Genomic DNA, 144179 nt, shown 5'->3' on the forward strand with positions numbered 1-144179 from the left:
GAACAATGCATATTTTAAGATAGGTATTACATTAAAATGTGATGTGTGATAAATATGTACTTTAATTTCATAATCCTCGCTCAGTGAATGTATTAATTCTATTAAATCTGCAAATTGATTCCAATACGAAAAATAATGTACTGCAATATAAAAAATATACTGCATTATATGTGACTCAATTAAGTCACATATAATATCGCCTTGGAACAGAGCTCTTACAAATCTGTTATAACTGGAGAAACAAATTTTACCTATAGGAGTGTATGTTTGTGTTTGTTATCATATAAATCACATGATTTATATGATAACAAGCCCTTTGTTGGACATTAACCCGTGGCTTGGATTTAACCAGCTTTTGCATAAACACTTACACTACACTGTAAAAAATGTTCGTAAAATTTACAGTAAAAAATAACCAGTAAAAGTAAATAAAATACCAACAGTAAAAGACTATAAAATTGAAAACAGTATATCAGTGTAGTAGATACATGGAATTACCCTAAATTAGCAAACAGTGTTGAACTTTAATTTTTACTGTAACAATATGTAAAAACACATCATTTTACTGTGGAAAATATAATACCTTGGTAAAATTAACGGGGAAATACTGTAATGTCAAAAATATTTAATCACACTAAAATTAACGGTATTATGCTGTTTAAATTACAGATTTTGCTGATGTATACTTTAAAATTTACGGTATAAAACTTTTTGAAAAAAAATGTATGGTCAGTATTGACAGTAAAACACCAGAAACCGAAAATGGTATACCACCCTAAGTCAAGAAACAATACATAACTTTAATTTTTGCTGTCATAATATGTGTAAAACACACATTTTTACTGTGAAAATATACATTTTGGTCAAATTAATGGTAATTTGACCAAAATGTATATTTTCACCGTAATAATGTCAAATACCGTAATGTCAGATTTTGCAGATGTGTACTTTTGAGTACTTTTTGAGTTCAGCATTATAATTCCCAAAACGGGCTGCTGTGACTGCAGAGTGTGTGGAGAATATTGTGTGCACTCTGCTCTCAGTTGACTGGTGGGGGGAGAGGGAGGAGGGGGCAGTACCTGCTGAACCTGTGAGGCCCGCCAACCAGTGATGGAGGCAGAGACGCGCGTGCACACACACAGGAGAAAGAGACATGTGCAACGTAATGGTCACGCAATTCAAACGACGGGGCGGTTCTGCACAGCGATGCAGTTTGGGTTTTTTCTTCTGTGAGGATTAATTTGTGATGGCACAACGCGACTAAAGAGCACGCAAGTAAAATTATCTTCTTAAGTTATGTCTGCATGTCTAAAGAATTTGTTCCAGTGTGATAGCAAACAAAGCTTTGTAATAATCTTATGTTAAGTTTATATAGGTCTGCTACATATGTCAGGTTAAATTTAACGCAGTCTTTTCTGCAGTTTTGTGTTGCCCTCGCTTAAAAGGTGAATGTTAGTTTTCCTTAACTTTACAAAATGTGTTAATTTAGCTAAATGTTAGTTGAGTTGAATTGTCTTTTGTCACATTGTGTATGTTGTGTCGAACATTAGCTTAGCTTACGTTAACGTAAGTCGCTGTAGGCAAAATGTTGAATTGTAATTTCTGTGGTAAGTCTGTTAGGACTTTGAGAGGTTCTGTGCTTCACTGCAAACTCCACAGAAATGAACCGCGCTGTTTATTTAAGTGCTTTGGAGATGGATGCAGGCAGACATTTTGCAGGTATGGAGCTTTTAAGGCTCATTTTTACCAGAGGCATAATGTTGTATCTGCTAACGAAACTGTCGGGACGGCTGTTACCACTTTTAAATGTGTAGTGGCCAGTGTCAAGACACCCAAGAACTGATTGCTCACTTGAAGGAGCATATTGTAGAAGGACGTGCTGTAAGTTGTCCAGTTAGAATATGTAATACGGATTTCCGCGTCAAGTCTTCATTTACCGCGCATATGTCACGGAAGCACAGAGGTTTTACAGACCGCAGTGTAAGTGATGTGTACAGAGAATCTGCTTCTCATCCGTCAACACCTACTCCACCTGAGTCAGGGGGCTTTGTCCCTCACTGTGATGCAGGTCCAGCCACAGGCACAGACGAAGTCGATTTGGACATATCTGAAAATTTCAATGATCTTTATCTTAGAAACGTGAGTATGTTCTATTTGAGATTGCAGGGGCAGTTCCTTCTGCCTGCTTCAACTATACAGAACATTGTTGAGGAAATGCAAAACATAAATGAGTTGGGTCAAACATATACTTTGAGTAAACTTAGTTCACTGCTAAAAAATGACACATCATTATCAGATGAGGACATAACCAAGGTTTGTGAGTCTGGCAAGGGATTTAATCTGTTCACTGCATTTCATACAGGGCCAATGCGAACAGCTTATTCAAGAGCCAAGTCTTTCAAAGAAAAAATCAACTATGTGGAGCCCAAGAAAATGTTTTTAGGAAGAGATGAGAACAGGATAGATAGGTTTGCCTATTATGTGCCTGTGAGAGAGACTTTGAAATGTTTGTTAGAATCTGATCTGTGGCAGAACTGTGTGTCAGGAGAGCACTCACCCGAATCTCCTTCAGATGTTCTAAGTGACATTAGTGATGGTCACATATTCAAAAACAATGATTCTTTTGCTCAAAATCCATCATGTGTCAAGTTAGTTCTATACCAGGATGCCTTCGAAGTAGTTAACCCTTTAGGCTCTGCCAAGACAAGACATAAAGTTTTAGCTGTCTATGCATCTGTTGCCAACTTGCCACTTCATGTACGGTCTGACACAGACCACATGTCACTTGTGTTATTGTGTTGAGAGAAAGATTTCAAAGTGTTTGGGCATGCTAAGGTGTTCTCTGAACTAATAACAGACTTGAAGGAATTGGAGGAGAATGGGATTGTTGTATCAAATGGGAACCTTGTATTGCATTGCTGGAGATAATTTGGGCTCCCATTGCATCGGTGGATTCTTTAAAAAATTGTATCTTCTCAAAATATTTCTGTAGGTTCTGCCTAATAAACAGATCTGACTTTCAGGGTGATCCAAATCTGTGTGGACCAGAGAGGACCATTGAAAACTACAATTCTGCTGTTGATCGCCTCCAGACTGAAGATACATCACCAGATGTAGAAGGAGTAAAGTTTTAGTCGGTATTTGATTCTTTGAAATACTTTAATGTCTGTCTGCCAGTTGCACTGTATCTTAAGTATTTCATAAAGAAAAAGGCTTGGCTCACTTATTCCATTCTGAATCGATGCATTAAACAGTTCAAATACTGCGCTTCTGTTGCTTCTAAAAAACATGTGAGGTCAGCCCCCATGGAGCTAAACTCTCAGGTCAAGCTGTACAGAATTGGAATTTTCTAAGGCTGTTGCCTCTCATAATTGGTGACAGAGTGAAAGATACAGCAGATAATGTGTGGCAGTTGACTCTGCAGCTGAAAGACATTGTGGACATGATATGTGCTCAGAAAATCTCTGTCCCTCAGGTTGCATACCTTGATGTTCTTATTCAAGAATATTTAGAGTCAAGAAAAGCTCTATTCCCAGAAAGTGGCCTGAAACCAAAGCATCATTATTTACGTTACTACCCAGGAATGATTCTGAAATTTGGGCCCCTGATCAGACTATGGACAATGCGCTTTGAAACTAAGCACAGTTATTTCAAGAGATGTGCTAGGAATTTGAAAAAAATTCAAAGACCTCTGCCTTACTCTGTCTGAAAGACATCAGCTGTTACAGGCGTATCTTTCAGCAGGATTAATGGGCAAGGCTGTCTTCCAAGTTCAAGATGGTTCTCCATTTTACTCAAGACTATACAGTAAAGCCATTCAAGATGCAGTCAGACAATTTGACTTCACTGAGACCAACACAAAGGTCACAGTAGAAATTCTGTATAAGGGAAGGTCATATAAAAAAGGGCAATTCCTTGTCACAGCGAACATTGACTCCATGCAGTTTGGTGAACTAGCGCTCATTTTGATTAAAAATGACACTGTTCATTTTCTGATGTCAGTGTACACAGCAGAATTCCTTTCTGAGTACCACTTTTACTCAGTGAGGAAAGACAATGAAAAGATGCAGTGTCTGAACATCAGTGACTGATTGATTTCTATCCATTGCCATCTTACATGAAAGATGGATACCAAATAGTTCCTTTGAAACACAGTGTGTTATGTCATTCTGGGGTTAATTCAGAAATCAGAATCAGAATCAGAAATCCTTTATTTGTCCCGCAAATGGGGAAATTCCTTAGTCACAGCAGCCAAAGGACAGTATCACACTCGTATATACATAGTATTTACAATATGAACTTGGTATTTACAATATGACATAGTATTTATAATATGAACAGTGTAAGTATAAGCAGTTTGGTATTTTTATTTACAAACATTAAATAATAAATATAGGTATTAAAAAATTGTCCAATTAGTGCAAACCAGAAAGTGTGTGGATATGTGTAGAGTTTAGTATTGCACAGTGCACATGTGAGGTCTACTGGGAGCAGTGCTGGTTGTACAGTCTGACAGCAGCAGGAAGGAAGGACCTGCGATACCTCTCCGTCACACACTTGGGATGTATCAACCTGTCGCTGAAGGAGCTGACCAGTGCAGTGATAGTGACCTGCAGGGGGTGGGACTCCTTCACCAGCAGTGATGACAGCTTGTCCATCATCCTGCTCTCTCCCACCACCTGCACTGGGTCAAGAGGGCATCCCAGGATGGAGCTGGCCTTCTTGATAAGTTTATCAAGTCTCTTCCTATCTGCTGCCGAGATGCTGCTGCTCCAGCAGACTACTCCATAGAAAATGGCTGATGCCACCACAGAGTCATAGAAAGTTGTCAGGAGTGCCCCCTGCACCCCAAAGGACCTGAGCTTCCTCAGCAGATGGAGTCTGCTCTGACCTTTCTTGTATGTTGCTGCAGTGTGATCAGTCCAGTCCAGTTTATTGTTCAGGTGAACTCCCAGGTACTTGTAAGACGTCACCATCTCAATGTCTGTTCCCAGGATGTCCACTTGTGTGCAGGGTTGTTTGCGCCTGCGGAAATCCACCACCAGCTCTTTGGTCTTCCCGGCGTTGAGCTGGAGGTGGTTCCGCTGGCACCAGTCCACAAAGTCCTGAATAAGTTCTCTGTAGGCTCTGTCGTCCCCGTCCCTGATGAGGCCGACGATAGCAGAGTCGTCAGAGAACTTTTGTAGATGGCTGTGGGGTGTTTGGTGGGAGAAATCAGCAGTGTAAAGGGTGAACAGGAAAGGGGCCAGGACTGTTCCCTGTGGGGCCCCCGTACTGAAGACGACTGTGTCCGACACACAGTCCCGAGTCCTCACATACTGTGGCCGGTCGGTGAGGTAATCGAGGATCCAGTTCGTGAGGTGTTGGTCCACCCCCGTGAGCTCCAGTTTGTCCCCCAAAAGCGCAGGCTGTATGGTGTTGAAAGCACTGGAGAAATCAAAGAACATGATCCTCACAGTGCTTCCAGGCTTTTCCAGGTGAGACAGTGATCTGTCCAGGAGGAAGATGATGGCGTCGTCCACTCCGATGCCAGGCTGGTAGGCAAACTGGAGTGGGTCCATAAAAGGACCCACCAGAGGGCGGAGATGGACAAGGACCAGCCGCTCCAGGGTCTTCATCAGGTGTGAAGTGAGAGCAACTGGTCTGTAGCTGTTGAAGTCCTTAGGGTGAGGGATCTTTGGTACTGGTACCACGCAGGAGGTTTTCCACAGCAGTGGCACTTTTCCCAGCTTCAGGCTCATGTTGAAGATGTACTCCACAATCCTGCACAGCTGGTCTGCACAGGACTTGAGGAGCCTGGAGCTGATCCCGTCTGGACCCATGGCCTTCTTCACCTTCATCTTCCTCAGTTCGTTCCTCACCTGGATAGTGGAGAGGGACAGATTGGAGCAGGGGGGCTGAGTGTCGGGTGGGGGAGGTGGGTGAATGTCAGGGGGGGCAGTGCGGGGTGTCTGCAGGCTGAAAGCAGTGGAGAGGGAGGTAGAGGTGAGAATGGGGCAGGAAACAGGGGGGATGGAAGAGGTGGTGGGGGGCAGCAGAGATGACTGGGCCGGGGGAGGGGTGGGTGTCTGGTCAAACCTATTGAAGAATAGGTTCAGGTCGTTCACCCACGTCTGATCCCCGGCAGCCTGAGAGTCTGGTTTCCTCAGCCCTGAGATTGTTTTAAGGCTTTTCCAGACTCCACTGATGTTAGTCTGCTGCAGCTGGTCCTCCATCTTCCTCCTGTAGCTGTTCTTCCCCTCTCTGATCTTCTTCCTCAGCTCCCTCTGCACAGCCTTCAGCTCCTCCTTGTTTCCTGACCTAAAGGCCCTCTTTTTTTCCTTAAGGAGAGCCTTTATTTCAGGATTAATCCAGGGTTTGCTGTTAGAAAAACACCGCACAGTCCTGGTGGGTACAGTGTTTTCAACACAGAAGTTTATGTAGTCCGTTATGCATCCTGTTAAACTGTCGATGTCCTCCCCATGAGAAACACACAGTTCTTCCCACACAGTTGAGTCGAAGCAGTCCCTCAGAGCCTCTTCAGACTCCTCAGTCCATGTCTTAACTGTGCGGGTCTCCACTGGTTGCCTGTTTACGAGGGGCATGTACACAGGCAGGAGATGAACCAGGTTGTGGTCAGATCTTCCCAGGGGAGGGAGGGGGGCTGAGTTGTATGCCTCCTTGCTGTTGGCATAAAATAAGTCCAGTGTTTTATTGTCTCTGGTGTGGCAGGTGACATACTGTGTGAATGTGGGCAGCGTGGAGGACAGAGAGGCATGATTGAAATCCCCAGAGATGAGGAAGAGGGCCTGTGGGTGCTGTGTCTGCAGTGAGCTTGTGACTGAGTGGAGAAGGTCACAAGCTGCATCAGCGTTAGCAGAGGGGGGGATATACACAGCGAGTACGATCACCTGTGTAAACTCCCTCGGGAGGTAGTACGGCCTCATGCTAACCGCTAAAAGTTCGATGTCCTTACTGCAGACCTGTTCTTTAACAGTGATGTGCCCAGAGTTACACCATCTGTCATTAACAAACACAGCCAGCCCTCCTCCTTTCCTCTTACCACTCTCTGCCGTCCTGTCCGCCCGCCGCATTTGAAATCCGTCCAGGTTAGCGTCCGTGTCCGGGGTCTGCGCCGTTAGCCACGTCTCAGTGAACACCATGATGCTGCTCTCACGGTAGTCCCTCTGATGCCGGGTCAGCGCCGTTAGCTCGTCCATCTTGTTGGGGAGAGATCTCACATTCCCCATGATGACAGACGGGAGGACGGGTCTGTAGCGTCTCCTCCTGCTACGGCGAACAGCTCCGGCCCGGCACCCGCGTCTCCTCCTCTTCAGCTGGCGGGGGACATCGGGCCGCTCGAGCGGCGGCACCGCGGCGCTACTGAGGGCCAACAGCTGATCCCTACTGTAAACAATAGGGCCGCGTACAGGCTCCCCGGACACGGCCGAAAACAGCGAAAAAAGCAGAATAAAGACCAGAGCGATAAAAACAACTCTGGTCTCCATACTGCCCGGAGAAAGAGCTCCAAAAAGAAGTAAATTAGAAAAGTTAAAAAGTACTAAAAGTTATATAAAAAGAAGAAAAAGCTCAAAGGTGAGCGAGAGCTGCTGTAACAGGCTGCCACTCACGCGGCGCCATTCACTTGCATGCACTTTAATTGTGCTTTATTCACTTTCATACTCAGAAATGGATGATGCAGAGCAAATCATCATACGCAGTGCCATCACAAAGGTGTTGCCAGACCTCCCAGCCTCAATCTTAGATATTTTAGTGGAGACACTCCAATCATTGGGGGTAGAGACCACTGAGGATTTTCACTTCATTCAGGAAGCTGATCTGCTTTCAACACTGAGACCAATTCAAGCAAGAAGATTGGTAGCTGCCTGGAAACAAACCAGTAAGTAATTTTGACAACCTTTTCGGAAGTAGGTCTGTAACCAAGGATAAAACATAATTTAAATTAAAGCTGCAAGCAGCGATGAACGGGCTGTGGCACCGTCGGAGTGTGCGCAGCCAGACGTGTGCTTGCATGTTGTCTGTGGAAAGGTTCCTACCTAACTGGAATCCGTGTCACTGAAAACACAACAGTGACATATTCAGTGACTTCCTGTGTCCAGTGGGTGGCGCTATAGATATGACACAGTATTGATGCAGAGACGTATTCAGGGCCAGCCTCTCTACATGTGTGAGCAATTTGATGCAGATGGGAAATTGTATGTTGAAGTTATCAGGACTTCCTGCTTTATGGCGAAGGATTGAATTTGAAGGAAAATGGCGGACTTCCTGTTCGACTGAGGGTATGTGTCCAAGAGGGTTTTTTGTGCATCTGGTCATGATACATATGCGTACCGACTTTCGTTAATATGTGTGCATGTAGGAGGCGGGGCTTCAAGTTTGAAATTTTCCAGGGGGGCGCTATGGAGCCATCTTTTCACTGCGAACATCCTAAAGTCCCGAAAAATGCGTCGGACACATGAAAATTGCCGCACGCCATTCAAGATGGCCGACTTCCTGTTGCGGCAAAAATTCCAACAAAATTAATTCCGGGCTAAGTCCTTGAGACCCATAAGTCCTGTAGATTTCATGATGATCCGAGAAAGTTTTTGGTCACATGACCCGGGTGTTAGGTGGCGCTATGGAGTCCCCTGGCCACCCCCACCCCCAATCATTTTGAATTCTAATAGCAGCACACTAATGTGACGTATGTTCTGAGTTTGGTGAGTTTTGGGGTATGTTCAGGCCGCCAAATATGCAGTCGAATGGAAGGAAAAAGAAAAAGAAAAAGAAAAAAAAAAATCCTTACAGATACAATAGGTCCTCGCACGAGATTCGTGCTCGGGCCCTAATAATAAATTAAAGCTGCAAGCAGCGATGAATGGGCCCTCGCCCCACAAACATCGGCCTGTGGTGGCCACGCACCCAGATGTGTGCTCACCCGTTGCCTGTGGAAATTTCCTACCTAAATGGGATACGTGTCACACAAAACACAACAGTGACATCTTCAGTGACTTCTTGTGTCCAGTGGGTGGCGCTATAGATATGACACAGTATTGATGCAGAGATGTATTCAGGGTGAGCCCCTCTACACGAGTGACCAATTTGATGCAGATCGGCAATTGTATGTTGAAGTTATAAGGACTTCCTGCTTGATGGCGAAGGATCGAAATTGATCGCACGGCCACGCCCACCAGGTACAACGCAGGCTGTTGAAGGTATGAGGATGCTGCTGAGTGAATGTGAAGTCTGTGGTGTTAAATCTGTAGGACAAGATAGTTAAACTACAAGCCATAGAACTTGGGTCCGTATAGAATGGGAAAAGCCATAAGGGGGTCATCGAAATTGACCGCACTGCCACACCCACCAGGAATAAGGTAGGCAAAAGCTTTTCACAACTTTTCATCATCAAGGCATGAGGATGATACTTAGTGACTGGGAAGTCTGTGGCGTAAAATCTGTAGGCCAAGTTAAACAATGTACGAGGCTTAGAAATGGGTTCCTACAGAGTGGGAGCAGCCATAAGGGGTCACCGCACTGCCACGCCCACCAGGTATATCGGAGGCGAAAGCTCTTTACAACTTTTCATCATCAAGGTCTGACGATGATATTTAGTGAGCGTGAAGTCTGTGGCGTCAAATCTGTAGGACGAGTTAAATAAAGTACGAGGCATAGACATGAAAAAAAATGAATGGGAAAACCCATAAGGGGGGCGTTAGGGGGTGCTACTGAGCTGTCGTGCCGCGCATGAGGGCAGTTGTGGTATTGAATTAACATACTCATGGGTAAGAAGCTACAGGCCAAATTTGGTGAGCCTGCGAACATCCTAAAGTCCTGAAAACAGCATCGGAAAAATGAAAATTGCCGCACGCCATTCAAGATGGCCAACTTCCTGTTGTGGCAAAAATTCCGACAAAAATAATTCCTGGCTAAATCCTTGAGACCCACGAGTCCTGCGAATCTCATGACAATCTGAGAAAACTGTCGCGGGGAAAAATGACGTTAGGTGGCACTATGGAGTCCCCTGGCCACACCTACCCCCAATCATTTTGAATTCAGATAGCAGCACACCAATGTGACATATGTTCCAAGTTTGGTGAGTTTTGGGGTATATTAAAGCCTCCAAATATGCAGTCGAATGGAAGGAAAAAGAAGAATAATAAATAATCCTTACAGATACAATAGGTCCTCGCACGAGATTCCTGCTCGGGCCCTAATAAATAATCCTTACAGATACAATAGGTCCTCGCACGAGATTCCTGCTCGGGCCCTAATAATAATAATAAATAATCCGAGCAAATTCAATAGGGCCTTGCACGAGATCCATGCTTGGGCCCTAATAATCTGAGCAAATTCAATAGGGCCTCGCATGAGATTCGTGCTCGGGCCCTAATAAATGTTGATTCCATTCTTTACAGCACAAACCAATGAAGGCCATAGCCAGTCAGCGTTGTCTTCTCCATCTTCCTCAACATGCTCTTCAGTCAGTCTCTCCCCGTCGTCCACCCGCTGGATTACTGCTGCAGACTGGGTTGATGACTTCCAGATCCCATGGACGAAGTTTCCTGAAGGCTTGATGCAGTGTTTAGAGAGGGGGAAAAGGCCAAGTCCACGGCTACGTAGAGAAATGGTTTGGATTGTTGTTACAGAAATGATGAAAGCCTCTCCCAGTACAAAAGCCTCCACAGAAGTTGCCAAAAAAATGATTGCAAAGTATCCACAGTCACTGCAAGATGTCATAGCAGGTGATGTGGTTGGACTAGGATATCACTCACTAGTCAAGCAGTTACAAGCCCGAATTGAAAATGTGAAGCGGTATTCAGCACCAAGGATAAAGAAGCGCAAACAGGGGTCAGATGAGTATGACACAGATGAAATTCCAGCTGAACAAAGGGCAGCTATGCAGGACACCTATGGTTGCATAAAGTGGGAAATGAAATATATGCCAGTGAGTGAGACACCAGAAAGCCAACAGGAGAAGAAAGACAAAATCAGTGAACAGACTAACTTCAGCCCAGGCAAGGTAGAAACTCTTATGAAGTGTACCTACTACTCCCAACGTAAAGAGATAAACAAGGGAACAGATCTGCTATCCCTCATGGAGGAGTGGCCTTTTTGTTCCAGTAGATTGGCACGACAGTCCACTTCCAAGAGCTCACTGGGATATCGCTGAAAGAGACTTCCTCACCAATGTAGAAAAAAAGGGAAAACGGCTTCTGGACTTCATGAGAACCATTTGTGCAGACAAGAGCAAAAGAGTTCTTCAGGCTGTCACAAAGCTGGAAATTCTGAGAGGACAGTTGGAGGGCTGCTCAGAAGATGTCAAGGATATGGTGCTCCCTCTTCTCTCCTACTTTGATGAAAAAGAGAACCTCTTCCACTATGTTGAACAAACATGTCTGGCAAAAGAAGTACAAGTGGAAAGCTTGCCTTTGACACCATGCATCATTGTACGTGGTAAGTGTTGATAATCAGTTTCACTAAGCTAATGTTAGGAAGTATTACATGAAAACTGTCATGCACTGTCATGTTTTGAAGTGCTGCTTCAAAGCCTAGCAATTTTGGTAAGACTGCTTTTGGATGGTAATTGCTGGTCTGCTATTCTACCTGTCTGTTCTTTGCAGGAACATCTTGCTATGCCTCAAGACAGTTCATGCTGAGTGTAGATGGCAAGGTTGTGAATGACCACATCCCCAACTTCATCTCTGCCATCTGTTTGATGTTTGGAACCTACTACTGCCTCAATATCCATTATCCCGTGGATCTGGGCTCCGCACTTGAGTTCCTTCAGAGGTAAAGACATTTTTTTAGTTTTTTTTAAATTAATTAATAAAAATAATTTATTTCCTCATTTAGAAAAAATAATCTGTATTTTTAGTGGTTGATTATGAAATTATGTTCAAAGGTGTTTCTTCATGATCAATCCTGAGAGGGGCACAAAAGTTGAAACAAAGAAGAACAAGAAGCAGCTGTCGGTGAACCCAAGAGTCCTCACCCTCATCGCAGACCAGGATTGGAGAGGGACATGTTAAAGATGGACCTATCCAACTGAACTGTTAAGTCTGACCTCTTGCACAGCGCCAGCTGTATGAACCGGTGTGAAACGGTGTACACAAGGGCTGCAACTAATCATAATCTTCATAATCAATTAATCTGTGTGTTATTGTCTTGATTAATTGATTATTGATTGATTGATTGGTTTGGTCCATAAAATGTCAGAAATGGTGAAATTGTGGATCACTGTTTTCAAAGTCCCAGGGGACATCCTCAAATGTCTTATGTCCAAAACACAAAGATATTCATATTTTCCTGTCATAAGAGGACTAAAGAAACTGAAACAGAAACTGACTCGATTCATCGATTATGAAAATAGTTGGCAATTCATTTAATAATCCTTGCAGCTCCAGTATAATTACTGTACTTTAACTGTTAACCATTGACATGCACAACAGTATTCTTTGTTTTCGGTCGACTTAAGGGTTAAAAGAAGCAGTTTTTAGTTATGTTAAATTTATGTGAACTGGCTCACTGTGCATTTTCTGTGGAATTATCAATGCCTATTGATTACATGAACAATAAGCAATAAGCAGCAATTTTGTGTATTTTTTGCCATTTTTGTTAGAGGCTGTACTTTCAGTTAGGTCAAACAATTTGAAGGTATTACTTGAACAATAAGATCAAGCAATTCAGTGTATTTTTTATTTATTTATTTTTTGCCATTTTTGTTGGAAGCTGCTCTTTCAGTTACTTTAAACAATTTCAGGGTAATACTGACTTAGATTACACAATTCTAATTTTCCATTCCATGCAGGGAGTTTTCTAGTTTTGGCTTCTTGTTTTTTGTTTTTAGAAGCAACTTTTCAGAGCATTTGGTCACTTGTTAATTTGAAGTAAAAGTCAAGCTGTCTTCCAAGTTAAAGATGGTTCATCTTTTTACTTAGCACTGTACAGTAAAGCCATTCAAGATGCAGTCAGACAATTTGGCCTCACTGAGACCAACACAAAGGTCACAGTAGAAATGCTGTTGTGTCACAGGGAACACTGACTCCATGCAGTTTATTTAATAGTGTTTATTTTGATTAAAAATGACTCTGAGGAAAGATGATGAAAAGAGGAGTGGTATCTGAACATCAGTGACTTGATTAAAGTTTGAGTTGTGTTTTCCAGTTTTGACTTGGTTTTTGTTCCCAGAAGCAACCTTTCGGAATACTTAGTAATTTGAAGTAATTATGGTACTAGCAGTGAGTTTGCAAAGCTTCTTGGTTATTGATGCATTGGAGTTGATTTGGAGGTTTACATTATATTAGGTTTACAATATATGATAGGTTTTAGAGATTTACCACAAACAAAAAACATTTTCAACTGTGAAATTTACTGGCATACCGTAATGTTTTATATGTTATCACTGTATTTTTTACGGTGAAATTCTGGCAACCACAGCTGCCAGTATTTTACTGTAAATTATACAGATTTGTTTTAGTTTACCGTAAAAAGGTTTATAATATAGCTGTTATTTCTAAAGAAAATTACTGTAAACAGGTTTAAGATAGATCTGTTTTTTACATAGTAATTTACCGTAAACAGAACAGTTTTCTTTTTTTTTTTTGGCCTTTTCATGGCTTTATTGACAGAACAGCTGAAGATAGACAGGAATCAGGATGAGAGAGAGGGGGAGTGACATGCAGCAAAGAGCCCCATGCCGGGTTTGAACCCAGGGCTGCTGCAGTGAGGGCAAAGCCTCTGTACATGGGACGCCTGCTCTACCAACTGAGCTAAACAGCGCCCCGTAAACAGAACAGTTTTCAACCATGAAATTTACAGTTCCTAAGAAAGCATACCGTAATATCTTATACATGGTCACCATATTTATTACGGTAGTTTACTGTAACATAGTTTACATTCTACCTGTTATTTTTACAGCAAATTACTGTAAATAGGTTTATGATATATCATTTTTTTAATAGTAATTTACTGTAAATAACACCATTTTCAACCTTGAAATTTACAGTTCTATAAAACCATACCGTAATGTCTTATACATGGTCACCATATTTTTTACGGTAAAATTCTGGCAACCACAGCTGCCAGTATTTTACCGTAAAATATACAGATTTTTTTTACAGTGTAGGTTTCATGACTGGTCAATTTTCAGACTCCTCAGTTCATCCTCAGCACTCCGCCATTAAAAATACTATTTTAATAACTTAACTTAATAACTTTTATAACTTATCCAACCAGGATAAGTTGGAATCTGACCAGGTGGAAGGCATTAAGAAAACTGTAATAGATATATAGAAATAGCCATTCTCCTGTTGATGGTATGGTTTGTTTGTGTAAGTCATATCAAGGCATCCTTATTAAACTGAGACTTTTTCATAACCCCTTAAACACTCCTTGTAGTGCGTTCAAATTACACTTTCAATAAGGGACTTTGACTTATAATGGAGTATTTTTACAGTAGCTCAGTAGTACTTTTTTCAGGATCTAAAAACTCCCTTTGTGACCGAGCTATTCATTATTAGGTGTTTTGATTTGCTCCTCACTCATTTCTTAGTCAACACTCACACTTTTGTAAGGTGTTGCCAGTTTTTAGTGATAAAGCCTGTTTTATGTTGTCGCTTTTTCCTTTAAAGGTCTTCTGAACAAACACCAAATGCTGGACCACTGAGGAGGTATCAGAACCGACCTTTAAAATCCAGATTAGTCAAAACTTAATTGACTCGTGTACACAAAATTTTGGCCATTGTTGTTGGAAAAGCTGAGTTACAGTATGTGAACACAAACACCACTTCCGTCTGTTTCCTGTGAGAACTGACCTTTGAACCCTACATCTTGCTCCCAGCATCGAGTCGGACACATGATATCCCCTGGGAGCTTACGGCATGTGCTCTACAAGGTCCCTGCTTTCCTTTGCTTGATTCTCTGTGTATTTTGTAACTCTTAAAATCTAAAAATATCGCTGAGTGCGGATGTTGCTGCTGTGTTACATAAGCTTGTGGGACTGAAGTGTCAGGAATAAGAGGTTGTACAGAAAGTTTCTGGATCTTAGTTCTCACAAAGTAAACAATTATGGAAGAAAGGACAGTTTCCTGGAACAGCTTCACAGTGGAAAACCTACACAGAAATAACTGCAAGCTTCAGGTTTTGGTCACTTTTTAATATACTTGAGGAAAAATGTCACAGGTTTCCTGTGCTCCACTGTAAAAACTGGCAGTAATGAAATCGATTACCCAAACTGCATTTAGTCTATACTGCAGATTTTTATTCACCATAGCAGTGTTCCCAGTTAAAAGAATGTCCCTTCATCCCCAGAAATGCATCCTGGATAATGTCACTGTCGACCTCTCTTTCAATCCCTGCAACTGTAGAGTTGAGTATTATGAGCATTTGTATTTCTTGCTATATGATCTAATGAATATAGTCAATAGATTTTCCAGTCAAAAGAAACAGAAGTTAATGTTTTTATTTTAGGTTCACTTTAGCTAAGGAATATCCATCCCGTGCTTTTAATGTCTTATTAAAAGCACTGGATGGATATTCCTTAATTCTTTAATTAATTTAATTATTTTATTCTACTGTCCCTGAGAGTTCATTTGTACAACTGCATTTAATATCCATACCAAAAGTTTATTGGTGCACAAAAGACAAAAATGGCATACTTCAGAAAACAAAGATTTGATGTGATCTCTGATTTCTATAACTGAATATTAATATTCTGTCAGATAACGTGGTTGAGGTGAAAAGAGGCTACATCTAGTCTGACTCACTAGATGTAGCCTGTTGTTTTAAGCCTGTCATTAGGCGCCTAATTCAGGACATCATAATTAATGTTGCTCTTGGACCATCTTTGCAAATCATGTTTGTGTAATAATATAGCTTTGCAACTCGGGGGGGAAAAGACCAGAAAATATGTACACAGGAGAAGTTATCCTTTTTTACTACGTGGTTAGAAAGGATATGTTTTTTTTTTACCAAGGATATTTTCCTAAACCTAACCAAACAGTGGCAGAAAAAAAAGAAAATAATTAGTGAACTTTGGGAAAAAATAAGTGATTAGTGTAACAATATGTTATTATCAGGACAACACCAAGGCAGCGATATAAGATACAACTTTTGGGTGCAGGGGTTGAAGACCGATGAGTGTAGGACCTACTTGTCTCAAGCATACCTGACTTGGCCCTGCCTGTTGATGCAGGCAATATGATGCAGTTGTTGGTACTCACCAACACCATCTATCTATCTGTCTATCTATCTATCTATTTATCTATCTATGTTAAATTGTGTATTATAATAATTATAATTATAATAATGTATTACAAAAAAAGATTGCTGTACCCTTTCTTTTTATTTGGTTATATAATTTATATACCCCTTAACCCTTGACATATACAGTATGTCTATTGTTTTTATTCTGTTTATTGCAAGGGGTGATGAAGATCTTTTTTTTTTTGAATTGCTAAAGGCAATAAAGCATGGTTTCTTATGTTTTTGTACAAGCAAACACCAAGACACGTTATTTGTATGCTTGCATTGGCTAATAAGACAGATTCTGATTGATTGGGCTATGCAATCTTGAACAATGCATATTTTAAGATAGGTATTACATTAAAATGTGATGTGTGATAAATATGCACCTTAATTTCACAATCCTCGCTCAGTGAATGTATTAATTCTATTAAATCTGCAAATTGATTCTGATACAAAATCACATAATATCGCTTTGGAACAGAGCTCTTACAAATCTGTTATAACTGGAGAAACACATTTTACCTATAGGAGTGTATGTTTGTGTTTGTTATCATATAAATCGCATGATTTATATGATAACAAGCCCTTTGTTGGACATTAACCCGTGGCTGGGATTTAAGCAGCTTTTGCATAAACACTTACACTAGGTTTCATGACTGGTATATTCTCAGACTCCTCAGTTCATCCTTAGCACTCCGCCATTAAAAATACTATTTTAATGACTTAACTTAATAACTTTTATAACTTATCCAACCTGGATAAGTTGGAGTCCGACCAGGTGAAAGGCATTAAGAATAACTGTAATAGCTAGCATCATATGGCCTGCATCATATGGCCTGTTGATGCAGGCAATATGATGCAGTTGTTGGTACTCACCAACATGTGAAATGTTGTTGGTGGCCATGGGGTGCTCTTCTTCCAGGTGATCTTGACCTGAACCTGGTTAGGAGTAAAGTCAACTGGGCTGTGCGGAACTTGGCCATTCTTTAGACTTGGCCATGACAATGAAGTCATCAACATTAAAAATATTGCCATCATGCCTTGGCTGCACAGCTCTTGTGGTTGTCCTTTACTGGTAAAAATTACTGTACTGCACGTTGTGTTAGTTCTATTTTGTATCAGTGTTTCCTGAACAGTGTAAATCGAGCAGGAGGAAAACTATAGCACGCCCTCTCCGTTTTCACTGACATCAGAAAAGTGAGTGAGTGGAGCAAGAAACCACTGGCAGAGATAGGGAGGGAGAAGGAGAAGCAGAGTAAGAGAGAGATGTTGGGTGTGCTCTGGGGTGGTTGATCTTGTAGTGATTACAGCTGAGTAGAGACAGAGAGAGAGTGAGGGAGGGCACCTTGTGTTCATCAGAGTTTTATCGTTGTCTAAGTTTAGATTTTGGCTCACAGACGGCTTCTCAAGTAACAAGGCTCCAGGCTCAAACCAGAGACAGAAACAGAGCTTTAAAGGGAAACAAGTAAAGGCACAGAAAAGTGGCAATTCACAATATACCAAGAAGGGGAGGAAAGAGCCAGAAGCTGTCTTATAATGAGACCGTTTGAACAGGAGACACAGAAATAAAGAGAGGAAGAGCACAAATTGGACTATTCTGTTTGGAAACAACTCTTCACCACATTAGTTTATATCTGCTTTTTACCTACTGGGACTGGACAATGACAGAGGAAGCAGAAGAGGGAGTCAACCTCTCTCCAACCTCTGGGTACGAGCAACAGGCTCCTCATTTTTTACAAGATGTCATCTTCCATGGCAAGTTTAAGGTGAGTTTCTCCGGGAGGGACAAACAGAGGAGGCTGAGACTCACAGCAAAATAGTAAAAGGGGAGTTAATAAAGATAAACAGAGCTGCTGAATGAAATTGGTTCAGGAAGCGACGTAGACAGTATGGACTGTTCACAGATACCTGTTGTAAAGAGTATTACAGGGAGTATATTGTGATTTTGGATATTGGTATTGTACAAAAAAATCTAAATTTTTAAGGTTTTTCAAAAATCTTTATGAGACAAGTTTGAATTTTTCAGATTCAGGTTTTATTGATTCACAAAAAGTTGGAAATATGATTCCCTTGACTTTGATGTTGATGACCTTTCACCCTGCACCATCACTGCTACCTCAATCCATGAGGGAGATTGAAACTTTGATTGAAGTTCATTCTTCTTATTGATAGAACTCACACTGCAGCTAATGTATGACTCTTCTCTGGTGGTCTTAGAACAGAAAGCTCATAAATGAAGATTAGAATGGCAAGAAAGTAACGGATGTGGGGCCTCATTCATGAAATGTCCATACAAACAGATCTGATTCTAACTCGTGTGGACAAACTAAGCTAAGTCAGATACATAAATGTTTTCTCATTTTCAAAATATTTGTAAGCTAGAACAAAATTGGATTGGTTAAGACAACAGTACATCATATCACAAGATCTTTTTCAGCTGTTGAGTTGGCCAGTTGTCATGAAATAATACATTTAATAGATTACATTTGTCAGAGTCAGGTTAATAAATGAGAGTGAAGATAAACTTTTTATTACCAAAAGTTAAAAAGTCATCTCTGAGCATGACTGAGCGTACTTGTCAGTAAACTGTTCTGAAATCAAAGCAGAATCTGATGTGACTCCGAGTGTTTATTCCTCCAGAAGTTACAGTTTTTGCCTAATGCTTAAACACTGAAAGTGGTTGCTATGCCCAAAGCATCACAACCTCTAACTTTGGTGACCATGCCCTAAACAAAAACACCAACCCTGCAAACACAATATATGCTTTGCACTGTGTTTGAAATTCTCCAACACACTTCTTGCAAAACACTACACACTGTTTTTTACATAAGACACATTGTTCAAAAAGGAAATCTCATGCAATCATTGGGAAAACACATCTATTTAAAATACAAAACACAACTAAAATTGGAAAAGCACACAGACTCACACATGTGTGAGTCTGTGTGCTTTTCCAATTTTGGTCTACAATTAGATTTTAAATGTTTTCATGTGCACATGAAAACATTTAAAATCTAATTGTAGACCAATCAGTCTAAGCCATAGCACTACAAATACACCTGATGTGAGCTCAGCTCCTTTGTGCCAACTTTGGAAACATGGAGGCAGAAAGAGGAAGAGGGAGAGTAAGAATAGTAGCAGGACGAGGAAGAGAACAAAGAAGGGGAGCAGGCAACAGAAGGAGACAAATATCTGATGACATGAGGGCCACTTTGGTGGACCATGTAATAAATCATGGCCTTACAATGAGGGAGGCTGGTCAGAGAGTCCAGCCAAACCTAAGTCGCTACTCAGTTGCCTCAATTATTAGAACTTTCAGACTGGAAAACAGGTATGTTTTGAAGTTACACTAAACTGTACCAAAGAAATTACAGTATTGCACATTGTTCAAACGTACAGTACAATACATTGCTGTATTACTGTAGGTCTATGGGTCTAAAGTACAAAATGTATGATGTTTCATTTTCTACAGAACTGCCAGACGACCTGCACAGGGTGGAAGGCAGATTATGTTCAGAGATGAACAGGAGGTGGCCATAGCTAACATTGTTTTGGCAAATAACGAAATCCGGCTTCATGAATTGAGAGAGCAGATCATCGCAGATCAAATAACCTTCGCTGACATCAACACTGTCAGCATATCTACACTCTCCCACATCCTTAAAAAGCACATTTCACCGAAGCAGCTGTGTAGAGTTCCATTCGAGAGGAACAGTGAGAGAGTCAAAGATCTCCGTCATGACTATGTGCAAGTAACCACCCCCCCCCCTCCTTTTTTTACTTTTGCAAAAACCTGAAAAACAAAAATAAAATAAAAAAAATAAAATCCATTTTGTTTTCATGTGTCTAGATCAACTGTAGTGGATCAATCTTTCACAAAAAAAATCTGTATGAGTCTTTTAAAGTCAAAAACCATCCAAAGTACTGAATACAGCTGTGTTTTGCATAAAGCACATCTGTGTGTTGTTGCTGCTAGGAAAGAGTAATTCAAAGGTGCATGTGTTTAACGTTTTGATGCTAAAAACAGTTTTGAAATGGGATTGTTAGGTTTTGTTTCAAGAGTTTCATTTTGCCGTATAAGTTAGGAGTTTATCTTCATGTGCTGTGTCTTACTCAGCCTGTTTGTTAAGTTATGACACAGTGAGCCAAAGTCTGCATTCGGCAAAAACTGTAATAGCTGTCATGGAGCTAAATGAAAAAGTGTTCTGACAAATGACCTGAGATTTTTTGGTCAGTTTTTTTGGATTTCAAAAATGGTTAGTTCTTCCGTGATACAGAAATGGTCTGTTGACTTTCTTGACATTGGGTGCCGGTGCATGGCATGGCTGTAACGGCCTGTAACAGAGCAGCTTTCTGAGCTGACTGAAAAAAGTTAGTCATTACATATAGTCATAACATTATTATTTCAGTCTAAAGCCCTTGTCAGGGCCCTTTTTTTTCCTCTCTTCACTTTTCTGGCATGCAGATTCACGTGCAGGCCCTGTCATAGCAAGGAAATTCACTCTAACATTAGCTCTGAGATCATGGAGCTGGCCACCCTCTGGTTGCTTTTTGTTGTAATAAGTTATTCTGAGTATTTTGGTTCAAAATAAAATTTGGTTATTGCTTATATTAGGATGTACATAAATATTGCTGGCCTTCATGGACCCCCTTAGCAGCTGGGCCCTAGAAAGCTTTCCTCGTTCTGCCTTATTGGCAGCCCTGCATAAAATAAGTCACTATTTTTGGAAAACTTGAACACACAGTTATCATTTGAGTTGCTAATTACCTTACTGTTGTGTCTGGTGTCTGCAGTGGAATTTTCTTCGATGCCACAGGTCTCTTGGGAGTGTTTCCATGATAAGTGTTCACCTCTTGTGACCTTAGTAATGTGCTTGCCAGCTGACAGATGTTTATTGGTTGCCAATATTAAATAACAGAGCTATTTTCATGCCCAAACATGTGATATGCAATCATAATGGATTCAGCAGTCCAGTTGCACACCGATCCCTACCTGCTAGGACATGCACACTCTCTATCTATGATTATCCAACCATCTAGCCATCGAAACAGTTTATCTTGGTCAGGGTTGTACAAAAAGCAGACATAGAACATCTAGTCAGATTCATGAAGTTATTCTTTAAAGATATGTAGGAATTCTGCATTAAAACGTCTAAAAACGACTAGACCTTTCCCAGATAGCAAAGTGTTCCAGTCCAACAGCAAAAAAAATAACTGTGGCCCAGTTTTGGGCCAGTTCTGGTTTATTTGGTTTCCTCTTGGCTGACATGTAGCCATCCGATGGCTTGTTTGTTTCTCAGATCTGGTAAACGGGAGTGGTCTGTCCATGTGCCATCATTGCATGTGGGTTGGTTGAACGTGTCTGGTACAGTTTTGCTATCTGAGTTGTTATGTATTCTGTTGAGTTGTGTACTTTTCCCAAATATTTCCAACAATGTGTGTGTGTCTGTGTGTTTAAATTCAGGTCAATTCTGAGATTTCAGCACTCACCAGAGACACTGGTTCTCTCCTCTATTTCCCCTCCTCTCTTTAACGTTACGTTCATGAAGTAAAGTACATTTCCCCTCCAGCTCCAGTCAGCAGTCAACATTACAGAACATACATGTAAACACCCAACAGTAGAGTCTGAGCAGAGGCCCCCAAGGAAACTGAAGTGTCTGAGCTACTGTCAGAATCGTGTGAGGATGAGACCAGCGTAAAAGAGTATAGGGTGTTCACTGAGTCAGGTGACTCACAAAAGACAGATTTTTAAAAAAAAGAATGATCAAATGCAAAGCAGCAGAGTCTGACTTTTAGTCCCTTGTTCAGTTCAGTTCATTATCTACCGCTTTTTCCGTGAGGGTCGCGGAGATGTTGCCGCTTTATCGCCCCTTTCAGGGGATTGCGGGTTGCGGGTTACTGGGGCCAAATCCAGTTCACATAGGGCGGAGGCCAGGGTATATCCCTGGATGAGTCGCCAGCTCATCGCAGGGCCCTCTGACGGCAGAGGCTGCCACACAAGGTGCCAACTGCGCGCCAGGAGCAGTTTTGGGGTTCAGTATCTTGCTCAAGGATACTTCGGCATGTGGCTCAGTTCCGCCCAGGGGAGCCGGGGTTTTGAACCAGCGACCTTCTGGTCACTGGTCACCTGCTCTACCCACTGAGCTACAGCCGCCCTTTTTAGTCCCTTGTATAGGTTAAAATCCAAAAATGTTGGATCCTACATTTCCCATAATGCAACTAGCACCCTTTAATTAGTCCCTCCCAGCCTGGTGAATGTCCACATCTTTAAACTCTAAGTTTGTAAAACAAGCTTTCTGTTAAAATACTGTAACCCTGATGACTTCACAAGGACATTGTCACAATTATTTTCTCAGACTTGACAAAGCTCCTCCAGAGCCATAAGCCATCACCTGTTTTTTTGCAGGCTGAATAGTACTCACCATGACCAGAGCTGCAAGAGAGTATCAAATCTAATTAAATGTAGCTTTCAGCATTTGTAATAAACTAAATTCATAACCATGAAAACCCGAAGATCTGGAGACCTTTCGTCCAAGACAAGAACAGTAGCAAGTGGCAGCCTTGTTTATGTTCACCACCTCAAATTTAAGTGAATCATTTAGATCATTTAGGAGAAGAATGGCAACTCTTAAAGAAATGATCTTGGTGAGCTACTGGTTTTGTTGGACACCACAAACAGCCAAGTTTCTTTCTTTCTCTCACAAATGAAAAGTACAGACGCTGGTTGCAGAGAGCACATTATACAGACAACAGCAAGCTTTCATCTAAGCTGTTATAATTATTATCTACAGCTGATGATGATGTTTGTCATTTGAATCAGCGAAAGCATCCAGATGAAATGAGAAGCTGCTATGTGAATGTTTTCTATATTTCTCTTTGCTCTACGAGATTAGAGTAAAAGATTTGTTAAGGTCAGAGTTTAGGTAGTGCAGGTATTTTACTAACCATGAACTGGATCCAGCATGTACCCAGCTATCAGAGCCCAACCCTAGTAAACTGATCTTCAAGTGTAAAATGGGTGGAGTTCCCCTTTAAACATTGATGCATGCTTTCTGTGTAGTTTGATCTGTAGACACCTCCTCTCAGATCAGCAGCCAGACTTTATGAATAGACTTCATGAGGAGAAATACTGTAATAGGCTCAGGTCATGACACAGCTCATAATTCACACACACTATTTATGAAGCGCCACAGTGAGTATGGCAGCTGCCATCCCTACTATGGCACCCAACTGCTCCCCCAAGTCAATTTGTTTCACCAAAACTAAGACCCTGAAATATAGGGCACTGTGCCAAATATGTGAAATGCACAGCTGCTTTCACACACAGTGAATGAGCCAATAACTGACAGCCTGCTGCATAGCTGCATCTGGAGTTCAGGCCGGACGTCAGAGCCCTATCTGTGTAGACCTTAACTCAAACAAGTCAGTGATGAATGTTATTTATTGTATGCTAAATTGGGTTCCACAATGATACCATGGTCAGTATCCGTATACAAAGCAGTTGGTGCATTCACCAATACATTACAAGATGGGATTTGAAACATTGATATTAAGGATACTAAAAAACAACACCCACCCCAGCCAGTCTATTCACCCTGCTGCCATCTGACAAAAGACACAGAAATATCCCCTGTCATACCACCAGACTACAGAGCAACCCAAATCCATTTTTTCTTATATCCAGATTCTTAAAAATTGGATCAACCCACATGGAGGTGGTTTGAAATGCAGTTCAAATAAGACTGATAAGTCTGCTCTGGATGCTCATATTGGATTTCAATGCATCTTTTGTGTCACTTGCAGTGCGACACACAACTGTGACATATAATCCAGAGAGCGCAATCTTGCCACTGAGCAGAATGTAGGCTGCTACTCGCTGAGTGGTCTGGAGGACAACACAAAGAATAATATCTGTTTTCATCTGTGGAGTCGCACTGAAAGAAACTGTCTGCTCTGCGACATGACAGCGTGATTGTTTGGAGAGCGAGATGATTTCGTGTTGGAAAGCCACACATACAGCGCCGATGCCTATGTCCTTACCAGAGCAACTCTTACAAATATGTTTGCGATGTCTGGACCCAAGAATCCAATCCATCAAGGCGGACTTGTGTACTACGATTGATGCCCGAATCAACGCTGTGTCTCAGGTGTTTCATACTGAAATAGACTCCCTCAGGGATGAGTTTCGCTCTGCAATTACCGCGCTCAAAAACTTGAGTGCAACAAACAGCAAGTAGATCACGGACTTGGAGTCGGTGGCCACTACTGTCTCTGCTGTCTCAGACCTGACTACCACAATGGATCGGGAGGTAAAACGGTTCTCTGAAGAGCTAAAGGCGACACAAGACAGATGTGATAGTCTGGAGGGGTTTTCACGCACAAACAACCTGAGGATTGTCGGCCTTAAAGAGTCGGTGGAAGGACCTCGACCTACAGACTTTATTACGGAGCTGCTTAAAGACACTCTCTCCATGGACGACAAGCCCCTGCTGGACCGTGCACACAGGTCATCGTGCCCAAAACCCCGGAAAGGACAGCGGCCCCGCGACCTCATCATCTGTGTGCATTTCTTCCATGTCAAAACGGAGATTTTACACAAAGCCCGTAATGCTAAACTGGAGTTCAAGGTCAGAGCTTTTCCATCTACCAGGATACCAAGGGGATTAATAAAGCAGGGAAAATGAATCAAATTATGAAAATATAACAAGTTTATTGAGAGATTCTTTTAAAAAACAGTAAATGGTTTCTTTTTGAAACACTTCTTCCAAAATTAACAAAAAGAGTGGACAGAAAGCCAGCTTAAGGGAGGCAGCCTACTTAAGGATGTGTTCCAGGAGTGCAATAACTTACCCACCACGCGTGCTCACTGCAATCGGCAATCACTGCAAACGGTGCATCACTGCAAACTGTGTCCCGGTGAACTTTAACACTACAAACAGTGAGGGGAACCACTCTACCGTGCCTAGCCTCCACTATGAGCCGACTACCGGCACTAAAATAAAGGAAAAAAGGGGCAAAAGAAATATTACTACAAACAATTAAAACACACCAGTTGGTCCAGACTAACCCCGAGATTCCACTGGATACGTGTCCGCTGCGTTACGGCTCCGGTACGATTTTGTTCCGTCGTCCTCATCTGGCAACCCCCACCAGCTGCGCTTTGAGTCCGCCACGGCGCAGCTCCACCGAACAGCTGTAGTTACGAAACCGAGGAATTCCCGCGATAATTACATGATCACGCACGACCGCAGTTATACGTATGTGTTATAAACACAACAACACGAAGTGTTCCCGACCGAAGGATTAGAAGAAGAGCTTGTATTTGTCTCTTTTTTGAGGTTTTTGTGCTTGTATCAACAAGCCGGATGTCTTGTTGTTGTTTCGTGTCTGACTTCCTGTCTGCTCTGTGATAAATTCGGCTGAATTGCTGCGTTGTGCTGCGGCATCCGCCAGAATAGAAGTCCTGCGTATCTGCTCCGCAGGGCTGCGGACTGCCAGAGCTGGGACGCAGCAGACACGCAGCGCGTTAACATGTTAGACTAGACAAGTTAACATGTAGACTAGAGTGAAACCGATCAGCTCCACTGCCGTGGCGGAGCTGTAACGCAGCCATAACGTATCTGGTGGAATCTGCGGGTTAGCATAAGAAATGTACAACAAAATCAAATCAAGGAAGGCAAAACTAGAACAAAGCAAAACAGCAGCTGATGAAAAAGTAATAAATATAAAAAATAAAATAAAAAGGTGTACAGGCTAACCCCGCTTAATCCGCTTATCCCCACAACATTGGAGGTGAACTTCATAGGTAGATGCAGACACCACTATGACCAGGCAAAAGAGCAGCTCAGAGTCAGGAGCCCACACAACAACCAGGAAGAGACAAAGAGACAAACGTGAGGCCACAGGTGCCTTAATTGCCTTCAGATTAATCAGGCCTGATTTGGGTAGAGGAGTTGGGAGGGGTTGGCCTGAACACCAGGGTGTGTTCAAGAACCAACAGCCTAATTAACATGAGGAAACACTGGTTTCCCCATCACACTTACCTATGTGTTTTCTGGCCAGATGTCTTACACCATTTTCCCGTGGTCAAGTCCGTCAATGTCCGGCTTTAGGTCTTGTGCTGTAGCAATCCACAAAACAGTGTGGAGGTTGTCATCGGTGATGCGTGATCTGTGCTTGGTCTTGTTTAGATTCATTATTGAAAACATCTGTTCACACAGGCAGGTGCTCCCAAACATGGACAGAACACGGGCAGCATGAAGTCGAAGCTGTGGCATCAAAGCAGGAGGCAGTTGACGGTAAAAGTCCTCAATTGCAGCATCCTGGAACTTTGCTCTCAGGCCACTATCGCTTTGAAGTTCTATTAACTCCATCTGAAGGAGATGGGGTGCACTGTTGGCAAAGATGGCAAAGCCTGAGTGCTGTGTTCTGAAGTCAGAGAAGCACCGATCAAATTCATTAATTAACTGGCTCACTTTGGTAGCCAACCGAGGGCATGTAAAAGCACTGGGAACTGAGATGCTCTGACAGACAAGGAAAGTGGGCAAGATTGTCCTGTTCCAATTGGGACTTCCACAGGTGCAGTTTACCCTGGAAAGCTGTGATCATGTCGGACATCTGTGTGATGACTTGTTTGCATCCCTGCAGCCTCTGATTCAGTTGAGAGAGACGCTCCATTATGTCACACAACATGGAAAAATCACACATCCAGTTTGGATCTGACAGTTCAGGCAAGGGTTTTCCTTTGCTTTGCAAGAAAACAGCAATTTCTTCCCTAAGCTCCAAAAATAATTTGAGTACCGTGCTCCTACTCAGCCACCTTACTTCTGTATGGTAGGGCACATCTCCATGCTCTGAGCCCACCTCCTTCAAAAACAGCTGGAATTGGCGATGATTCAGGCCACGCGCCCGAATGAAGCTCACTGTTTTCATGACCGTGGTCATTATGTCATCCAGTTCCAGAACTTTTCCAGACAGAGCTTCTTGGTGGATAATGCAATGATAAGTTATCAGAGGTGTGTGGCAGTTACATTTTTGCATTTTCTTCCTTCACTAGTCCAACCAAGCCTGTTTTTTCTCCACACATTACAGGTGCACCATCAGTAGTTAGCCCCACCAACTTTTCCCAGGGTGATTTAGTTTTACTTACGGACCTCTCCACCACATCAAAAATGTTCCTGCCCGTCGTCGTCCCATGCACGGCAGCTACATCCAAGAGCTCCTCGCTGACAGTGAAGTCTGCCTTCACACCTCTTATAAAAATGGACAGATGCGCTGTATTCATGTTGTCTGTGCTTTCATCAACAGCTAATGAAAAAGCCAGGTAACTGCGTGTCTCTTCAGCCAGCTGTGTTGTCAGATTGCCTGCTTATTACTTAACTCATTCTGCGATGGCGTTTCTTGACAAACTGATATTTCTAAAAGTCTGTATCTGGTTGGGGCACACCTGCTCACATACCTTTAGCATGCACCGCTTCAAAAATGTGCCCTCCGAAAACCACTTGGACGCTCAGGCGATTTCTTTAGCCACAATAAAGCTAGCTTTCACTGCTGCATCATTTTTGGCTGTAGCTTTTGTGAACACATTCTACTGCAATTGCAGTCTGATTCGGCATACTTAGCTCCGTGTTTGGTGTCAAAATGCCGACATAAATTGTACTCCTTCATCACTGACACTGCCTCGAAACACAGAAGACATACCGGTTTTTCGCCTTGAAGCACAAACATGTATTCGCTTTTCCATCTTCCATTAAATTGCCTTCACTCTGCATCAATTTTTCTCTTCTTGGACATTTTGGGATTATTTGTATATATCTTGTTCAACTCCATCACTTGTTAGAAAACTGCTTTAGTCAAACACCGATATGGAAACACTGCGATCTAGCGGCAGGATTCCGTCATTTCTCAGGTCACAAAATCGACATGCATTGTGGGTGATTAAGTTTATGGTCACGTTATGCTGTAAAGCAGTGTAGACTTTTATTTTAAGACAATTATATACCTTTTAAGCTCTCGCGGGCCACATAAAATGATCCTGCGGGCCTTGAGTTTGACACGTGTTTTAAAGTCATGACTGTTGTACATCTGTGGTACATCTAGAAATATGTCATGTGTAACTATGTTTAACTTCTGTGTCAATTGCTTGAATGGAACTGCCTAAGGATGCAAAACTAATTTCAGTGTAAAGTGACAATAAAGTTGTGTTGTACCATTTCGTATTTGGTGTACCAGTGTTATTATCTGCTTAACCGGGTGGAAAAATTTGCGTTTTAGCACACATCCTTGTATTATTATCTCAACAGAAAAAAGAAAACTCTTAAGTCAAAAGAGTATGAACAAAACTTAAAGAAACAGAATGGCTGGATCCAGATTTTTTTCTGACTTTCTGCATGTAAAGTCCTCTGGAAACATAGGGTGGAGTGTTATTTTTCCTGCATATCTACGTGTTTCCTGTAAAAACCGGTCAGGTAGAGAGGGACTTATCGCGGATATTAATTGGTATTTACAGTAAATAAAAACATTAGCGTTGAATGTGAATTATGCCCCCCACCGTCATATCTCGACAAGCTAAGCTAAGCATGTTTTCATGTTTTTTCAGTAATTTCCTTTTATTTCCTGTTTTATTGTGGTGTTTAAGGGTGCACTCACACTAGGTAATCTGTACCGTGCCCAAGCACGGTTGACCACCAAAGTCCAGTTTGTTTGACTATTGTAAACGCTCCATACCGTGCTCAAGCACGGTACACTTTCTTGACCCTGGCACAGTTGGAAGACGCGTGCTTCCGCACGGTACGGTTGCTCAGGCACGAGCATAAGCCTGGGTGCGCAACATGGACATGAAGTATAATCATGCGTATTACACTGCCTTGCATAATCAAGAAATCCAGGAATGTGAGAGGGCCGTGTAAGGCAAGGCAAGGCAAGGCAAGTTTATTTGTATAGCACAATTCAGATACAAGGCAACTCAAAGTGCTTTACAGGGGCATAAAAATTACATTAAAAAATTTAAAATTGCATTTAAAATACATTAAAAACAAGTAGGAGGACATCAAGAAACAAAACATTAAAACAAGTTAAGAAATATGAAAGTAGGCTAAAATAGAAAATGTTTAAAAGAGACAAGAATAGAAAATAAATGTCACAGCGCAATTCAAAGTCTTAAAATTTCGTCAGTGAAAGGCAGTGGCAAACAGAAACGTTCAGCCTTGATTTAAAAGAGGTGAGAGTTGGAGCAGACCTGCAGTTTTCTGAGAATTTGTTCCAGATATGTAGTGCATAATAACTGAACGCTGCTTCTCCATGTTTAGTTTTGACTCTAGGGACTGAAAGCAGACCTGTACCTGACGACCTCAGAGGTCTGGATGGTTCATAACATGGCAGCAGATCAGAACGTAGTTTGGCCCGAAACCATTCAGTGCTTTATAAACCAACAGCAGGATTTTGAAATCTATTATTTGACAGACAGGAAGCCAGTGTAAAGATCTAAGAACTTTAGTGATGTGATTACTTTTTTGGGTCTTGTTAGTACTTGAGCGGCAGCATGCTGAATCAGCTGCAGCTGTCTGGTGGATTTTTTAGAGAGTCCTGTAAAGACACCGTTACAGGAGTCGAGTCTGCTGAAGATAAATGCATGGATAAGTTTTTCCAAGTCCTGCCGAGACATAAGTCCTTTTATCCTGGATATATTCTTAAGGTGATAGTAAGCTGACTTTGTAATTGTCTTAGTGTGGCTGCTGAAATTCAGGTCTCAGTCCATGATTACACCGAGGTTTCTGGCTTGGTTTGTAGTTTTCAACATTACAGATTGAAGCTGAGCAGAGACTGTTAGTCGTTCTTCCTTGGCTCCAAAAACAATTATTTCAGTCTTATCTTTGTTTAACTGAAGAAAACTCTGACACATCCAATCATTGATTTGTTCAATGCATCTACTCAGCGTTTGTATGGGATTATAGTCCCCTGGTGATATGGTTATGTAAATTTGTGTGTCATCTGCATAACTATGGTTACATATTTTGTTGTTTTCCATTATCTGAGCTAGAGGAAGCATGTAAATGTTGAATAGTAGAGGCCCCAGAATGGAGCCCTGGGATACTCCGCTTGTCATTTTCATCTGCTCAGATGTTTAATTACCAATAGAGACAAAGTAGTCTCTATCATTTAGATAGGATATAAACCAATTTAGTGCTGTACCAGACAGTCCCGCCCAGTTTTCCAGTTGGTCCAGTAGTATATTGTGGTTGACCGTGTCAAAGACTGAAATTTTGCCATTGTCTGTGTTTAAATGAATGTCATTGAGGACCTTGACTAGAACGGTCTCAGTGCTGTGATGTGGTTGACATCCTGATTGGAAGACGTCAAAACAGCCATTTATTATTAAGTAATTGTTCAGCTGTTGAAAAACAGCTTTTTCAATGATTTTACTTAGAATTGGGAGGTTTGATATGGGCCTATAATTATTCATTACTGATGTGTCTAGATTGGAGTGGTTTAATAACTGCAGTTTTCATGGCTTAGGGGAAGACACCTGAGAGGAGAGACATGTTGACAATCTGTAGCAGATCAGTCATGCAGTCTGAAAATTTTTTGAAGAACCCTGCTGGTAAAATATCAAGGCAGCAAGAGAAAGATTTCAAATGTCGTATTATCTCTTGCGGGCGTCATTGATTGGATCAAATTGTGTCATGGTATTTGAGTTGGTTTTAGGTGGACACATGGACAACACACCTCCTGTACCTGGTACGGTGGCACTGACCGCTTGTCTAATTTTCTGAATTTTGTCAGTGAAGAAGGATGCAAATTAATTACAGGCCCTGGTAGATAGATGTTCAAAGGCTACTGGCACCCTAAATTAAAAATCTAAAGTCTCTCTTTATAAATGTCAAATGAAGCTGGAGATTTGTTTTTCACCACCTGCGCTCTGCTTTTCGACATTCCTTTTTTTCCATTTTGACCAGTGTGGTATTTCTCAAAGGAGATTTTTTCTTACCAGAGACCACCTTCACTTTAGTGGGTGCAATGGAATCAATAACATTTGTAACTTTAGAACGGAAATGATCTACAAGGTCATTGACAGAGAACCTGAAGAGGGGAAGTGTGGAAGAGAAAGCCTCAATGAATATGTCACTGGTGTTTTCAGTGATGTAGCGCTTTGAGACAACCTCAGTTTGAACATTAGTGTACACAGATATATCACTCTCAAAGAGAGTAACATCAGATACCAGAACCTTAGAAATGTTCAGACCCTTGGAGATAACAAAGTCTAGGATGTGGCCCCTGTTGTGTGTGGGCTGCGTCACATGCTGAGTGAGTCCAAAGTTATCAAGGACACAACACAATTCTTTAGTCCATCTGTCCTCAGGTTTGTCGACACGGATGTCAAAGTCACCAACAATTAACACACAATCAAAGTCAGTGCAGATAAGAGACAGTAACTCAACAAGGTCATCAAAAAAATCCGTACAGTATTTACAGAATACTTACACCTCCTCCTTTTTTATGCGTTCTAGTCTCCCTTATGAAAGAGAAGTTTGGAGGGTTTGATTCAATGTGAACAGCTGTACTGTTATCTTGGTCTAACCAAGTTTCAGTTAAAAACATAAAATTAAGATTGTGTTTGATGATAAAATCATGTATTAAAAAAGATTTTCCTGAGACCTGATGTTTAATAGAGTCAAAACCAACTGTGCAATTTTTTGCGACAGTTTGTGGCTGACGAGGAATAGGAGCTAAATTTAATAGATTGGCAGATTTATTTAGGCACTTCCTGTTTCTCAGCAAATTCATAATTTTTCTATTACCCATGAACACAGGAATTGAGGAATTGGGGGGGAAACATTAATGATATCAACTTCGTAGCCTGGACCCGGCACTTATCAGTTAGAGTTAGTTGTATTGTCTACATGGACACGATGTGCTTTGCTGTTATCAGACTGTGGAGACAGAGGATGATTCTGAGGAGGTGGAGGGGCGTGATGACATTTCGGTGATGGTTGTTTCAAGCATGGCGTTGGGATGGGGGCTGGGTTGTGAGAGAGATTTAGGATATGGGATTTGGACGTGGTGTGAGTTTGATTCCAGCATTGACAAGCTTTTTCATCTCGTCCGTGAAATCCAGGAGGGGGGAGGAGGGGGAGAGGCTGACTGGAGAGGGCGGAGAGTTGGGTGGTGTTCGGGGTGGCAGAGAGTGGAAGTTTCCTCTTGTTGAGACCGGAGGGCACTCCTCTTTGGGGGGCGAAGATGGTGGCAGTGAAGACTCCTCCTCCTGGCACAGCTGTCTTCTCTGTTCGAAGCTTATCTCAGGCAGTAGTAGTTCTCCTCCCGAGGGCTGTCTTATCAGTTGTTTTGGTTTGTCTCCCCTGTTGTCCTTGGCAGGAGGAACTGATGTGTGGTGCACAGAGTAAAATATGTTGGAGGTTAACAACCTTACTCCTGACTTGTCATGGCAAAATCCTTAAAGAGGTGTCTGCGTTCCCAGAAAATGTTAAAATTGTCAATAAAATTCACTGATTGAGCGGCACACGTAGCTTTGAGCCATCAGTTCAACATCAACAACCTGCTGAATCTGTCATCACCTCTTCGGACAGTCGGTAGAGGGCCACTGACAAACACCACAGTATCGAGAGATCTGACTTTGCTCAACAGATCAATCAAGTCTTGTTTCAATACCTCATATTGTTGCTTCACAACATCACAGGCCCCTGTGTGTAAAATGAAAGATTTCGCTGTTGGATGTTCAGCAACGATGTCCAGAATTTTTTCTGAGATGTCAGAGGCCATATCGTTGGTAAAACAGAGTACTTTGGTGTTCTTCTTGATGTAAAAGCTGTTTACCTCCTTCACAGCAACATCACCCACAATCAGTGTTTGAGGCCCAGTCATTAGCTCTCTCTGTTACCCTTTACTTCTAGATTTGGTCTCATATATTTCGTGTTTTTTCCTGGTGTTTTTGGGTCGTGGGGCAGAGAGCTTGCGAGGTCTTGTGAAAGTGGAGCAAATCTTTTCTTCAGATGTATTTTTGTTATTTGGGTAGGTTTGCTCTTACTTTTTGTTTTCGCTGCTGTCCACAGCTGTTTCCTGCTTGATACGGGGGATGAGGAGGCACTCCTTTCAGATGACAATGCAGGCCAACCAGTCTCATCACAAATCTCAGGGCGCTGGGCTCTGCCTGTTACTCATTCTCCCATATCCGAGGGAAACGATTTATCTTTAGGCTTTGCGCCAAGAGTGTTCCAGCAAGGAAGAATATTCCTGGGTTTATTATCCAGTCCACAGTACTCCTGTTTCTTCGTAGCATTGTTGGGGTTAATTAGCCGTGTGTTAGCAGGCTCTTGTCTGCTGTTCTGATTCATTGGAAGAGTAGATTTCTTCCCACATAGTCCATTCACTTCCACATTTACTTCTATCTGGTGGACCTTGGTTTCCAGCACAGCAATTTTTTGAATGATTTTCTGAAAGTCGTCCACAGTAAAGGGAGGCATTTTGATGCTAGTTAGCTTTAGCTGCTAATAGGCTTGTGCTACTTTGTAGGCCTCGTTCAGAAAGTACTGAAGAGTTCGGAAAAAATGTTGGCAGCAGCCTACTTTATCTCCAATTAATTATACTCCCAGTGGTTTTGTAAATATCCAGGAGTCGCTGCCTGTAATCTCTCAGTGAAGACAAAGAATAACTGTGGAAAAAAGGCAAGCAGAAGCGAGAGCAAGCAGAAAAGCATCTGCACCCAAGCAGATACAGGAAGTCAATTGACCAAAAAGACACAAAATAAGCGACAAAAAAGTCAGTAAAGTAAGTCACACCCTGTTTTGAATACTCAGCACTTTTGCCTAGCCCTTGTGATTTGTTTGTCTGATCTCTCTGTGAATTTCCTGTGTGCTGACCCATTTTTGGCAAGTAAATTTAACATTTTGTCCAGGTGAAGGAAGCTGTGAACTACTGCTGGTCAGTAAGGAGAAATTGTAGATTCAGTGTTTAGGCATTCTGTGAGTAAAGTTACTTGAAATATTTAATCCTGTATACTTTTTGTGTCAATTCTGGTGAAACTGCTGAAGCTGAGTAGCTATCAGTGAGTTTTGGCCAAGTCAGGTGTTGTATATAGGCTTGATTGCAGGGTGGAGCTAAGCCTGCATGAGGTAAATCTAGCACATATGGGCTAGTCACTACAGCGTCAGCTGCAGCATCAGGACAGCTGAACGAAGACTTAGGGAGTCTCTCTGCGGGAGTCCATCGAGAGAGTCCAAGCAACTCACTGTCCACCACCCATCGCAGCCATGAGTCCCACCCAATCCCAGTCAGGACATCAAACTGGAGAAGATTTCACTGGTGACCCATTGCTCGAGGCTGTAACCCAGCCAATCTCTGTTACCCAACATTCTCCACTGGTACTGAACTTGAAGTACTAGGGGGGCTTTGGAATTGACAGTTGGAAGTCAAGAAGGCGGACACCATTTCAGCCTATGCCTCCCTGCAGACTCTCCACTTCCTGGCCCTTACGGAGACCTGAATCACTCCAGCTGCCCTCTCAACTGCTTACTCATTCTCACACTCCCCGAGACAAACAGGTCGAGGAGGAGGAACTGGACTCCTCATCTCACCCACGTGGTCCTACCAGGTCCTTACACTCAACCACCTACCCAGATCTGCATTTAAATTCCACGCTGTCTCTGTCACCTTTCCTTTCAAGCTCAACATTGTGGTGATCTATCGCCCTCCCAGTCTTCTCTGCGACTACTTTGATGAGATGAACGCCCTCCTAAGCTGCTCCCCTGATGATGGCACGCCACTCGTTGTCCTGGGTGACTTCAACATCCCCCCAGAGAAGCTGCACTCATCTGAATTCATCAACTTCTTCTCCACATTTGACCTCACACTCTCCCCCTCTCCACCCACCCACCGTGTCTTCACAAGGTCCTGTAGTACCTCGGCGCTCTCTGTTACCCCGCTCACTGTGTCCGACCACCACTTTGTCGCTTTCTCTCTCCCCTTGAAGTCCACCACTTTCCTCTCCCCTACACCTCGCATGGTCACCACCCACCGCAACCTGAAATCCCTCTCTCCCGCCACTCTCTCCTCCACTGTTCTTTCCTCACTACCATCCAAAGAACAATTCAGGCCATATTCCATCTCCTTTCAAGACAGCTACAGTAAAGCCACTCCTGAAGAAACCCACCCTAGACTCCAAATCCTCCTCTCCACTCTGGCTGAACTTGGCATCGTTGACTCTGCTCTAACCTGGTCCACATCATACCTGACAAATCGCACCTTTCAGGTCACGTGGAATGGCTCCTTGTCCAAACTCTGCTTTCTGGAAACTGGTGTCCCTCAAGGCTTAGTACTAGGGCCACTTCTGTTTTCACTATACACTAGATCACTAGGCTCTGCAATCACATCACATGGAATCTCGTACCACTGTTATGCTTACGACACCCAACTGTTCCTCTCTTTTCCCCATCCTCCAATACCCACCTTGCAACACGCATCTCGGAATGTCTGGCAGACATCTCCGCTTGGACACCTGCGCATCATCTCAAACTCAACCTTAGTAAAACTGAACTCCTCTTCATCCCAGGGAAAGACTGCCCTCACATGGACCTGTCAGTCACTGTCGAGGACGTCACAGTATCGCCTTCATTGACTGTGAGGAACCTGGGCGTAATCCTTGACAACAGACTATCCTGCACCCCCAACATCACTGCCGTGGCCCAATCCTGCAGATTTGCCCTCTACAACATCCGCAGGATCCAGTCTTTCCTCACAAAGGATGCAACGCAACTCCTGGTCCAAACGCTGGTCATCTCCTACCTGGACTACTGCAACTCGCTCTTGGCTGGATTCCCAGCCTCTGCGACTAAACTGTTGCAACATATCCAGAACGCTGCAGCGTACCTCGTTTTCAATCCACCCAAATTCTCCAATGTGACCCCCCTCCTCTGTGACCTCCACTGGCTTCCTGTTGCAGCCCGCATCCAATTCAAAACGATGGTGCTGGCCTTCCATACCGTCAACGGAACTGCACCCATCTACCTCCAAACACTGGTCAGACCACATGCCCGAGCACGAGCACTTCGCTCTACTACATCAGCTGGCTGGCTGGTACCGCCATCGCTAAGAGCAAACAAAGGTTGCTCAGCGAAGGCTCTTCTCTGCTCTGGCGCCCCAGTGGTGGAATGAACTCTCGACCAATGTCAGGACAGCAGAGTCACTCGCCATATACCGCAAAAGACTCAAGACTCACTTGTTCAGACTTCACCTCGACCCCGCATAGCATGACTCCCTCCTTTTTTTTCTACTTTATCGACGGTTTCTTCTTGTGACAAATGTACTTATTGTAAGTCGCTTTGGACAAAAGCATCTGCTAAATGCCCTAAATGTAAATGTAAACGTAAACTTGATTTTTACATAAAACCTGAACTGTCTCTGAGTCATGCTATTGGGTTCCACCCTGTGTGCTACATTGTGTCACCTGCCATGCAGCTAGCTGGTAGCTGACTGCCCGACTGTGAGGTCCCAATGAACATGGTTGATCAAGTGATAGGACTTGTCAAACACGGCAACATCCAAGACTGCCACTGTGACAACAGGGAATATAGTACCAAGGTGATTGTCTTGCCGGATTTGCCTCCTGACAAACTGGGGCCTAACATAAGTCAGCTAGTAGGACTGCTAACATTAGATGCCTGACAAAGCAAGCGGGTAACTGTCTAACAGCAGCTAGTACTAGATTTCCTGTTTTCAAACTTGCCACAGTTGGCCTGGGGAGTCTGTGTTTGGTCTGGCACCGGTCGTGTTAACTTGGGGTCTGGTCAGTTAGCTGCTGTTAGTAGTCACTTTGACAACAAGTGAAGCCATCTGTTCATGAGAAAATCACTATGGGTTCAGGCAGAGCAGTCGGAGGACGTTAGACGGAAAACCAGAAAATATTGACTACATAAAATATGATCCAGTTTCACCCAAAATTTGAAAAGAAAGTGTTTCTGAGGCTCAACCCCAGAAACACTCCAGCTGCATGTTTCTGACATAAAATCTGAGCTTTTTGCCACTCACTCAGCGCTTAAAGTTGAAGATTGTTTGATGGTGAATGACATGTCGATACTTCTTGAAACTGTATTATGTATTATTGTATTATGTACATGTGACATTTTGTTTTATAAGATGAAGACTGAAGTCTGAATTTTGATATGAAAATACAAAGTAATGGATTTTTGGATACATTTATTTTGTCATATTGTTAAGTAGGTGAACAGTGTGACCACAGATGTGATCTAAAATGGTTAAAAAGGTATTTAATTTCAGTTCTACTTTAACATTGTTTCTCTTTTCATCAAATTATTGTTCTTCCACAACAAAATGGAGATTATGATTCCATCTGCATTGTTTGTTGTCCTGCTGGTTGGCTGTTACAGATCTGGTCATAGGTTATGTGTTATGGTTATGCAGTTATGGGTGGGTTAAAATTTGGAGTGATGCAGGGCTATCAAGTATGAACGTGGATAAGGCTTGAATGAATCAAAGAGCTGTTGGGTCTTGGTGGAGGTATGTACTTTACTGAGTGCCGTTCTTCTTCAGAATGCTTTTGAATAAGAATTTTTAAATACAAGGTTACTGCCTTCTGGGTGTAGTCTGATGAGGTGTATAATCTGCTACTTTCTACACTTTCTGTTTTTATGACATGTATGTGATGAGGAACATGACACACACACACAAAAAAAAACAGAAACTCGTCCACTGGCAATGTGATAGAAGTCAATAGCCTGTTTTAAGAGTTAAAAAAATCCTTCATATATTCACTAATGTTGGTGTAAAGTTGTTGTCAATTGCACGTAAGTGTGCCTAATTAGCATGAGCAGCAGTAGCTGACATAAAAAAGAAGCATTCCGAGTCGCCCCGGCCTTTTAAACAAATTTGCTCACAATCGCTGTTGCCTACATGCAGTTTCCTCTGTCCTTAATTATGACCTGTCTCTGTCTGCCCCCATGCTGTCAGCTGCTGAAAGCTCTGACCCCAGAGGAAAGCACCCATTGCCAGCACGGTCTCTACTTCGAAGACGGTCAGCGGCGTGTCGACTACGTCCTAACCTACCCTTTGAAGAAGCAGGCCGGGGGGCGCTCCTGCCGACAGTCAACGCACCTGCTCACTGAGAATGCTTTTGCCCGCAGCCTACGCCGTGGCCCCCATCACATCTCTGAACATCTCCGACATTACACAGTAAAAAGGGCAAAAGACTCATTGTCCCCACCGTCATCACTGAGGGCCAACGCGGAGCTGGGATGTCCAGGAGAGACCTTTGGTGGCCATGAGGATCATAAGACATTCAGGAGGGAGGAGTTTGAGGGGAAACTGAGAGAAATGGGACTGGAGCTGGAGAAAGATGAGGACGTGAGTTTACATCTTTATTCATTTATTTTTTCCAGAAACACTGTCAACTCTACCTAAAATATATTTTATAATAGTGTCTGTGATGTACTTTATGGACACAAAAGACATTCCATTTACTAATATTACACAGTTAAAACAGTGCACACAAGGACAATGTAATCAAGTAGGAAACACTATTGGTGGGTTTCCATCCTCTTGTTTATAATGCTCTTTTTCAATCAGTGCAAAAAAGGGAAAAAAAAATGGAATTCTTGGAAATATTACAAAAGAAAATTTTAAGTAGAGCTTCACCATGTATCAATGTATCACTATGTACAATCTGGCCACCAGTAATGCCATCCCTGAATATTCAGCCACGACATTAGCAAACACATGCAAGCACCAGGAGTGGATTACAACAGCTGGACATATTCCTGATTGTAGCGCTATAACAGTATGCCTGTGAAAACATTACGGGCAGAAATAGTCAGTAAAATAACAGAATCTTGTTTTATAGCTTATCAGCACTGCCTAGTTCAGTCATGCTCTCTCTCTCTCTCTCTCTCTCCCTCTCTCTCTCTCACTATACTCGTGTCTGTGGATGCGGACATGTCCATCCCTCTCCTCTCACAGTCTGTAAATTCTGTATTATTATGTGATTATTACAAGAGATGGTGTTATGAACAGGCTACTTGTTTAACCCAGATAAAAGATACATACAAATACTGAAGGTACTGAAGGCATTATTCTTTAACTGCATCTCCCCATAGGTCTTGATATCATCCCCTAATCAAAACAAACACAACCCAAATTATTTTACACAACTGTTTTTGATATTCCTATTTAATCTGAACAATAATGTGTAGTACACAAGAAGGCTTACAGATGCAGCCGCCTCAATTTTCCCCTCCCCTTTCCACTGTAAACATGGCCATTAATTCAATTGCAAGGTGTCACCATGAGATGGTGCTTCCTTCACAGAAAACATACACAGGATAAATACCCTTTAAACCTAAACCTTATCCTTCTACTGCTTATATCTCAGAGGCAAATATTACACATTTCTTATTTTAAAGCTTTAGTAAGTTTAGTTAGCGTTAGGCCTACTGGTTACTTTACTAATTTTATTTAGATTTTATATCAATAATCTACTGTAAAGTTGTGGCTAGGTTATATTATTATAGGTTAAGCCACCCAGCAGTATATACAGTTATAGAAAATAAGTTAATCTTTTACCTGCTGCAGCCCAAAGGTTATGAACACATTAATGCATCAATAGTTGTAATTCGTGAGTATATTATACATATATTATTCGGAAATGGACCATTTGTTTATTCAGTTTGTTTAGTCATGAAAACAAAGACCATGGGTTTATTTAGTTTATTTAAGCACATAAAATCAGTCAATGAAGATGTTTCTCTTGTGAGTAAAATTTTCTTCCCGGAAACTACATAGTGCGCTGTAAAACAAGGTGGTGATGAGCAAACATGAACCACGCTCCTATTCATTAGCTATTTCTCTCCTAAAATGTTTTCAGAAGCATAGTTTGGTGGCCTGTTTAGCTGTAATACCATGTTGTTTGACACTAGCTGCAGAAAAACACAGCCCCTTTTCTCTGTTTTCTCTGGTTATGTAGCAGCAGTTTCAAAAATATTTGGGTCTTTCTACTGAATAGACAGCTCACTTTTATGTAATGGCCATCTTAAAGGAACTTGGGGCAGGAATTGTGAAAAAATAAACATGCATTTTAAGTTTTTTAATGCTAATGGGTGATGAAGCGTTAAAAACCAAAAAGAATGAGCCCACCCACGTATCTCTCCATTGCCTTGAACAGGCTGTGTGCTGCATAATGTACTGCAATTCAGTGTCCGAATTTCCCGCACAGTCTTGCGGACGTGACGTCAGATGACGCTGAATGCGCATCCTTGGATACGGGAAGAAGACAAGCGCGGTGGACCCAAACTAGTGTTTGGGTGGTAATGGATTCTGCTACGGCCAGCAAACGACCCACTACCACACAAAGTCCACTAAAAAGTCATACTAAGAAGAAAACAAAGGTTTTATCAGCGGCATGTCATGAGTCGAAACGAAATTACGACCAAAGCCGGGCTGGCTCATGGAGGCAGCTCCAACTTGAATTGGGACTGAAAACAGATGCTGACATGACTCATTTCCTAGTAACCAGGTAAGAAAACATTACAGGTCATGTTTAGAGCTTGATTTGAAAATCATATGAGATCACAAGGACTCGGAGTGACCTAAAGTGCAAAGTAGCGTTAGCTGCAAACATGTAACTTAGTCCACCGCTGTGTAACACTGAATAGTTACAGACTGCGCATTTTCCACGGTCCTTTAGTTTGAAACCAAAGAGTTAGAAATATGTCCCTTTTATATATGGGACCGAAAGCCCAACCTGTTATCTGGGAGGTGACGTTAGCAGCTGGATGTAGCCACAGGCTAACGGTTTGTTTGTGTCTGTGTAGTAACATTAGCCGCTTACACACAGCAATCCCGTATTAAAGACGATATTTCTGTCCCCCAATAAGCCGTCTTTGCTTTCGCCTTTGCCTTTTAGACCGTAACGGTAAATCGCCGCGCCTGTGTGTCGCTACACACAGCAAGCCGGCTTCCCGGCTTCTTCGTGTGTGTAGGGTAGAGGTCTTCGGAAAAACCCGACAGCCCGAAAACCCAAGGTTCCGACCCGACCTGGCTCGGGTTTTGGGTCCATTCACAAGAAGTGACTCCCGGGCCGGGTCGGAACCGGGAGAGTTTGTCTCGGGGCTCGGGGCTCTTATAGTGAAAGGCCAGGTTATATAGTACCCGAGAGGACCCGGCGATTGGCGGTCACAGCTGTGTGGACTGTAGTTTGTTCAGTAAAAAAAAAATACATTTGAACTAGACTGTTGTCCCCTGATGATGGATAATTTGTATGTCATTTTCACAAAACTCTCACCACAAGAGGGCACTAAATAATTGACTCATGACTGTCACATTCTGATAATGACGTCAAAGGTGAAAGTTCAAGCAAAAGTTAGAGCCTAGGTCAGGACTCGGGGCAGTTAAAAATATTGTTTATTAACGTAATGTTTTGGTTAACGGTTCAAAATGGTTAAACAATTGAGTTACCATAGCGTGTTGTTACCGGTATGCTCTGCAAAGCACAATGGAAACTCCAAAATTATAACGTTAATTAAACAAGAGAAAATGTGTTCTACTGACCGGTGGATTAGCTTTAGCAATGGCTAAGAAGAAGGATTACAGTACATGATCATCTAAACAAGAAAATGACGACGTGGATTTATTTTTGTTTACATCACGTTATGGCCAGGGGGGCTGGCAGTGCCCGCAGCAGGAACCAGGTAGAAGAAGACTACGTTTAGGTAAGAAACAGAAAGTAATAAAAACAAGTCTTATTTAACACCAGACAACTTGTATTAAATCATAAAGCAACTCGGGCATTTCGGGTCCACAGGTTTTTTAGGGTTCGGGGCTGGTATGTCACGGTTCTATTCGGAGCTGGTTCCGACATATCTCGGTGCTGCTCGGGTTCGGAACTCAGAATTATAATAATAGCTTGGGGCCAGTCGGCTCCGGGTACAATTTTCACGGGTCCATTTGGGTTCGGAACTCAGAATTATAATAATAGCTCGCGGCCAGTCGGTTCTGGGAACAATTTTCATGGGTCCATTTGGGTTCGGGTCCATCAAATTGGACCCGTGAAGACCGCTAGTGTAGGGGATAAGGCATCAGCTGCACTGCTGTGAAGAGTTCATGCGCGCTCCCGCACTGGCTTGGCTGATGGCTGCAGTTACCATAACGGCTGCAACGGCCGTCGTGTCACTATTGAGTCTCATTTCTTGATCCTGCCCCAAGTTCCTTTAAAAGTACCACAAAAGTAAAAGTTAGCCTGCTCATCAAAAGTTTCATCAGAGTTTATTAACCTCTGTTTTCATAGTACATAAACAAAATGGCAGGGACTTCTGGTACACAAGCTTTCTCTATTTTAGCTAAGTACTACACTAAAATGGTTCTTGGTTTGTATTTTTTCAGCACAGCCAGGTTTTTAATACCATTATATCGGAGTTTAGTGAGCGTGTGCGGCAGCTCTCGTTCTCGAGATCTGTCTGAGCGCTTTGTGTCTGTGGACGCATGCTGACAAAATGCAGGACGAAATTCTCTAGTTGATTCAACAGCCCTGCAGCCGCCAGATGAGCGTGGGGGGCTGGGAGATCTGTTGGGATGGCCATTGAATAAGAACAAAGAGATGCACTGTAATGCTAATAATGTGTTTGGCCTCTGTCACCTCCCAAGTTAAGCAGAGGATGTTTGTGAAAACACTTATTTACTGATTGCATCTCTTTTATAATCCACCACTGCGTGAGGAATTTCTGATAAAAATATCAGAAAAATTATGTATTACTAAAATTATTATACAGCGCAATGACAATCATTTCTGCTGAAAATGTGTCACCTGAGCGTAATAGTTCATGAGTCTTATAACCACCCACACCCAGTGAAATATTCAAACCAAATACTTCAAATACAAAAATGATCACGGGCCGAGCATATTTAAAGATTATCTACCATATCATGAGGTCATCAATGTTATGGTTCAGCTTTTTGTTTTTTCCAAATGGAAATGAAAGTAATTTGGCGGGGGAATTAATGATTTAACAGGAAGAAAAAAACTGCGTGTGCCGCACTCATCTGTGCGGCTGACTTTATCAGCTGTGGTACACAGCAAAAACGCTGGAGTTACATTTAACACCCATGGTGTTAAATTTAATTTTAATAGTAAAGGTTGCTGACCCCTGGCATAGACACTCAATAGCGTCACCCATGGTGTTAAATTTAACACCATAGTGACACAGAGTGACATAGAGTTTATATGCATCTACACTTCACAGTGTTAAAGTAACATTTTTGAAAGTGTTAAAAGTTTAACACCCAGTTTCAGTTAAATTCACACTCTTCCTTGTCAGAATTTAACACTTTTAAGAGTTGTATTCACACTACACTGGTGTTGGTGTTAAAATACAATATTAATATATATATATATATATATATATATATATATATATATATGAACATTATACATATACATTACATATATATATATATGTATATATATATATGTTTGCATATATATATATATATATATATATATGTATATATATATATATATATATATATACATATATATATACATATGTCTTATAATGAAGGTAACGCAGCCTAGAAAGTTTAAATTAACCTATCCCGATTATTAATAGGCCTAACTAACTGAGCATTCATTTATATTTTCACATGATATGGCAACTCTGCAGTGGGCTACTTATGCCTGAAGTATAAGGTAGTTGAACTTTGCATTTCCATGTCAATGATGCCACGTTTTGGGGCATTTATGAAACAAAAGAACTAGCCTACAATAAATAGAAATAGAGTAGTAATACAGAATTATATTTGCAGACTTAAGTCCTCCCTGTGTTTGTGACAATATACAAAATAAAAAAGTAGGCTAATTTGATAATAAATAAAACACATAGCAGCAGCCTAGATTTAAAAACAGTAAAAGTAAAAAAAACAAAATAGAGTACAGTTTAAATTGTATTTTAGTCCATTTCAGTGTGAGTTAATCCTTCTTTTTTATCCTCAGCCACAATCAGCAATCAACCCTTGGGCTTGATCATAAAACACAATGATATTAACTCAGGATCATTCAATTAATCACAACTTGATAGAACAGATACAATTCTGTGTGTAGGTTGCGCATTTTTACTGTCGGAGAATGTACAAATCACTGTAGGCCTAAAACAGTGATGATGATAAAAAAAGAAATTATAAATTTCCATGTAAAATGTCATAGCCACATGGAGCCACTGCAGAGGGGCAAAAGGGCCGCATGCAGCTCCAGAGCCGCAGGTTGCAGACCCCTGGTCTATGCTAACACTACCGAGTGTAGAAAAAATCCTCCATGCCCCACTACCTTAAATAAAAGACAATACACAGAAACTCAATTCAATGTATCAATTTTGTATTAAATCCATTTTACAGTCAATATGTCGGACTTCAATCAATGCACAGCTCATACAAAACAGCAGTAGGGCACAATATATGTTCTCATCATTTTCAGTTGAAAACTGCCTGTCGTGAGGTCAATAATAAATTAGGTCAGACACACAAATGACAGTGAACACATCATCCTCTTCCTCAATTCTATAAGCATTCAGGTGATCATCAAAAACATTGTAATAACCTTAGTGGTCAAAAGAAATGCTTCATCATCCTAAAAGATAAAGATGTTCACAATTTTCCTGAAAGTAGGCTTTTTATTTTCAGTACCCACACAGACAAACATTCCAATCTGGTATTCAGTTCCATAGTTTTTCACCCAGGAAGTAGTGGCGCCACTAGACACTTTAAATTTTTGACAAGACCTCAAGACCTTACTGCATTCCAGATTACTGGTGAATGCTTAACAGTGCCGAACTGAAGTCTTTGGAAATAAAAATTCTCCCAATGAAAAGCCAACTGATTCTGATGTTTCTTTACTAATGTTTTGGTGATGTTATTAAAAAATGTTCACAGACTTCTTAAAAAAGTTGTGCTTGCGTTCGAACCGCAAACACCACATATGTAGGAGAGGCCCTATTTTCCTAATACATCTGGGATAGTGAATCAACAGATGATGCTTTGGAATCAGTCTCTTATCTGTGAACACAGACTTAAAATATTTGTGATGGTCAGAAATTAAATGCTTTAAGTAACGAGTCATACCATCTCTTATGATTGGGGAAAGCACAATGTGGACAATTTGAATCAAAAGAAGAATTACATGCCAGTGACTATTGTCTGTTGTGTTACGCAGGAGGCACCATGACTGAATAGCGTTGAGGCCAAGGTCATTGCTACCATCATCAACTTTGATTGCACTAGGTCTGTTATTTCTCTCAATGTATCCATAGTTAAAACTCTGGATCCTTTCTGAAAGGGTGTTTTTACCTATGGAATCCCTAACCAAGAACTGAAAAAGAAGCTTCAGCTCGTACTGTACGACACCTTCAAGTACTGTAGGTCGTGCATAATGTCAACTGCATAATTGTCCGAGGAATGAAAAAACTGCAGTGCATTAAGAGTACAGGTTCTTTTAACCCCAAATGAGTGAACTAGAGTGGGATTTTGTGCCACAGCATTGCAATGTTCTGTATAGAGCTCTTTTGTTTGAAGGATTAAATCCGGGTCATCCTCACTGAATACAGACTTCAAACTTGTTTCATCAATTAAAAAGAATCTGCAACAATTACACTGAACGATTCAACAATACCAAAAAGGCTATGTAATGCCAAATTATCACCAGTAACCTGAATAAAAGGTGTATCTGAAAAGGGTAACTGGATTCCCTGTGTCCCTGTGAATTTTCAAATCATCCATATGAGGCTGTAGGATTGGACCAAAACCATTCTTCTTCAAGTCCTCTGAATGAAAAAGTGCCACAAGATGAATGTTCATCAAAACTGAATTAAGCTGGGTTGGCAAATTTCTTGAAATAAAATAAACACAGCCAAGTTTGTGTATTCCTTTTTCAGATCCGAGCGGATTGGCCATTTCACAGTCATCATAATAAAGTTGGATCTGGAGTGCATATCTTTGCTGTGAAAACAAAGTATGGATCTAAAGTATGAACCATCGCTAATGTCTTTCAAAATGCCATCTTCATGAGGCTTTACTTGCTGAAAGCAGGCACTGGTTGGTAAACATGGACTCAAGAGTTCCTAAAATTGGCACATACATAAACTTGTCATTGACTGGAACTTGACTATATACACCTGTAGTTCTATCTCTGCGAGCATCATAACGCACACCAAGAACATGCTCCACTGGTTCAACATTTATCCATTTTTTTTCAAAATGTCTTTGCCTCTCTTTGCCTGTTTCTGTATTGAGGTGTGAGAATGGATTTTCAAGGATCTCAAAACACTCTTTGGCTTTATCTAAGGCTTGCTCAGTCACCTCTGATGAAAGACATTTGAGAGGAGGAAGGGCTGTGCTGATCCAACACTGTCAAGGAACGTTGCCATGCTTGTCCCCACCTAAGATTGAAGGATGAACAGTGATTTGACTTTGTTCTCACACAAGTGACGGATAAAAAAACATTATCCAACTTACTTTGCGTCATCTAATAATTTAATGAGCATTTTTTTTTAAACCATTTGGTCACCAGATTTCAATTCAAAAGCGATGTGCTTGACTTTTTTAACAATACATCAAATGATGTATGTAATGAAAATGGCTAATTTTTTTCCAATTCCTTGTTAAGCAGTGTTTCCTCTTATCAGCTCTTTGAGGGAGATCACACAGCTGAAAAACAATCAATCAATGTAATGTTATGAGAAGCAAAACAACATTCATTTAATTATATGTCAAGAACATACCTTCATGAACTTGATCACATGGTCAGCAGCTTCCGAGGCACTGATTTTTCCGTGTCTTTTTCCTTTTGCATTCGGAGGTAAGAGATGAACGAGCGGGAGGATAGTGGATTGATAGTCACACACACACACACACCCCATATGCAGTTAGATCATAGGCATACACATAAAGAACACTGCCCAAAGCAAACATCCATGTTCACTTACCATTATCACTTGATTCTTCCTGAGCAGACAGGTCATCCAGATGAGTACCAGGGCGAAGGCTTTTGCAGACGGTTGGCCATTTTGCAATGAACTTGCATGAGACGTCTTCTCCAAAGAGCATGGTGAATTCCTGGTCAATCTAACACAAAGAAAAGCATATCAAAACACAATACAACATATCTATCAATTGTTATATCAAGTTCATCTCTACTTCTTTCCAAGCCTGGTGTATCCAGGAATCATGGGAAGTGATCTGGGACAAGTGAGGACTGGTCTGGATCATGTAGCATCTTCTGTCTATGCTTGAACGTTGCCTTCATTTTCTTTTTGACAACTGGCTGGTCCACTGAATGTTTCATCATGGACATTGCCTCCATGCATTCATCACCTGATAGCTGTTCAGATGTTGAGGTCTCTCGCACTCCTCGGGCCGCCTTCATAAGCAGACTCTCTCTCATAGCACTCCTCTTGGACTCGTACTGTTGCGCTGAACCGTTTTCAATCCATAGGCCAGGTAACCTTGCCCACTGCGAAGATCATAGTAATGCTCTTATCATACAAGAAAACAGACAGGACACATTGTCAAGATCACATTCCATCAAAATGGACATAAGCATCAGGACAAAAAACTATAAACATTAAATAATCAAGTCTGTTCCCTTTACATAACCAAATAACACAACTTTAGGGGTTCCTTCACCTTAATACTCACATAACCAGTTGGTTAGTCCTTATCTTTAAGATTGGGGAAGAGAGTGACAATTCCATAGATGAAATCCTAACACTATTTAGCAAAAAAAAAACAAAAAAAAACATCTAAATAAAATGTCACCCTAATTCACATTTTTCTTTCCCTTTTTTGCCAACATCACACTAGTCAGACTGAAAAGACTCTGTGCACAGTACGCGTGGTGTTTGAGTGTGTAGTAGTACGCATATTCTCACCCTCTATGGATTGTTATACATTTGGAAACATGAATGGAAAGTGATGTAAGTACATTTTTAGTACGCAGAGTTCATACATTTGGCCCCAGGAGTATTATTTTATAAAGAATTTATGCACTGAATGACTGCTTAGTCAGATAGTTATGTACTGTTCATTGCTTTGTTCTTGATATGTAAATATTGGGAAATGTGAGCTACAATATGTATGGAGCATGATCTGACAGTACATTGACCTCATATTGTACTTTTTTTACTGACTGCTGGAATCTATTAATAGTTGATTCAGAAATATACATAAGATGTAGTATTCTGTTCTGCATGCTGTGCTACGTATACTGGTCCAATTTGCTTCCATCCCAACAAGCTGCTGACTGCTTGCTCCAACACCACTTATAGCACAAGCTTATGAACACTACCACACTAAGAGATCTCCTAGTCTTAAAGGATCTATCCACTTCTTCCTGTCCGTACAGCGCTTCTAAAAAGGCATGTAATTGACTTTGATATGCCTAGATCCGGCCCAGTCTCTGTTCTTAACTCCCCCAAAAGGTCCTTGCACAGGGGGAAAAAATGATAGAAACCTCAGGAAAAGCAACAGAGAAGGAATCCCTCTCCGAGGATGGACAGAATGGAAATAGATGTCATGTGTACAGAATAGATGAGCAAAAAAATCCCAATATATACAAATTATTCTGACAAATTTATAAATACATGTGATGTATGTTGTAAACCATGAATGAAGAGTATGGTTTCAGGAGAATGTCGAACACCTTAAGGTGTGGCCAGATTGTTAGAACCTGAGCCACACGACCTCCTCTCAGTTGTGAAGACCTGGAAAGAGGACCAGTGTGCGAAATACGGGGGGGTCAGGGGGGGGCTCGACCCCCCCCGATTAACCCATGAGACCCCCTGAAAGCCTCAAAAGCAAAATTTGAAGGGGGTCTCAAATTTTGACAAAAAAATAAAATATTATAATAAAATATAATAAAATGTCACTAATGGTCATTAAAATGTTTTTAAGCTCACAATGTCCAGTATTCAGAATTCAAAACATTTATTCACAAATATGTTGTATGTGTTGCCAAGTGGAGCCAGCCAGTCCTGCGCACGTATGCAAATTAGCCATGTGCGCCAAACAGAAGAAAGACATACCTTGAGAAGTCATTCTAAAAATGGCTAGCAAGCGAAAGCTAAACCAGAGTGTATCACTCACACACTTTGGGTTCACATCCAAAAAGGCGGCACTCAGAGATGAAGAGGCACCGAAAGACGATGCCGGTGCAGTTAGCACAGTGGGCCCACTCGCTACCAGAACAGAGGACCCTCTCCCACCCAGTGACTCCCCAGGAGAACAACGTGAAGTTGAGGCCGAGTGCTCCGAAGACGCAGCAGGTGCTGAGGTAACGTTAGCTGCTACTGCTGCTAGCACAAGTGACTTGCCGGCTGGTTGGACAACGAAGCATATGGGCGAATGGAAAGACCGCAATTTATGCAGGGTTGTGGTCTTAGAGAGAGCACCCGCCGTGGGGATGTTTGGCTTGTTGTAGGCTGTCTGTCAGCATCCGCTGTGGTGCTTTTTTCAATTTGAGAGATGGCCTGTTTGCACGGTTAGGCGAATGTGCTTTGTGTATGTGTTCAGTGATGTATCTGTCTGATCGTATTCGCTGTAGATGGATGGTTAAATAATGTCACACGATCGGTCATACTGCAGGCTCTCATTTCCAAGTGCACTGATTGCGTGCCAGTCTCCAACAGGCTATACCTGGCATTTATTCAGTTGATTGCTCTTGTAAGTGCGCCAGATTGGTGCCAGTTATTGTCGTGTCTGCATTGTAGCTAATGCACAACTTTGCCTCTCCTTGTTATAAAACAACGTGCATCCAAACAACTTTATCCAATGCAACCTCCTATGTCAGTGTTGCTTTACGAATACTATAGCATATCGGATTGTCAAAAATTGTTAAGTGTGTGCGTGTATGTTGTCATGTAGGCTATAGACTGATTGTCTTGGCTTGCATCCATGAAATATTGTAATGTTATAGGCCTACTGCATATTGAGAAAATTTAGATCGGTATTGCGCAACAATCGGGAGATGGGGACCCCCCCCCCCCCCCCGAATATTGACGGGTATTTCGCACACTGAAGAGGACAGACCACACAATACAGAAAATGCAGTGGGACAAACAAGCAAATGGAGGGAGAGAGAGACATGATAAAGACATGTAAACTAGAGAGAAAAGGAGAGAAGAGGAGAGGCTGAATTTCCTTTGGGACAATGTCCAGATTGTTCTCATGAACATTATTCAAGTGTCAAACCAACATCCCTGAAGGATGATGGTAACTGGTACAAGGTGTTACGTTGAGAATATAAAAAAAATAGTGATGACCCAAATGCAAAACACCCAGGAGGGAGGCAGGGTCTAAATACAAAGAATTGAAAATGCAAACACAAAAGGTAACAATAACAGATGGAGAAGGCAGGGGCAAATCTGAGAAGAAAACAAGTCCAAACAACACAAAAACTAAAACTAAAGCGCTGGGAACACAGGCAGGAACGCGAGGAGTAGGAGGAACACTGGAGACACAGGCCTGACGTTGGGAAACAGAACAGACAGACTGACAAAGAGAGAGGAAGACAGGGAGTGAAATACACAGGGAGTGATAATCATTTGAACACAAGTAAGCAGGGAAAACAGTAAGAAAAACAGACACAGCGAGGTAAAAAAAGGAGCAAATACATGGGAGACTCCTCAGGGATAGGTGAAACTAATCAGGACAATAACAATAACTTACCCAGAAACCCCAACCATGACACAAGGCTCGAGGCACTAATTAAAAGTTAAAGGAACAGTTCAAAAAGATAAATAAAAGATACATATCTGTCCTCTTGCCTGAACTGTTTTTCATCCATCTCGATTGTGTTGAGAGTTTTGGAGATATCAGCTGTAGAGATGTCTGCATTCCCTTCAATATAATGGAAACTCAACAGTAGTCTCTTTCCAGAAATCAGTTTTATGTAGGAACTATTTTCTGTCTACTAAACTACACCTGCCAACTGCATCATTTGCTCATGGACAAGAGGCTAGCTAACTAAACTAGCTAACATCACTGCTCAGCAGGGCTGCCCCTGGCCAAACTGGGGCCCTAAGCAGAATTTTATTTACAAAATGACTGTATCACGAAATGCCATTTAGGTTTACAACCTTTATTAGTAGGAACAAATCAAATGAACAGCCTCTTTCAACAATGGAACAAGCCTTTCTTAATTTATCTTATCTTATCTAATCTTATATGACTGTTATGAATTAAATTCACCAAGAGATGGCGACATTTTACCTCCATAAAAATAGCCCAAAACTTCTATTGATAGCATAGATTGATAGGCTATAAACCTGAGCCAACATATGACCACCAACTGGTCAATTAACCACTCCTTTTTTAACAGAGGTAAATGTATATGCAGTTAATAAGACATTCAATAAATGATAATCAGGGCTGCTGGAAAATGTAATCTCCAGTCCACATCTAGACAGAATTATCCTCTCTTCTGTCTCATGATTAGAAGGCTAGCAGCTGGGGTGTTTAAGCCACAAAGTTTTTCTTTTTTATTTCTACAACATACCCACCTTCAAGTGAAGCACGAGCCTCCTCTTGTTTTGACTTTTTCTTTCTTTTGCTTGCTCCCGATTCATATTGCCGTTTAGCGGCCATCTCTCCACCTGCATCCAACTGCCTGTTGGCGCATCTGACCGCTAATTGGTCAGATGCTGCGTGCTGTCAATCATTGTGGCAACGCGTGCGGTGTCAGATTACTCGTCTTTTTTTTTCTCTCCTGTCTCGGGCTGACTTGGTGCTCTACGCGTGCCTCACTGCAGCGATGCGAATCCATTGCGCATTTGCAGAGAATGCGTCCCCTTGCGCAAAATGGGGCCCCGCATGGATCGTGGGGCCCTACGCACAGCGCGTGTTCTGCGTGTAGGGAGGGGCGGCGCTGCTGCTCAGCCTTGATATTTACATCCTGCCCTGTCAGGAGCATGAACCGCCCATCCCTGACCACATGCACACTTACTTCTGCGCAGTGATACGTTGAAAGAAAACAGTTTGATCAAGATCTTTGGAAAAAGGACATTGCTGTTGAGTCCCATCATTTTCGGAAACAAGGTGGTTAACGTAATGGCAGGGAGGTTTAATACAACCATTTTAACTGTGGTTGTCTGGACTGAAGTTATTTTATAAAGCAGTTGTCGTCGCATGTGGCATAACCTCAGCTTTGTTTATATTTAACTAAAGTTAGGAGACATCCACTTTTGAATGTCCTCAATTCTGGAGGCAGTGGATTTCTGTAAAACTATTTGCAGGGTTGCAGCTTAGATATATCTGTGTATCAGCTGTGTAAAAGTGTAAACTGATATTGTGCATATGTATAAGATGTCCTAATGCCAGCATATAAATAGAAAATAAGGCTCTCCACAGCAGTAACTTGAAATGGCTGACCTGAGGTTACCAGTACCACATAGAAGGTCTTGATTCCTATATTCCTGAAACTGGGCACAAGGGCAGACACAAAATCCCACTGCAAACACACATGTGATATTTGGTTATCACCAGTGTCACTGTCGTGAAAGAATTGTCCAATCGATACGTTCGCGAAATATGATATTCAATGCAAAATATCAGCCTTTATTCATGTAACGACAAAAACAGGCCTTTAGAGAGACTGTAAGTAAGAGTTTAGGAAAAACGGACAAGCAGATGAAATGACAAGTGAACATAATCAATTGGAATCATGTATGGCAATTTTGCAAATGATTTTAAATGTATTTGTTTTTATCATTTTGTTACATTTATTTTTCCACTCAGAGCTTTTGCCTGCAGCTCTGTATGGAGGACCCCAAGTGTCACGGAATTAGTAATAAAGCATTTAACTAATTGTACAATAAAAATAGGCATTAATAAATTAGTTTACAAATTAATTTATCAATCTATTAATAAATAGAGTAAATTACAAAGTAATTCATAATTTGATATTTTAATGGGCAATAAAAAGAGGAATTATAAATAGAATTTACAAATGAAATATTAATCCATCAATAAATAGTTCAAATTAAAAAGGGATTTACAAAAACAACATAAAACAGTCAAAAAGGACATCATTTCAAAATACATGAATGAATTCATAAATAAATAATGGAATTTAAAAATCTATTTGAAAATGCAGTTAAAAAGACAAATAAATAGATAAATTCACAAATTGAAATAGAATACAGATTTCAATCAGGCATTTAAATGGGCAATTTCCTTTTCTATCTGCATTTGCATTTAACCACTGCTTTTCCTTTTCCTATTAGCTATTCCATTTACTTAGCCATTTAGCTTCTCCTTTTAGCCTCTCAATTTAGCCTTTACGTGACACTTTGGGCCTTGAGCTGGTAAAACAATGCAAATTAGACGATGTAACAAGCTCCCTGATTGGTTATTGTCATCAGCAGATGTATGACATGCCTGGATGTGCATTTGAAGTGAGCGCACTGGAGACTTCCGCTGACCGAGTCGGCTAACTTCCGGTGTAGCGCGTGGCTATCTTGGAGGTGGATAAAATGATTTAATCATGTGGCTCTTCTAGATTTTCCAAATGTAACTGGACCGAATGGCTTCACTTATGACAGTGAAACGAGTCATTCGCAGGGGTTTTGACACTCCAAAGAACGTTTCCACCGTTTTACAGACCCTTCTTTCACAATGTTGGCATATGGTAAAAAAGTCTTTTTGGGCCACAGTCCATCACATGACGATGTAATTACACGGTTTGGTGTAATTCCATCGCCACGTGATGCACTGCAGCCCAAAAAGCTGCTGGGTTTACCTTGATTAAATCACATGCAAATGTCACCAGGCTCATTCAAAATAACAACACAAACCAATGATAGAGTACGGTTGTCTGAGAGGCAGGGACAAAAAAAAAAAATGAAACTACTGAAAATACTACACCTCTGAAAAAACACAAGCAGGGAATTATGAAATACCTATGTAACCAGTTAATTTTCTAGCACAATGTAGAGGACCCTTTATCATGTTTTATCTACCATAGGGACATCCAAGAGGGTACTTTTGCTGCATTTCTTTTCTTTTTTTTTCTTGCCACCAGTGACACAAACCTTGACTCACATCCAACTCGGTTGTAACTCAGCATTCTGCCTGTTATGCAGATTATTGGGGCTTGTTAATACTGTGCTTAATGACCTTTTTCCAATTTCTTTTGCAGTGTTTATTGCCCTTCTTGTTTGCATTTCAGTACAAACACTGCTCAATCACCATATGATGTGACAATTTTACACGTGATGGAGCAGAATTACTCGATCATTCATCAGATTTTTGACATGCAACAGCCTGTTCATTTTAGAAAGTTCCTGTTATGTTTTCCTAATGAAATCAAAACACAGTGTTGCTGTGTTACAATTGAGCCTCACTATGTTTTATATCCCTTAGGCCAGAATTCAAGGGGTGGGCTTTGTGAAGATTCATGCTCCCTGGAACGTTCTCTGTCGAGAGGCTGAGTTAATGAAGCTAAAGATGCCCACCAAGAAGGTAAGACTCACTGGGTACTTTCCAGATTGCATACTTTTCTTTTTAGTTTACGTATGTACTGCAGCTGCCCTTACAAAGTACATACTGTTGTCTGCAGTATGCATAAAACTGGGACATACTACTTCGTCATGACAGTGCGCCTTAAACTTTGACCCTCTTTGTCCTATATGCGTCGCAGCCTTAGCACAACATTTTGGAGTACAAAGAACCTTGTACTGACATTTAAATGTGCTTTCATCTTTCATTGCAATGTTTGCCGTGTTTAGCATTACACACCGTGACATATGTGACATATCTTCCACTGTGCAGAGGATTGTGGGTCAAAACAGCCAGAAAAGCATGCTGGCTTCATACTGCAAAATGCCGAATGTAGTAGTTCATCCTTGTATTTTTGGCATGCTGCATTTCACATACTTCATATCGGACATACTAATATTTTTGCTGGCATACTATATGGTAGTATGGGTATTGGAATGCAGGGCAAGTCTCTTTCTATTCTCTCTGTATCTCTGTCTGGTTGGAAAAATTAAGTAGCCACTTTTCTTTGAACACAGTTCAAGAAACCCAGCTGTAGTTCTACCTGTATGATCGTGAACCACGTTCGTCCAAAACAACTGACAACTGTATGATGATATTATTATTAGTATTATTCAAAGGAGCCTGCACTTTACTTAAGTAGGAGGCCAAAATCTGAATGGCTCACTGAATCCCATGTTATCTGACCTAGTCAGCGCACAGAACTGACTGGAATGTCTTATTTCACAGTTTGTGGGTTGGCAGGCACTCTACATACACAAATGCATATGCTGATACACTGAAAAATGATATATCTTCTTTAACGTAGATGTGGTGCAATAGAAAACACCTTATACTTCAGCCTTACATTAGGTGCATTATTGTGCATTGTTAGACTGTTCACAAACCGCTAGGTTCAACCAAGGTAAGACTGCCCCCCTCACCTCCCCCCTGACAGTCAACCACTGAACATACTGTACATATTCAACAACTTCCTCCTCATCCAAAGACTGATGTGTCTGTCTACACCAACATCTGTGATGAAGCTCTCTTGAGGGGAATTGCTGCTGACAGGACACAGTGTTTTTCCAATATGTCAGGTCTGACTGCAGTGAGGGAGGGACGGATACAGAATGGGCATTTTGATCTTATGACCATGCTCAATGATATGAATGAATAATGAGCAACTTTAGGTAGAAGAAACACTGTATGTTTCCAGCGTATTATTTGTGCTTTCTCCAATAATGTATTTGGAATCAGGTACATCCCTACTGAGTACAGACACAGACTTGTTTTCATTTTAGCATCTTCAAATTACTCAGAATTAACATTAATCAGATAGAACTGACAAATCAGCTGCCAGCGATGATTGTCACTTTATTTGGTGAAAGTGCCACTCATTGTCATTCATAAGACAGAAGGAGGAGCGATACAACATTTAATGACAGATTTGTGGGCAGTTAGAACACCTTAAGGATTACCTGGTGTGATGGTGATGATGTCTGCTGATTGACGGTTTCTTCATTGATGTTTTAATACCTGTAAAGCAGTGTGTATTAATATGTTTTTTCTTGTAGTTGGTTGAATATTGTGACATGTCATATGATTTATTGAGTTTCTTAACTAATGTTTTTGCCCTTGTTGATAGTAGGCTAATGTAATGTTGATATCATGACAGTTAAGTATGCATACGAATGCATGCACCCATATTTGAAACATATGGGGCCAGGGATAAAAAATTCTAAAACTTGTCACACTGTATCAATTGCATTTGAATATTGATTTCTTTTGGCATTAGTGCTTATTTAAGTGATGTCAATGGGCTGAATGTTGTGTTCTTCATAACCTCCATCTATTGTTGATGTCTTGCTTTGAACATTTAATGTTTTCAAGTTGCTGTTCTGTACCTAATCTCCACAAGTAGAAAAAAAAAAGTGTAATGTTATTGAAAAATTAGCATATAGCAAGCATGCAGTTCAATCTAATGTGCTTCAACAAACAGTGAATGGAAATGTTTCATGGTATTTCATGTCCTTAACATTGTGTGTGTGTGTGTGTATGTGTGTGTGCGTGTGCATGTGCGTGTGTGTTTCATGGGGATTTCTAGGTGTATGAAGTGAAGCAGTCAAACGGAGTTGTGGAGAAGATCAGCTCTCTGGTCAGTAAAGTTCTGGAGCCTCTCCACCCTCATGTTGAGGAACGTCAACCCAAGAACATCAAACGCCTGTCACACACTTTCTCCAGGGAAAAACAACACCTGTAAGTATACCATTTACATCCAAATGGGGAAAAAAAGTTTGACCCTTGCAATCTGACATGACTGTAGAGGGTACTTGTAGAAAAGACTTTTTGTTCATTGTCTAACAATGAAGTAGAAAGCAAGTGTTACCAGAGGGGTGTTTCGAGGAAGACTTTGAAACACTGTGGTATCATTCTCTCTCTTGTTTGTCTCCTTACATACACCCTTCTGTAACTGACATTTGTTACTGTTGCCTTATTTCACCTACTGAGCAGTGCTTTAAGTGGGCCAGTACAGACTGGTACACAGTAGTGGCACTTTACAGTTTAACTCTTTGGCGTACCATGACTTTTTCTTGCGTACTGGCACTTCTCACAACCTGCCGCTACTCGTTGTGCCCTTTCCATTTCTGCCGGGGAGAAGAATGGGCCGGGAACCACTGCCCGCTTCCCTCCAATACCCATGTTAACAAGTTGGGCTGTGCAGACAGTGTGCACCGCTGGCAAGAAAACACATTAAACATCTATGAGAAATAGAATTAACTTTGTTTTTGTGTTTTTTCATTTTTAGCAGGCAGACACAGACACACACATATGAGCAGACAGACAGACACAGGCTGCAGATAGTGGAGATGATCTCCACACAAGTCTATGATCCTTTTATCTTCATTATTGCAGACGAAGCAATGTCCTGTTCCCCATCCAGGAACACACGAAAGGCTATAAGTTAAATATCAGCTCTATGTGTGATTAGAAACAAGCAGAGGGGCAGAGAAATGCACTTCCAGCTAACTATTATTTCCAGGTTTATTGCTATACTGTGGTTTACATTACAATAATTGTTCTGAACTTTAACAGACCTTAACAAGTGTGGATGCTTTTGTGTTTGTGTCTTCACAGGTTTGATCTGTCAGACAAAGATTACTTCTTTGACAGCAAAACCAGGAGTTCAATAGTAAGTCCACTAAAGTTTGTCTGTGATGTATCCACCAAAAGCACTCTCTCTCAGAGATCATGCACAGTTCAATGTGTAGTTCAATTTGAATAGAGACAACTGGAAGTTTGTTTCAGGTCATTTTTACTAAATGCAGATTACAACTTTACCATTGTTTCATTATAATATTTATTACTAGAAAAACGTGAACATTTTGTTTCCATGTATATTTTCTTCAGCGACATGGTAAATTAATTTCAGTTCTTCTGTTTTCCATCCCCTTTAAGGTCTATGAAATACTAAAAAGAACAAAATGCAAGGCCAAGTACAGCATGGGTAAGTCTGGATCTCTGTCACTGTTCCCACAGTGCTTCCTTATCATCATCCAGGTCTTTGCAGTTGTATCTGGTTGTATTTTTAGCTAATCTCAAACAGATATGTTCATTTTATTATCCAAACTAAACTGCCCTGAATCAGTCATCATTCAGCTCCTTCCTCTTCATACTCATTCATTGGCTCCCATGACACTACTGTGTAAGGTAGCTAATGAGTGAGCATCAGTTGCAATTGAGCAACTTACAATGTTTTTGTCCTCCTCCAGTGCACCTAACAGCTGGCTTGTTGTTTTTGTTACTTTCCAAGTTGTCATTATGCAATTTATTTTTACATTTTATCACTTAAAAAATAAATAAATAAAAAACTAAATACGAAATGAAATATTTTTTATAAACCACTCAGCAATTCCTATACATAGAATTAGTAGGCCTACAGGCCTCAATGACTCTACTGGGGTCACATTCACTGAGCTAGTGTATAAAGATGTGGAACCCATGTGTACACCTGTATCTGTGTTTGTTTTCTCTCGGCAGGTATCACCAGTCTATTGGGTAGTGGTGTCTATACAGCAGCTTACCCTCTTCATGATGTGAGTAGTACATGTCAACATGGGCATAGGAAGCATTTAAAATGTACGTGGGACAATCTGAGGAGGGTCTGAGGATTCCCCCCTAGAAAATGTTTGACAGAGTAGATGTCATTTCCTGTATTCTGGTTCCTTTTAACAGGTAGAATGATGCTTTCATCTGGATAAACGAGCATGGCAAAAATTATAGGTACATTTGTCAAATCAAAATCAAATCTGAGTCTGGACACATATTTGAAGATATTTAAAAGCTAAAAGTACAGAAATGTGTTTGATGACTAATTTATAATATCTTTGTGGCTAAGGGCCCTGAAACACTAAATATATGTATTAGCTAACATAGCAAATAACTTAAAATCCAATTCATAGAACCAAAAAATCTAAAGAAATATCGATATGAATGTGACACAATTAACCCCCAGCCTTGACTTAACAGGGTTGGTGCTTTTGACTGTTCTTTATTGAATGAATTATAACCTCATATTGCTATCAGGTGCCTAGTTGTATTATTGAATGTAAAGGTGACGCTGCAGATTCAGTTCAAAGATTTGAAGATAATAATAAGAGCTTACAGCTAGAGCTCCTCCCTGCCATAATACCCTTCACAGTTTTTTTTGTTTAGTGTCCATTCTTTACCTCTTCATTTTATCCCTTTCTTTCTTTCAATCTTTTTTAATCTCATTTGCTATCTTACTTTCTTCTTTCCTGTCATGTTTGCCATCTTCCAACCTTGAATACTCTCTGTGCTCAAGGCTTTTTGTGGTGACAGTATGACCCTGTTAACTCAGCTGCCTGGCATTCAGGCATCAATGACTAGCTAATGCGTTCCTGTGTATGTGGGAACATGCCATGTGTCAATCTATCTGGGTGCAAGGTGGCAGTGAAATGTGGTATGGAGTTTCATTGATTTGAGAATTTTCCCAATAAGAAAGTGGAATGAATTTGATAATGAAGGACAGTGGTGAGGTGTAGTATCGGTGCAGCATTCACACTTCAGGGCTACAGATTATCATTATAGGTTGTAGTAGATTCGAGTCAGGTTTAGAGAAATGAAGTGACTTTAGAAAACGACTGGAGCTCTACCTTTTCTTCAAATTATTCTATCTCAGATGACTACATCCTGTCTTACAATCTCCAGTCAGCCATGTTTTCTTCAACATATTTTTCATGTGCATGCTGAATATCACAATAGGCAAGGTTGATGGATACAAAAAAAATGTAAGAGAAACATCTTCAATTTAGCAGAAAGTTTTTGCTTGAGGCAATTTTTGCTTTTTTCAAAAGACACACAACTGATCAGCTGTTTCTTTTCTGACCCAAGCCTCTGCTCCACTGTAGAGACAAAAAATAGTGGCAGATTGAAACAGTCTCCTCATCGCTCCACACAAACAAACAGAAATGTTGTGTTTCTTTTGTGTACTTGTGTACTAACCCTTTTTACCTGCTTTGACTGGTGCAATTTTAATTGATTGTTGTTTTGTTGCCATTTCTGACTGGAGAATTAACGCCTCCCACTTCTTGGACTCTATCTTACCCCTGGTGCAAAGCGGCACACAGGCCAAGTGTCATTGGGTGTGTTGGTCTTTAAATGAGGTGTGGTCAGGTGCACTGATGGTGGATTGCTATCTTGAGGCAGGGGAAAGTGACTGCACCATAGACCAACAAAAAGCTGGTCTGAAGTCAAAAGTGCAGTCTGTTTCCTGCTATTTAAAGAGTGCATTATTCATACAGTAAGATGTCCCTACACCATGCATACACTCTGATTTTATGATCTGAGAGGCTGCTTTGGGTCATTTTAAACATTTGTATGCACACAGTAATGTCACTGTGACAAATATCCTGGCACAATTTAATCAGCAAAACTAAAAGCTGTAGTTCTAAACTGTCCAAAGGAAACGAGTCAGGAGTTTAAAATAATCAAAAAAGTTCATCAGCTGTTCCTCGTGCACACATGTGCATGTTAATGTAGAGATAGCCATATCATTTCTGCTGCTGGAGGATTGATGCAGGTAATGTCATTAATATTTTCCTCATTAAGGACAAACTTCTCCCCTCTAATCCCACTGGTTATTGATCAGGATGATACTTTTTAAGACCTGTCCCTCCTGATCCACGGACTGAGATCCGCACACACAGATGAACGCACAGCAGTGCTCCTCCTCCTCCGTTAAATATTAGTTTATGTTTTCATATGCAGTCAAACAGTTGTTGATGGGATAGATGATTGTGAAACGGCGGGGCAGAGGGTCCAGCAGCCGAGGATCACATCCCTCAGCAAAGACGAGTGCCACTGTTTAATGTGTCAGGTCCTGGCACACCTGGGTCTTAAAGGGAATGGGAGACGACACTTTGATTGGTTTAATTTATGTACTACCCAAAACACTCCCATGACAAATTCAGAGTCTAAATACCACCACTTTATGCCGTGCACCAAGCAAAATGGACTTGGACACGCCCTAAACGCACACGCGTGCTGCGCTTTCGATCGAGCGCCATAGTCTAAATAGGGCCCCTTATAGCATTCAGTTGCAATTTTTTTTGTCAGATTTCCTTAAATTCAGATTAGAGTTTCCAATTTAGATGGAAACCTAGCTAGAATGAAGAGTAACTAGCTTTTTTTCTTTCCTTTTCAGGGAGATATTAATGAGGAGAGTGCAGAGCCCAATGACAGAAAGGTGAGAAAATGAATTTTAAACTTATGGAGGCCAGTAATAAACACAGACTGGTGTTCATCTTTTGCATTTGTAAAACTTTACACACTTGGACATGTAGTCACACTGAGACACACTATAACCTCTAAACAATCTGACACCACTTCAACTTAAGTTTGGAATAGAGACAAACTAGGCCTGATTTGGTATGTTAATCCTGTGTCAGTCCATGTGATTTCTTTATCCTTACAACATTACCCATACACGTTAATCACCTGCTGCTGTGGTGACCCTATGAATGGTTTTCTTTTTCAATATGTGTGGAATCCTCCTCTGCCATGGCTCCACACAAAAGTCCTATCAAAAGACAAAACACAAATTGTGCATATATCAATTATCCATGCTATAGAGTTCCATTGTTGTCAAAAACTATTAAAGACACATAAATGAGCCACACCAGCCTATTTTGATCCAGACCCCCCTACACCACTCCACTGCTGAAAATAATGCATTGTTTAAAGCATATTTATGATGACATTAAACCAACCAGTAGAGCCAGAACTACAATTTTACAGCTCTTCCAGCTCATTTCTATTTGCTCTATGAACTATAAATCCAGGGGTTAACCCAACCAACATGGTTTAGCTAACAGACAACAACTGTCCCACTTACAATGGTGTGAAGCTTGTGGAACTCTCAATTTCACTTTTGATATTCAGCAGCAGGTGAAATTAATTTGACTGTCAAGAAAAAAGGAGAGAGAACTCCACCTGACCATTCAAGATAAATATGACAGTAGAGAGGCCTAAGGCATGATAAACTGGGACAAATATTGTAACAAAATACTGTTGATTGTCTTCCTCAGCTTTTGTATGAGGAGTGGGCAAACTACAGTGTCTTCTACAAGTACCAGCCCATCGGACTTGTGCGGTAAGGACATATTTCTTTAGTTATCATGACCATTGTATGGAACCAACTCTGATAATGAAGTAACCCCCCATCCGTCTGCCAGGACTTTTATTTTGAAGGACTGTAATTCTAGTTCATCGTCAACATTTGTACATATTATACTTGTGTATTACACACTATTTTATAACATTTATAACAAATGTAATCACAAAAGGTGCTATGTGTTGGTTTTGGTTGTTGGCCTTGGTCTTCACTTGGTCTCAGGCTCACCTGGATTCTTGAACTAGGCTTAACCTTGGGAGGTTTTGTTAGTCCTGTATGGTTTTGCATTTTATTTTATTGTTTTATAGATGCCTGTTGGCAAACTATGGACCTTAAATAAATATGAATTAATAACGACCTAAATAAGTTATTTAAGGCAAGGCAAGTTTATTTGTATAGCACAATTCAGACACAAGGCAACTCAAAGTACTTCACAGGGGCATAAAGATTACATTAAAAGAAATTAAAAAATGCATTTAAAATACATTGAAACAAAACATTAAAACACGTTAAGAAATAGAATAAAATAGAATAGGTTTAAAAGAGACAAGAATAGAAAACAAAAGTCACAGTGCAGTTCAAAGCCTTAAAATTGCTTCAGTGAAAGGCAGTGGTGAACAGAAAGGACTTCAGCCTTGATTAAAAGAGGTGAGAGTTGGAGCAGACCTGCAGTTTTCTGGGAGTTTGTTCCAGATATGTAGTGCATAACAACTGAACGCTGCTTCTCCATGTTTAGTTTTGACTCTAGGGACTGAAAGCAGACCTGTACCTGACGACCTCAGAGGTCTGGATGGTTCATAACGTGGCAGCAGATCAGAAATGTATTTTGGCCCAAAACCATTCAGTGCTTTATAAACCAACAGCAGGATTTTGAAATCTATTCTTTGACTGACAGGGAGCCAGTGTAAAGATCTGAGAACTGGAATGATGTGATCTACTTTTTTGGTTCTTGTTAGGACTCGAGCAGCAGCGTGCTGAATCAGCTGCAGCTGTCTGGTGGATTTTTTAGTGAGTCCTGTAAAGACACCGTTACAGGAGTCGAGTCTGCTGAAGATAAATGCATGGATAAGTTTTTCCAAGTCCTGCCGAAACATAAGTCCTTTTATCCTGGATATATTCTTAAGGTGATAGTAAGCTGACTTTGTAATTGTTTTAGTGGTGAACACACCAAAAAATATAATATTTAGAAATATAATATATATGAATTATGCATTACAATGTCTTAAAACTACTAGACCCCTATTATTATTTTTTGTCAGTTGGCTTACATTATGCCAGATGTTTCTAACAGTTTACTCAAGGTAACACTGTGTTTCATGTCGCTATAAGTTAAGGGATAGAATCAGAGAGTGAGAACAGAAGTCACAGATGAGACTATATGTAATGTAAATTATACTAAAACATTACCTCATCCATGAACAGTTGTACCTGAATCACATCAGATAGATTTTCATCAGCAGTGGTTGTTGTTTAATGGTGTGTTCACCACCAGTGAAGCGAGTCTGACAGCATTGTTTATTTTATTTGTTTATTTGCCCCAAACAGCCAGATCACTTCACTGTACATTAGCGTAAGCAAGCTAGCAACTGCACACACCAAGGGTGTGTGTGTGTGTGTGTGTGTGTGTGTGTGTGTGTGTGTGTGTGCGTGTGTTTGAACTACATCAACCTCTCACTGAACCCATCACCAGAGACTCTGGTTCTCTCTCTTCTTTTTCCTGTATGTATATTTTTGATCCAGTAGATTTGGTCACATTTTCAGAAGACCTATAATAAATTAATTATTGAACCAAACTTCATGAATGTTTTTGTGACAAAGTAGTTTGTGTTCCACTCATTATATCACAGAAAAATGAGAGCTGTAGAAATCATTGGAGCTGAAGACTGCCATGATGTACAGTAAACTTTTGACCTGGACTGTAGTTCATTAACATACTGTTACAAAGAGGAGAGGGGAAAAAGAAGAGAGAGAACCAGAGTCTCTGGTGCTGGGTTCAGTGAGAGGTTGACGTAGTTCAAACACACACACACACACACACACACACCCTTGTAGAAAATGAGAGCTGTAGAAATCATTGGAACTGAAGACTGCCATGACATACATGTAAATCTTTTAAGACAACTGCATATGGTAAATCGTAAATATACTTGCATTTCTATGGTGCTTTTCCAGTGTAATGACTGCTCAACATGCTTTACAGCACTTGTCACTTTCACCCATTCACACACACATTGATATGCTGATGGTAGAGGTTACCATGCAAGGTGCTGACCTGCTCATCAGAAGCAGTTTGAGGTTCAGTATCTTGCTCAAGGATACTTCGACGTGCAGGCAGGGAGCTGGGGAATCAAACCAGTGACCTTACTGAAAAGTAAAGTACATTTCCCCTCCAGCTCCAGTCAGCAGTCAACATTACAGAACAGAAACACCTGACAATGGAGCTCAGCTCCACGGATCACTGCTGCAGTCAGGTTGATAAACAGGAATGAAGATAAATCCACTTTTTAATCCCAAAAGTTAAAAAGTAATCAGTGAGCTCCCCTGTCGTCTTCTGATGTGAATCCAGATGTTTATTCCTCTAGAAGGTCTGGCTCTCCAACCGACTCATTCTTTCACAGCTGGCAGGCTCTGAGCAGTTAGTTAGCGACTATGCTATGTTATTTAGAGATACATGTCAATATTAAAAAGAAAAATCAATATTAAAAAAAATATCTAAAAATATATTACAGAGTCTCACCAATACCTTAAACACACGCCCCCACTGACACAATGTTTGAGCACAGGTCATTTTAAGACTGGTCTGAAACCCTGCTTACTTTTTACTCTAGGACTAACAAATCAGTCAGTCTAGACTACAGTGTCCTCATATCAATATGCCAGTTTTGTTTGACTTCCATTCTCTTTGTGTTTCCATTCCATTTCCATTCTTTTTGTGTTGTTTAGAAAGTACTTTGGTGAGAAGATTGGTCTGTACTTTGCCTGGTTGGGTCTGTACACCCAGATGCTGATTCCTGCTTCTCTAGTGGGAGTGATTGTCTTTCTCTATGGATGTGCAACAGTCGATGACAACATACCAAGGTAAACATACACACACAAACACACAGACACACACACACATATACATCACACACACACGCATGCACACAGACAAGAACAGACATAAAGGAAAGTCAGTAATTTCAAGTTAGCCCCAGAAAAGTTGTTGTTGTTGTTTGATGGATGCCTGGTAACTGACAGATGTTGCTGGTGGGCTTTCCAACTATTACATCTGTTTGCAGCTGAAGTTTTAAAAATATCTTAAAATTTAGGCTTGGGATGATAGGCTTATCTCTCCATTCACTATCACAATACTTAGATGCCAATTTGATTCAGAATCTCAATTCGAAACCAGTTAGGTTGTTGCAAGTCAAGTAATTGTTATGTGTGTGTGTATTAGTCAATTTAATGTTCAGATTAAAACATTGTCACACATTTTACATCAAACTGATTAAAGCGTCAATGGTCATGATAAAAGATAAAAAATACAATCAGCTTTTGGAAAACACCTCTTTAAAGTCTTTTAAAGAGCTCAGCCTTCAGAAACTGCTGGAAAACAGGGCTAGAAAATCATAGTGGATGAAGAAAAGAGGAACAACAAATCCAGAGAGAGGGAGACAAAGGAAATTGTTTGATGAACGAGTTGAGAAACTAGGACCTCCTCTCCGTTCTCTGCCTGCCTCTCATCATCCACAGGATATTATGACACATGCTGCTGGCTCACTTTGCACTCAATGCACACACACACACACACACACACATGCATGCACGCACACGCGTGCACACACACACACACACACACTCACACACACACACACATACCCTAGCCCACAAGCACACAGTTAGACAAACCAGACCTGCAGTCTGTCAGGTACAGAATGGTCAGTGTGTTGAGCAGTGTTCAGTGTCAGGAAGTCGACTGCTTCAATGAGACTGATGGACATCATTACAATGTCTTTATATTCTTTATTTCTTTTTCATCTCAAAATGCTTCTATTTATGTTTACACATAATGGATATTTGAGCTAACACACTGAACTAGCTGAATCCAACAATAAGCCTCTTTGCATTGTGCCTACTGTATGCATTCTGATTTGACAGATTTATATATGAACAAGCATGATTTCATAATTTTTTTTTAAAAAGATGGCACACACAACATTTAGGTCAACAGTAAACTTACAGTTTTTGCCTAATGCTTAAACACTAAAAGTGGTTGCTATGCCCAAAGCATCACAACCTCTAACTTTGCTGACCATGCCCTAAACAAAAGCACCAACCCTGCAAAGACAATATATGCTTTGCACTGTGTTTGAAATTCTCCAACACACTTCTTGCAAAACACTACACACTGTTTTTTACATAAGACACATTGTTCAAAAAGGAAATCTCATACAATCATTGGGAAAACACATCTATTTAAAATACAAAACACAACTACAATTGGAAAAGCACACAGACTCACACACATGAAAACATTTAAAATCTAATTGTAGACCAATCAGTCTAAGCCATAGCACTACAAATACACCTGATGTGAGCTCAGCTCCTTTGTGCCAACTTTGGAAACATGGAGGCAGAAAGAGGAAGAGGGAGAGTAAGAGCAGTAGCAGGACGAGGAAGAGGACGAAGAAGGGGAGCAGGCAACAGAAGGAGACAAATATCTGATGACATGAGGGCCACTTTGGTGGACCATGTAATAAATCATGGTCTTACAATGAGGGAGGCCGGGCAGAGAGTCCAGCCAAATCTAAGTCGCTACTCAGTTGCCTCAATTATTAGAACTTTCAGACTGGAAAACAGGCATGTTCTGAAGTTTCCACACTAAACTGTACCAAAGAAATTACAGTATTGCACACTGTTCAAACACACAGTACGATACATTGCTGTATTACTGAAGGTCTATGGGTTTAAAGTACAAAATGTACGATGTTTCATTTTCTACAGAACTGCCAGACGACCTGCACAGGGTGGAAGGCAGATTATGTTCAGAGATGAACAGGAGGTCCCCCCCCTTTTTTTACTTTTGCAAAAACCTGAAAAACAAAAGAAAATTCTGAAGCGTTTCCATTTTGTTTTCATGTGTCTAGATCAACTGTAGTGGATCAATCTTTCACAAAAACGAATCTGTATGAGTCTTTTAAAGTCAAAAACCATCCAAAGTACTGAATACAGCTGTGTTTTGCATAAAGCACATCTGTGTGTTGTTGCTGCTAGGAAAGAGTAATGTGTTTTTAACGTTTTGATGCTAAAAACAGTTTTGAAATGGGATTGTTAGGTTTTGTTTCAAGAGTTTCATTTTGCCGTATAAGTTAGGAGTTTATCTTCATGTGCTGTGTCTTACTCAGCCTGTGTGTTAAGTTATGACACAGTGAGCCAAAGTCTGCTACATGTGTGTAAGCATTCGGCAAAAACTGTAAGTAGTATAGAAATAAAATTCATCAGGAGAAACTGATACCAGTACTGACACCATATCCTACCAAGGTGAGGAATTACTGGGGAAATGGACCGCACACAAACAGGTCATGTTCAATTCATTGAATAAAGGTTAATCAGTGCCAGAAAAAAGTGGTCGATCAATATAAGCTTAAGTTTGTATCAATATGGCATTCAAGACATCCAAAAATCATTTAAATTTCACCATGGGTCCAAGAGATCTGTGATGTATTCAGTGCACCCACTGATAACAGAGGTTTGCCTCACTGCAGCATCTGGTCAATTCAGAGGTCTGTCTCTCTGTATTTTTTAAAATATGCAAATAATTATCTGGGGATACAAAAGTCCAGGGGTACAATCCCCAGGTGGCAAAGTCATACTCACAAACAATGAGGCAATTCATGCATGTGGTGTGTTTTCCAGTGATCACTGAGGTCATTTTGTGCTTGGACTCCAAAAATTGGCCAGTTGATTGGCAATTCCACACACTACTCAGGTAAATATAATGACACTCATTGACCTCAAGGTGACACTTTAATAGTAATCAAGTTGATATTTCTGCAATTATCTTGATAACGGCTTGGCCTTAAAATGGGATGTAAAACAGAAACTTTTTCCTGAAATGCTAAAGGCTTTTTTTAAACATCATCAATACATACTGAGTCGTCTTCAAAAGGCCAATGGATTTTGAGCCCAATTGCAGTCACCTTTGTGGTTTAATAATAATCTAAGGTAACTTCTGATTCTCTGGACTGGAAAACAAATAAAAAAAATTGTTTTGAAATTTCGAAAGAAAGTGTGACAAAGAAAAGCATCAGACTGTAGAGAGTTCAGTTGCGGGAGGTGTACAGATACATGCCATGGCCAAAAACAAGAAAGCACAAAGACTGTTTTTTTTCCTGTTGTCCTCCTGCTTCCACCATTGCTGAGCCAAGCTCAGTGTCTCTGCATGCAGAATTCAGCTGGATCCCTGTGCCCCACAGGACATGCTGCTGACCAACACCCAGCCAACCCTGAAAGAAAGAAACCTGCTCTAGGCTGTGCAACATCTGTATTGTAAGATGACAAAAGTTAGAAATGTAACAATCTCTGAATTCAACCAAAATCTGACCAATGCTGCCTGCCGACCTCACACCCAGCTATCTTTGGGTAGGAAAATATGTTATCATCCTGCTGAGCTCCTTGTAAAAAAAAATGACAGGGATTTTCCTTTAGTATTGCCAGGTGTATGCTGCCCTCTGCTGACCAACTGTGAGACTCAGTACACTTCATGACTTTGTTATGTGTTGTGATTCGATGCAACATGAAAATTGTTGCATGGAAAATTATGTCACAGTTAAAAATAATTCATTAATAAAGACAAGAAGTTAAATAATTGTTTTGTTTTTCATTAAATGCATACATGAAAAGAAAACTCATAATAAAAATAACATTTTTATTTCACTTTATTTCTTTGTTTGTTTTTTTTGTCAAGGCATTTTACAGTTTTTGCCGAATGCTTACACACATGTAGCAGATTTTGGCTCACTGTGTCATAACTTAACACACAGGCTGAGTAAGACACAGCACATGAAGATAAACTCCTAACTTATACGGCAAAATGAAACTCTTGAAACAAAACCTAACAATCCCATTTCAAAACTGTTTTTAGCATCAAAACGTTAAACACATGCACCTTTGAATTACTCTTTCCTAGCAGCAACAACACACAGATGTGCTTTATGCAAAACACAGCTGTATTCAGTACTTTGGATGGTTTTTGACTTTAAAAGACTCATACAGATTCGTTTTTGTGAAAGATTGATCCACTACAGTTGATCTAGACACAAACAAAATGTAAACGCTTCAGATTTTTTTTTTGTTTTTCAGGTTTTTGCAAAAGTAAAAAAAAGGAGGGGGGGTGGTTCCTCTCGAATGGAATTCTATACAGCTGCTTCAATTTCAAACACAGTGCAAAGCATATATTGTGTTTGCAGGGTTGGTGCTTTTGTTTAGGGCATGGTCACCAAAGTTAGAGGTTGTGATGCTTTGGGCATAGCAACCACTTTTAGTGTCTAATAGGGATGTCCTGATCCCGATTGCGGGATCGGGATCGGGGCCGATATGGGCATTTTTTCACTGATCGGGATCGGCAATTTTGAACGTGGACCCAAGCCCGATTATTTTTACGTTAACTGTCATCAACGGAGCACAATTTGTGGCAGAATGCAGTCGTGCTCGTAATGTTAGTCTGGAGAACCTGTGGATAAAATGTCTGCAGTGTGGAAATATTTCAAATTAGAAAGCGAAAGCGAAAGCAGTCCAACGGCAACACGTAACATCTGCAATACGACCGTTTCGTGAGCTGGTAACAAAAGAGCTGCATTTAATACTACAAATTTGATATGGCACATAAACAAAAATATTCAAGTTCACTCAAGCAATACAGGCAAAGGCACCGAAGCAACAAACACTCGTGGATACTTTCAAAAGGAAAGAGAAATATCCTCGAGTCAGCGACATGGCCACAAATATTACAGAGAAGGTCATTGAATTCATCGCTCTGGATAACCAGCCCACCTCTGTGGTAGAGGATCAGGGTTTAGTTACTGTTTACTTGTTGTTTTTGTAAAAAAAAAAAAAAAAAACTAATGAAAACCAATGTTGCAATAGGATATGCAGAATAAGAAAGAGCCATATGAAAGTATTTACTTTGTTTCAACAAAATAAAAAAAACTATTAAGAACAGCTTGGATGCAGGTGATTTTTTTCTTAATGCAGCTGTATTATCTAAGAAAATATTAGTTAGGGCTAAGTATCGGATCGGGACTTGGTATCGGCAGATACTAAATATTAAATGACTCAGATCGGGATCGGGGTAAAAAAAACCTGATCGGGACATCCCTAGTGTTTAAGCATTAGGCAAAAACTGTAAATCTTCCATAGATAGGAAGAGTCAACTGTATTATTTTTTTTAACTTCTGTGAAGTAAACAGCTGTGCAGTGGCTCCATTACCGTACGTGAAATTACAGACTTTCCTTTATGTCTGTTCTTGTCTGTGCGTGTGTGTGTGTGTGTGTGTGTGTGTGCCTGTCATGTTTTCCAGCATGGAGATCTGCCACCCAAAGAACAACATTACCATGTGTCCTCTGTGTGACAGAGTGTGCAGCTACTGGAAACTAAGTACTGCCTGTGGAACAGCCCGGGCCAGTCACCTGTTCGACAACCCGGCCACCGTTTTCTTTTCGATATTCATGGCTCTGTGGGGTGAGTGAACACATATCAGCTCACTCAAAACAAACAAGCAAACAAACAAAAACATTCATTTAGAAAGTCTACCTCACTATTTCTCTTTTTAGAGTCTGTATTTTGTGGTGCTATGAAATTGACTCATTATTGAAGGTTCTTGATTTTTTGATTTGGTTGTATCAATGGGTAGTCATCTACTCCTGAATGTTTTGTGGGTGAATTTTAATAGAGTTGCTTTGTCTTTGCTATTTGTCAATGATTTTGCCTTGATACATTCGAGATGATATGTATTTTTATTTTCTGCCAGAAGCTATGTGGGTTGGATCCATAGTCATGGTCCAGTTTCATGTACCTTAACAACTGTTTATTATATGTTCCTTACCCAATTTATCTTCAACATTTATCAACCATGTGTTTACCTACCCCACTATATCAGTGAGGCTGATAGACAGGGAATTACTGTTTACCTAAACAAATAGTCTTCCAACCATGTACCTATACAGAACACTCCTGGCCTTACTTAGCCACTGCACCTGGTCACTCAATTACAAAAAGATATTTAGTTGGAGCGTGCATGCTCAAATAAATTGAAGTGTCTGAGTATTTGTCTAATTGTATTCTCTCTGGTTTGAAGCTGCCATGTTCATGGAGCATTGGAAGAGGAGACAAATGAGACTGAACTATGAGTGGGACCTGACTGGGTTTGAAGATGAGGAGGTGAGTGGTGCCCGAATCAGCAGCAGACAACACTGAGAATGTATGAGTGTTATATATTATCATGACTCAGTCGATGCTAAGTTGTCCCTTGTTGATTTGTGCGAAGGTTAACAAGTTGGTGGTTATATCAATACATTTGAGTGGTTCATATGCATGTTATTCAAGTGTGCCAGAAATAGTGTCTTATTGCACTCCATGTGTATGGTGGCCCCTTGGAGTAAAAGCATGAATATGTAACTGATTTTTCAGCCACTTATGGGGCAGCAGAAAAATGTGAACGTAGCATTGACATATCATCATTATTTATGTTGGTATAGCAAACTTGTTGGCAAACAGTTGCTTATTTACACATCCAGCAGTTACGGAGCAAAATTATTATTCATAATTTCATTTGGAATTGCATTTCAGGCCTCACGGCAAACATATATCTAATATTCCGTCTCTTTAAGCTCTGGGTTTGGTCTCTACCAGAAATATCAGGCTCTTGGTCAGCTAGGTCTTTAACAACTTCAACAGTGTTTGTCAGTGGTTTGGTGCTGAGCAGGTATTGTACAGTAGGTTTTTAGAGCCGGTAGTGTTCAGTAGGTTTTAGAGCAGGTAGCGATCAGTAGATTTTTAGAACAGGTAGTGTTCAGTAGGTTTTAGAGCAGGTAGTGTTCAATAGGTTTTAGAGCAGGTAGTGTACAGTAGGTTTTTCCAGCAGGTAATGTACAGTAGGATTTTGAGCAGGTAGTGTTTAGTAGGTTTTTAGTGTTCAGTAGGTTTTTAGAGCAGGTAGTGATCAGAAGGTTTTTACAGCAGGTAGTGATCAGTAGGTTTTTAGAACAGGTAGTGTTCAATAGGTTTTAGAGCAGGTAGTGTACAGTAGGTTTTAAGAGCAGGTAGTGATCAGAATGTTTTTAGAGCAGGTACTGTTCAGTAGGTTTTTAAAGCAGGTAGTGGTCAGTAGGTTTTAGAACAGGTACTGTTCAGTAGGTTTTAGAGCAGGTAGTGTACAATAGGTTTTAGTGTTCAGTAGGTTTTTAGAGCAGGTAGTGTTCAGTAGGTTTTAGAGCAGGTAGTGATCAGTACGTTTTTAGAACAGGTAGTGTTCAATAGGTTTTAGAGCAGGTAGTGTACAGTAGGTTTTAAGAGCAGGTAGTGATAAGAATGTTTTTAGAGCAGGTAGTGTTCAGTAGGTTTTTAGAGCAGGTAGTGTTCGGTAGGTTTTTAGAGCAGATAATGTCCAGTAGAATTTTGAGCAGGTAGTGATTAGTAGGTTTTTAGTGTTCAGTACAGTTTTAGAGCAGGTAGCGTTCAGTAGGTTTTTAGAACAGGTAGTGATCAGTACGTTTTTAGAACAGGTAATGTTCAGTAGGTTTTTAGAGCAGGTAGTGATCAGTAGGTTTTTAGAACAGGTAGTGTTCAATAGGTTTTAGAGCAGGTAGTGTACAGTAGGTTTTAAGAGCAGGTAGTGATCAGAATGTTTTTAGAGCAGGTAGTGTTCAGTAGGTCTTAGAGCAGGTAGTGATCAGAATGTTTTTAGAGCAGGCAGTGTTCGGTAGGTTTTTAGAGCAGATAATGTCCAGTAGAATTTTGAGCAGGTAGTGTTTAGTAGGTTTTTAGTGTTCAGTAGAGTTTTAGAGCAGGTAGCGTTCAGTAGGTTTTAGAGCAGGTAGTGATCAAAAGGTTTTTAGAGCAGGTACTGTTCAGTAGGTTTTTAAAGCAGGTAGTGGTCAGTAGATTTTTAGAACAGGTACTGTTCAGTAGGTTTTAGAGCAGGTAGTGTACAATAGGTTTTTAGTGTTCAGTAGGTTTTTAGAGCAGGTAGTGTTCAGTAGGTTTTAGAGCAGGTAGTGTTCAGTAGGTTTTAGAGCAGGTATTGTACAGTAGGTTTTTAGAGCAGGTAGTGTTCGGTAGGTTTTTAGTGTTCAGTAGGTTTTAGAGCAGGTAGTGATCAAAAGGTTTTTAGAGCAGGTACTGTTCAGTAGGTTTTTAAAGCAGGTAGTGGTCAGTAGGTTTTTAGAACAGGTACTGTTCAGTAGGTTTTAGAGCAGGTAGTGTACAATAGGTTTTTAGTGTTCAGTAGGTTTTTAGAGCAGGTAGTGTTCAGTAGGTTTTAGAGCAGGTAGTGTTCAGTAGGTTTTAGAGCAGGTATTGTACAGTAGGTTTTTAGAGCAGGTCCTGTACAGTAGGTTTTTAGAGTAGGTAGTGTTTAGTAGGTTTTAGAGCAGGTATCGTACAGTAGGTTTTTAGTGTTCAGTAGGTTTTAGAGCAGTTAGCGTTCACTAGGTTTTTAGAACAGGTAGTGATCAGTACGTTTTTAGAACAGGTAGTGTTCAATAGGTTTTAGAGCAGGTAGTGTACAGTAGGTTTTAAGAGCAGGTAGTGATCAGAATGTTTTTAGAGCAGGTAGTGTTCAGTAGGTTTTTAGAGCAGGTAGTGTTCGGTAGGTTTTTAGAGCAGATAATGTCCAGTAGAATTTTGAGCAGGTAGTGATTAGTAGGTTTTTAGTGTTCAGTACAGTTAGTGATCAGAATGTTTTTAGAGCAGGTAGTGTTCAGTAGGTTTTTAGAGCAGGTAGTGTACAGTAGGATTTTGAGCAGGTAGTGTTTAGTAGGTTTTTAGTGTTCAGTAGGTTTTTAGAGCAGGTAGCTTTCAGTAGGATTTAGAGCAGGTAGTGATCAGAAGGTTTTTACAGCAGGTAGTGATCAGTAGGTTTTTAGAACAGGTAGTGTTCAATAGATTTTAGAGCAGGTAGTGTTTAGTAGGTTTTTAGTGTTCAGTAGGTTTTTAGAGCAGGTAGCGTTCAGTAGGATTTAGAGCAGGTAGTGGTCAGAAGTTTTTTACAGCAGGTAGTGATCAGTAGGTTTTTAGAACAGGTAGTGTACAGTTGGTTTTTAGAGCAGGTAGTGATCAGTAGATTTTTAGAGCAGGTTGTGTTCAGTGGTTTTTTAGAGCAGGTAGTGTTCAGTAGGTTTTAGAGCAGGTATTGTACAGTAGGTTTTTAGAGCAGGTAGTGTTCAGTAGGTTTTAGAGCAGGTATTGTACAGTAGGTTTTTAGTGTTCAGTAGGTTTTTTGGAGCAGGTTGTGTTCAGTAGGTTTTAGAGCAGGTAGCGTTCACTAGGTTTTTAGAACAGGTAGTGCTCAGTAGGTTTTAGAGCAGGTCCTGTACAGTAGGTTTTTAGAGCAGGTAGTGTTAAGTAGGTTTTAGAGCAGGTTGTTTTCAGTAGGTTTTTAGAGCAGGTAGTGTTCAGTAGGTTTTAGAGTAGGTATTGTACAGTAGGTTTCTAAAGCAGGTAATGTTCAGTAGGATTTTGAGCAGGTAGTGTTTAGTAGGTTGTTGGTGTTCAGTAGGTTTTTAGAGCAGGTAGCGTTCAGTAGGTTTTAGAGCAGGTAGTGATCAGAATGTTTTTAGAGCAGGTAGTGTTCAGTAAGTTTTTAGTGTTCAGTAGGTTTTTAGAGCAGGTAGCATTCAGTAGGTTTTAGAGCAGGTAGTGTTCTGTAGGTTTTTAGATGAGGTATTGTACAGTAGGTTTTTAGAGCAGGTAATGTACAGTAGGTTTTTAGAGCAGGTAGTGATCAGTAGGTTTTTAGAGCAGGTTGTGTTCAGTAGGTTTTAGAGCCGGTAGTGTTCAGTAGGTTTTTTAGAGCAGGTAGTGTTCAGTGGGTTTTTAGAGCAGGTAGTGTCCAGTAGGTTTTAGAGCAGGTAGTGTTCAGTAGGTCTTTAGAGAGGTAGTGTTCAGTAGGGTTTAGAGCAGGTAGTGTTCAGTAGGTTTTAGAGCAGGTAGTGTTCAGTAGGATTTAGAGCAGGTAGTGTACAGTAGGTTTTTATAGCAGGTAGTGTTCAGTAGGTTTTTAGTTTTCAGTAGGTTTTTAGAGCAGGTGGTGTCCCGTAGGTTTTAGAGCAGGTAGTGTTCAGTCGGTTTTAGAGCAGGTAGTGTTCAGTAGGTTTTTAGAGCAGGTAGTGTTCAGTAGGTTTTAGAGCAGGTAGTGTTCAGTAGGTTTTTAGAGAGGTAGTGTTCAGTAGGTTTTAGAGCAGGTAGTGTTCAGTAGGTTTTAAAGCAGGTAGTGTTCAGTAGGATTTAGAGCAGGTAGTGTACAGTAGGTTTTTATAGCAGGTAGTGTTCAGTAGGTTTTTAGTTTTCAGTAGGTTTTTAGAGCAGGTGGTGTCCCGTAGGTTTTAGAGCAGGTAGTGTTCAGTCGGTTTTAGAGCAGGTAGTGTTCAGTAGGTTTTTAGAGCAGGTAGTGTTCAGTAGGTTTTAGAGCAGGTAGTGTTCAGTAGGTTTTTAGAGAGGTAGTGTTCAGTAGGTTTTAGAGCAGGTAGTGTTCAGTAGGTTTTAAAGCAGGTAGTGTTCAGTAGGATTTAGAGCAGGTAGTGTACCGTAGGTTTTTAGAGCAGGTAGAGTTCAGTAGGTTTTTGGTTTTCAGTAGGTTTTTAGAGCAGGTAGTGTTCAGTAGGTTTTAAGAGCAGGTAGTGTACAGTTGTTTTTTTAGAGCTGTTCCACTGAAAACATGTACCTGCTGTGGCTGAGAATGATGGTATGAGAGCACTGAGCATCAGTTGTCTGAGTGAAGAGTTTCTTTAGCAGTAAGCTTGATAAAGATTAGCTATCTATAAGAGTTAGTTCTTAAATAAATCCATGGCATGATCTCATCTAGCAGCCTCCCTGTCTCTTTGTCAGTGAAAGAGCTTATCATTCCCCCTTGTGGCCTGGAGCACCTCAGCTTTATAAAAAGTTCCTATACCAAGGCCAAGCAGGTATTTATGATATGGGATACTTAAAAAAATGCAGGTTTTCGTACCAAATACTTTATCTTATATAGATAGTAATGTAAGGCTTACGTAAGACTTACCATGTGCAATTAGTTTCCAATTGTACTCCTTTTTCTTCCTGCATATAAAGATGCTGTCATTATGTAATTTTGATCATTACTTTGTAAATATATTTGGAATAAATGCTAATTTACTTCTGAAGTTAGAAGCTAGACAAAAAATATATCCAGTGTATCCTCAGGGTGGTGCGCAGTTTCAGTGTGAAAATAAAGTGAAAATAAATGACTGCATTTTTATGCAATAGACTTGAACAATATGAATTTACCTGTAATCTCATAAATGTTCACTCATGTTACTTAAATACAAATGTTCATCTTTTTGTTCTTACCTGACATAAGTTAACTTTTCATTTAACTTCTGTTAAAATAACAGTGTTTTTCCTTAACTCTGCTGTTATCTATTAATTGAATGGTTCAAATTCCCAGAGCAGTATCGTGGTGTCAGAGTTGAATCTTATAATCCAGAATGTAGCATCTACTGTATATATCAACTGTTAGGGTTAGGGTAAGGGTTAGTACATTAATAATACTACATCTGTTGTGCTCCACTGCTTCATGACATTCAGTGGTCCTAACCTGGGCATTTACAACAGACTGTTTGGGGAATTATTTTACCATTCATCTTTGTTTTCATCTCCAACCCCAAACTGTCTGATTGACTGATAGTCTTTCTGTTGTATGAGCATAGCAAATACAGGTTCTCTTTAATGTAAACCTTTGTATAATCACCTGCAGGTCTGTGGTGTGGATTTTACACCTGAATAGTCATCTGTAAAACCCTTAAAACAAGTACCAAACCAGGTCACCAGAATACAAGAAATGTTTTCAGCTACCATAAAAGCCTTCCTACTGACTTTATTTGATTGTGTTCAAAGACAATATTGAATTCTTCTTCAATACATGTGATGAAATTAATGTAATGATCTGAGTTGAGTTTATCCTGGCTGTTTTTACTGACACTACCCACTAACCCCCCACATCCTTGTCCCCTCTCCTCTCTCCCTTTCTCTCTGGGTTTATTCGTCACAGGAAGCTCTCAAGGTTTGGATTAATTCCTTTTACTAGATCGGCTCCTCTCTTTTCCCTCTGTAGCCTTTCTGCTGCTGCCGACCTTTGATCACAATACACCACACAAGAAGTGCCTGCAAATGTGTTCTACATACATTGTGTATAACATGACTAAAGTTTTCTCCATCAGTATACTTTATAGTTGCTTCTCTCTGAAAAATGTCTTGATGTTGGCATTAGAAGTCCAGTTAGGTCAGATAGTAGCAGAATTGCTTCAGTCAAAAAAAAAATCTAAATCATTTGATAAAACAAAGTCACCTTCAGAGCACAATGAGGACAAGTGATAACTATTCGAGCTCAGTGGCAGGGACACAAGTCCAGCCTCAACCATTACCAAAGAACTGAGTCAGAATCAAACCCAGACCTTTAATATATAATATAAATCTGTTCCAAACAGAATTTAGGCCACTACTTCAAAAACACTTCCACACTTTCCAAAGACCTCACAATGGAGCATACTCATACGGTCAGTGGTCAACATTTAGGGTCGGTCAACATTTAAGGAGCACTTTGTAAGATATGGCCAGAGTCTTAGTTTAAAACAAACAAAAAATTAACTAACATTGTTAACAGAGTGTGAAGAAGAGAGTCTCTACTGAATTTAGCATGCTAACCAGCAAGTCCCAGCCCGTCCTGGCTCATAATACTACTTTGTAACTTATGAGGTGATAGTCTGATGGCTACCGTAGTTTCAGCTGGGAGATGTAAAAATGGCGAGTTGGCAACTTAGTCTATTAGGTAAGCAAAATAAATCACTAAAGAAGATATTTTGTACATCTATTTTCCTTACTAAACAGAAAAATACAACCGTTCACTGTCTCAATTACTCTTCATGGGTATTTCCTCCACCAATGCGTCGGAAAGAGTGTGAATCAACTGTGGACATAGGTAAAAGGGTCATGTCAGTTAGGTTGAAAGTGTAGTGCTGCTTGCACAAAGTTTGCAACAGACTACAATGTGCAATGTTCTGACTCAAACAAATTTTTTTTAAAAAGACGTCACCTCCAGTTGAACGTATACCTCTCTCCAACATCCTCCATCCTTTGTTCAGCTTTTTGGCTAGCAGCCGGCGTGAGCTGCACTGCGCTGCAGCACTTACATGTCATTGTCAGACAGCCTACCTAAGACAAAAAACAAAATGCATTATGGCAACACTGTAACGCAACATTACTTAGTATTATAACTGTAATATAATTACTGATTTGGAATAATGTTACAGTAAGAGTGTCACACTGATCAATGCCCAGCACTGCTTACCGTACATTCTTCTTTTTTCAACATTCTTCAACATCTGATTATCTAGGAAATTTGTATGCATGGCTTTTGTACTTTTGTTCTCATTTTTATATATCTGTCTTTGTGATAGGGTATTATATAATCTTATAAAGGAAAGTTTTTATATGGAATCCTAAAACATATACTACTTGAATAATAAATAACAATACGCAAGTTGTCTGTAGCATTCTGTTTGCTCACACACACATAAACCATGCATACACTATAATTACAGTCATGAGCACAAGAAGAACATGTAGTGAAGATTAGTGTATGTGATGCCCATGGCAGTAGCCAGTCCAAATTCTCCCAATTTTATAAGCACATTTTTTGAAACACTATCCAGCTGCGGGTGTGAGTGATCACACTACAGAATAAAGGGCTTTGTGTTTGCCTCATATAAACGTTACTAGTGGACCAACCAAACATTATATTCAAGCACACACCAGGATATGTTGGACACAATTTTGTTAACATTTACATACAAACACCACGGAGCGAACTATGCGTCACATGTTGCTTGATCAGATTTGCCCTCACTTTGCTAGCTTGATCACTGTTGCTTCTCCCTCTGACAGTCACAATGAATGGAACCTGCGATGGATGCAAAAAAAAAACATTCACTTCTACAGTAGATAGTTAAAAAGACAATAAGACAAATAGGATCACTTTAAAATATATTTTTGTCCAATACAACAACAAACAAACTACACAATCAAAAGTTGCCATAAGGTGGAATCAACACACTCACATTTTTTACTCATTCATGTCAGAAATTTTGCAAACATATGAATATTCAACCACCTGATTTTTAATTAATTTATTAGTAATAATTTTTAATGAAAAGAATATAATGGGTTGCCTTACTGTGTATCTGATGTCGTCGTGTTGGTGTTGTTCCTAGAACATCATGACTAATGTTGTTACAGGAGCATCATTTCTACTTACAAATCACAGATGAAAACCATATCTGGAGCAAGCTGTGGCTGAGTAGGTTACGTATAAGCCTCTCACTCAGGAGATTGAGGTTTGAATACTGTTTGGAACATCAGTTCGTTTATTATTTTCCATTTTTCCGCAGTTTTCTGTCGCTGCTTGAATTAGTTTAAGCAACAAAAATACAAGTTACAAGGTAAATACTTAGTTGAATTTAGGAACACATATTCTGGGTTCAAATATACCCTTTCACGTCATGAAACATGTGTCTAACAGGGTAACTTCTCCCATGTACATATTTTCCTGTCTTTTTCCCAAATCACAAGGCTGTGACATTACAAAAACATGATTGCTCAGTTGCGGTTACCGTCCTGGAGCAACATTAATTGTGATGTTTAGAGAACACTTACACAGCATTTTCAGATTGTGTATTTCATTACATTGACAGAAAGTCATATTCCCAGGTTTCATTTGCTGCAGCTGCTGTAGCTGCTATCAGCCATGACCATTTAATATATATCCTCTCTTTCAGTGCTGTGCTTATTTCCTGACTGTTCACCTCAAGCTTCTTTCCTTCTGTTCACTTTTATTCTAGCTGTGAGTGTTCACTTCACTGTCTTATATTATGTGTCCTTTCTAATATGTTTTATATTAAAACACCTCCAATGATTCATGTGGTGAGTATGACTGGAAACTACTGTTGTGATCATTAAATGGCAAGTCAGCCAAGAGAAAACAAGTGGCACCCGTCAGGGGTGTGTGGGGGAGCGAAGAGGTTGATTGGAAGTGGACTGAGATCTTTCTCTCTTTCTCTCTCATATTACTATATCAATATTAAGTAAACCTGTGAGCACGTATACAAAGTCCAAGCCCTCAACATAACTCGGAACTAAAGGTGCAGCGTCTCAGGGCACACAGGAGGACAAGGCCACCGCTGAATAGTGAATAGTTTGAGACACTATGATGAAGGGTTTACTCACTTTCATTCTTTTGTCCTGCAGTTAAGTTTTTTTTTTTTTGTAGGCCACATTAGTGTGATGTGATAAGTGCATTTTATTGAAATTTTATTAAAACAGCTCTTGGACAGACCAGTCTTTTCTACCACGGACACATATCATGGTAATTCCACTTTAACTGCTCCTCTATATGTTTCACTGTGTGTGTGTCATTTCTGTTCATGTCACCATCACAGGACCACCCCAGGGCCGAATATGAATTCAGGGTCATGCAAAAATCTCTGAGAAAAGATCGCAAATCACAGCACAAGGTAATTATATGGTAGGCCTTACATATTTGCATCTTTCAGGCGTATGTGTCAATTCATATTTTTGTATTAGAGCACTTTTTTTAAGGGTTGTTGGTGCACCTTATTTCACCATCTGCTTCAAACTCAAGGAATGTCTTTGTGCCTTATTCTGCCCATTTGCTTACATATAATTATCAACTTTGATTTGCAATTTACATATATTGTACAAACAAAATACTGTGGGCTCGATCTTATGCTCGGTGCCCTTGGGTGTGTTGGTCTTAAAATGAGGTGTGGTCAGGTGCACTGATGGTAGATCGCTATCTTGAGGCAGTGGAAAGCGACTGCACCATAGACCAACAAAAAGCTGGTCTGAAGTCAAAAGCGCAGTCCTGCTATTTAAAGAGTACATTGTTCATACAGTAAGATGTGCCTACACCATGCATACACTCTGATTTTATGATTTGAGAGGCTGCTTTTGAGTCATTTAAAACATTTACATGCACACATTTATGTCACTGTGACAAATATCCTGGCATAATTTAATCAGCAAAACTAAAAGCTGTAGTTCTAAACTCTCCAAAGGAAACGGAGTTAAACTTTTATCTTCTGAAATAAATATGTTTCGACAGGATCTCAGTGTTTATCAGGACAGCTGCCCCATTCCAAACTTTTACTGTGTGAATCTGGACTGTGTGTGAGCTTTTGATGTGTAGAAGAACACAGAACAGTAATTAACATGAAATACTAACCGATCCTGTCGGCAAGTAAGGAGTTATAAACAAAGAAGTTTATCAGCTGTTCCTCATGCATGTGCACATGCATGTTAAAGGAGCAGTAGTCAACTGTTCAGTGTTTTAAAACATTTTTTAATCACTTTTTAATGCAAATGAGTGAAGAGGCTGTTAAATAAGTAAAACAATGAGACATTCCTCTTCTTAGTCTGTTGCCTCTATCAGCCTGTGGCCAGCTCATCTTGAGAGGTGCCTCGGGTAGCACATTCCCGGAAAATGCATGCTCGCTCCCTCCCTTTCTCAGCTAGCTCCTAGCTAGCAACAGAGTGTCGCAAAAGCTCAGGAATGGAGTCCAACAACAAGCGACCAGCATCCTCCACGACACACACCCAACACAGACTGCTTTAAGCACAAAACAAGTGTTGACAGATGGGGAACTGGTGGTATGCACAGTAAAGATACTGTCTATTGTAAGGGTGCTGCATAGTCCTCACAACGGGAATCCTGAAATAAAAACAGTGACAGTGTATACAATGTTTTATTGTGATACATTCCATATTTGATGTAGGTTGATTGACAGTAACAGTAAAATAAACATTGTAAGTATATTTATAGGTTACAACAAAGTAAATTACTATTACTAAAGAAATAATGAATACATGGCTATGATACAGCATGTTTCTCAGAACCTGTAACTCTGTCATTACCTGCATAGGTTGTAAAGCCAACTGAGACAACTTGTTTTGTGAATTTGGGCTATATGACTAACATTTGATTGACTGACTGTTATAACTGATGTCAGTTCAGGATTGTCTTTGTCTCAACAAACTTCAAGACCAATTCAGTACAGTTAGTTGAAAATGAGTCTATTGTATTACACTGAAAGATTAGCGCAATTATTCAGCTAAATGAGCATTGTAATTGAAACTCGTGTCAATAAAGAAGTGTGGCAACTCTATAATTAGGTGATAATATGGCATCTAACTAGTTCAATAAAAATAAGCAATAGAATGCAGCAAATTCAGCTGTGCGGACACTGCTGATGTTCACGCTGAAAGCTAGACGAAACAGCCATTGATAAAGCTGACTAACTACTAAGTTAGCAAGCCAACGCCGACCTCTTATATGAATGTACAGTATCCTGCAACAAGTGATTAGTTCAAATTAAACAACCTTACGTTATATAACATTATACCTACGTTATATTGTGCTAGCTAACAAGCTAATAATGATGTTTCTGTTTATTAATACAATTTCTAATAAATATAACGTTTGTCAAATGTGTGACTTTACTTATCTCTTCTATCAACATGACACTGGTCAATCTCATGTGGTGCCATCATTGTTTGTGCTTTGTTTGAGCGAACAGCAGAATGCTGACTGCACGTCACTTAACTGCCGCAAGGATCGCTGAAGAGAACCATTTTTTTAATCTTATCTAATGTCCCTTTAATGTAGAGATGCCTATATCTATAAAAAATAAATAAATAAAAATAAAAATATGGAAATGGCAAGAGGTCCCCCATGTGCAGTGGGCATGATGACTGTGTGTCTTGCCTTGACCACAGCCACGGCTTAACAGCCTGTGAGGACCCTGCCACCTGCATACATTGCTTTATCATGCCAGAAAAGTCATATCAGGGAGGTAAGGTAAGGTAAGGTGCCCTCTTTTTTAAAGAAAAAAGGCATGCCATTTCCAGAGCAGAGCTATAGGAGGTAAGCTCACAGTGTAGTTCAGGCCATACCCCTGTCCACGTCCCCACCCCTCCATCCACCAGGCTGAGCAGGACAGGGATGGCTGCAGGGCCTTACCTCCTGCCCGCAGATATAGGAGCGGAGGAGGAAGAGGAAGTAGATGTTGAATAATTATTTCCAGACACAAGAGGAAAGCCTCCTCTTTAGTCAGCCACAGGCAGATCCAGAGGAGGAAGGTGATAAGCGCACCGCACAATTGGGCCACCTCACTATGTTTCTGGTGGAAAGGGCTTCTAAGGCCCTTGGCATTGATCCCTAATAATGGATGCCTTGTTGGCTAGGATGCACAGAGCCATGGCTGTCCAGGTGCAACTAGCCAATTAACACAGGGGCTATCCTCGCATTATATCAGTAGCATCTTACACCGGATTTAGGGGGAGATTACAGCCCTCAGCTGATGCTGGAGCTAAAGCAAATTGCTTATGTGCTCCCTAGGCTGATAAAGGAGCAGGCAGAGGCGACTGGGAAAGCTATGGCTGCACTGTGGTTGGTGAGGCACCATTTGTGGTTGTCCCAATCCAGACTGCAGCAGGAGGACTGAACCCGTTTGATGAAGCTCCCTGTAGAGCCATCAGCCATGTTTGGCCAGGGGGCTAGTGTGTTACTGCAGTGAGCTCAAGAGACCTGCCGTTGTGCATGGGAAATGTCTGGTACTTTTGTCTGCCACCGGGGTGGACGCAGATCAGCGACCCCTCAGGCTAATAGTCCTGAGGTTCTATTTGGAGGCCTCAAGGCAGGGCGGTCGGAGACAGGCAGGCCTCCATGGTGGCATATATAATAATAATAATATATAATAAACTTTATTTATATAGTACATTTTAAAAACAGTTAACAAAGTGCTTTGACTAAACAAAGCAAAATTGCAGAGGACAAATGAAATAAATGGCATTTATAGTTAAACAATTTGAAACAAATAACTGAGGAACAGAAGTAATGATAAAAATGAATAAAATAAGAAAAATAAAGAAATGGAAATAAATCAAATAGGTAAAATAAACAAAACAAATAAATTAATATAATAAACTCAAAAGGTAGGAGCAAAAGCAAAAGGACGGCATCACATAAAGGCATGTCTATAAAAATAGGTTTTAAGAAGTCATTTAAAAGAGGTTACCGATCCTGCAAGCCTTATCTCCTCAGGCAGGGCGTTCCAAAGCCAAGGGGCCCTGATGGCGAAGGCACAATCACCTTTGGTTTTCAGCCTCGACTTTGGAACGGTTAGAAGGGCCCCGCCCAAGGATCTAAGGCTGCGAGCTGGCTCGTAGAGAATTAAGATGGCATGGCTTGCGACCGAGGTTCCCGGCAGCCACCACCTTCCTCCTGATGCCAGAGAGAACCCAGCCGTCCTCTGCATCACCTCAGCCCGTAACATGGCCTTGGCAGCCCCAGGTGCAGACCTCTGGGTGATTTCAACCATGACCAACTCACCCTTCAGAAGATTCTGCCACACCTGCAAGGTCGCAATGTGCTGCTGAGGACAGACAGCATGGTTGCGGTATCTTACATCAACAGGCAGGGAGGCCTTCGACCTTTGCAGCTTGACACATGAGCTGTGGCTGTGGGCGTCTCTACGCCTTTTATCCCTCAAGGCAGTACAGGTGCCTGGGCAAGAGAATCAGGCAGCGGACTGCCTGTCCAGAGGGGGTCTGAGCCCAGGAGAATGGAGGCTCCACTCAGATGTGGTTGCAGAAATCTGGCAACAGTCAGTTTGGGAGAGTGGTTGCAGAAATGTTTCTCCCTGGGGAGAGACGACTCACCCCTCGGAATCGACGCCTTGGCCCATCATTGGCACACCTGCAGAGGATTCGGATAGGACAGTGGTTCCCAACCTGGGGTCCACGCCCCCCACAGGGGGGCGCCAGAGATCGCAGGGGGTGCGCACAACTTTGTCTGTTCTGAGGTTGTGAGGTTACAAAAATTATATTTGTGCACATTAAAGTTATAAAATCCCAATAACACACCCAACTGGATAATCAAAACTCTGTATAATCCAAATTGAAACATATTTTTGGTCCACATTTAAATTAATTTAAGCTATTTATTACCAACACCCTTGACCTCTGACCTCTGAATTCGCGTAAGGCTTACGCGTAAGGCTTACGCTGTAATCAACCTTATCGTCTCCCGGTCAGTTGGGCTAGGCTAGACCTGGGTAATTCATCCCCGATTGTTTTGGCAGTCATGTCTGAGAAACGTAAAAGTACCGATGGTTCATCTGTATCAAAGAAGAAAACAAGGCAATATATCGAGAATTACCTTGATTTTGGTTTTATTGAAGGACAGGACAGTTTTCGGCCAGAATGCGTCATTTGTGGTGAGAAGCTAGCTAATGATAGCATGAAGCCAAGCAAACTGAAATGACACCAGGAGACCAAACACCACCAGACTATTGGTGAAAGTCGAGAATATTTTGAGAGGAAGAAGCAATTGGCACTATCAAGAAGAGCCACGGACATTAGAAAAGCTTTTGAAAGAGCAGGTAGTGATTTATAAAGAGCCACGGAGGCGGAGGCTGTGTGGACCGCAGGATGTTGATAAAGTGAAAACTGTCCCACTCTCAGACAACACTGTGAAAGACAGAAATCAAGGAAAAATCAAGGAATTCTTGCAAGATCATAATCGACCACTGTGTGAACAGCTGACTGATGCGTTTTGGATCAAAACGGCATACCTGGCGGACACGTTCACACTCTACAATGAGACGAACAAGCGGATGTAGGGGCCTGAATCCAGTGTTATCCAGTGCAAAGACGCCCTGGACGCTTTTGTGCGCAAACTGGATTACAGACTTGAAAAAATGTCGAACGGGGAATTACAGCATTTTCCACTGCTGCTGAAGCAGTCTGCTGGCACTGTGCGTGCGTCTTTACGCACCGAGTTTACCCGGCACCTGAACCTGCTCGGTGAGGAGATTAAGAGCCGCTTCGCTGACATCGGTGAGTACTTAGCAAAGGAAGCGTGGGTGCTGGACCCCTACATTTCCACCCTCAAGGACGTGGAATACCTCGGCTGTGAAGATGAGCTTTGTGACCTTCAAGATGATTCTGTGTCAAAAGAATATTTTCAGGAGAACGGATACAAAAAGTTTTGGATTGTCAAAGGACAAACTGTTGCTCCCAGACTGGCCAAACACGCAGTAACCAGGGTTATTCTCCCATTCAGCACTACATACTTGTCTGAGACAGCATTCAGTGCCCTTGTGACAATAAAAACAAAAGCCAGAAACAGACTTGATGTCCACCAGGACTTTAGACTGGCTGTCACAACCATCACACCTGATATTGCATCCCTGGTCAAAGGTATGCAAGCCCAAGGTGGCCATTAGTTTGTGAATGAATAAACTGGCACAGAGTAAAAAACATGAGGAATAGCTTGTTTATTGTTATTGTTGTTATTGATGTTAGTTGTTATTGTAATTATTACACATAAACGTGTACAGCTGTGTCCAAACCTGTGTTGACATGATGTGCATGTGAATATCAACAGACTTCCCCTGTTTAAGTTAATTGTCTGAAGGAGATCTGTGACAGAGCTGTATATAGGCCTAGGTGCTGATACATCTCTGAAAGTCTATCTTTATTCCTTATGTAAGAAGGTGTGTGTGTGTGTGTGTGTGTGTGTGTGTGTGTGTGTGTGTGTCCACTCTGTTCAGTTGTTAAAGGAAAACTGTTAAAGTTTAATGTTTAGCTCTCATAGAAAGAGACAGTTAAATGTCCTTGCAGTTATTATTTCTGTATTTCTTATTAACAGTAGGAAAGATACTGTACAGATACTGATATATCTTAACAATGAATCATTATCTTTCTGTTGTAATGAGGTAGGCCTATTCTGTTCTCTGGTAGGCCTATTCAAAAATTAAACTGTGTGTGTGTAGTTGTGTGTGTTTGTGTGTGATACACCTGATGACACAAAAAGGAAGAAATGTATCTATATACATTGTAAAACAAAGAGAATAAGAGCAAAAACCTACAACTGTTGTTTATTTTTGCAAATAAACGCTTGTAATTAATCACTTTATTCTTTTAGAGTATGCGAGTTGGGGTTGGGGGGGCCTGGCTTGTCTTGGACACAGGCAAGGGGGGCTTCAAGGAAAAAAGGTTGGGAACCACTAGGATAGGGGAAGTGCAGTTTGTCCTGGTAGCCCTGAACTGTCCTCACGTGGTCTGGTCCTTTGACCTCCCACCACTGATATGTGGGACGCCATAGGAGCTCCAGGTCTAGAAGGATCTACTTTTACAGGCACAAAGGGGCTCTGTTTCGTCCCATTCCCCAGGGCCTTTGGCTTTGGGCCTGGCCCTTAAAAGGACCGGCCTCCTAGAAATGGACCTACAGGGGGCATGAGCCCCATCTACAAGGACAGTATACTCATACCATAAGTAAAATCAGAGCATTCACGCACACCTGTGCCTTATTTACCTGTGCATGCCATTACACTTGCTGTGTCTTGAATAATTATCCATGTCATTTGTCAGGTGGGGACATTATATATGTAGCTGGGTGGAGAGATAGTCTCTTCACTCAGAGAACCATGGTTACAATGTAACCCACAGTTCCTTGTAGTATGTTTAAATCATGAACCTTTTTTCATAATATTTTTATTTTCAGATAGAAAAGCTCTCATGTCGTGACCGCCTACCTGCCTACATGACGAACATTGTCATGATGCTGTTAATGGTAAGAAGAACCTGATTCTCAGTACATACTGTACATCACTGATGATTTACTGAAAGGTTGTTGAGTTATTGTCACATTTTCCTCACAGTCTGTGTAATCTTTACATTGTCAGATTGGTGTTACGTTTGCCATTGTGTTTGGTGTGATCCTCTACCGGATCTCCACCAAAGCTGCTCTTCATATGAGCTCCAATCCAATCACACGGAATCATGTACAACTAACGGTCAAAACTACTGCAGCAATCATCAACCTGGTGGTCATCCTCATACTGGACGAGGTGTATGGAGCTGTGGCACGATGGCTCACTGTGCTAGGTACGTTAGGTTAGGTGTACAACTGGCTCAGGCAGTCAAATAGGTCAGTAGGTCATATGTCTATGATAATAATGAACAATCCACAAAAATTTTAATTACTGGGTCACTCTTACTTTTGTGTGTGCAGGCACCTTTAGTTTTGTATTGTTTTTGTCAAATGTACCTGCAATAATATTGGGATATGCATATACATATTGCTATGGCTGTGCCTTGTGAATAATAAAATATATACACTGTGCAGAAATCAAAAAGGGAACAGCATCCACGAACTGAAAGTGTCCAACAAGGTATTATTCACTGAATGCTGTCCAAGCCAAGCAAGGTTCCTTTTGAAGTTTTGTTCATGGTTTTATAGATCCATAAGTTGATCACTGTGCTGAAGCAAGGTTTTTATTAGATAGATAGATAGATAGATAGATAGATAGATAGATAGATAGATACACACATACACACAGTTGTTTCACACAGTTTTCATAAGCAGCTACAGACTCTGTTGCACAGTAAAGTGAATTTCTATTTTCTGCAAATAGGCGCCCAACACAGTTTCTGAATGCAACACGACTCTGGTAGATACAAATCCTAGGTTACTGTAACAATCAGGTGTAATGTAAAGTTATATTGTAATGTAAAGAACACTTGGCATGTCATAACAATGGTATGTCTTAAAAACGTATGTTTTGAAGTAAATTGCCTCACTGGAGGCAGTTTATCAGATTACATGCAGCTTCCTCAAGAGCAACCAAAAGCTTTATTCAACCTTTTTCACAAACGCAGTAGTACTAGCCGAGACCTGTAAACACACTTTTGTCAGGCCTGGACTAGAAAGAGGACTCAGATGCAGAGGTTTCGCAGATCAAGCAGGCTTTTATTCTGTAAATTCACTTTTCAGCTCTTAAGACAGAGTGATAACAAAAAAGGCTATCAGCTCTAGACTATCTGAGAATACTAGGAACAGGAAAAAATAAAATTCAAAACACAACAGAAAATCACTCCAAGGGGAGGAAACAAAAAGGCTGAAAACTGATCTACTCTGACGAGGAAAATTAACTATGAAAATTTAATAACAAAAAGCGCTCCAAACGGAGGGAGGTACAAAGGCTATAAAATTAGGCTACACTATTTCTGAAAAAACTATGAAAACAAAACCACTCCAACAGAGGGAAAAAAAAGGTTATAAAACAAGGCTAGCTTAAACACTACTCTGACAAAAATTACAACACAAAATCACTCTACCTAAGAGGAGACAAGGAAAAAAGAATACCAACTTAGACGCTGTGGACAAGGACGAGCCAAGAACTGTGACCATGGGGCTGGAGGCACACGAACAAACGAGATACTCTGGCACAGGACAAAGGGAGACGCGGACTATAAGACACATGAGGGTAATGGGGAACAGGTGGAAACAATCAGGGATCAGGGGAGAAGTCAGACCGGTGACACAAGAGGAAGGGCAAGTGGCCTGAAACGAGAGGAGAGTTACTTTTCAAAATAAAACATGAAATTCACAAGACAAAAAAATCCCAAGACGAGACACCCCTCACCGCGGTGTGACAACTTTAATGTGAAAAACTGGTTACCTCTAAGGTCGATGCAATCACGGAGTTGACTTTTTTCCCTGAATTTAATTACACTTTGGGTAGGAGAAAATGGGTTGGAGAAATTTCCATTGAATTATTTGTGTTTTCCTAAATAATGTTTTCTGACTCAGGTACATCCCTAGTTGGCGGTGTTGTCTTGTTTTACCCTTTGAATACTTGTAGGTGTTGATTGTGCTCACACAGTGGTGTGTTATGTAATGTATGTTGTCCATTTCATATGTTCCTTGTCCCTAACTTGAAATGTTGAACTGTTGTTAATTTTTTTTTAAAAAGAGCCAGTTTACAGCCAGACTCATCTAATCTGGATGACAGATAGAATAACTAAGATGAACTTGCTCTGTGAGGGAGGCGGCGGCGTATGAATTGTTTCTATAAATAAGGATATGTTAAGAAGGAAAAGTTTTGCCTGTTTGTCATTGCAAATGCCAAAATAATCAAGGTTATTGTCTGTGTTCATTTTAGAGGTTCCTAAAACAGACAAGAGTTTTGAGGAACGACTCATCTTCAAGACTTTTATTCTCAAGTTTGTCAATGCTTTCAGCCCCATCATCTACATTGCTTTCTTCAGGGGAAGGTTAGTAACTTGTTTTGCTTCCAGTCACTTGGTTTCCCTGTCATGTTTTCTTTCATTATGATATATTTAACCAATCTTAAATATTTTTAATAAACAGCAATAACGATAAATGTTTGAAGATAAAGAACACTTTATGTCTGCTCATAACCCTTTCATTCATTTTTCCCTCCAGACTTGTAGGCAGACCAGGCAACTACCTGTATGTGTTTGAATCCTACAGAATGGAAGAGGTAAAGTTTACACTTTTATAAATTATTTGAGAAAAATATTTTATAACCACACACTGGCATTACAGTTAAGGTGCTTTTCATATGCTCATAACAAAAATAAACATCCTTGTGCTCCACTGTGTTGACATGTACATTCCTCATTCGTACCCGATGTACAGATGGTTAGCAACTGAAATAAACAAAGTTTTTCTATTTTACAGTTTATATTATTATCATGTACAGCTTGTGTAAATGTTTCTTAAAACATAAACATATTGGTGTGAAAAATAAACGTCTTTAATAATAATAATGTCCTTTTGATATGCATTTTTGAGTTTGTGTGTACTCAGGGTTCACAGTGTTACTGGTGCCAGGAAAAAGCCACAGCCCTGCAGACATTAACAAAAGCTTTCACCTTCTCCCATCTCCCTTCTCCCAATTTGACAGTTTTAGACAAAATGTTAAAAGTTAAAACATTAAAAAGTTCATGTGAAATGAATAGAGATTAAACATACTTACTATACTATACTATACTATATTGAACAGTGGAATTAATAAATACCAAATTCTGTGATTTATTTTATTCTTTTGCAGAATTTGGTTGGAGGTTAGTCAGTAATGTCTGTGGGTAGGTGAAGCCCTGCTGAATTTGGACCTATAATACCGCCTTATTTCCTGAGGTGTGGTATTTTAAAACATATGATCCTGCTGCCAGTGATCAAAATTAAAAACATCAAAAACAGTTCCGGTGAGGTGAGATCAGTTTACCAACCTCAGCCTGGATCAAAGTACTAGCTTTGTGACTGGATACCATACATTTTACGGGTGAAACAGGGAACTTTTAGAAGTAGGCTAAGGTAATAACCATGGGGTCACCCATCTATCCAGCTGTTGAAAAGATCGCACTGCTCCAGCATCAACACCAGCTTTATCCAACACAACAGTAGCCTAAAATTAACTCATACATCAAGTTAATAGCCCTTTTCACACAGAGTCGCCACATTATCGCCGCAGCGGCGGTTCGCCAATTCTCCGCCGTTGTTTGTTCACACAGAGCCAAGCAGCTCCAGCGTAAAGACGCACCAGTGTGTAATTCACACAGCAAGCCGGCGCTGAGGATGCAAAAAAGGCGTGACGGTACACGTCATGATGATGACGTCTGTATGTTTTTTTCAACGTGTTTCCCCCGGTGTCCTCCTGTTAATCTCAACATGTACCGCTGACTGTTTATGATCATATGATGCTGTTATAATGTGTTGTGATTGAGATCTTGACCCACCAAACATCCTGGAAAGTGACAAATTTACGTTAATCGCTCTAAATTACATAATTACATAATCACCATCAGTAAATGGGACGCTGTCTGACTCTTTCACTCGCGGGGCGGGAGGCTGTTTTCTGGGGAAAGGTTACTGAAGTCTCGGTGAAGGGCCGACCGTTGTGGTGATTTTTTTCACCGCGACAAACACTTAGTGAGTTCAAGTTTTTTGCCGGGGACAGATGCTGTTTTTCGGGCAGAAATGTGATGAAGAGTCGGTCGGACAGACAGACACTTCTCCGTGTAGCCTATAACTGCGGTATATTTTCCTCATATAAGTTGCCAAAGACACTACCAGTTACAACGTTACTGTTGTTTGGTCCTGTAACGTTGCTTTGTGGGTCATTTTCTCTTTATTTTGTTGAGTGAAGGATCTGTTTAGTTATCAGACAGTGAACAACATCAGATCGACACGCTCCCCGCTCCGCGCCACCGGCTTATCCATTCACACAGGTTCGGTTCGCCAATGCTGCGCCTCTGATACTACCTCCTGAGGCGCATCAGAGGCGCAGTGAAATTTCACCCCTCGCCGCATCTGAGACTTTCACACAGAGGAGGATGCAGAGAATTGGCGCAGGATCCCCGCACTCAATGGGCAGTGTGAATGGGGCTAATGTGTGAACAGGAAGAGGATTGGAAGCTGCTTTTTTTTTTTTTTTTTTTTTCTGACACCTGTGATCAAAGATCTGAGACTTGTAAAGAAAGTGCTTTTTTCTGGTTGTTGTAGCACCCATTACGTGCTTAAGTCTCTGCACTTAACTAAGTCGTGTTAATAATAATTCATACTGATCAACAGTCCTTTAAACCCTTACATAAATATTGTCATATGTTGTAATTTATCTTGAGGTCTACTTGTTATAACGTCTTGTTGCTGTGGTGGACTGTTTTCAGTGTGCTCATGGAGGCTGTCTGATGGAGCTGTGTATCCAGCTGAGTATCACCATGTTGGGAAAGCAGCTAATTCAGAACAACCTTTTTGAGATTGGAATACCGTAAGTATGCGTCACTTAAAATTGATCAATCATCATTACAACTCGCATTGTCATGAAGTACACAAGGCCTGGACATGAAATAAATGATCTCAAGTCACTGCTCTGTGGAATAGCATTATCTTTTTGAAAACATGATACATAAGCATTGTATTTCAAGGAATGGAAGTTCTCCTAAGTATGGAATGTTTGTCCAGAGGTAAATGGCCGTCCACACCAAAAACAATTACTAACTTTAAATATATCATTTTAAAATATTCACAACTATAAAAACAAGATGGTGAAGAATTTCTTTGGGATCACTTTCAGAGCAATTTGATGATGATAGAAACACTGCAAGCCAAACAAAATCCATAACCAAAATGAAATGTACAGGGCCATAAATAAGCTTCATTGGTAACATGTCTCTACAAAATAGCAGTGCTTATAATATTGGTCTCTAACTGTAGCCTTGATTACATAAGCTAATTAATTTAGGAAACACGTTATAGATGGCCAACTCTAAATACTCAGTCTTGGTTAGTTATACAATTTGTAAAATGCTTATATAACATATATTAGGGCTGAAAAATACACATAAAAAACATAGGCATATTGCCAAATTGTTTTTAGCATGGATAGGGTCTCTGGGTCTTAACTGGTGTGATCACCAGATGACTGATGTTGAACAGTATGAATAAAACTGTTCTGTAAGGTGACAAGGTTAATTTAATTAGCATTTTGTAACACATGGTGTACAACGAAATGCAAGTTGTAGTTCCTTTATGCAACCAATCAATCAATCAATCAACCAATCGATCAACCAATCGATCAATCAATCAACTAATCGATCAATATTTAACAGATACATAACAGCTTTACTAATTTAGATATCAGTATTAATAATACTAAAAGTATTATAGTTATTATAATAATAATACTGTAGATGGTACCAGTGATGTTCTGGGCGGTTTTAATCATCCCCTGTGGAGCCTTCCTTTCCTGGGCCGTGATGAACCATGCCAGTCTGTGATGTTTCCAGTCAGGATGCTTTCTGTTGCTCCTCTGTAAAAGTTGGGTGGTGATGTATGATGACCAAGATAGGTTCTCAGTGATGTAACTTCAAGAAACCTATAACTGTTCACCTACTCAGGGGTGTGTCTTTGCCTCTTTTTTTCTAAAATCAACAATCAGCTCCTTGGTTTTGCTGAAGTTGAGCAGTAGATTGCTCTCTGTGCACCACTCTGAAAGATTGGTGATTTCCTCCCGATGTGAACTCTCATCATTGTTCATAATGTAGCCGATGCACACAGCCCTGGGGGGCTCAAGTGTTGAGCACTAACATAGAGGAGGTGTGACTGTCAATCCAAACTCTCTGGGGTCTGCTTGTGAGGAAGTCCAATATCCAGTTGCAGAGTGTTCAAGAGTGTCTAGTTTTTCAATCAGCTTCATGAACCTGCTGTTCTGGCCTGCTGGTCGAGAGATGCAATTGGCAGAGATTGTCTCACTGTCTGCTGTACTCATGCCAAACCCAACACTTCCTGTCCTGATGTTTAAGAGTGTATGACTGTCATGAGCACTGTGGGTTTCAGAAGAAAAGGCAAAAAAGGCAAAAAATTGCAAAGTAAAACAAGAATGTAGTGACATTTGAGGGAGCTACTGCTCTGCATGCGCTGCTGGCACCACCATGGCAATGGCATCTGGAAGAATTTATGTTATATTTATAATTTAATTACCATATTCTTCTGGGGTTTTTTGTTTCTTTGTTTTTCTGTGCAATGTACAGAAGTAACAAGTCATCAATATCCATTTCCCTAACATGCAGACACAGCTAGAGAACACAACGTGTGCTTAGTGCCACTGTTTACAGAATGCTACCGTTCATCAGTGTGGATGCTCAAATCATTATAGTTATTGTTAAAATGATTGTCCTTAGTGTGTACAGCCAATTTCAGGTGGTCTTATATGGCATAGAGATCCCCGGCCCTTTCTCTGTTCAAAGATGGTCTTGAGTCTAGTAAATCAACTGGTAAACATAAACCAGCATGTCTATTTTGAGAAACAAAGGATAAACATTTGATAAATGGTCAGATTAGGTTACCATGCCGACAATAAAAAACAATGATTATTATGACCCCCTATGCGCAAAAAGAAAAAAAGCAGACATTCCTCTCTTCAGGCATAATAATTACACTAACAGAACAATACTGAATGAATTAATAATTCAAACCTTAATGTACCTGTCCATCATTAGCATGTAAGAATGGCAACATACCAGTAGAGAAATTGTGTGCATGCTTCCCTTTTTCACATTTTATGTGTGTGTTTGTGTGGTGTGTGTGTGCATTCATCAGCAAGCTGAAGAAGCTGATTCGCTACATTCAGTCAAAGCAAGGGGCCTTTCAAGAAGAAGAGAGGCAAAAGAAGCTGCGGAGATATGAAACCGACCACTTTCTGGAACCATTTGCTGGGTTGACACCTGAATATATGGAAATGAGTCAGTACCACGCACAATAATCCTACACACACACACACACACTGCGTCGTGTCCTCAGAATCAGACAAAGACAGAGGCAAAAACACTTTAATCTTGTGTTGAGACAGATTACCTGGCCAACACCTAAAAGTGAACCAAAAACCTTGCATGTGATGAGACTGAATGTGATTCATCACATCATATTGATTTACACTGCATTATATCTACTTACTTTGGAAAGTAATGAAACAAGGTGGACCTGCTCACCATGCTCATCATGTAAATTCAGTGTGAAATACAATTAAAGAACTTTAGGGCCAGATCAGGCAGAGTACAGTACATCTTGTTTTGCAGTGACACTATCAACAGGAGAAATCATATGCTGAGACTAACAAAGTTCATAAAGTTTCCCCTAACTCAGCAACTTACAAAATGAAGCAATTTTTAAGGGAGTCTGGGGTCTTTCTCCACGGGGACAAAGAAGTAGCCTATATTGGTTACTGTTTAGTGTATTTGTAAAATTTGACATGTTTAGCATCAACAAGTGTAAATGGTGAAATCATTGTAGACAGTGTGTTCAGCTGCTAAATGTTGGCAGGTAAGACTTTAGCACTTTAGACACAGAAGCAGACAGGCTGGTACAGCCATGCTGCCACAAACTGACACTTTTTACAAGGAAACAAACAACTAAATGTTTTGATTTAATGCTGAATTCACAAGAAGCTCCAATTATTTAGAATTTGCTGAACCTGCCGCTGCGGTACCTACAGTTTACTTTTAATTTACTGTATAGGCTTTTAGTAACTTAAGTATATTTGCATCAGTCTAAGCTAGATTCAATCACAGATATCAGGCTGACAGTTAGTAATGATGACTTTCTAACATATTCCTTTGTCTTCTTGTGTGTCCAGTCATCCAGTTTGGTTTTGTTACATTGTTTGTGGCATCCTTTCCCCTGGCTCCTCTCTTTGCTCTGCTCAACAACATCATCGAAATACGACTTGATGCCAAAAAATTTGTGACTGAGTTGCGGAGACCAGTGGCAGCAAGAGCCAAAGACATTGGTGGGTTATATTCAACATGTTGTAGTTCTTAAAGTGTAACTCTCGCCAAAATGCAACCTAGGCTTTTTTTGTGAATGTACCCGAGTCAAACCTTTGTGTAAAAGCATAATTACGACGAAAAAGACACTTTTAAGATTTACCGTATTTTAGTTTTCGGGTCAAAATCGCAGTAGCCATCCTGCCAGTCGAGAAGAGTCGATTCCTGAGTGTGACGCTTTAGGAGCTTTCCACCTTTACTCTCCTCCATGTTACGTCGCACTCGGGGATTGACTCTTCTCGACTGGCAGGACGGCTACTGCTACATGTGTAGAGACCCCGGTGATACTACGAGCAAAGTTTCATGTTGTGTCGAGTCTTCTTAGTGTTTTAATGCTACCATAAAGTTGCCCATAGCACACAATTGAAAATGATTTTGACCCGAAAATGAAACTACGGTAAATCTTAAAAGTGGCTTCTTCGTCGCAATTATGCTTTTATGGGAAGGTTTGACTCAGGCACATTCACAAAAAAAGCCTAGGTTGCATTTTGGCGAGAGTTACACTTTAAGCCATAAAATGCATGAAAGTACCCCATAGTAAAGAAATACAGTTAGATCTTGTCAAAATGTTGCTGCTGATACATATTTTTGTATCTACAGGTATATGGTACAACATACTAAGAGGGGTAGCAAAAGTGGCCGTCATCATTAATGTAAGTAAAAGATGAATGTATTAATTTGTATGTATTGTGCAGTTTGTAGGTATTCTTTTCAACTCTGTTCTCCATCATATTGGATTTGAAACAATGCAATAATCAAGGAGTAGATAGTGCAGAATTTGATTTGAGGGCATTTACATTCACATCTTTGTGCAAACTGTAAACATACCCCCTAAGAAGGTATGTAGAACAAGGGACATACCAGTAAAAAGAATGAATTAATGATTTGCAAAAAGGATATCCAGACAAACAAAGTCAATGAACAAATTAAATAAAAGAGGGAAAAAAAGTACACACTTAACATGAACCAAAGAGCATGATACACTGCCCAAAACAAAGAATTATGGGGGAAAAAAAACCTGAAACCAAAAGAGGAAAAATTCTACATTCTACAAAATCCTGTCTTGTATTTGTCATATATAACTATGAATAAATCTTCACATGAACTGAAAACTGACATCAAGGAGGCAAAGCAGAGATATCAGCAGAGACTGACCAACAAAATGACAGATACGTGGTAGGCCATCCAGAATATCACAGGCTACCAAAGCAGGCATGCCACCATCAGGTGTGTGGCCATGTGGCCGGACAAACTTAATACATTTTACGCTCACTTTGATCTTCTCAACAAAGAGTCAGCTATAAAGTCTTCTCCACCAGCGCCTTCAGAGGACCGGCCACTGTCAGTAACCACAGTGAGAAAAATCCTGCTGAGTGTGAATATAAATAAGGCTGTTGGTCCAGATAATATACCTGGCTGTGTACTAAAAGCATGTGCCAATCCGCTAGTAGATGTTATTACCGACATACCATTGTCACAGGAGAGTGTTCCCACCTGCTTTAAGACAGCCACCATCATACCTACACCCATGGTTTGAATTATGGGGGAGCTCGGCTCCTCTGAAAGCCTATTTCGAGACATTTAGGAGAAGCTCTAAAACACTGCCCACTTATGTATCACTTGTTACATTTTCTGTACATTAAGGTTCCTGAGATTAAAAAAAATAGATAAATATGACCATGAAGGGTGTTTATTCGCCCATTACATTCCAATTGTCTCTAATTGTCTCAAACTAATTAACTCAACTCTGTGTATGCCTGTTGAGACCAGTCATGCGTGGAGGGGCTGCACTCCCTCGACGTCACCACTTGAAATTCTCTTCACTGAGTTGCATGGTATTGTAATGGATAGTAAATCATTTAGTTAGAAAACAAACAGATTTTAATCTGCATTTTTGAACAGTCTATGGATAAGTAGTCAGAATATCAAAACATAAACAACCAAGCCTTGGACATTTTGGATTCACCAAACAAACAAAGACAACGACGAGTAATGACAACCCTGCACCGGCTACAGGTCCTGCTGACAGTGACAGCTCCATGGATGAAGAGACGTCAGTGACAGACACCACTACTGCCAGCTGCAGCAGTGAACCTTTCAACTGAACAAGAAAACAATGTGTGAGTGAACAAAAAGGAATACATAGCTCTTCACCAAAACTCAAAAGTTAGGATTTACAGTATACATGAAGGCAAAGAGCCTGCTGCTCGCCAGAGGGCAACTGGAATACATCTGTTCGAAGAATGGATGAATGTGTCTTTCAGATCTGCCAATATGGTAGCAAAGGAAAAAAATGCTTACAGAAAGCTCCCTGCTGTAATGTCCCTATAAAAACGTAATAATACTAACGTGGGAAATGTCCACAAATCGGACCATGCTTGTGCTGAAATAATTGGACACATCGACAGTGAAACGAAAGGACATTTTTGGGATATTGTTCAGCTTTCAGAAGGCAAATATGGTGAATCAATACACAGAAGTTTGAGGAACAGCTTCAGACAGGCCGGACTGGATGATGAGGTTTTGGGAAATAATTTTCGTCATAGCAACAGATGAAGCAGTGGTACTATGGCAGAGTCGTTGGACTCGTGACTAAACAAGATTAGTCAATATTTCTACAAAGTACAGTCTATACAGTACACTGTCTAGCTCACCAACTTGAGTAAGCCATCAAAGACTCACTAAAGGAAGTAGCTGGGTTTCACTAATTTGAAAAACTGTATGCCGCCTATGAAGAGTCAAAAAAACACTTGTCTGCTCCAGGAATCAGCTGCAGATTTAAACATGCAAATCCTGAAAATATGCCATATCTTTACTATCTGTTGGGTGGCTACAGTAGAAGTTTTAACACTGTGAAAGTGGTATGGAAAGATTATCCCACGCAAATTCAGAGCAGCAAAGGAGGACACATCTTGCTTTGAGAAATTCAGGGGCCTGCACAAACTTCTCACAAGCACTGGATTTTTGGCTGATTTGGCCTGTATGAAGGATGTTCTATGAGAACTACATGGTCCATGTCCATGGTTCTGACGTCAAATTACGTACTTATTCCACTTATTTGTGAGTTAAGTCAAAACATAGATGAGCAAAGCAGACACACAGGCAGAAGTCCCTCCTCGCAGATCACACAAGGTGATGGTCCTTTTAACTTATTTATTCATTAGTTTATTATAAAGATCAGCTTCACGTGTGATTAAAAAAATGCAGTTGAGCAGACTCACTTCTTGACCAGCCTGGAAAAATGTGCATCTGTGCGATAGACAGATCTGTTCATAGACAGACAGATAGACAGAACACGCCATTTGGTTATCCCACTCCTTTTCGTGGTAAAATAAACTTCTGCCCAAATTCCATTTTTCCCTCATTGACTGCAGTCCACAGACTGGAAAACAACAGGAGAGTGAAGGGACAGAGGGAGAGAGAGCACAAGCTGCAAACAGCGGTTTTTTTTCTCTGTCAAAGAAATCTCTGTTAAAAACATACGTTTGCTAAGAAGCACGTGTCCCCCTGCTTCTGTGATGTTGTTTTTTGTTTGCTCTGATAATTAAATGTATTCTCTGATTTTGAAACAGTAGATTTATGTTGTTGTTATAAAGCCTCTATAAAATGTCTATGACAGTATTAACTGTTTGTAGTCATAGTTTAATAGAGGTGTGCACTGGAAAATAGGGCTCCCCCGAAAACTGGTTCTCCAGCAAAGACAAAGACAACATCACTGCCAACCTGAACCCTCATCAGTATGCCTCAGAGATCCACAGAGGATGCCATATCTACTGCCCTCCATTCTTCATGGAGAATAATCAATCAATCAATCAATCAATCAATCATTCAATCAATCAAAGCTTTATTGTCATTTAGCTGTACCAACAAAAGTAGTGCAGCAAAAATGAGATTGTGTTTCTTCGGGATCCCGTAACACAAACACAATAAATACTCACAATATATTACTATAATAATTTAAAACTAAAACTATGACTAAGGCTCATGAAGTGCAGTAGTGCGCATGCTCCAGATCAGCAGTTCAGCAATCTAACAGCTTGTGGAAGGAAGCTGTTGATTAGTCTGTTTGTTCGGCCTTTTAGACTCCAGAACCGATTTCCTGATGGGAGCAGTTCAAAGAATGTGTGGAGAGGGTGGGAGGGGTCCCTGACGATGTTCAGTGCCCTGCTCCTGCAGCCGCTTAGGAAGAGTTCTTGGACAGAGGGAAGGGAAACTCCAATGACCCTAACAGCTCCTCTAACTATTCTCTGCAGGGCTTTTTTGTCTGACATACTGCAGCTGGAGTACCATGTCGAGATACAATATGTCATAACATAAGAACAGCTACATCAGGATGCTGTTTGTTGACTTCAGCTCAGCATTCAACACAGTCTCACCCATGAAGCTGATTGGAAAACTAGACACTCTGGGCTTGAACACTCTGCAACTGGATATTGGACTTCCTCACAAGCAGACCCCAGAGAGTTTGGATCGACAGTCACACCTCCTCTATGTTAGTGCTCAACACTTGAGCCCCCCAGAGCTGTGTGCATCGGCCACATTATGAACAATGATGAGAGTTCACATCGGGAGGAAACCACCAATCTTTCAGAGTGGTGCACAGAGAGCAATCTACTGCTCAACTTCGGCAAAACCAAGGAGCTGATTGTTGATTTTAGAAAAAAGGAGGAGAAGACACACCCCTGTCTACATCAGTGGAGCTGAGGTGGAGCAGGTGCCTAGAACTAAATTTTACAGAGGAGCAACAGAAAGCACCCTGACTGGAAACATCACAGACTGGCATGGTTCATCACGGCCCAGGACAGGAAGGCTGATTAACCACCAATGCTGATGAAAATCGCACTAAGATGTCTGCTGCTTTCTTTCAAAATGTGTGCTTGAACTCAAAAATCATATGCTTGTGCTCACATTTCTTCTTCTTGCACAGATGTGAGCATGAGGAGAATAAATCTGAGCACGAGAAGGAGCTGTGTCACTGAAAAGGAATGAAATCATGCTCTCAAACTGAAAATCTATGCTCTTGAATAAAGATAGGATAATTCTTCCATAGTGTTAAAATAAATCTAAACATGTGCAAACCGGTGTGCAACAGATTATGATTATTTATCCAGCACAGCCCCTGTATGATATGAAATACAGTCAGAGAATTGATACTGCTTTGGGATTCCTCACTGCACACATGAAGGTGCCACTTTGCAACTGGCAGAAAGAAAACAACATGTTGGATTTTATGGGGCTGGATCATTTTACATGTTTGCTGCAGTAACCGAACTGCAGTGAACATGTCTGACACTTTACCACTGAGGTTACAGTTGGTTGTTGCTGTATGTTGTTACATTCCACACTGTCTTGTTTACTCATGCAATATGAAAGTCATTCACATTAGACTAACTCCCATTTTTGTCCATAATCTCTGAACCCCACCCCCTACCCCTACACACACACACCACCTCCCCAACCACAATTTCTAGGCATTTGTCATCTCCTTTACTTCAGACTTCATCCCTCGAATGGTCTACCAGTACATGTACAGCCCTGATGGCTCCATGCATGGATTTGTCAACCATACGCTGTCCTATTTCAATGTCAGCCACTTCCAAGAAGGCAAAGAAACCATGGATCCATTGCAACTTGGCTACCCCGTTGAGATCTGCAGGTGGGAAACCAATCTCATTTTAGGAGAACAGTAATCACCAAATTATTGTACCACAAAAGTGAAATAATAAAAAATACCAAAAGAAACACATTTTTTAACATTTAACATTTTTTCTAACAAGCGTTGTGTGTGTTGTCTCATGCACAAACCAACGAATCTAAGGAATACGTTTCAAAAAGGCAATGGTTCCTCACCTACTTCCCCAACCGCCCATTCATACTTCCATCCAAGTATACATGAATGTTATCCAGTCCAGGCTGGTTTTGATTTCCAACAGTTAAGACTGTGGTGATAATCCTCATCATCAGAATCACGTTTTCAGTAGTAGGTTTTCACACAGAAGGGATTTGCTTTGTTTTAGTGCATAACAATTAACATAGACAGGAGAAAAAATAAGAACTGCAAAATAATCATTACATACATATTTTTTTATAGGATACTGATGCCATTCAAAGTTTTGTTGTATTTTAATATGCAATGACAATAAAGTATCTATCTATCTATCTATCTATCTATCTAAGTTACGATAAAAAATATGAAAAAAAAACCCAACATTAAATAGATATTTTTTTAAATAAAAAGAACTGTACAAAGTTCAAAACAAAGTGGATGGAATGTGTAATATGTTGATTAAGGTATGTTCAAAAGTTCACAGAATAAAGTACAAGGAACATGTGAAATGTGCAGAGATAATAATCCAAAACACATTCACGTGGAGACTGTATGTTAATGTAGCGTGGTGTGTCCATGGTGCAGGATAACAGTCTTTGTAATGAGGGTCCTGGGGCTTGTTGCTGAGGCCAGTCGAGAAGAAACAATTCTTGTTTTGGTCCTGATGAAATACAAACTCACTAGCCTGACATCGCCAGACCAATTCAAAATAGTCCAGATCCTCTCAGTTCATTTTCAGTTTTCAAGGGGCGTTATTAATACTTGCAGACCACAATGCCTCTAAAATTGCAATTGGACAGACCTACAACCAATCAGAGCCACAAAACTGTCGTAGCTAAGCTGAGCTAGTTAATGTGACAGCAGAACATGCACAGCTCAAAGAGTTCAGCTTGTTAGCTCCCAATGAATGCTGTTTTAGGGAAGCTATTTAGTGGTCTGCTGCTTTCTTTGTATTGGTGTTGTTAAAATGTTGGTAACCGTGGACGCATTTGGACCAAAGTTAGTAGTTAACAGGGTCAGCTGTTAAACTGTGCTGGCAGAATGCTTGAGAAGTTTCACAGGCTAAGGAAAGAAGCTGCACTGAAACAAAGTGTACCTTGTGTCACCAGTGTAATCTTTTATCCAAAGGGGCCACCAGAATCAACATGAAAAAATAAAAGTTCCTGTTAGTAGCTTTAAGTATATTCTGTTGAACAGGTTAGCATAACTTTGGTAACCAGGGTTGCTAACCATGGTTCTAGTAATTTGAAGTGACCCTTTAACCTTGAGGAACAAAAAAGTTCACCATTTGTAAAGCACTGTGAAGTCCTTAAACACAATAATACAACCTCATATTTAATATAAATCATCCCCAACACGCTGACAGTGGCCTAAGATATATTACTATTAGCGGTATGGTTTAGCCTACAATACACAGAAATTTCTGTCTCTGCATAAAGATTGGCCTATCTGCAGTGAAACCACAACTGTAGTCACTAACGGTACAGTAAACTGTGTTTCTATTATTACGGTCTGTTGTCATGTCTTTTGTTATTCACTTTAACCCAGGGGTCTCAAACTCAAATTAGCTTGGGGCCACTGCTGGTATTGTCATCTAATAGGAGGGCCAATACAGCAAGACATTACATCAAGTACTACAAGAAAGTGCAATATTTCTGAAAATGTTGTTTCCTTTTACATCTATTATTAACATAATAGTAAAAAAATTCAAACAGCAGTTTGTATACATGTTTATATGACTAATTTTTAACAGTTAGTGCAAATATTTTTCCATACACTAACTTAAATAACTTATTGAAACCTTGCACAGAACTAACAAATGAAATGCATTTTTACTTTATTTCTTGCCAGACACCTTGTAGCACTTCTGCTCACATTTTCTTCATATTTAACAAAAATAAAGTGCAAACAGATGTTAACATCTGTTTGCATAACGTCACCGCTGACTTTCGCTTTCACACTGGACACAAACCGTGGTCTCCTGGGTCAAAGTGTCGTGCTTGTTTGACCTGATCATCCGTCCCTGACCGCCTCCCTATGCAGAATGTATAGCTCTGTGTTACTTCACTTGACTTCCTCCTTTGCTGCTGTAATAATTTCTACAGCCACCACATGTCAACACCTAACAAGAAACTCGCCATGTGCACCCTGAAGAAATGTGCATAAACACTGCATGAGCCCAAGTGCTAGCTTAACACCAACAGGAAAATAGAGCCCATTGTGTTCTAATCAGACAGTGATTCAGTCACCAGCTTCAACTCATTATGGCACCTGCAGCTAGCAATAGGAGATTATGTTGCATTAAGAAGAAAGTTGCTGGATTATCAAAAAATGTCAGAACTGAATTTTTTTTTGTTTTTTAATCTCTAAAGGTATAAGGACTACAGAGAACCTCCTTGGTCAACCAATCCATATGAGATCTCCAAGGAATTCTGGGCGGTGCTCGCTGTCCGACTGGCCTTTGTCATTGTGTTCCAGGTACAGTGAAAAATGTTGAGATGTAACAAACAGATGACTAATGCTATACATTCAGATTTGTCAGACTGTACTTTGCTAGCCACATGACTTTCCTGTTTTTTCAGTGTCATTCTTAGACAAACACTCCATCACTAACAGATGCACCAAATATCATGCACATTGATAGGCAGAATGGCTTAGACATAGAAATTGTTCTAAAATGCAAATTGGGGTTTGGGTTTTGCATTACACACTATGTAGTCCATTCCTTCCATTATCAATGTGTATGTTTTAAAGGTCCAGTGTGTAGGATGTAGTGCCATCCAGCAGGTCAGGTAGCAGATTGCAACCAAGTCAACGGTCCTCGCCTCATCCTCCCTTCGATGGTCGATTATAAACACAACAAAACAAACCTAAACTTTCCTTCAATTTCTCTTTGCCAGAATGTTGTGATGCTGATGAGCGACATCGTTGACTGGCTAATTCCTGACATCCCTAAAGACATCAGCCTCCAGATCCACAAGGAGAAGATTCTATTGGTAGACCTCTTCATGAAGGAAGAGCAGGGCAAGGTCCAAATCCTTGAGAGCCGGTTGTCTACAGGGGGCAAGGAGAACTGCAGCAGGAGCAACAACAACAACAGCACGATGGCTCACCCGCGCTCTGGACTGCACGCCGACAGCACTAAAAGCCTCTAATGCTCGTAACAATTCATTCTTAGTTCAGTCTTAGTTAGCAAGCCAAAGTCTGCTAGCACCCTGCTTGCTCAGGCCAACCTAAACTGTGTTTATGTTCTTATTCAGATCATTCCAACAACTGGGAGCACAGCTGTCTGAGGTTTGAGGAGAGTAAAGGGGAATGTGTGGGGCCAATTATGCCGCAATGTGTGTGGAGAGTTGGGAAACTATCTCAATCCATACATGTGTACTCAGACAAATCTGTAAATGTGCAAACGGATTTGAGAATATGTACAAGAATAATGCATGCTCAACTTTGCCACGTGTACACAAATCCCACATGTGCATATGATATACAGTATGTGTAAGAATAAAACTGTGTACTCAAGAAACTCAACTTCTTTTGTTTTGTTGCTGAACCTGGAATTTTTGTTTTCTATTTCAGTTATATGGGTTTGTGCTTTTCATCTGTTTTACCAGCTCTAAACTTTGGTGTGGTCCTTTATTAAACAAGGACAATTACAAATTGGACCTTTGAGAAAGGGCTGTGAATCCTTAGTTAATATCATTAACATTTCATTTTGTGCTGATCATGCACAACAACTTGCCCTCAGCAGGCCATTAAACTGAATGATTGTAAACAAACTTTTTCCTGTTAATTTGTTTGTCTCAAAACATAGAGTGACACATAACTTGAGTGTTGTGCAGAAGTCATGGGAAGTCATGGTAATTCTCAAGTAACATATTTAACATTTCTTTGAAAGTACCCCCCAGTTGAGACAATAACTACCTCAAAATTGACAATATGATTTAATAGTAATATTTTGCTATTTTCCAATAAGAACTTAATTAAAAGCTGGTAATTTCTTTCAAACATTTCCATGAAACTTCCACCTGGTTCCTGCCTAACCTCTGCAGGTCAGTAAACCATTTAACCATTGCCATTTTCATCTTCACCATTTTTTATAGTGTTAATAATTAATGTTACCTAACCCACATATTCACCTGACGTGCACCTCTCATTTTGACGTGTGACTTTTTTCAGTTTGTGCACATAAAACAAATGCTGGGCACGCTATAGTAGTCTGTAGTCATACATTTATATTAGAAAGGTGTTTGAATTGATCCTTTCTCAGCATTAAATGGATGCACACATCTCTTAAGCATTCCATATCAATCTGCAACATTATTATTAATCACTATTGTTCTTAACCTCTTGTTGTTAAACCACCACTCCAACTATCTGCCTTCTATAGTATTTACAGAAATGTCTGTGATGCATTATAGACTCATATATGACACAGGACAGTGCATGAGGCGCATCATAATTTAAAGTTTTATTTCACCGATAAAATAATTGGCTGCAATTTACATTGTACAATTTACAAGTGATTTAAATACCCACCAGCTATCAGACAATTTACAACTTCAGCTCAAAGAGACCTTTATTGGTCAAATCTATCATGATGACAGCTTTCAATCATCTGACCCGCCAGATGGTTTGCTACACAGAAGTATCTCAGAAGTTGTCCTTGAAAACAGTTGGGAGAGGTAAAATGTTTGTTCCATGGTCTCTATAGAGCCCAATCAGAACAGACAGCGCTAAAGACAGCAGAACTGTTTAGAGGAACATGAAGTGTTGTGAATGTGACAACACAACAAGTTTACACTAAATAAATGTATTGAAGTACAGTGTTGTAGGTGAAAGTACTTTGAGTTGGGAGTTACAGACACTTGTACATGTGTACATTCTATCAATGGGAAGTAACCAGGTACAAGTAGTGACCAGCTGGGGCCGATCATTGATCACTGGACTGCTTCCAGTGATCGATGATCAGCCCCAAAAATCCTGATCGGGGCACCCTTAAAACTATCAGTTGGTTCTCTCACTGGTCTCACACAATCATCTGTCTATTGAAAATAATTCAAAGAGAACAAGACCCTGTAGAAAATATGATCCCCCCACTCATGACTGGTCTCACATTTTTGGGTGAATTTATACTTTAATCCATTGACACAGATAGTAAGAAATTGATAGTGGAAGGTTTCTCATTTATATCTCTGCAGTTTCATCGACCGCTGCTCTCAGTTACACACTTGTGGTTTTTCACACGCGACTGTCTAGTGAACTTTTTATCACAAACATGGCAACTGAAAGACTTCTCCCCTGTGTGGAGTGTCATGTGTTGTGTCAGATGTCCTTTTTGTGTAAATCTTTTCTCACAAAGTGAGCAGCTGAATGGTTTCTCTCCTGTATGGATCCTCATGTGCTTTACCAGTGACTGACTCAGACTAAACCTTGTTTCACACACTGAGCAGCAGTAAGGCTTCTCTCCTGTATGAACTCTCATGTGCCTGGCCAGAATTCCCCTCCGGATGAAGCTTTTAGAGCAGACTGAGCAGCTGAATGGCTTCTCTCCTGTGTGGGTTCTCATGTGTGTGCTCAAACCTGTGCTCTGTGTAAATCTTTTACCACAAACTGAACAGCTAAAGGGTTTCTCCCCTGTGTGCGTTCTGACATGCTTCACAACATCTCCTTTGTTAATAAATTGTTTCTTACAGACTGAACATCTGAAGCTCTTTTTCCCTGAATGAACCGAAACTGAGCAAACAAATAGTTTATCTCCTGAAGGACTTTTCTTGTGCCTACAATCCTTTGTGTCAAATGTTTTACGTTCAGGGCAGTTCAGAGACTTCTTGGCGGTGTTACATTCTTCTCCACCTTCAGGAACACCGTTGTTTGTCACCATTTTTAAATGTGACCGAGGCTTCCTTATCTGCTTCCAGTCAGAACTGTTTTCAGTCTCCGACTCAGAAGAGTCTGAAGTTTTGTCATCTCTAACTGGTCGTCTGAAAGGCACATTTCTCAGGGTCTGCTTTAATTTCACAGGGTTTGAATCTGTCTGAGGTTCCATGCTCAGCTTCCAATCATCATCACTGTCTTCAGCTTGTTCAGAACAGTCTGAAGTGTCATCATCATCAACTGGTTGATGGCTATCTGGATCTGAAGCCCTGGTTAGTTGTGACCCTCCACAGTCCTCTCCATCACTTGCTGTTTCCACCTGTTGAGCTGAACTGCTGGCTGGAGGTTCTGCCTCTCTGTTCTGTTCAGTCTGTCTCTGATGAGGCTGTGAGGACTGAGTGCGCTCTTCATCATCTTCACTCTTCACAGGGTCAGGTCCATGAAGCTGCTCTCCCGTCTGACTGCTCCACATTTGCTCCTGTTCTTCTTTTATATGTATGGCCTCGGGGTCCTGCTGGACATCTTCAGATAATACTGAAATAACAAACAAACACATTAAAGCAGACACTTTGACGTTTCCAGAAAAGTGATCATGTTTTCAACCCTGCTTGAACAAACCAAGCACTGTGGTAACTAATTTTTTTCAGCTGGCAACATAAGGGCTGTGAGTACATTAAGTACATATGAGTTGTGAGTAGGCAGGTTTTTTTTAAACTCATCTGAAAATTCAAACATGCAGCACCCTGCCATCTAAGAAGACTACATTGCTACTGCAAACACTGCTCGATGTGTTTACAGTGATATACTAGCGGGGCAAATTATATTTTTCCCAGGATGGGGGGTCGTCGTGTGAATATCTGTAACTCAAATATTGCCTATCCTATGGAGAGCTCATTGAATCAGTGTTTCCCACAGGTTGAGAATATACTGTAATTAGGGATGTCCCGAGCCGATCTGCGGGATCGGGGCCGATATGGGCATTGTTTCACTGATCGGGATCGGCAATTTTGAACGTGGACCCAAGCCCGATTATTTTTACGTCAGCTGTAAACGGAGCACAATTTGTGGAAGAACGCAGATGCACGCGAAACGTTAGTCTGGCAAACCTGTGGATAAAATGTCTGCAGTGTGGAAATATTTTAAATTAGAAAGCGAAAGCGGTCCAACGGCGACATGTAACATCTGCAATACGACCGTTTCGCGAGCTGGTAACAAAAGAGCTGCATTTAATACTACACATTTGATACGGCGCATAAAAAACAAACACTCAAAAGGACCACAATGAGTTCATTCAAGCAATACAGGCAAAGGCACCGAAGCAACAAACACTTGCGGATACTTTCAAAAGGAAAGAGAAATATCCTCGAGACAGCGACATGGCCACAATTATTACAGAGAAGGTCACTGAATTCATCGCTCTGGATAACCAGCCCACCTCCGTGATAGAGGATCAGGGTTTAGTTATTGAATTTGTTTACATGGTTGTTTTTGTTAAAAAACAAAAAACATATGAAAACCAATGTTGCAATAGCATATGCAGAATAAGAGCCATATGAAAGTATTTACTTTGTTTCAACAAAATAAAAAAACCTATTAAGGAACAGCTTGGATGCAGGTAATTTTTTCTTAATGCAGCTATATTATCTAGGAAAATATTAGTTAGGGCTAAGTATCGGATCGGGACTCGGTATCGGCAGATACTAAATATTAAATGACTCGGATCGGGATCGGGGTAAAAAAAACTGTAATGGCAGGTGGTGCGGCTTGTGATGGCGTTTTGTGTGACGACACAGCATGTGGCAACGTGGTCTTCAATAATAAGTTCAATACCAAACAAACAAAGGTTTATAAAGAAGTTTTTGGTCTATACGGTGCTGGCCATGTGCAGTTCGAAAATGTTTACCCTACTGCTGTAGGGTAAGGGGGGTAAGGTCCGCAGTCCTTGGCTCTGGAATCTTTAATCCAGGAATCTGGAGGTCTTGTCTGGCCTGGCTTGACATCAACTTACAGTCACTGACATGGCCATGAATTGTTCATTAATCACTTGCCTTTCTAAATTGTCAGGAAATGATTATTCCTTTAACTTCAACAAAATATATACATATAATGTACTATCGTCATATTTTAAATAACCTTTACAGAAAATTAATTTCTAAATAAAGTGAACCTAAACCCCCGGGCCGGGCAAAGCCTCTGCACATGGGACGCTGCTCTACCAAGCGAGCTAATGGGCGCCCCCTGAACTTCTATTTTAACTCAACATTGTACATACATTTAAATTCAATGCACTTGGCCTATGTATGGGAAACACTGGGCATAACTTCAGCAGCTACCAACAACCACTAGGGCTGTCACTTTTTATTCAAAAATTCCAACATTCTTTCAAACGTGAAGTGAAAAGTTAATATTTGAGCTGCAATAACCCAAGCCCATAAGGTCGTTTGGTGTAGTTTCCCTCCTGACCAAGCTAGTGTTAATGTTATGTTGTTTTGCTACAAAAATGGAGGACCAATTATTTTACACTTGGCAGAGGATCCTGTCAGGGGTGTGGTATGAGATTTAAGTGATGGGAGACACAAATGATGTTCTCTCTGTCGAGACAGTGCAAACTACTGATTTGTCAGTTTTGCAGCATTTTTGCTTTACTGAGTTGAATTTTTGGGTTTTACATGGAAGTTCATGTCGTACTTTTTCAAATAAATAATGGAGCAGCCGATGTCCCAGACTGTAGCACTACATTTGTGTCCAGCAGGCCAGTACTTTTTAAATAAAATAAATAAAGGATTAAAAACACTGTCTACAATGTATTAATATATTAAGAATCTGCATTAAAATATCTATCTGGCATGTACTCTATATAAATACCTATATAGAAAGATGCATCTTTTTAGATAAATATTGACATTTCAGTTTCAGAGGGGTGGATGTTATAAAAGCTAAACTAAAAAAAATAATAGTGACCAATTAAATACATTTACTTTTTAATTTAAATGTAATTTAAACTCTTCCAGCCTGTCCACACCTGCCCCTGTCCTTCCAGTGTCACTGCTGCTGCTGCTGCTTCTGCTTGCTGCTGCCGCCTACCGCTGCTTCTGCCTGCTGCTGCCCGCTGCTAAGTTACTGTCTGAACATTTTACAGCAAAAGCCACAAAAATATTTCCCGAATCAGATTTCCCTTTAAAACGCTACATTATTCCGAACTATTGGAATATTATCACATTACGCGATCAGCTGACAGTGATGTAACGTTAGCTAACGTGTTTTCCCCTCAGAACAAGTCGCAGGTGTGGAGGAGCGCTTTAATGCACTTACCTGCTCTGAGTAACCGAACTTCAGGCTTCAGAACAGCATCCAGCAGTTTCTGTTGTCGCTCGTTCTCCCGCACTGTCCGAAACAGCTCCTCTTCATACTCTGCTATGGTTCTTTCAAACAGTCTCAAAATGTCCTCCGCGGCCGCCGTCAGCCGCTGCTGCACCAGCTCTCTCAGCAGCTCCACTTTGGACATGTTGCAGGACGTCTTCAGGGCTCTTTTCTAGGTTCTAGAAACCTCTTCTAGGTTTCTGGATCTGGATCTAACAAGACAAGTCAGGTTCCGCTCCCAGCCAGCTGACATGACTTCCGTGTTCTGCAAGCAGGAACAACAGGGAGACTTCTGGTACAGATCTTTCACAATAATTGTCACCTTCAGAAAGGCTCACTGATAAAAGCATTCGCCTTATTCACCCCGGACGCTCGAACAAGCCTGAGGGGTACACGTACCACTTCCGGGAGTTCTCACAGCAGCGATGGCCACAAGAGGTCCTGGCTGCAGACCTCCACTGTGAGGTCGCTACCGCCGCAGGCTCCACTCTCAGGCCGCCTCCACTGTCAGGACAGGAAATGCACGGGATACATTTCAAAAATAAAATCGCGAATGCACTTCCGGTTGAATCGTTTTCCTCACAAATGCATTAATTAGTAAACAATATGACGTAAAATCTATTAATTCCTTGCCTATAGTATAAATCGTTATATCGTATTTTTATAGTAAACTTTTTTGTTTGTCGTTTTTGGTCCGTGTTTTCCTTTTATGTTGCGCATGAGCCCCAACGTGGGCATTTTGATTTATTCTGTCCAAATGTAGGACAAAAAGCCAGACTAATATACACTGCACTGCGTAATTTTACAACTTAGTCATTACGAAAAACAAACGGTGGGTGATATGACTCGGGGCTCAATAGTCTATTTGCAGCCTACTACAAAGCTGAGGATCTTGAAAAGAGAAGGTCAAATAGTTGATAAATGAAAACAATGGAGGGCAGGAATAAAATTGCTCAGTGCACAAATTGTCTTTTAAGTTATTACTCATATTCATAAGACAACATCTCATAAGATGTCATTGGCCTATCCATTTTATTGTGCACTATACAGTACTTAACTGACTTTTTATCATTTAACTTTGACTTTATTGCACTGATCTTTTTCTATATATTTTTTAAATTTTTTTCCTGTTGTATTATTCTGTATTTTTATTCTTTACCACCATAAATTTCATGTTTGGTTCTATGTCTATGCTAATTATGTTCTTGTTCTGCTGGAACACCCAAGTAGCTACCACTAAATACTACCCTTACTCTTGATATCTACAGTATAATCCAAGTGAATTATTAAGTGATCCATGAGACAAACAAAAAACACACCAAGTCACAACATGAATAAATGTTCTGTAGCCCTTTATTCTTTATTCTAACACAAACTCACTCATCTGTGTGACATTCACAATAGGCCAAATAATTTCTTCTGTCCATTATTTCTTCGCAGAATTTCCACATGTCCTCAGTATTGTAAAACGTGAACTTGAAGGGCTCCAGGATTGTTTCCTTTTCATGCTCATCTACCTCTTCTTTCCACACCCTCCCATATTGCAGAGCAGCCTCAGCCTGTTTCTCTTCCCCCAAGCACAGAACATCAGGCAGGTCCACTTTAGCAGACAACAGTTGTCTGTTGGCCTCAACCCACTCTGCTGCATGTCTGCAATCATGAAGAATGCGATCTTCAACCGAGTCCTATGGAAAAGACAGAAAGAAAGATGTCTGTACATAGCTGCTGCACCAACAGTATCTAACCAATAGATACTGTGAAAAAGCTTACCCCTTCCACTGGTGTGTCCACATCGGCAGGTCTGACTGAGACCTCAGCCTGCTGCTCTTCTTCCTGAAAATATATAGATAAGCAAAATGATCAGTTGTAATATTCAAAACACAAGCTCCAAAAAGAAGAAAAATCAAAGATCCCATCAGTCAGTCTGGAGGTCAGAGGGCCCTTCTCAGACGTCACTCTAAATGTGTATTTCCTTCCTCAGTATCAAAAATAAAAGTACTGATGGTGCAGAAGCTACTTCTAGGTAATTTCAGTTACTATTTGTTTTGTTTATATACTGTAGTATACAACAGAGGTGGAAAAATAAAAAAGTAAAAATGTGCCATGTAGTCCTGCCACATTTTGATTCCACTTGTGCACTTAAACAGGTGATATCACTAATTAGCTAGTCGACCTCTGGCAAAACATCATGGTGTGTTGCATCGTGTTGGTAGCTTGGCTGTCTCACATATCACGTTTGTGAGTTCAGAAAGACACGTTTTCAACTTTGTGACGATGCCCAGTTAATGCAAGGAGAGTTTACAAAAATGTTTTATAACGTTACATACAAACAAATGCGAACAGTTACTTTAGGTTATGCACTATACAGTTAATAATCCCTGATAATTTCGGTGTTGATGCTAACCGCCATTGGTGAAAGTTAACTTTGACGTTATCTAACTAATTTGCATCATTAATGACTTCTATAACGTTATTATTTTACGGCACCTATATTGACGAAGAACACAAGAAACCATGCATTTACTTTCTGTGGATAATAAAAATCAGCAACTCACCGCTACTCGGAACACATGCTCACTCGCTGGTCTCTCTCGAATGAAAATACAGGTGAAATCCAGATTTAAATGTCGTCACTTCCCGTCCTGACAGTGGAGGTGTCCTGACAGTGGAGCCTGCACCGGAAGCGACTTCACAGTGGAGGCCTGCAGCCAGGTGCCTCTCGCGATGGCGCCTCACTGCTGTGTGCCCCAGTGTACTTCATCACACCGGAAAAAGTCTCCGTTTCCCAAAGGATCAGGGAATACGTCGACAGTGGATAAGGAACATAAGAAGAGATCCTGGTCGTCATTTTAAGGTAATTTCCCCGATATGTCTGGTGGTGCTGTGAGCTATAGTCTCCATAACTAGCTTGTATCCCTAGCCAGGCTAGTTAGCAAGCTTTAGTAGATAAAGGCAGAGAGCCAGGTTGTTGACATTTACCGCCTTATCCGACCAAAATTAGTAGTATGTTATTTAAATCTACCTCCACAGATTCACTCGTATAAGTATATTCTGAGTGACCTTGTTTGCATTAGCTTCTAGTCACCAGTTAGCCTAGCTACCACACGTCAGTGTTGACTTGCCTTCTTAGCTAGCGCTAGCATGAATAGAAATCCCATCGAGTCTGATACACTAAATTATGAATGTAAAAATGGTTATATGATTACATTGTCTTTACTGTTGCAGATACACGCATACACACAAGTGTGCTCGGAACATTTCTCTCCAGACTGCTTTGTGAAAACCCAGGCTGGCATCACTATGCTGAAAAAGGGTGCGGTGCCAACTGTGTTTGCATGGAGTTCTTCAAGGCCAGAGAGGAGGATGGTTGTGAGAACTGCAAGGTAGTATTTAGTTAGATGAGTGAAGTTAACAGTTCATGATGCATTTATTAACTGTGTGGTGAAATTATTTCTCTGTTGATGATTTCCAGTAATGTTTCCACGAACCTTGATGATCAACATGGTGTGAATGTGTTGAGGTAAGTAAAAGGTGTCATTGCTTACATGCATTGAGCACTTCATGGACTGTGAACAAATTGCACTTTTACTCCTCTCTCATGCTATTTATTAAATTCTTTCTTGATCTTTCTTTCTTTCACCCTTGCACAGAAAAAATGAACAGCCAAATGCTATTTCATACGGAAGCGCATTGCATTCACTGGATAAAAAAAAATTAGCCACCTTATCTCATAATTACGAGAAAAGATCTCGTAATTATGAGATCAGGATGTTGTAATTACGAGAAAAGATCTCATAATTACGAGATCTTTTCTCGTAATTAGGACATCCTGATCTCGTAATTACGAGAAAAGATAAAGAAAAAGGAAACGTCTGTAAATCCTCTCTCACTGGCAATGATGGCGCTATCGCAGTTAATCTGCTATTATTACCTTCTCGGTTTGAGACACTGGGAAATACTGATGTTTCTGAAAAATGAGGATGGTATTAAAATTAGTATGTCAACACTGCGCAGGCATCTCAAGGCGTTAGGATTGTTCAGGCGGAAAGCCCAGTCTGACGTGCTGGATGTCGCCCTCTTTCTGCAGGAGCAGTTGAACCAACACGGGATGCTTCATGGATACAAATTCATGCATTTGAAATGCATCCAATCTGGTTTGGTAGTGACTCAAAGAACTGTGCGGCACCTGTTAAAAATCCTAGATCCTCAAAGAGTACAGCTGAGGCAACGGAACTGTCTAAGAAGACGCCTGTACACAAACCCAGGCCCCAACTTCTTATGGCATATCGATTCGTACGACAAACTGAAACCTTATGGAATATGTATTAACGGTGCCATTGATGGATTTTCGCGTATGGTCATGTGGCTGCATGCTTACACCACAAACAGCAACCCCATCAGGATGTCGTAATTACGAGATCAGGATGTCGTAATTACGAGATCAGGATGTCCTAATTATGAAAGAAAAGATCTCGTAATTACGAGAAAAGATCTCGTAATTATGACATCCTGATCTCGTAATTACGAGATCTTTTCTCGTAATTACGAGAAAAGGGGTCTATTTTTTTTTTTTATCCAGTGAATGCAATGCGCTTCCGTAATTTCACTACATGTTGTACAGTAGTATTTCTATGTATGTGACAAATAAAAACCCTTGTATCCTTGTAAAAGACCTAATGTGGCCATCAATATGTTTCTCTTATGATTCCAGTGAACAGACGCCCCCTCTGCACCCAGACCATGAATATGCTGCACTGCCTCCCCCAATCGAATATCAACTTGAAGAAGCCAGAAAAACCATCAGAGAGCAAGAAATGTTGATTGCAGAGCTTAAAAAAAAGCAGTTTGTGGTTTCCAATTTTCATGGTGATGATAAGAGGGTATCCTTTTATACAGGGTTCCCAGACTATGCAACATTTAAAGCTGTGTTTATGGCCCTGCAACCTACTGCAGACACTATGGTGGGATGGAGTCAGGCTCAGCAACTAAAACATACAAGTGGAGAGGTCATTCGGCAAGGCTTTATCACTTCTAAATTGTCCACTATGGACCAGTTTTTCCTCTTTCTTTGTAGATTGAGGCAGGGATTTCCTGAGCAGGACCTTGCAACACTTCCAATTTGGCCTTCAAGAACAACTGTGAATGAGCTTATGCCTGCTTGTTTTCAAAGCACTTACCTGGGCACTAGAGTTATATTGGACTGTACAGAAATTCATGTACAGAAACCTAGCTCCAAGGTCCTTAACTCAGCAATTTACTCACACTACAAAGGTAACACCACATTTAAGGGCCTAATTGGCATTGTGCCCTCAGTTGAAGTGACTTTTGTCAGTGACTTGTATACAGGTTCAATATCTGACAAAGAGATAACAAAAAAATCAGGTATCCTTTCTCTGCTTGAGGAAGGAGATGAAGTCATGGCCGATAAAGGCTTTCTCATCAAGGCCCTTCTCTCTGAGAAACATGTCTCCCTTGTGATCCCTCCTTTTTTAGGCCCAAGTGGACACTTCAGTGCAGACGAAGTTCAAAAGACACAAGCAATAGCAAGACTTCGAATTCATGTTGAACGCGCTATTAGGCGGATTAAAGAGTACCATATTTTGGAAAAAGTCTTACCCATGACACTGGTGGGCTCCGTTAACCAACTGTGGACCGTTTGTGCCCTTTTAACTAATTTCCTAATTAACTAATGTAAATATCTACAACTGTAATGTTAATATCCACACATTTATTCAAATCTTGAATAGAAAGTGGTCATCTTTATGAATACAAAACCTTAACTATTATTATTGTTCATTTTTACGAGTCTATACAAACCATTGTTCATTTTTACGAGTCTATACAAACCATTATTATTGTTCATTTTTACGAGTCTATACCAAACCATTACTATTGTTCATTTTTACGAGTCTATACCAAACCATTACTATTGTTCATTTTTACAAATCTATACAAAACCTTAACCATTATTGTTGTTCATTTTTACAAATCTATACAATATGTGAACTTGTATTGTTTGTTTTTGCCTATTTAAAATGTGAACTGAAATTTCTGTTGTTTTCTTGCACACACTTAAACTGACATGGTTATGTTCTACAAACCCATACAAAGCCCTTAAACCATTGATAGACTTGTAAAGAATAAAGTACAATTTTATTGCACATGGTTTGTGTTTGGTGTCCTTTCTAACTTAGTATACAGGAACCTGAACAGGTCAGAACATAAGAAAACAGGCCATTCAAAAACATTGATGGGTCTGGGTCTAGGTTTGTAAATTATGGAAAAGGAACCATAACAGGTCAGAACATTAGAAATTACATTAGGAACAAACTATTCAAAAACATTAACAAAAAAGAACTATATACATAAACAGATTATCAGTGATGTATTACATGATTTTGTTACACATAGCAGGCAGAAAGTGAGTGAAAAAGAACATGTCCAATTTACACTTCATGTTCTCCCACTCCTTTGGGTGGAAGTGCACCCGCTCCAAGTGATGGTCATGTCTGCATTTGACAAAAAAGTCACACCACTTCAACCCAGTGATGCCCATCTGCCCCATCACTTGGAAGTAGTACTCATGTGTGATCTTCAGGCTAAGAGTACCATCAGCCTTGCAGCGCAAGTACTTGCAATCTCTCACGCTGTCTTTGTTGGGGCACTTTGTGACAGCCAGGCTGTCCACGCCCTCCTGTCCGCCTCCTCGGTGCGCTGTGCGGCGCCGATTCGCCCTGGCATTAATAGCGCCAGTTTTTTAAATCTCCGCCTCTGCCGCTGTGCTGGTGTGTTGACAGAGAGTGGTATGCTGCCGGTGGCGTCGGAGCTCCTATGCTCAGTAGTTAACAGTGAGCCGTAAATCCTCACCACATTATCTGGCGATAGAGACCCGAACGGATCCCTCCTCCACCGTCAACACCCGCATCATCTGCTGTCTCCCCGCATCTCCTCCCGTTAAATAGTGAGCCGTAAATCCTCACCGCATTATCTGGCGATAGCGATCCGAACGGATCCCTCCTCCACCGGCAACACCCGCAGCATCTGCTGTCTCCTGGAACCCCGCATCTCCTCCCGGAGCGGATTCCCCCCCCCCCAGTGGCCACTTTATTAGGTAACGTTAACTGTTGCACGTTACAATCTAATTCAGTTCAATACAACGGCTCTGCTATAAACTCTACGAGGTTTATAACGTTCAGGTTTTGGTGACATTGTCAGAAATGTATAAATACAACTAACAGTTATATGTTTATTACTAAGGTCACAGTTAAAGGTGCTGTTGTACTGTACCTCTATAATAATATAATATAACGTTAATATAATGCAGTCCAGTACAACAACATCACTAACTATGACATCAATGCTAAAACATGTTATTTAACACCTCTGACAATTAACAAACAATTAATGTTAAGGCATCATAAAAGTAGACTTACAGCAGAGCAGCTGTATTAGATTGCATTAGATTGTTCAGGTGTACCTCATAAAGTGGCCACTATATTACATACACACAAAAAACTTTGTATTGAACATCTTGTATATGCAACTGACATGACATTACACTGGCATTAGGCTATTTAAATATATAGTTGAGTAACTGATGCAGGCTAATGTAATTAATCCTGAAACTTCCTACTTGTACTTTTTGAGCCAGCTTGTGTTTAAGTGAAAAGATTGTTAACAAAATGATATATTAAGAAACATGTTTTATTTGGCTTTTGTGTAAAATGACATACACAATTTCTTTTAATCCTTTAATTTGTTCATGTTTTAGAATTTGAGCACCATGATGTACTGCCAGCTGAACACAACAGTGCCTATCATACGGCAGTATTTGGATGAAACAGTTGACCTGCGCCCCAACCTGCGTCTGTCTCGTCTGTCGATTGCTGCCTTAACTGCTGCCCTTCACTTTGATGTAGCCCATGGCTGGGCTAAGGACATTGAAGTGCTGGTATTTGTATACTGGTTGGCTCATGCTGCGTTGTATAGGGTTGTCTCCACTGCCTTTCACATCCCGAGGTCCACAATACACGATATCGTGCACAGGACAAGCAGGGCAGCCATCGGGATCCTGGGGCGAACAATCCACTTCCCGAGAGGTGACCAGCTGGAAGAAGTGGGGGCTGGATTCAGTCACCTGGCTGGATGTCCCCCATTCAGTGTCGTGGTTGGGGCAGTTGATGGCTGCCACGTAAGAATCAAGCCACCAGCTGCCGATGCCCAGTGTTATTTTAACAGGAAGCTGTTTCCATCCATACAGCTGCAGGCCATCTGTGACCATTGAGGCAGATTCCTGGACATCTTTGTTGGCTTCCCTGGAGCCCGTGCAGAACCCTGCACAGGCTCGGTTCAACCGGAAGCACTCAAGGGCACGGTGAATCATTGAACGGGCGTTTGGAATGATGAAGACCCGTTGGCACTCCATCTTCTTTAAGGCCCTTGAAGTGAGTCCCACATTTGCTGCGGAGGTTGTTGCCTGTTGTGCCATTCTTCACAACATCTGTTTGGACGATGGTGACATTGTTGAGGAAGTCATCATGGAGCCCGCTGACGATGACCATGGCATACCTGGCTGTGCTGAAATAACATCTGGGGACACATTAAGGGCCACACTGTGTGCAGCTGTTTCAGCACCTGAGGTTGCTGTACCTGCCCTACAAGAGCATGATTATTGACACTCTAGTAGCAACATTATTGTATATATATATATATATATATATATATATATATATATATATATATATACAGTCATGGAAAAAATTATTAGACCACCCTTGTTTTCTTCAATTTCTTGTTCATTTTAATACCTGGTACCACTAAAGGTATAATACAATGAACACGACAAAAAATGCAGCTGATCACATAATACTTTATGTCCTATTTGACATTCTTAAGCTTAATTGTATTCCCAGGGTATATAAGAGGCCATTTCATGTCATAAGCAGCACTGCACATGCAAAGGCTTAGAGTGGTTTCCTGCTTACATTCAAGCCATAGCACAACTCAGAAGTTGTCAGCTCTCACATAATGCCTAAAACAAAAGAATTATGTGAAGCCACAAAGGCAGCCATCTTGGCACTGCTGGAAATTGGCATGAGTGAGAGACAGGTAGCAAAAAAACTAAAGATCTCCAAGACAGCTGTTCATTACAACAAGAAAAAACAAGCCGAACACGGCACTACCAAATTGCTACCTGGCCGCGGCAGGAAACGTCTCTCTACCCCACGAGATGACCGTGCACTCGTCCGTTCCTGTGTCAGGAATCGTCGTCAGACCTCCAGGGACCTTAAAAATGAGTGGGCACTGTCGAGAAATGTGACTTGTTCGGCAAGGACAGTTCGAAACCGACTTGTTGAAGCTGGTCTGAAGTCACACAGAGCACGGAAGAAGCCCTTCATCAACGAAAGGCACAGGAAGGCCCGGTTACTCTTTGCTAGGGATCACAAGGATTGGACTGTTGATGATTGGGCTAAGGTTCTCTTCAGTGATGAATCCAATTTTGAGTTGATGCCCACTCCAGCTAACTTACTGGTTAGGAGGAGGCCTGGAGAAGCCTACAAACCAGACTGTCTTGCCCCTACAGTAAAACATGGGGGTGGATCAGTGATGATCTGGGGTTGTTTCAGTATGAGTGGAACAGGGCAAATGCAATTGTGTGAAGGGCGAATGAACCAGGTCATGTACAGGGCTACTCTTGAAAACAGTCTTCTTCCATCAGCTGGAAAACTCTTTCCTGCCTCGAATGACTGGATTTTCCAACAAGACAATGCCCCTTGCCACACAGCAAGGTCAGTTAAAGCCTGGATGGAGAACCACAACATTCGCACCATGCCTTGGCCTGCTCAATCACCAGATCTGAATCCAGTTGAAAACCTATGGAAAATCATCAAACTCAAAATGGAGAACCACAAGCCCAAAAACAAAGCAAATTTGTTTGAATTTGTGCAACAGGAATGGGCTGCTGTGACAGCAGAACAATGTCAGAAGCTGGTGGAGAGCATGCCAAGACGCATGGCTTCAGTCATCAAAAACAATGGTTACGCAATCAAGTACTAACTCCTGTGTGTATCATGTGTTTAAAGCAAACAGAAAAGAAAACATGGAATGCTTAAAAGCAGTGTTTTTGGCAGTACAGTGCCATAGCTATTGATGTAAGAACTTAAGTGATTTTGGTTACTATCAAGAAAACCATGGAAAATGGCTAGATATCAGCTCTTAAATTAAACTCTTACGAGCTATTTTTGTTGTTATCATTATATTTGTCCAAACAAATGTACCTTTAGTTGAACCAGGCATTAAAATGAACAAGAAATTGAAGAAAACAAGGGTGGTCTAATAATTTTTTCCATGACTGTATACACACATATATATATATATATATATATATATATATATTTAGCACATTTTTTTGATTGTAATGTGAAATTGTTTATTATTATAGTAGTTACTACTTAACTATATTGTTATATATTATATATATATATATATATATATATATATATATATATATATATATATATATATATATATATATATATATATACAGGGTTCTTACACTTTTTCACCAATGATTTTCCATGACTTTTCCAGGGCCTGGAAATTGCATTTTAAAATTCCATGACTTTTCCAGGTTTTTCATGACCGTAAGAACCCTGTATATTATAATAATAATAATAATATATTATTATAATATAATATAACATGATTATCATCAGCAGCAGCAGGAGAGAGAACCCTCTAATTATTATATGATTATTCTCATTCATTTAATTTAACTGTTTTGTCTGTTTACTACTACTACATTATATTTGTTAATATTGTCAATATTATATTTGTTAACATTGTTGTTATAACTACTGCTACTACTTTATTATTATATGTATTTATTAAACTTTACTGGTTACTTGTAATTGTTGTGCAGAAGATATTTCTCTTTACACTCACTAAATATTCTTAATTTGCAGTTTAACCAAAAAGACCATTAAATTAAAAGAAGTATGTTACTACAGAGAAGAAAACTTAAATGTATGCTCAAATACAAGATCCACTACATGCCAAACATTGTACCTGAATAGCCTGAAAGGTAAAGGGAAATTTATTAATTACAAGCAGTTATTTACTAAGGTAAGAAGGTGTAATCAATTAAGTTCAAGATTATTGGTGAATTTAAAACATCTTTAATAAATATCTACAATATACAAAATAATGACAAAAACTATAATCAAAAACTATAATCAAAACTATTTTGAACTGATTAAACTATTGTATTATCTATTTCTAATTAAAATTTCCATTAATTTGAGGAAACGCTCCTCTCTCTTTCGATTTTCTCCCTCTCTACTTTCCTCTTTCGATTTTCTCCCTCTCTTCTTTCCTCTCTCTCAATTCTCTCCCTCTCTCTTCTTTCCTCTCTCTCAATTTTCTCCCTCTCTCGTCTTTCTTCTCTTTCTTCCACCTCTCTCAGCTGTCTCACTTCTCTCTCTTGTGCCTCTCTTTCTCGCTCTTCCTGTCTCTGCTCAACCTCCCTTAAGTATTGAAGGACATCTGTCCTACTCCGTTTCCTCCTCACAGGAGTGTCTTCCTCCTGCCTGCTCTCGGTGTTGGAGAGTGGTGAGGATACAGCAGCATCTGGACTGGCTGAGGCAATAAAGACAGGCGGTGTAATGGACGGCCTGCCGCCTATTGCCTCATCCATTGCATCATACCACTTCCATGATGCTGCTGTAGCCTCACCACTCTCGGTACTAATCCCATTTCAAGTCCTACAAAACATGATAGCACAAATATCAACCATTAAAATGATATTTTCTAGAACTTACTGTTGTGACAACTGTTTGACCAACTTACTTTATATTTTTGCTTTAGGTCTTCCCATTTCTTCTTGACCCAGGCAGGGCTCAGCACTCCCTGCAGGCCAGATTCTTTCACAAATGTTCTAAAGCAAACACAATTATGTTCACAATTAATACAGCAGAGTTTTTCAGATGCAAACGTTTTATGGTGTTTAATCAAGAATACACATTAAAGAGCAGGTTGCCTGTAGGGTCCACCAAGTCAAATTTAAGACCGTTAGCTCCTTAATTAACTCAGTTAACATTACCACCACAACAATGTCATCATAAGTGAAATCTTATACTTAAAGTATCATACATATATCTTACACTTAAATTGAAGTGTTATAATAGACGTTTCAGAGCTGGTTTGGTCGCTGTCCGCCACTGTCCGTTATGTTGTTGTTGTCGTCACAGCTGCATTGCATTGTGGGATATTTGTGCCGCCGTAGTGTCCAGTGCTTGCATACTGTAATATTTACCAGAAATAGTATGCACCTCGCGTACTATTGGGTTCATACTAAGGTTTCGGACATACTAAAAAATCTCACATACTGTTTTAGCATACTCAATAGCATGTTAGTATGGAATTTCGGACGCAACCAGAGTTCTTTTTTCTTCTTCCGTCTTTTTTTTTTTTCCCCTTCAAAATAAAATGACTGAACGTTGATTATTAACGAACTGATTTTGCCCTGGACTTTGATTATTGAATTGTTGACTTTGCATTGAAATGAAGTGTTTTTGTGGTTTATGTTGATTAAGTGCTGTTTTTCCTGGTTGATTAATGAGCTGTACACTGTGATGTGTATTCCTTTTGTGGGGTTTGGCTGTGTGTGGTTTAAAATTGTATTTGGGTTCTAAAAAAAAAATCAAATAATAACTATCTTATCTGTCAGGAGAGAGACCTGACTGGCACCCCGTGAAAAAAAAAAGAACAACCAAACGCTCCCTCACATTATAACTGTCACATAAAAAATGGCACCCCAGATGCGACTATAAAACTTATACTGACTATACTATAAAACCGGAAAACCTTTTGCTTAAAGGATCAACCAAACAAAAACAAAGAAACAAAGCAACCGTGGCAATTGTGAAAAAGTTTATTTTGGAAACAAAGGACACAAAGGATCAACCTCAGACCTTGTTAGAGATGGAAGGATCAGTGGAGGCCAAAGTTGCACCGGAGTTGCCTCTCACATCACATTCATTGCTGGACATGGACCTCACCATATATCCGGACCTCACAACTCTCTTAATTCCTCAAAATATGGAACACACAGATGCAGGGAGAGAGAACCCTCAGCCTGCCATTTCCCCTCCTCTGGACCAAGCCTCTGGGTTCAGGATTCAGCAGCAGCTAAAACAATTGTCGGAGGATGGATATCGCCACCAGCAGGAGCTCAAGGAAAATCTGAAACAAATGACAAAACAAATCGCCTCCCATACTGACAAAGTAACTGAAACACTGACTGTTCAACTACATGAGCAACAAAAAAGTTTTCAAACACATGGAGCAACAGTTTGAATATATGAGAACACAATTTAACGCAGCACTTGGATGGAGGTTAAAGCATCATCACACTGAACTGCTCAAAGATCTTCACTCTACATTCACCCCAGTGGCAGAGGCCATAACTCACCTGCAAGGGGAGCTCTCCTGTTGCAAAGAAACAATGAAAACCCTGTCAGGGGAGGTGAGCGCAGTTAAAATTTCTACCACCTTTGGGCATGCAAGCGTTCAGACCCAACCACAGGCACCACCGCTCATTTCAAACCGACATAGATTACACTCCACCGCACATCCAGACATGCAAGAAGTCAATTTTGGGTCACCTGGATGATCCACCATTCAAGGAGAAACAAAGAGCAGGTTCATGGGAGCATGTCCTGTCAGGCTACAATTCCCTACTTTTGGAGGAGTGAATGACCCCTCAGACCCCCTTCAATACCTGGAACGATGTGAGGATTTCTTGGCCCTTAACCCACTCACTGATGAGGAGCTCATTGCCACCCTGAGAAATGTGCTCCACGGGACTGCAAGAGATTGGTGGGACGTGGCCCGCCTGAAAGTCCAAACCTGGAGAGAATTTCAGGTACAGTTCCGTGCTGCATTTTTGTCTGAGGATTATGAGGATGAATTGGCAGAAAGGGTGCGGAATAGAGTTCAAACAGAGGGGGAAAGTGTCCGTGACTTTGCGTACATGTATCAGGCCCTGTGCAAACGCTGGAAATCAAACATTGAGGAGGAGGAGCTCATTAAACTGATTTTGAAAAACATAAACCCACAGCTAGCCAGTCAGCTGAGGAGCAGCCGAGTCACCTCTGTTGATGAGCTTGTCTGCCTGGGTCAGCAACTGGAGAAGGACCGAGAGAATCAGCTGCAATATGAACAGAGGAAGACTGTAAAGAAACCACCATCTAAACCTGCTGCATCTGACCCTCCTGTGCTGGCCCCTTCCAGAGACAAGCCCGTGAGACAAAACCAACCCAGCCATAATCGACCCCCCCAAGTCTACTGTTGGCGCTGTAAAGGAAGCCATGCACCAGCCTCTTGCCCCCAATTCAACTCAAACCGAGCTTCTTCTTCACCTAGGCCCCAGCAACAGCAACCAGACAAACCATCCTATAACCAAGGAGGTCACGCCACCCTTGGCTCCCTTGTTCCCCACAACCATTCTGAAGCAGGCTCCTCTACATTTTCCCCTGACAGTACCCTTCCCTGCCAGCTGATGGTGCCATTGAGCATTGGTCCATGGAAAGGAACTGCCATCCTGGACACCGGTTCATCATACACGCTAATCAACGAGTGTATGGTCAGGAGTAAAAAAGCAGCAGGATGTGATGAAGCCCTGGACAAGGGGACCTTTGTACCTGGCGGATGGAGAAGGAGAAGGAGAAGGACGACAGCCTTTAGGATGGAGTGAAATGACTCTCACAGTTCAGTCTCAATCAGTGACCTTACCCTGTGTCATCTTGCCTGTGCACAGCCTCGCTTTCCCCGCAGTGGTGGGTCTCAACTTCATTTATTTCTCTGGCCTGCAATTTGATGTCTCTGAGAGCTGTTACTGGTTTAAGTCCAATAAGAAGCGCCAGTTTCAGTTTCTGAGAGAATCTACAGGAAGGTCAAATGCCGAGCATCCATCCCACCTTGCTTTCTTCTCTGCTATAGCCCCCACCAGCCTGCTATCCCTGCCGCTAAGCCAAGATAGCCAAGTGGCTACTGGCAGGTCACGATGGATCCTGACAGCCGGGAGAAAACTGCATTTATCTGTCCCCTTGGCCTTTACCAGTTCAAAGTGATTTTTGGACTCAAAAATGCCCCTGCCACTTTTCAGCGGCTAATGGAGCTTGTATTGGGAGAGTTGCGTGGACCCACCTGCTTGGTGTATTTAGATGACATCATCATTTATACCCCCTGACCTTGATCAGCATAACCTCGACCTTCAAGCTGTCCTTGATAAATTACAGGAAGCAAATCTCACAGTCAACATGAAAAAAAGCCAGTTCTTTAGGAAATCACTGAAGTTCTTGGGTCATGTTGTTTCCGCTGCTGGTGTGGAGGTCGATGCAGAAAAGACCAAGGCAGTGCAGGACTTCCCTGTACCTCGGAACATGAAAGAGCTCCAAAGGTTCCTTGGAATGGTGGGGTGGTACCATCGCTTTGTGCCTGGGTTCTCTCAGCTAGCGGAGCCCCTCCGTGCCCTGAAACGGAAAGGAGCAAGGTTCAATTGGACACCCTCATGTCAGGCGGCCTTTGAGGCCCTGAAACAACATTTAACATCACCACCAATACTCGGACATCCTGATTTCAACTTACCATTTGTCGTGTACACAGATGCCAGTGGTGTTGGTCTGGGGGCTGTCTTGGCTCAACAGACAGGGCTAGGCTCAGAGCAGGTCCTTGCTTTTGCCAGCCACACCTTAAACCAAGCACAGCGGAATTATTCCACGACCGAGCAGGAATGTCTTGCTGTTGTATGGATTTGCACTGGAAAAGTGGAGGTATTATCTGGAGGGTAGACCTTTTACAGTAGTCATGGATCATTCTTCCCTTGTCTGGGTTTTCAAAACCCAAAAACCCAGCACCCGGCTCATTCGGTGGGCGCTTCGCCTCCAGGAGTTCTCCTTCACGGTAGAGTACCTGAAGGGAAAGTACAATACGGTGCCTGACGCATTGTCAAGAGCTCCGGTAACTGACCTCCAAAACCCCCTCGCCACGTGTGCTGTTGTACTACGGTCAAAAAGGGATGCCACCAAAAATCTCCAGGTAACGGATGCTGACATGTGGAAAGCTCAACAGGAGGATGCTGATCACAGAAAATGGTGAAATCTCTGAGAACCTTACAACAAAGTATACAGTGTTAGGGGTTAAAGTGTACCGTGTGGTGCAGTTACCATATAAAACTCTGTACCAGGTGTACATACCTCCTTCACTCCAGCCCCAGCTTCTCCATCATTACCACAATGACCCTCTCTCTGGCCACCTGGGACGATACAAAACCTACAAACGGTTACAAGCCCTTGTGTACTGGCCTAAGATGAGTCTGGATGTGAGAGATCATGTGCGATGTTGCCAGGTTTGTCAGATATACAAACCCGAGACCCGCAAACCTCCTGGGAAACTGCAACAGACCGTAGTGACTGGACCCTGGGAGATGCTAGGGGTTGACCTCATGGGCCCTTTTCCTCGGAGCTGTAACGGGAACCTTTACCTCATCGTCTTTGTCGACTACTACACAAGGTGGGTGGAGATGTTCCCCCTTCGCAGAGCCACCGCTGAGACTGTCTCTCACAGCTTGACAAAGGAAATCCTTACACGCTGGGGTGTGCCTACATACATCCTTTCGGATCGAGGCCCCCAGTTCGTATCAGCCATCTTTGAAGAAGCCTGCAAAAGGTGGAATTTGAAACAACGGAAAACAACCCCATATCATCCGCAAACCAATCTGACGGAGCAGGTCAATCGCAACATAAAAGCCATGATCGCCTCCTACGTGCAGAACAAGCATAAAAATTAGGACAAATTCTTACCTGAATTCCGCTTCGCATTGAATTCAGTGGTGCATGAATCTACGGGAGTTACACCTGCAGAGCTCAACCTCTGTCTTCCCTTAAAGGGGCCCTTGGATGCTGAGTTGCATCCCCGACTGAGTGACCCAGACACACCCGCCTATGCCACTGCAAGCCGCCTAGGAGAGTTCAAAGAATTTGTAAAAACCAATTTGGAAAAAGCAAGACTGAAACAAAAACACAACTATGATAAAAGTAAAAGAGAGGGAGATTTTGCATGCAACGACCGCATTTGGATCCGCACTCACCCTTATTCAAAGGCTGACCAATCTTTTTCTGCAAAGCTGGCCCCTCGTTGGAAAGGCCCCTATCATGTTACCCAGAAGGTGGGACCTTTAACTTATGAGGTGGTTTTGGAGGACACTGGGGAAGATCTGCGTGTCATTAAGGTGGCCCAGATGAAGCCCTGTTATCCCACAGCTGAAGAGGTGGACCGGAAGCAGCGTCATCGTCTCCTGGAAATATTTCAGCAGGACAGTGATGAAGAAGATTTCCTGGACTTCTCCACCCCAGATGTGGTTGGACCCATGAAAACCAAGGCCGAGGGAGGTCGGAAGTAAGCCCTCTGTTCCGACTTCTCTCAGGGGGGGAGGAGTGTGACAGCCAGGCTGTCCACGCCCTCCTGTCCGCCTCCTCGGTGCGCTGTGCGGCGCCGATTCGCCCTGGCATTAATGGCGCCAGTTTTTTAAATCTCCGCCTCTGCCGCTGTGCTGGTGTGTTGACAGAGAGTGGTATGCTGTCGGTGGCGTCAGAGCTCCTATGCTCAGTAGTTAACAGTGAGCCGTAAATCCTCACCGCATTATCTGGTGATAGAGACCCGAACGGATCCCTCCTCCACCGGCAACACCCACAGCATCTACTGTCTCCTGGAACCCCGCATCTCCTCCCAGAGCGGATTCCCCCCCCCCGACAGATACACAGACAGACAGACTTGACTGACTGATCTCCCAGGTACCGAGCCGTTTTTTTTCCCCCTCCTTCTTCTCGGCCTGTGTTTTTTGTTGTTGTTCTGGAAAGGGGTCTTTTTTTTTCTCTTGAAGAGTTTTTTTTTCTTCTTCTGTCTTTTTTTTTTTTCCCCTTCAAAATAAAATGACTGAACGTTGATTATTAACAAACTGATTTTGCCCTGGACTTTGATTATTGAATTGTTGACTTTGCATTGAAATGAAGTGTTTTTGTGGTTTATGTTGATTGAGTGCTGTTTTTCCTGGTTGATTAATGAGCTGTACACTGTGATGTGTATTGCTTTTGTGGGGTTTGGCTGTGTGTGGTTTAAAATTGTGTTTGGGTTCTAAACGCTCCCTCACATTAACGCTCCCTCACATTAAAACTGTCACAACTTGATCTCCAGGAGGTCGTGTGTTGGTGAGGCACTGGGGTCAATCACCTTTCGGTCAGGTGAGGCACCTAGGTGTGGGCGTGGGGGTTGATGATGAAACCACAGGGGAAGAGCTCAAAACCAGTGAGATCTTGATAGTCGGACGCAGCAACAGGCTCCAGCTCCAGGCCTCTCTTCATCACCTTCGTCTGCACTATCTTTTTTTTCAGATTGGCAGCTAATACATCGAAGTCTGCCACCCTTGAACAAATAATCTTGAAGGAAGAGGAGGTAAGACGGTTGGCTCTGACTTTATGCCAGGTCTTGCTATGGCTCTGTCCCCTTGTCTCGATCTCCAGCTGTATTGCAACAGCATGAGTGACTGCCAGGCCACCATAGTAGCACCCCTCAGTGTCATCCAGGACTGTGCTGAATGAGCATGGCTGTGATGGTAACAGAAACAGGGGATCATTACCAGCCCTGGAAGACAGAGTGGTGTGGTAGCTCAACACCGATCCCTTAGGAAGTTATCCAAAGCTGGTAGAGACAAGAGCAGCAGGCTGTTTGTTGTTCTCCAGCAGCTTGAACATCTGACTCTTGCTCTGTATTTCACTAAGGTTTTGGTGTAGGCTCTCAGCAAAGGCATTTGATGGAAGTGGGAGTGGTACGGGACAGTAGAGGTTCGACATCACCCCTTCAGATGAGCATTGCCTCTTTTGCGGGGGTGCGTTGGTCACTGGTGGGTTCAGCTTCGAAACACTCACAGAGCTCACCGTTCTTGGACTGACACCCAGGGCCCTTGATGGAACGTACCAGGCTTGAGGCAGCGACGTCTTGCTGGTTGTTGGGGGGACAGACGTGTAGCCCATCTTGAGAAAGTGAGCCAGACTATAGAGCAGCCTGATGAGATGGTTGCACTGTCCCAAGTCAGCTTTGCAGTTGCACTGGGTCTCCCTTATATATGGCTGCTCAAGTGACAGCTCCACCTGAAAAGATAATCAAACTTTAGACACTTGACACTTAAGAGTTGCTCTTAACAAATACATAACATATGGCATAAATAAATAAATAAAATAAATTCCACCAAATTCTACACACAATACCCCATAATGACAATGTGAAAGAAGTTTGCTTGAAATTTTTGCAACTTTATTAAAAATAAAGAACGAAAATATACCATGTACATAAGTATTCACAGCCTTTGCTCAATACTTTGTTGAAGCACCTTTGGCACCAATTACAGCCTCAAGTCTTTTTGAGTATGACGCTACAAGCTTGGCACACCTATCTTTGGGCAGTTTCTCCCATTCTTCTCTGCAGAACCTCTCAAGCTCCATCAGGTTGGATGGGGAGCGTCGGTGCACAGCCATTTTCAGATCTCTCCAGAGATGTTCAATCGGGTTCAAGTGTGGGCTCTGGCTGGGCCACTCAAGGACATTCACAGAGTTGTCCTGTAGCCACTTCTTTGTTATCTTGGCTGTGTGCTTTGGGTCATTGTCCTGTTGGAAGATGAACCTTCGCCCCAGTCTGAGGTCCAGAGCGCTCTGGAGCAGGTTTTCATCAAGGATGTCTCTGTACATTGCTGCAGTCATCTTTCCCTCGATCCTGACTAGTCTCCCAGTTCCTGCCGCTGAAAAACATCCCCACAGCATGATGCTGCCACCACCATGCTTCACTGTAGGGATGGTTTTGGCCAGGTGATGAGCGGTGCCTGGTTTCCTCCAGACATGACGCTTGGCATTCAGACCAAAAAGTTCAAGCTTCGTTTCATCAGACCAGAGAATTTTGTTTCTCATGGTGTGCCTTTTACTGAGGAGTGGCTTCCGTCTGCCCACTCTGCCATACAGGCCTGATTTGTGCACGCTGCAGAGATGGTTGTCCTTCTGGAAGGTTCTCCTCTCTCCACAGAGAGACGCTGGAGCTCTGTCCGAGTGACCACTGGGTTCTTGGTCACCTCTCTTACTAAGGCCCTTCTCCCCCGATTGCTCAATTTGGCTGGGCGGCCAGCTCTAGGAAGAGTCCTGGTGGTTCCAAACTTCTTCCATTTACGGATGATGGAGGCCACTGTGCTCATTGTGACCTTCAATGCTGCAGAAATTTTTCTGTACCCTTCCCCAGATCTGTGCCTCGATACAATCCTGTCTCGGAGGTCTACAGACAATTCCTTGGACTTCATGGCTTGGTTCGTGCTCTGACATGCACTGTCAACTGTGGGACCTTATATACACAGGTGTGTGCCTCATTAAATAATGTCCAATCAACTGAATTTACCACAGGTGGACTCCAATCAAGTTATAGAAACATCTCAAGGATGATCAGTGGAAACAGGATGCACCTGAGCTCAATTTTGAGTGTCATGGCAAAGGCTGTGAATACTTATGTACATGGTATATTTTCGTTCTTTATTTTTAATAAAGTTGCAAAAATTTCAAGCAAACTTCTTTCACGTTGTCATTATGGGGTATTGTGTGTAGAATTTGGTGGAAAAAAATGAATTTAATCCATTTTGGAATAAGGCTGTAACATAACAAAATCTGGAAAAAGTGAAGCGCTGTGAATACTTTCCGGATGCACTATATATATATACACACACACACACACACACATATGTATACATGTATATGTATATATATATATATATATATATATATATATATATATATATATATATATACACATATACATATACATACACTAAGTGGGCAGTGAGTTAGGTACATCTGGCATTTCAATGTTCTGCCATGAAAATATTACAGCTACATGCTGGTAGTGGTAGGTTGTTTACAGTTGTGATATTTCCGAACACAACTTGAAAGATACCTAATATCTTGGACACTCATTGTACAAAAAAGTCAGGGTTGTGGAATAGCTCGTATTAAGATTGAACAGTATGGATTTTAGAGGTAGCTACTTGTATTATTTTAAGTAATGACATTCTATCGTATGTCGTATGTCAATTTTAAACAGACAAGTGATCTGTAAACCTTAAGCTAATTACATTTTTAAGAACCTTCCTCGACCCTGAATACACTGCTCCAAGAACTGAGCAATTCTTATCTGAACATGAATGTAAATACTTACCTTACCTTATCACTTACCTGATAGTTATACTATCATTATACTATCATTATCAACAAGCAACAGCAACATGCACCTAGCCCTGTCTTGCTTTGCTAATTTGAAACAAGATAATATTTTAGTAGATATCAACAAGGCATATGTGATATCACATCAACTACAGATAACAGGGAAAGGTACACTGTTGATATAAACTCATAATGAACATTTAGCAAGCTGGTGTTAGCTGTGGCACTGCTCTGCGAACTGAGCAGTTTGTCCACTTAGCACTATGATACCTGTATGTTGTAAGGGGCCTCATTTTTGCGCACCGAGGGAAAAGACCTAGCCCTCACACAAATCTGTGTTGGGCTCATATTAGCTGTCGGTTAAAGACATGTTAAGTGTTAAATAAAATGTAACATAGCACAGACAGTCAACAGCTCGATATCACAGCTAAGCTAACTATCCTAGCATAACAAGCTAGCGGTCCATTGTGTCAATTCTTACCTTCCATGTCGTGGATAAATCCTTCTATCCAGTTACTGTATCCCTTCAGTAACACAGCCCGGGGGGTGTTGCAGTCCGTACTGGCCCACTGCTCCACATTTTGCATAGTGATTTCAGGCAGACATGAAAGATTTGTCGTCCACACTGGAGTTTCCATTGCTGCTGCTAATTTTACCACAGACCGTATGTGTCGGAGTCCAACTTCCGGGTTTGTGTACCCCTCAACAGCGTTCGAGTTTTCAAAATAGCCGCCAGGTGAATAAAGCGAATAGACGTATAAATAAACGCCTCACTTAGCACTGAATCGTACGTCGACGTCGCCGCCATATCGGATGTGGTAGATCTGCCCCGTGAACTAATACAAGTCAATGGAGTGAACTTTATAAAGTGCCCTTCTATAAAGTGCGATAAGTTAATGCCTCTCATTTACCCATTCATAGATAGGTACCAAAAACAACGTCTGTAATGTTCTCTGATAATTATAAACATTAACTACTCCTTGTATGTTTAGTAAACAGGTAGGCACCAAACTGACATATGTATTTTTCTAATGTTTTTATGAGTGTTTACAGCCATAGATATACCAATGTTCTTCAGTGTGCTTCCTTGTATATACAGCTGTATAGATATAAGTATTCATGTTCTTCAAAGCCAGCCAGCCAATTGCAGTGTCTTATTTTGATTTGCAGACTTTGTTCATGTTTTTGTCCCAATGATTGTCATTAGTAGTTCAAATCACTGGATATAAAAACGATTCATCAAAATCAGTTAAATGTAAACGTCAGTGCTTTTTAGATGTCACATTTACATGTCAGGATGGTCCGTGCATGAAGTATAATGCAATGGCGTAGCCACGGGTGTGCCAGGGTGTGCTGGTGCCCAAAAAATTGCCGTCAGACGATGCGTTGCGACACCTGCACCTGGCAACCTTCTGACCTGACTGTTACCCCTCACCCAGCAAGCATTGCGGGAGCACTAACATCGTCAGTTCTGCTGCTAATAGCAATGAAACAGAGTTCCCTGATAAATTATTTCAAGAAACCTCGACTTGACTTCCAGCAGGACACAAGTTCCACAACTGAGGAGGATGTTTCTCCCTCTCCATCAACAAGCAGGCCCATGACCCCTCCGACACAGGCTAGTGAGGCTACACACACCACGGGGAATGATGCAGCTAACGTTACAGTGCCAGACGACCCCAATACAGCTACCTCGGGGATCACAGATCTTTCCACAGTGGACGAGCCTGCATGCCAGCCCAAACTGCAAGCTTTCCCAGCCATGGAAGCTGTCAGTGGAAAGAGGAGGACTTTTTCCGCTAAATGGTATGCCCGATACAGTTGGTTGGAGTACAGCATTAAATTGGATGCGTTTTTTTGCCAGCACAGACAGCTCATGTTTCTGCTGTGGCCCGACACAAAGGTTACATTGAGATACAATGAGCTGGAAACTGTGACATCATACATCAGGTGACAAAAGACAAACAAGAGCATTTCATTGACTCTTGAAAGAAACCGGGCACACGTGAAAGTTGTCATTGATATTTTGCTGTTTTGCGCAAAACAAGGCATTGCACTGCGTGGTCACAAGGAGGACGCAGAAAGCCTGAACAGAGGAAATTTTCTAGAGTTGTTCAAACTGATTTGTGATTATGACCCTGACATAAAAAAGCACTTTGATGAGCTTCCAAATAACACAAAAATGATGAGCCCTGACATTCAGAACGATCTCCTTGAAACTGCAGCATCACTACTCCTCCGAAAAATCAAAGTGGAGCTGCATGCAGAGACATACACGTACTATGCCATTTTAGCTGACGAATATAAGGACCTCTCAAAGAAAGAGCTTGTTGCTGTCTGCTTAAGGTATGTGTATAACGGTAACCTGAGAGAGAGAGCTGTCGGATTTGTTGCGACAGATGACATGACATCATCTGGCATCACCAAAAAGATTTTGGAAGTACTGGAACCACTGCAGCTGGATCCTGAATTGTGTGTGGATTTCAGTTTTGACGGAGCAGCAGTTATGTCCGGTGAGAAATCCGGGGTGCAGGTGCAGCTCAAAAAAACTTTTCCTCATGCAGTGTATGTACACTGCCACTCCCACCGCCTGAATCTGGTGCTTTCAACAGCTTCAAAAGTGTCTCCCACTGTGGCCACTTTTTTTGATGTTGTGAATTCACTGCATCATTTCATGACCGGAGCCAACAGACATGCACGATTTCTACAAATCCAAGAAGAACTTCACCCCAACACACCCCGCCTGGAGCTTGTGCGCTCCACAGATATTAGGTGGAGTTCAAAATCAGAGTCTGTGAGCCGAGTTTTAACATTGTATGATGTCATATTAGAAACACTGAGTGAGTTTGCGGAGGGGTCAGGTCAGACCAAAATAGACGCAGAGTCTCTCCTGCAACAACTACAGACCAAAAGATTCATATTTCTTCTCGTTGCGTTTTCTAAGCTGTTCAGTGCAAGTGATTTTGCAACAAAAAGCCTACAGTCCCCATCTGTGTCAGTGACTGACTGCATCCACATGATTAAGGGCCTCAAAGAAACTTTTGCTACTTTCAGGAGTAACTCAGACGGGGAATTTGAGAGAATAATCAGGCTAACTGATGACATCATGAAGAAAAACGATGTTCAGAATTGGGATGTAGCAGGCGCACGGAACAGAAAGCTGCCTGCAAAGTTTGCTGACTCGCATGTGGCCTCTACAGTGGGCAGGTGTGCACCCATCAGGAGTGATTCTGATTTGCAGTCCTTGTGGATTATGATCCTTGACAGACAGCTGGTCGAACTGAACAACCGTTTTCAGAGTGACTCTTATGGAATAATGAAGGCTGCTGCCTCCCTGCTGCCTGCATCAGACATGTTTTGCCAGCTGGACGCATTGCGCGCGCCGAGCAGGCATTATGGACTTGGTTTGGAGGATTCTGAATTGACTGTGTTTGGGCAACTCATCAAACGGAAAGTGGATGAGTCTTAGACTCCTGCGACAAAGATGGTTTTCCCAACATGAACTGTTTATTGCGTATTGTGATATCACTGCCTGTTACAAGTTGCTCTGTGGAGTGCCTTTTTTCAGTTGTAAACAGGATTAAATCCACCAGCAGAGCTACAATGCTCACAGAGAGACTGAATAGCATCTCGTTGCTCATGTTTGAAAAAGAGCTTGCGGAGAAACTGGACTCTGATGAAATAATAAATGCGTTCAAGGCCAAGCCACGCCGTCTTGCCCTTTAAATTGCGAGCTGTGCAGTGCGCACAGGTACGCAGCAATATCGTTGTGTCCTTTACTCTGCTGCTAAGCCCAATAGTTATGTTCAGATGGTTAAATAGCTTTGTTGATCATGCGTAATGTGGATACGTTATGGCTCTATGAGAGTGACATGAGGACGCGCATGAGTGTGTTATATTTCACTATGTTCATCTCATTGGGCACGCAATGTCTGTGTGTGTGTGTTGTGTTTTTGTGGTGTTTTTTTGAGAACACATAAAGTGTGCTTTTTTCTATTACTTTGTTATTGATTTATTTGAGAGCATGTCACATGTGTGAATGTTTAGACCTGCTGTGAACTACTGTTGACTATAAGAGCAGTTACTAACAGTTTTTTTTTACTCAGCATTGCATATAGATTAGAAGATAAGTATGATCATACAGGCTTGCCAAAATGATGCGACTGTTAAGACCAAGTTATTATGTGCAGTCTGTGTCTGATGCTAGTTAAAGGACTATGGCTTGTTGAGGCAGTCCTTGTTGTTGATTCTGACAAGGCAGCACTTTGAGACAGTAATCCACGCCTTTGTTACCACGCGGCTGGATTACTGCAATGCACTGTATGTGGGGGTTGGTGGGTCCTCCATCGCCCGTCTCCAGTCTTTTAACTGGCACACGTAAACACGAGCACATTTCCCCCATTTTAGCCTCACTCCACTGGTTGCCTATTCAATTTAGGATCCATTTTAAAATTCTTTTATTTGCTTTTAAATCCCTGAATGGTCTTGCCCCGCCCTACCTCTCTGAGCTTCTACACCCTTATACCCCCGCCCGCTCTCTCAGGTCAGCTGATCAGTTGCTCCTGAGTGTGCCAAAAACTAAGCGGAAGCTCAGAGGGGACCGTGCCTTTGCTGTGTCAGCTCCTAAATTATGGAATGATCTGCCTCAGCACGTTAAACAGGCCTCTTCTCTGTCTGTTTTTAAATCACTTCCTAAAACCCATCTTTTCTCCTTGGCCTTCGACACCCAGTAAGATGTCGACTTCATCTCCTTGTTTTCATTGCTTTGTATTGCCTGGCTTTTATTATTTTTTACTCATGTTTTGTGTCTTTTAATTTATTTTTGTATTTTATATGTAATTTTATTCTTCTGTACAGCACTTTGGTCAACTTTGGTTGTGTTAAAGTGCTTAACAAATAAAGTTGGATTGGATTGGATTGTTGAGCGCATAACACATGGTTTGTTATTACTGATAAGAACGCACACAACCTGTGGATATGTTTTGTGTTAATAATGTTGGAATGGAGAGAGATACATGCATTTGAATGTTTGTGGAGGTGTAACTCAGTTTGTTGAAAATAAATTTGGCACACCCAGTCTTTGCTGGTGCACACCCAATGTCTTTTTTCTGGCTACGCCAGTGGTATAATGAATCTCCATTGTTTACGTTGTATAATGAAACATCCCATTTTGGGGGGTATTTCCTATTTCATTGTCGTAAGACGTGTAATGCAGCTTGTTCCTTTATCAAACTTGTACAATGAACATTGAAAAAGGAAGTCGAGTGTCGTTAACAGCCTTCAAAGTAAAAGTTGGGCATTTTGAAGTGTGTTGGCCGGAGCTGTCAGTTTAAGGAGAGCGAAATGAAATAAATACAACCTAACAACAAATAGCCTAAATAATTTAGATAATTCATAACTGTTATACAGTGATATTTCCGCCACTTTCCCACAACTGAGAGAGATAATCACCGGGGTTTTCAAAGTAAACACACCGTGTTTGAGACGGAGACTGAGCCGCTGCTGCTGCGGTCGTCATGAAGTAAGTCAAACTTTTTTGTTGTTGACCTTATCCACCAAACGTCTCCAACCAAACACTGTTTAAATTTGTTGACCTGCCAGGAACGTAGTTAGCTGTTAACTTCAGAACATAGCCAATACTAACAATGCTATTTTGTTTGCAGGTAAAGTTGCTAGCTGTTGTAGCTAAACAGCTGTTGTAACATTATGCTAACGTTACTCGTTTGTTATTATCAGCTGTTTTGCACGTCATTTTAAAGGGATAGTTCGGATTTTTTGACATGAAGTTGTATGACATCCTCACCATCAGTGTCGTGCATCAGCAGTGACTTTCCCCCCACTGCGTCCTGTGAGCCGAGGTCTGTCCCGCTGTTGTTGCTCAAGAAAGTAGTTACGGCTAGTTTGCGGGGTCACTAAGATAAAGCGTTTTGCTTCAAAAAACAATATCCGTTCAAAGGAGTAAAACATTTGCATCACAAAATCGTTTACGATAAAAAAGTCAGACCTCACGATCACCTGGCACTATTTCCCCTCCCTTCGTATCACTGCGCGCTTCCGCCTGTTGACACACGGCACCGCTCCGTCAGCTGTTTCACGGTGTTTACATGCTCGGATGGTAAACGTAAATATGTCTGACTACGAAACGAGTGATGAAGACATTCCTTTTACCACAGAGCCAAAGGGATATCTTTATGAAACCGAATACACAGACACCGAGCTTCGTCAAATGGAGTTAGAACGGGCAGAGAGAGAGGAGAGAGACAGAGAAGCGGTCCAAGCTGAAGTTGGACCTGTACAGACAGTACATAGTTGCTGACAATAATAATAACAGCCATCATATAAAAAGGCACCGTCTTTAGCTTGTAGATAGTTGTTCTTACCTGGGGTCGTGGCACAGCAGCGCTCTTCAAAACATGTTTCTTCCTGTTTCCTGGGCGTGTAGGAACATAATCGTCCTTGCTGAAGTGTGCACTACACACGCGAAGCTTTTTCACCCTTGGCAGTCTCGCTTCAATGTTCAAGCCTATGGCAAGAAGCCAAAGTTGCCTAATAGCAATGTCCGTGACAGGAAAGCGGTGAAATATATACGGCGACTTGGTGTGATCTTTGTTGTTGCAACCCGGATAATCGCAAATCCGCACCATTTTTATATATCCTCTTGTCTAATAATCTCGCTAGTACTCACGTTAGCTGTCACGTTAGCTCTCACGTTAGCTCTCTCGCACATCCGAGCATGTAAACACCGTGAAACAGCTGACGGAGCGGTGCCGTGTGTCAACAGGCAGAAGCGCGCAGTGATACGAAGGTAGGGGAAATAGTGCCAGGTGATCGTGAGGTCTGACTTTTTTGTCATAAACGATTTTGTGATGCAAATGTTTTACTCTTTTGAACGGATATTGTTTTTTGAAGCAAAACGCTTTATCTTCGTGACCCCACAAACTAGCCGTAACTACTTTCTTCAGCAACAACAGCGGGACAGACCTCGGCTCACAGGACGCAGTGGGGGGAAAGTCACTGCTGATGCACGACACTGATGGTGAGGATGTCATACAACTTCATGTCAAAAAATCCGAACTATCCCTTTAATATTTGTCCATCTAAGTCTGTGTGAAATGCCTACAATTATGCTAGAAGTGAGTTAACTGGACCGTGCCCAGTCATATAAGTAAGGCTTAGTGGTGTTTTGATATTAATTTTGATGTATTAAACTGTAGTGTGGTCTGTGTTCACAAATGTATGTTACCAGCAGAAATATTCTAAATAATATAATTAATGTCATGTATCCCTATAATTAGTGAGTAGTACAGTGTGGACCAATCAAATCTAAACTACGATAACTCTTTTTAGGATTACTTAAGATGAATTATACATAAATATGCTGGCGTCTTAAATAGGTGATGATTCAAATAGCTGGCTAATATGGTAAATTGGTGTATTTTGAGAGTAGCAGTTTTACAAACAGACCATATACAAAAAAATGCGAAGGAACGCACCCAAGGTGGCATCCATCATTTGATTGGTCCACACTGTAGCTGTCTCCCTATTGGCTGGTGAAACACAATATTTTAAGCGCAGGGAGGGACAGCCTTGAGTCTGAACAGACTCCTCAACCAGAGAGGAGGTGCTTGTTCTGAGTGCGTGCACATTAGATTTGAGCGAGCAGACTTTAGATCTGAGCGAGCACAGGACATATTTGAATGCGAGCGAAATTTTTGTGTGCAAGAAGAAGATGTGTGAGCACAAGCATGTGATTTTTGAGTTCAATCACACATTTTGAAAGAAAGCAGCAAACATCTCAGTGCGAGCACAAAATGTGAGCATGAGGAGAATAAATCTGAGCACGAGAAGGAGCTGTGTCACTGAAAAGGAATGAAATCATGCTCTCAAACTGAAAATCTATGCTCTTGAATAAAGATAGGATAATTCTTCCATATCTATCTATCTATCTATCTATCTATCTATCTATGTGGAAGGAGTGTCGCTCACCTCAGGAGGAGTGAAGGAGTTTCAACACTGATTCAGTTTTGTATTTAAACACTGTCTTTTAATTAGAAGAGATGGTTAATCTGTGTACAGTACCCACATGAAACATGTAGTAGCTCATACTGGTCCCAGAAAATGAAGTCATTATAAATCACTGTGGTATTGTATTTGTTGTTTGTATTCATCAATGAAGGTATACACATGGTCTAATTATGTCAGTAAAAAATGCAACAATTCATGAAATAAAGTTATTTTTACTGGTGTATTTGTGTACTCTCTTGCCATAGTTATAAGCCTATTAAACTGCAAAATGTCTTAAAGAAGTGGAGGGAATTATAAAATACCCACTAAAGGAAATGGTGTGTTGTAGGATGTGTAGATTGAGAAAATGTCAACAGTGAACAGTGCAGTTAACAAACACATCAGAGTCAGGTTCTGAGTTCCAACTTAACATTTAATTGATGAACACAATGTGTCACAACAATATAACTTAGCACATTTATAAAAACAACAACAACATTTTTAGAAAGTGCCTCTAATTACTTGCATGGCCTCGGACTGGCCAGCCACAGCCACCGTACTCTCCTGAGATATTGGTGCCCTGCACTTAGGGCAGACATCATCCCTGGCTATGAGCAGTGTCAGGCAGCTGCCACAGCCAATAAGGCTGCGGCAGCACAGGGCCAACACAGGACCTTCCATTTCAGCTGTAATGACAATAACAACAAAGATGTCAAGTTTATTTCAAATTGATGAAAGAAACCATACACTAGAGAGTGTAGTGCTATTACACTCATTTAACAGTGGTGTGCCTGTTATAGCAATGACTGAACTACCACTACAGGAGAAGATGTGAAATTAACATTAACAATGTTAGGTTCTATGAACAGTAATGAACAGTGTATTAATTGTAGCTTTAGTTTTTACTCACTAATTATAGGGATACATGACATTAATTATATTATTTAGAATATTTCTGCTGGTAACATACATTTGTGAACACAGACCACACTACAGTTTAATACATCAAAATTAATATCAAAACACCACTAAGCCTTACTTATATGACTGGGCACGGTCCAGTTAACTCACTTCTAGCATAATTGTAGGCATTTCACACAGACTTAGATGGACAAATATTAAAATGACGTGCAAAACAGCTGATAATAACAAACGAGTAACGTTAGCATAACGTTACAACAGCTGTTTAGCTACAACAGCTAGCAACTCAAAATAGCATTGTTAGTATTGGCTATGTTCTGAAGTTAACAGCTAACTACGTTCCTGGCAGGTCAACAAATTTAAACAGTGTTTGGTTGGAGACGTTTGGTGGATAAGGTCAACAACAAAAAAGTTTGACTTACTTCATGACGACCGCAGCAGCAGCGGCTCAGTCTCCGTCTCAAACACGGTGTGTTTACTCTGAAAACCCCGGTGATTATCTCTCTCAGTTGTGGGAAAGTGGCGGAAATATCACTGTATAACAGTTATGAATTATCTAAATTATTATCTAAAATTATTATTTCATTTCGCTCTCCTTAAACTGACAGCTCCGGCCAACACGCTTCAAAATGCCCAACTTTTACTTTGAAGGCTGTTTCCAACACTTGACTTCCTTTTTCAATGTTCATTGTACAAGTTGGATAAAGGAACAAGCTGCATTACACGTCTTACGACAATGAAATAGGAGATACCCCCAAAAATGGGATGTTTCATTATACAATGTAAACAATGGAGATTCATTATACTTCATGCACGGACCCAGGATCTGGTCATTATAGACACAGATTCAATATTTAACTGTCAATTATCATCACAGTAACAGCGTTACATACGTCGGTTTGGTGCCTACCTGTATTCTAAACATATGAGTAGTTCATGTTTATAATCGTCAGAGAACGTTACATACGTTGTTTTTGGTACCTATCTGTTTCCCAGATATATTCGTACATGTGTGAATGGGTAAATGAGAGGCATTAACTTATAGCACTTTGTAGAAGGGCGCTTTATAAAGTTAACTCCACTGACTTGTATTAGTTCACGGGGCAGATCTGCCACATCCAATATGGCGGACACGCAGACGTATCGCAGCAACGGGCCAACCCGCTCAGTGAGGCGTCTATGTATATATGTCTATGGATAAAAGACTTTGACGTCTGCACAGATGGACAGATTATATGACAAATGTATGACAGGACAAAGACAGGACAAAGTCTTTTTTTCATAATGCACTTCAAGAAAAAAGTCCTAATGTGGAGAATAAAGTGGACTCTTCTGGTCCATCAGGTCCAGTTAGGGTAGCGACTGACAGTTGTGCGAGCTGCCCGAGCCTCCGGTCTCTGCCTTTACATCCTTGGAGTGTAACGACCTGTGTGTAGTGTAATGACCTGTATGTAGTGTAACGACCTGTGTCTAGTGTAAGGACCTGTGTGTAGTGTAACGACCTGTGTGCAGTATAACAATCTGTGTGTAACGATCTCTTCACAGTCCTCATACTGACACGTGCACTGTGTTTATGAGCTCTGTGTTACTAAAGCCAATTCTGAAGAACCTCCACCAGTTCATCTACACAAGGCATTTTGTTGAAGGGGTCATATGAGACTGCGGTCAAGCCAGCCGTTGTTCGCGTTTGCTTGGTCAAATCAGCCGCCCCTTTTTTTCCCAGTGCGCAAATGATCTAACGTTTACGGTAATCATAATGAAACTGCTCTGAAGAGCTGCCGGTACTGAATTTGGAGCAGCCTGCAGTCTCACAACCAGACCCATGAAACATACGATACTTTTACAGTAATTATTCCCGGTAATGAACTGAAGGTATCACAAAGGTATCTTTCTGGATTTCAAAGTAAAGGACGACGTGAGATAAAAAAAAAAAAACATTGTTTCCATAAGTAATTC

At 41.1% G+C, this 144179-nt stretch overlaps 2 protein-coding genes across 2 annotated transcripts; one reads left to right on the top strand and one right to left on the bottom strand.

The window, feature by feature from the left end:
• Positions 1 to 17800: 17800 nt before the first annotated feature.
• On the top strand, positions 17801 to 106260 carry LOC141001168 (anoctamin-1-like). The gene is made up of 24 exons (XM_073472156.1): positions 17801 to 17990; positions 38200 to 38592; positions 54640 to 54738; positions 56861 to 57012; positions 57892 to 57946; positions 58213 to 58261; positions 58795 to 58850; positions 61481 to 61522; positions 62364 to 62428; positions 65393 to 65527; positions 71008 to 71168; positions 71785 to 71867; positions 81155 to 81229; positions 88303 to 88371; positions 88484 to 88685; positions 90746 to 90857; positions 91030 to 91087; positions 93276 to 93376; positions 95707 to 95849; positions 96740 to 96892; positions 97530 to 97582; positions 102401 to 102585; positions 105129 to 105234; positions 105657 to 106260. The coding sequence occupies exons 1-24, from the start codon at positions 17886 to 17888 to the stop codon at positions 105909 to 105911; spliced, it is 2907 nt and encodes a 968-aa protein (XP_073328257.1). The 5' UTR covers positions 17801 to 17885; the 3' UTR covers positions 105912 to 106260.
• Positions 106261 to 107203: 943 nt separating this feature from the next.
• On the bottom strand, positions 107204 to 112481 carry LOC141001368 (uncharacterized). Its single transcript, XM_073472421.1, has 3 exons — positions 112393 to 112481; positions 111946 to 112258; positions 107204 to 109167 (listed from the first exon to the last, which is right to left on the bottom strand). Exons 2-3 carry the CDS (start codon positions 112136 to 112138, stop codon positions 107960 to 107962), a joined length of 1401 nt encoding a protein of 466 aa, XP_073328522.1. The 5' UTR covers positions 112139 to 112258; positions 112393 to 112481; the 3' UTR covers positions 107204 to 107959.
• Between the last annotated feature and the right edge of the window lie 31698 nt (positions 112482 to 144179).

Source organism: Pagrus major, chromosome 8 (assembly GCF_040436345.1).
Source record: "Pagrus major chromosome 8, Pma_NU_1.0".
NCBI classification, from domain to species: Eukaryota; Metazoa; Chordata; class Actinopteri; order Spariformes; family Sparidae; genus Pagrus; species Pagrus major.

Excerpts from the sequence above, each read along its gene's own strand:
- LOC141001168 (XM_073472156.1), top strand. The coding sequence starts at position 17,886 with ATGACAGAGGAAGCAGAAGAGGGAGTCAACCTCTCTCCAACCTCTGGG. Across the intron at positions 54,739-56,860 it reads TAAAGATGCCCACCAAGAAG|GTGTATGAAGTGAAGCAGTC; the intron begins GTAAGACTCACT and ends GGGGATTTCTAG. Across the intron at positions 81,230-88,302 it reads ATCGCAAATCACAGCACAAG|ATAGAAAAGCTCTCATGTCG; the intron begins GTAATTATATGG and ends TTTTATTTTCAG.
- LOC141001368 (XM_073472421.1), bottom strand. The coding sequence starts at position 112,138 with ATGTCCAAAGTGGAGCTGCTGAGAGAGCTGGTGCAGCAGCGGCTGACG. Across the intron at positions 109,168-111,945 it reads AGTTCGGTTACTCAGAGCAG|TATTATCTGAAGATGTCCAG; the intron begins GTAAGTGCATTA and ends TTGTTATTTCAG.